The sequence below is a fragment of the Pinus tabuliformis genome, chromosome X (assembly GCF_031772625.1).
Source record: "Pinus tabuliformis cultivar Carrire ecotype Pingquan chromosome X, CPIR1, whole genome shotgun sequence".
In the NCBI taxonomy this organism is placed as follows: Eukaryota; Viridiplantae; Streptophyta; class Pinopsida; order Pinales; family Pinaceae; genus Pinus; species Pinus tabuliformis.
The window spans coordinates 544299895-544444073 of NC_142308.1; positions in this window are offsets into that span (position 1 = coordinate 544299895).

Sequence of the window (144179 nt, forward strand, 5' to 3'; positions counted from 1 at the left end):
CAAGGAGATAGTGAGATTGCATGGTATTGCCAAGAAAATTATATCAAACAGAGATGCCAAGTACTTCTAGGTTTTGGAAGGAGTTGTTTGTAGGCTTGGGGACAAAGTTCGATTTCAGTAAAACTTATCATCCACAGATAGATGGACATACAAAGATGGTTAACAAGATTCTTGAGGATATGTTGAGTCTGTATGTCATGCATCAACAATGGAAGTGGGAGGAGTATCTTCCACTGAAAGAGTTTTCATATAATAATAAGTATCAAGAGTCATTGAGGATGAGTCATTTTGAGGCTCTCTACAGGAGAAGTTGTAATACTCCTATTAGTTGGAGTGATCCAATGAACATGGTGTTGATTGAACCAGATATTTTAGCTGAGATGGAACAGGAAATGCAAGTTATTAAAAGGAATTTGAAGGCAACACTGGACAAGCATAAGAGTTATGCAGATCAACACAAAGAATTCAAGGAGTTTCTATTTGGGGAGCATGTGTACTTGTGCATCAAGCCCAATATAAGCTCCTTGAATATTGGATCATGTGCCAAGTTGATACATCAATATTGTGGGCCTTTTGAGATCCTGGAGAGGATTGGACCAATGTCCTATAGACTTGTATTGCCTCCAACAGTGAAATTCCACAATGTTTTCCATATTTCATTACTTAAGAGATATGTCCATGATGTTGATCATATGATTGATTGGTCTATATTGTAGGTGGATCCAGAAGGAGAGTTCCAACTAGAACCTCAGTGCATATTGTAGTGTTAACAACTCATGCTCCGAAACTAATAAATCGAGTAATTTAAAGTGCACTGGTAGCACTTTGGCCCAATGAAGCTACGTGGGAGATGACTAATCATATGCGGGCTTTATATCCTTCATTATTTGTTGGTTTGAGCAAATGAGTTTTTGGTGTATATGTGTGTGTGTGTGTGTGGTTGTAAATACTGCAATGGGTTGTGTTATAAAGATCCAATAAGTGGTATGTTTGTTTTGTTTTTCAATAAGATGTCATTATAAATAATGCATCGAGTTATGTTATAAAGATCCATAGGTAGTATGTTTTGTTTTCAATAGTTTGTTGTTCATAGGTGTCATAGAACACTGAGGATGGTGTTCCCCCAAGGGGGGTGGGTTTGTAACAATCTCAAGTTAAAGTTTCATGTAATAAAGGATAATAAAGGAAAAATAAGACCAAGGTCATGGGACATGTATTCCAAGCTGAATGTTGGGAAAAACACTATGTTGGGCATCACTTGTGGTTCAATAATGGCTTGGATATTGGAAAAGGCATTAGAAAAGACAAAGGGCAAATAATTGACATTTAATTATGAAAATAAAGGAAAATAGGAGAATAGGAAGGTGAAGAGACACAAATTTGCATGATTTAGAGGAAAAATGAATGAAAATGAAGAAAAAGGAGACATAAATTATAAAAAGGCATCAAAGAAGAAGTTCACATCTTTTTTCAGTTTTAGCTTGGTTCAAGTGAGAAAGAGAGAGAGATAGCTCCAAGAGGAGAGAGCAGGCAAGTAAGGACAAGAAAAAGAAAGCCAGGGAAGGAAAAGGACAAGCAAAGGAAAGCGAAGAAAAGTAATGACAAGGTTGGATCAACAAATTCAGCAGGAGGATTTTATAAGTAACAAGTTGCATGTGTGATTTCCTAAATGAGGTGTAAATTTATTTGGTTCATTTGCTATCATTGGCATGGGTTTTTACTAGTTTGACATTGTTTTCAACCTTTCTTTTCCATTTCCTAGATAACCATGGTGTGATGGGATTCATTATTGGTTGAGCTTTGTATTACCATAAGGTTTTGCAACTAGGTGAGGTGGTCTTAGGAAAATTCCCAAGGGTTAGGGATGGAGATGGTTTTCTCTGGGAAGCCCTCGACAAGTGGGTGGATATGGGAATGAAGAAATTCTAAGGCATCCAAGATCGGTTTGGTTTGGTGATATCGAGACCTATTTAGGTGAGATCACGATAGCTTGAGAGTGGAGATGGTTTAACCTTTGGAATCCCTGGTTGATTATGAAATTTTTTGATCCATGAGATCCCACATTCACGCTTGGAATATGGCAAGGGGGTAATTGGATGAAAGACATATTTGGTTAAGCCCAATCTATGGTTGGGTAGTATGTGGAAGTCCTTGACTTTGTTGGCTTTTGTATATGGTAATAAGAGCTATTTTCCTATTGTTATCTATGAGCACTTGTACTTGTTATTATATTGATTTGATGGTTGAATTGTCATGGTTAATATTCTGGTTATATGTTGGTTATAAGCATGATTCTATGATGTGCTCTAGCTATGGTTATTATTCATGATTTGATCAGTATTTGAATGGTTGATGAATGCATAGGATAACAAGTGTTGTTGCAACTACTTGAGAGGGTATTAGACCTTCTTGGTCATTCTCAGATGAAATTCAGATATTTAAAATCAGATATGCATTCATGACCTATAACTTATATGTTTACCATATGTTTGATGAAATGTCTAAGTTGTACTAGGCATTCTAGGTCAAGATCTTGATTCAAATTTGAATTTTTGGCATTGCTATCACCTAAATCATGATTATAGAAAGTTACAAGTAGTTCTCGTCAATGGTTTGGAGACTAGCTTGGAAAAGTGGCTCAAATCTCAAAACTATTGGCACTGAACTAGGAAAGTTAGGTCATAATTGCATGGAAGTAGGATTATGGGTGTTATTATAGCCTCATAACTACATGCATGCTATGTTGTGGGTGTTGTTGGGGGTTAGGTCAGTGAAAAGGGGTTCCAGCTTAGGGATTGACCACCTGGGGTGGTTTGTAGCCTCCTGAGTGGTATGTGGTCTCTGAGGATGTCAGTTTGTGGTCGGATTGCAATCCCCACTTCCAAAACCAAAACTTGGAGGCTGGGTCATGCCATAGTAACACTTAACCTAAAATTTACATTGGGAGCTTGTATAAGCGGGTAAATGTGGGAGGGGTGGTTACAGATAATAACCAAAAACCAACTTGATCAGGGTGGGGGCACAAGTGAGTGTTGTTAGGAGATTAAGTTTCCTTGTAAGATATGTCAAGGAGAACACTTAACTCATGTGTTCCCTCATAAGGATGGAGTCCATCGCCTTCTTGCGCCACTTACAACCACCTAGCAACTGAAAGTTTTAACTCATCCATTCCCTTCCCCAACCATAACAAAAAATGGTTGTGCAAGCTCCTTAACCTCCACCTAGGGGAAATGGGGGTAAAATTGTCCTATTGGAAACAATGCGCCTATTTATATGATGAACGAAAAAGTCAAGTTGTCTATGAGAGAAAATCCTATGACCTTCTTGAGTTGAGTTCTATTCCTAAGGACTCAACCACCCCTATTTCTTCCACTGGAATTATCCCGCTAGATAAGCCCATGGAACTAGTATTTTAACCCCCTATGAGTGTTCTTTGTAAGTCAACACACAATCCAGATGTTTGTTTTACCCATCATTATTGTTATAGACATTTTTGTGCCTTACAACATTGAGCATGAAATGTCCATAATCTAAGGGATCCAAAGTCCCTAAACATGTTGTTCCTACCCCTAGAGGAACAAGGCTAACAAACCACAGCAATTCAAAAAAGTTCTCCACCAGAAACTGCTCAAAAACAAGTCAATTCAGGATCATTTCAGTGGCTCCACTAGCTGTTTGCGCTGAATGTCAAAGACAACACTGGCTACCTGCGCTGAATGTCAAAGGCAACACTGGCTACCTGCGTTGAGAGAGAGTGGACATGTGGCAAGTTCATTTCTCAAGGTGTCAGAACCCAGGAAGCTTCCAAAATGACACTTGCCTCAGGGAATTCGACTGGTGATGAGTAAGAGGTTCCAAATCTCCAAGTGGAAGCAAGAACCTCCAAGTGGAATTAAGAACTGACAGAGGGAGAGGACACTAGTCAGATCTCAAGCTGACTCATCCTCTCTCCAAACATCTATATATGGATCTCTCCTCCATGAGATCTAGAGGCTGGAATTTTGTTATTGCAAAGAATTGCTGTTGGTTTGAGATTGGAATCATTGGGTGCTTAATGCTTTGAAGGGGGTGAAGATAGGAATTCCATTTGCTGGGAAGGAGATGCTGGATTGGAGCCCTCTGGGTTGTATCTCTTCCTGCACCTTGTTATTCATCAATAAAGCTATCTTGGTTTCTCCTATATACTGATGTATTTTTTATGTATGATTGCATTAGTATATTTAGTTTGTTTCTAATCCTGAACTAGTTATGAATATGAATCCATGTCTTGTGTAGTGTTCTCTTCTTGTGATCTTGCAGAAACCTCTTGAAGCTGGGCGAGCGAGAAGGCAAGTAGTCGGGAACTCACCAAGAGAAGAGAAGCCGGATCGAGGGACAAATGGAAGACACTGGTTAGTCCATCCATCTCTCTCTTCATTCTTAATTCATAAAGGAAGAATACTAGAATAGCTGTATTTGTTTGTTGCTAATGCACTGTCACACTTTAGGTGGATAGGATCGTCCTGCATAGGCATTTTTCCCCACAACAAATTGGCGACTCCGCTGGGGAGATCTGTTTAGTCATTTTATTTGTGTTTCTATCATTGTTTGTTTCATAGAATCGACAGCAACAATCGAACTGCATCTGCTATTCCCGGATGCAAAGTAGACAGTTGCTGCTTTGATCCAATCACTGGACTTGTCTATGATCTGAACAATGGACTCACAAATGATTTGATGATCCTTTGTGATAGATCTTAGTACCCCCTCAAAGCATCCCTTTGATTGCACCTTGCTTGTTGCTTTTATTTGGCCTGAAACAGTAGATTAAATAGCAATCTGTGACCCAGAACCAGTGAGAAACGAGAGTTTCTCCTTTAGCGCAGACCCTGTGAAGGGATTCTGCATTTCAACGCAGGTCCTGTGAAGGCTACCTGCGCTGAAGGCTACCTGCGCTGAATGTCAAAACCCCTGTGTTGAGGTTGCGCTGAACTAGTTTGCCCTTGTGCAGCTGGGGTTCTCTGCTCTGTTTTGCCTTGTTTTGATCTCTGATTTTTGCAGCCTGTAACTAGCATAGGTACCAGTCTGATAACTCCTTTTCTCTGCTTAAATACCGCCTCCTTTTGTACAAAAAGATTGTGAGTGTTTTTATGTGTTTGTGGCGCCATTTACAGTTTTCCTTTGCATGAGTGAAATAATCATCCTGTAGCCCTTGATTCAGATCTGTTGATTGTGATCTTAGGAGAGAGTTCATTGGCTGTTTGCAGTTGATTATACATTTACTTTTGCATTTGGTTTGAATTTGTCTCTTTTAAGTGTCGAAGCAAGTCTTCATTTCGAAAATCGTTAAGTGTTGTAATCTCTTCTACCCTCTCTGATTTCGGAAAAGTAAACTTGTTTGTATTTTTCATTTAAAAGCAAATTCAAAGTTGTACAAAAAGCTTTCTTTGTAGGCATCAATACTAAGAAAGCGGAAAACAAACACTTGCATTGTGCATTTGCATTTGATAGTTTGCATGCTTGATTTAGGAAAAGTGCATTAGAGTGTGCTGATTGCTCTTTGAGAAAAGATGGTGTCTTTCTTTTCCCTTAGTAGCTAGGATTTTCAAAGTTGAAAAGATATAAAGCTTGCTTATCATCTTTAGACTACATTTAGGAATTGTATCATACATCTCGTGGTGAACCTTGAAAGGCAAACTTCTAAAAAGATCAACCTAAAATAAATTGAATGAACTTAACAACGCTTTGCAACATAACGCACAACATAGAGGTCTAGGCTAGAGACGTGTTCCGGCGTCGTAAATCCTGGTGACTGTCGATCTCGTGGATGGTGGGTGATTCCTCCTGAGGGACGATAGCACCAGTACGGATTGTGCTCCCACGTACCGTCGCGTATATATTGGGAGACCCCTATAGGCATAAAACCTTTATCCTTAGGAAGCCGTGTCGGCCGCCCTACTGATCGCAATGCACTGAACACAACATTCAGGAAGATCGACCGCCCGTACCCTAAAAAGTATTTTGCGGTTTTGCGAAAAGTTTGGCACACCCTCTGCCTAGTACTCCAGAGCAGTTCCTTTTGGCCTTTTTCAGACTCTATAACGGAAAAAGTCCATCCGAGAATTTGTCACTTCGGGCTCGTTAAAACATCGAAGGAGACTAGAGTCGTCTTTAGCTTTTTCCCAACTCTTTAAAATTGAAAAAGCAAGTTGTTTCTAAAGAGTCGTTAAAATTTATTTTAAACGGAACAATCACCCTTTATTCCTGCGTTGATCTTTAGGTTGAAAAAATGGAGCACACCAACCAAGGAATTCCCCTTGGTGGAAATCCTAGTCCCTTCTCCTCTTGGGGAGATGTTGGTGCGCCCCATATGGCCACATTGTCGCTTCCAGGACTGACAATTGGCCTGCCGGTCTGGCTCTTTTCAACCAATGTCGTTCAGAACACCACTATTCCTGAACAGTCGAGTCAACAGTTAGACCAGACCAGAGTTGCCCACCAGCCTTCTACTTCATCTAATTCTTCCTCTCCTCCTTCCTCTTCGCTTGACGGAACTGGTAAAACAAAAAACCAAGTTCCTAAGGAGAAGAAGGAAAAGAATAAGAAAGAGAAGAAGAAGAAGGAGCCAAAAGCGACTAGGGGCAAATAAGTGTCGTCTGACAAAAATCCACACACAGCACTGACTAGGCCTAAATCTCCATGTGTCATATGCAAGGGAGACCACTTCCACAGAGATTGTCCCTGCATCCCTCGGATACTAAGGGACTGGTCTCCCCGTTTGCACAATTCGGTAGCGTCAACCTCTGATAGCCATGTTGACTGCTCACCATCAACTAGTGAAAGTGAAGCCATAGGACAGAAAGGGAAAGCTAGATTTCCCTGCAAACTGTGTGAAGGCACCATGCCATCCACCGTTGTCCCTTCTTAGACGAGGCTAAAAGAGTTCTGGAAGATCGCCCGATTTTACGAGCGCAACTTCCTCCTGGATATCAAAAACTCCTGCCAAGTCCTTCACTAGTTGAGAACTCGGCCGGCCCGCCCAGATGGTCAACCGAAGCACCTATCATTGAAGATGAACCGTCTGGATCCATTCCTGATGAAAGTCAAAAGGTTGAGGTGGCAGTTGACCCGGTTTTTCCTTCAGAGGCTCTATCTTCGAATGATACCATCACAGAGGAGAATAAAGACGACACCGTCCAAATTCTCTTCATCAACACAGACTCCGACGAACAAGGGGGCAATTTTCCCATTCCTTTATCGCAGGAAGGAACTTCGTCAAAGTCATACCCGGCCGTCTATTCGGTCCCACCACCAAGCAACCTAGTTGTCTCGTTCGACTGGAACCAACTAGGCAGACCCCGGTTGCCAGCAAGCATACCATTCAGAATTATCGTTCAAATATACATAATGGTAATGGCTGGCACTATCATTGATGAGGGAGCATCTGTGAGTATCCTTTCCTCTATTTCTTGGAAAGCGCTTGGTTCGCCAGCACTTTTGCCTGAAATGAGAAATCTATCAGGCTTTGATAAAGGAACCAGTCGACCTTTAGGGATCCTCCCCAATCTGACCATAACATTGAAAGGGAAGACCGTTCAAATGAACGTGATGGTCGTTCAAGGACCCTTGGATTATAACCTACTCCTTGGATGAGACTATATATATTGCATGGGAGCCATCGTCTCCTCACTCTTTAGAGTAATGTGTTTTCCGCACGAAGGAAGAGTGGTCAAGCTTGTGGACCAACTTTCATTTCCCGGATCACGCATCGCAAATAGTCATATACCATCCCTAAATGGTCTCTTCACGCAAGAAGTGTCTCAACCCACGGTCTGTCCTCCTGATGAGCGCAAGTAATCCGGGAGGATATGACTGGAACCTAGGGGGCATGCGTCCTGGTCTGCTTCGGCAGGAAAACTTTGGGTATAGGGTAGGTTTCTGCGGGAGAATATGACTAGTCCGTACCCCGTCCGTCTAGGAAGAGGGGTTGTTCTAGAATAAGATTCTTTTGTCAAAGTTATGTGAGTTGGCGGGCATCGTCGCTCACCTTTGTCTATTTCGGTAGACATTGCCGAGGAAGTGTTTTGTTTGAAAGATTAACGAGACAATCTTTGGGTAACCTGAAAGAGGTAAGCCTCTCTCGTTAAAACAATTGTTTTGACGGAAAAGAAGTAGAGGTAACCTTGAAATCGTACTTTATACCTGGGGGCATGCAAACCTTTTGGAGTGCAAGCAAAGAGCGGTTATTTATCCGTTTTTTGGGTTAGCCGTTTCCAAACTTGCATAAAGAAAGGATCCGGAGCAAAGCTTAGTGAGATGAAGCTCCATAAAAAATAGAATCTTGATGAGACACTCTTATCATATGACTGGGTAATCGAGCAGTTTTAGCACACAGTTCATGCTCGTTAAAAAATAAACGCAAGATCCGAGCAGTTTTAACGCGGACTTCATGCTCGTTAAAAAATAAACATAAGCAATGAGCAAGTGTTTCCACCAGCGTTTAAGCTCATTTTAAAATAAAAAATGAACCTACCCGGTAAATAACCACAGTGAATGTAACCTTATCAGTCATTAAAGCCTTGGTCGTGTTTGCACCGTCACCTCCACTTTTCCATTGGCCGATCGTTCACCTCCATATGTTTGTTTACCCATTTTGAGGAACAGCTGCGAAGAGTGATTTCACTAGCCATCCTTGTGACACTGTCGTGATTGGAAAATTCCAACCTGTACCTGGAATCAGCTGCTAACCTGTTTCACCACTCGTTCCTCAAAAGACGAGTCTTCTTTAAGCTCTTTTCATCTGACTCGTAAAATATGAAAAGATTGCCGAGTCTTTGGCCTTCCAGCTCGTTAAAGGGACAGGAAGTGTTATCCCTCCTCTAGATTTTAATCTTTTTGGACCTGAGGGATTATTGCACAAAAAGATCGAGCGCTTGTTTTATTCGGCTCGTTAAAACTATCGAAAACTCATCCCTTCTGTATTGTTTTATACTTTTTCGGACCTAAGGGATTAGATGACGAAAAAGGACTTTTGGAGTTAACTTTATGTACCTTTTCAGACTCTCTAAAAATGAAAAGGACCGAGTTATCCTTGTCGTTAGACTCGTTAAAATCATTAAATAGCGACAAACTTGTCTTTAGACGAGAACGAGTTTCACTATCGCTAGGCTCGTTAAAACATAGCGATGGGCTTGCCCGAAGGGCGGGTTATAGAACAAGCATATGTTATCCTCCTCAAGCTTGACAAAAATAAAGAGGTACTGGTCAGCAATGACTGGGGAAAAATTGGGAGAAACTCAAGAAAACTTTGATGGTAGCAAGTCGCTCTTGAACATGACACTTTTCCTCCGTACCACAATCAGGTTGGGTTGTTTCATTCACCGGTCACATCCATGGTCTCGCCATACCATCCATATCTGGGGTAATGTTACCAATCCATCACATCAGTGTCGCCATATGTTCAAGAGAAGTCGTTCAGAAAAGTCAACCGTGTCCCATCCACTGCCATACATTATCCTTCATCCTTTCATGACCGCCACCCTGAATCATATGTCACAGATCGTTTTCACCTCCATTAAAATCATTAGCTCCGTTCCGTGTCATTGGTGTGGGATTCATTAAGGCCCTCCTTTGACGGATCGCTTCTTGTCGACATCAGCTCATTATCCAAGAAGTTGATCTAGGAATAACCCCTTCAGTACTTTGAAGCTTGCATGCCTGAATGGCAAGTTTCTCACTTCCGGCGACAGGTATACATCAATGACCTTCGACCGAAAGATTTTGCGTGGTGTTCGACGCCAAGTCCTTTATTCACACCACGTGAATTGTACTGCAGTACCTTGAGGGTCATTATCATTATTGGTGATTCCTCTCACGCTTGTTAACGGTTTACATCATTGACCGGTAATCAAGCGATGTCTTTCCATGTTCGACTTCAAAACATTTCTCACATGGATCGACTTGTACTTAGAGTGAAGATCGAACGAGTTTGAAGACCCCGGATCTAGTTTCATCCATCCGGGCTGCGATATATATTCAGGAAAGATAAAGACATTGACATGTACATCATTGCAGCAGATAATCATCCTACTCAAAGGATGATAATTTCATCAAAATTATCAGTCTACCATCAGACGATTGTCTGTTCTATGTACAGAAAAATGAATTTATAAAGCTGAGCATGGGAATGCCCGCCTCAGCTAGATCATGAAAGCAGTATGAAAAATAATGTATTGTATTATATCTTATTACAGGTCTCCTCCCAGCATTGGATGAAATTCGGATCCCCCTGATAAAGCATTTCACCCGATAAACAGCCTCATACTTTAGGGGGCAACTATTATAGACATTTTTGTGCCTTACAGCATTGAGCATGAAATGTCCATAATCTAAGGGATCCAAAGTCCCTAAACATGTTGTTCCTACCCCTAGAGGAACAAGGCTAACAAACCACAGCAATTCACAAAAGTTCTCCACCAGAAACTGCTCAAAAACAAGTCAATTCAGGATCATTTCAGTGGCTCCACTAGCTATTTGCGCTGAATGTCAAAGCCAACACTGGCTACCTGCGCTGAATGTCAAAGGCAACACTGGCTACCTGCGCTGAGCGAGAGTGGACATGTGGCAAGTTCATTTCTCAAGGTGTCAGAACCCAGGAAGCTTCCAAAATGACACTTGCCTCAGGGAATTCGACTGGTGATGAGTAAGAGGTTCCAAATCTCCAAGTGGAAGCAAGAACCTCCAAATGGAATTAAGAACTGACAGAGGGAGAGGACACTAGTCAGATCTCAAGCTGACTCATCCTCTCTCCAAACATCTATATATGGATCTCTCCTCCATGAGATCTAGAGGCTGGAATTTTGTTATTGCAAAGAATTGCTATTGGTTTGAGATTGGAATCATTGGGTGCTTAATGCTTTGAAGGGGGTGAAGATAGGAATTCCATTTGCTGGGAAGGAGATGCTGGATTGGAGCCCTCTGGGTTGTATCTCTTCCTGCACCTTGTTATTCATCAATAAATCTATCTTGGTTTCTCCTATATACTGATGTATTTTTGATGTATGATTGCATTAGTATATTTAGTTTGTTTCTAATCCTGAACTAGTTATGAATATGAATCCATGTCTTGTGTAGTGTTCTCTTCTTGTGATCTTGCAGAAACCTCTTGAAGCTGGGCGAGCGAGAAGGCAAGTAGCCGGGAACTCTCCAAGAGAAGAGAAGCCAGATCGAGGGACAAACGGAAGACACCAGTTAGTCCATCCATCTCTCTCTTCATTCTTAATTCATAAAGGAAGAATACTAGAATAGCTGTCTCTGTTTGTTGCTAAGGCACTGTCACACCTTAGGTGGATAGGATCGTCCTGCATAGGCATTTTTCCCCACAACAATTGTAATATTATTGAGGACCTAGCCCAAGCACCATGTGCCATGTCTACATTGGAGGTTTTGTAAAGTTGTCCTAGACAACGTAAATACTTTTTTATTACTATTGGAGTGGTTCATCCCTCAAATTGTAGTTTGATAATGTTTTATGTTGATGCCCCTTGTTATATTCCCTCCCATCAGGTAGTTTTTTAAATTACAGTGCATATCTTTCATAAGGACATATATCACACTCTGGTGGATGAAGGGTCTTCTACCTATGTCATTCCTGCATCATGCTGGAAAGCTAGAAACTCTCCAACACTTGCTAAGTCAAGTAATACCTTACATGCCTTTTATGGAAATAATTTCGCGTCTTGGATGTTCTCGTCAGTTCCTGTTTGACAGTCTTGTTAGTAATTCTTTGTGTTGGTCAAAAACTCCATCCTAATATGGAATATGATCAAAATTCTTTTCCCACACTAGTCATCACTTCACCTATTCCACGTAACTCCCTCGATGACAAGTCTCCTCAACAATTCATCTTGGAGGTCATGGATTCACCTATTGATAATCCTACAAATATTATGCCTCTTCATGCCTCTATTCTCGCAAACTTGGAAAAGGTAGAGATTGGCAAACAAAATCTTAAATTGACCTAAGGGGAATTTTCTTGGCCAACCCTATAAGTGCCATCCTTGGACTGAGTCAATTCTTAGGTTTCTAATGTTGAACTTTCCAATGAATTCTCCAACTCATATCCAATTATCGACGAGTGTCTTAAACCCTCTTTATGTCTTGATATCCTTATCATGGAGATGCACTAGCTCACGATACCAATCACTTTTTATGTCCTCGAGTCAATCCTAATAACATTATGGTTCTAGGTTTTCCCTAGTATCATCAACCTTTAGGAATTAAAAAATTCAAATTTTTATGGCATGGCCCCTTCATGGTGTGCCATATGGTACCTCCACTCCTCCACGAGTTCATGTATGGGAATCCTTGGCATGTGCCTGATAGTGGGCACACCTTGACATGACCTATTAGACTGAGTTGCACTTATACATATTATACATAGGAATGTGTGTGATGTTTTTATCTCTTTTTGGTTTGGTGTGTGATGCAAGCATTCTTCTAATACATCATATATGCAAAAAATCCAAAAGAAATATAAAACTCAAAAAGTAAAAAATATATGGTCCTATTTTTTCCTTATCCCTATTTTGTTTCTTTCCTTATCCTGGTTTTTATAGGATAGGATGGGATTTGTATTACGACATCACTTGCAAATTAGGTGTTCTTCTCTTAAACCTGCCATATAGGGATAGGTCCCGCATTGTCATCTTTATTTCTTTCTTGACCGTCATTTCCATCTTCATTGTGCCTTAGGTTTGATCCGATCATGTTGTGATATTATCATGTCTCTTTATCCACATCGTAAGTTGGTGATAAAGCTTATTGATACATGGATACCCTAGATGAGCACCTATGTTCTGTGTTGGTGTCCATGCCACATTTATTCATTTCCGTTTTTGGAATTCCTCCTTTTGACCCACCATGACTTAGAATCTGAGCCTCATTTCCTCTTCTTTGTTATCTTTTGGCCTTACCTTGGGAAAATTGCACATATTTATACCTAGAGATTTTTGCGACTTTTTAGCCTTACTTACGCAGTAAGGTAAGCCTTGGTTTCATTTTTCATCCTTTTCTTTGCCCTCTGCTTGCTTTCACTTGGTCTTTTTAACCTTTCCTAGAGGGGTCGTTGCCATGAGTGATCTTATTTTCCAACCTCCTTTCCTCCTTATGTTTACGGTGGTTCTGTCAGCATGGAACTAGTTGCTACCATTTGTACCACTCATTCATCTAGGAAAAGCTTCCTTTGTGTCCTTCTTATGCTTGTTAAACCCTAAAATTTGGCACCAAGTATCCTTTTATCCCCTTTTTTGGGGTCATTAAAGCGAATGAAAAATAATTATTAAGCTTACTTGTCTTCTCTTTCATGCTCATTAAAATATGGAGGCTAAGAAGAGAAAATGGAAGGGGAATCATTCACTTGATTTAATAGTCAAAATTGCAGTATCAATCATGTCATCCTTAAACATGTCACTTATTTGAATCGTTATCTCAGCTAGGTTTTTTCTTGCCTAGCAGAAATGCCCCATACATATGAGTCTATTTACTCCTCTAACTAGTTACTCTTCTAATCACTATGGAGCGTGCTTCAATGCATCTTGTTTTGTTGCACGATATCATGTGGTGCTCATTAGTAAATGTTGCCAAGTCACTTTTGTGTCATGCAATCATGTGTTCAAGGGAAACCTCAACCTGAGTCAACCATTTGCAATCCTTGTTGACCTTTTTTGTAATAGCCATCCCTGTGTCAGTTGTGCTTCACACTTTCATAGCTTCATCAATACACATCATCTCTCAACTTGTTCTGTGTCGATTGATGGGGGATACATCAAGGACCTCCTTCAATGTATCTTCTCTCATTGACTTCAGCTCATTATCCAAGAGCTTGATCTAAGAACTAATAATACCTTGGATATTGCAGTCATCAATGGTAGGCTTCCTTGTGATCGAAAATGGGTTTACATCGACATTGATGCCTGATAGTTGAGTCCATGAGTGTTTTACATAAGCTCATTTATTCACACTCAGTGGATAATGATAGGTACCTTGGTGTCAATTTTCATCATTAGTGTCTCCCCTCACATTTGTTAATGGTAAACCTCATTAACTGGTAATGAGGTGGTTTCTACCATGCTCGACATCAACACATCTATTGAAATGTTATATATTCATACCATAAGGGTTGTGTTCTACACCATGGGTAGGGACATTTCACTCTTATACGACACCCTTCCAAGGTTTCATTTGAGTTAGGTATCATTTATGTACTTTGAGGACTACTCTGGGGCACCTCTCTTTTATGTGTCCATAGTCCTATTCATGTATACTATGAAATAGATCCACATTGTATTTGTTGGTGGCTATGATCTTTCTGATTTGTCACATGGATCCACTTTGTATTGTTCATGGCCATGTCCTAACATTTCATATCATGGATCCACAATGTATAGTGGGTAGCCATGTTCAGTTTCTCTTTATTACCAAACATGGGTATGCATGACTCAAGGATGTTACTAGCAGGATTGAGACTTTAAAATTTGACTTCCTCTGATTTAGATTTTCAATCCTAGCCCCTTCCTCCCATTTTGAGCTCCGAGTTTTGCTATAATGCATTTTAGCCATCAATTTCTTTTCAAACCTCATGCATTAAGGGGCATATGTTATAACCCTATTTTCCACTCCACCACAATGAGAGAAATCCAGGGTCAACTTACCTCATTTGCTAGCGAGAATGCATCCCCTTTCACCTTTGATTTTACTTATGTGGGAGTTATTCCATGTTAAAGGGTGAAATTTCATAATTGAGTATTTCCCATAATTATTTTGTCAAAATTTCATAATTATGAAATAATAATTATTTCACAATTAAGAAAAATGGTTCTAAAGTTTGTCATTCCCAAGGAGATCACTTGACCCACTTGTGTATGAGTTTTCTAGGGGTCCATTATTGTAGAAGTTTCCTAACTTCTTAAACCCCTAGGTGTCTAAATACATTCTCTTGAAGGATAGAATGAACCTATATAATCTAACTGTATCAAGAAGAAAGGGGCTACATCTAATGCTCATAATATAACACAGGAGTTGTAACCTTGTGAAAATATATCCTTTTAGGAGGAGGAGACTAGGTTGCAAGTAGAAGAGGAGGCTCATCTCAAGTTTGGGGTATGATTCCTATGTATCTCATTTTGATATAATGAAAAGTGATTCCCTTTCTCTCATGTTGCTAGTGCTGATCATGTATACATATTGTTCATGCTATTATAATGTTGGTTCATCAATTATTATCATACTGATACGATCTTTCATGAAGGTTTTGGGTGTTTGTATGTTGATTTTTTATGTGCAGGAGCTTGGAGATCAAGAGGTGTAGCATCCCCCAAGTTCGCTACATCAACTAACTGTTCGATCTGCATTTGATAGGTGCGCCCTCTCACCTTCTTTTTGCATGTGATATTATCATGTCTCTTTATCCACATCGTAAGTTGGCGGTAGAGCTTATTGATACATGGATACCCTAAATGAGCACCTATGTTCTGTGTTGGTGTCCATGCCACATTTATTCATTTCCTTTTTTGGAATTCCTCCTTTTGACCCACCATGACTTAGAATCTGAGCCTCATTTCCTCTTCTTTGTTATCTTATGGCCTTACCTCAGGACAATTCCACATCTTTCTACCTAGAGATTGTTGCGAATTTTTAGCCTTACTTATGCATTAAGGTAAGCCTTGGTTTCATTTTTCCATTGCTATCATCCTTTGCTTGGCCCTTTGCTTGCTTTCACTTGGCCTTTTTAACCTTTCCTAGAGGGGTCGTTGCCATGAGTGGTCTTATTTTCCAACCTCTTTGCCTCCTTATGTTTAAGGTGGTTCCGTCAGCGTGGAACTAGTTGCTATGATTTGTACCACTCGTTCCACTAGGACAAGCTTCCTTTGTGTCCTTCTTATGCTTGTTAAACCCTGAAATTTGGCACCAAGTATCCTTTTATCTCTTTTTTCAGGCTCATTAAACTGAATTAAAAATAACTATTGAGCTTACTTTTCTTCTCTTTTGTTAAAATATGAAGGAGACTAACAAGAGAAGGGAAGGGGAATCATTCACTTGATTTATTAGTCAAAATTGCAGTGTCAATCACATTGCCATTAAACATGGAACTTATTTGAATCATTATCTCATATCTATGTTTTTCTTGCCTACAATCCATACCATACATATGAGTCTGTTTACTCCTCTGACTAGTTACTCTTCTCATCACTATGCAACATGCTTCAATGCCTCTTGTGTTGTTGCATGATATCATGTGGTGCTCATTAGTCAATGCTACCAAGTCACTTTTGTGTCATGCCGCTATGTGTTCAAGGGAAGCCTCAACCTGAGTCAACCATTTGTAATCCTTGTTGACCTTTTCTGTATTGGCCATCCCTGTGTCAATTGTACTTCACACTTTCATGACTTCATCCATTCACATCATCTCTCACCTTTTTTGTGTTGATTGATGGGGGATACATCAAGGCTATCCTTCAATGGATCTTCTCTTGTTGACTTCAACTCATTATCCAGGAGCTTGATCTAGGAACCAATAATACCTTGGATCTTGTAGTCCTCGATGGTAGACTTCCTCATGATCAACAACGGGTTTACATCGACATTGACACCTGATCAGTTGAGTCCATTAGTGTTTGACATCAACTCATTTATTCACACTCAGTGGACTATGCTAGGTACCTTGGGTTCCATTTTTATCATTGGTGGGTCCCCTCACATCTGTTAATGGTAAACCTCATTAACTGGTAATCAGGTAGTTTCTACCATGCTCGAAATCAACACATCTATTCACATGCTATATATTCGTACCATTAGGGTTTTGTAGAAGACCCTGGGTAAGGACATTTCACTCTTATATGGAACCCTTCCAAGGTTTCATTGGAGTTATATATCATTTACGTACTTCGAAGACTGCTCTGAGGAACCTCTCTTTTATGTGTCCATAGTCCTATTCATGTATACTATGACATATATCCATATTACGTTTGTTGGTGGCTATGATATTTCTGATTTGTGACATGGATCCACTTTGTATTGTTCATGGTGATGTCCTAACATTTCATGTCATGGATCCACAATGTATAGTTGGTGGCCATGTTCAATTTCTCTTTATGACCAAACGTGGGTATGTATGACTCGAGGATGTTACCAGCAGGGTTGAGACTTTAACATTTGAGTTCCTTCAATTTAGCTTTGGAATCCTAGCTCCTTCCTCTCATTTTGAGCTCTGAGTTTTGTTATAACGCATTTCATCAATCAGTTTCTCTTTGGACCTCATGCATTAGGGCGCATATGTTATAACCCTATTTTCCACTCCACCAAAATGAGAGAAATCCAAGTTCAACTTACCTCATTGGCTCACGAGAATGGATTCCCTTTCACATTTTCTTTTACTTATGTGGGAGTTATTCCATGTTAAAGGGTGAAATTACATAATTGAGTAATTTCTGATAACTATTTTGTTAAAATTTCATAATTATGAAATAATAATTATTTTATAATTAAGAAAAAGGGTTCTAAAGTTTGTCATTCCCAAGGAGATCACTTGAACCACTTGTGTATGAGTTGGCTATGGGTCCATTAAGTTTCCTAACTTCTTAAACCCGTAGGTGTCTAGATACATTCTCTCGAAGGATAGAATAAACCTATATAATCTCACCCTATCAAGAAGAATGGGGCTAGACATAGTGTTCATAATATAGCACAGTAGTTGTAATCTTGTGAAACGTTATCCTTTTAGGAGGAGGAGACTAGGTTGCAAGTAGAAGAGGAGGCTCATCTCAGGTTTGGGGTATACTTTCTATGTACTACATTTTGATATAATGCAATAGTGATTCCTTTTCTCTCATTTTGTTAGTGCTAATCATGTATACATATTATTCATGTTATTATAATGTTGGTTCATCAATTGTTATCATACAGATATGATCTTGCATGAAGGTTTTCGGTGTTGTATGTTGATTTTTTATGCGCAGAATCTTGGCGATCAGGAGGTGGAGCATCCTCCAAGTTGGCTACATCAACTAATTATTGGATCTGCATTTGATAAGTGCGCCCTCTCACCATCTTTTTGCATGTTATGTCAAGGTTTGTACGATATAGAGATTGATTTGGAATCTAGTTGTACACTTACCACACACATATTGCACACATCTGTCTGGTAATCCCTAGGCAAGGATCATGGAGCAATAACTCATCATTGGGTAATTCTAACTACAACAATATTCTTCCTATAATAAGTGAAGGAACTTATCTTAGATGTTACTTATACATGTGTCTTTATAGACCCTTTATGTGTTTGATCTAGATTTATGCATAAACAAAATGAAATATATATCTAAACATAAACATAGAGCTACAATGAAAACTGAACCTCAATTCATTAATAACAAATACTGAAATCTGTTTACATGCAAAATGGAAATAAACTAGTTCAGGCGATTGTAGCTTATCTCTAAGAAGAGATGTAACAGTTACATGTCTTCTAAACTGTGTTATGATGATGCTTGGAGGGATTTTTATTATTGAGAAATAATGGAAAACCCTAAACATCCAAAAAACTAACCTTAGGAGATGAAGCACCAAAATTTTGTGGCCCCCGTTGGGGTTAGTTGATACATCAACTTACTAGGGTCGTAACTTTGGCATTCGATCTCCATTTGATGTGTACTATACCTCATTAGAAATATCTATTCGAGGACACCAACTTTCAATTACAAGTCTATGCTTCCAAATCCATGTTGCAAGCTATAGGTTTGCCCATTTTCCAAAAAAATGTCATTTAGGACCTCAAAATACCTCCGGAAGTTTAGGACCCGAAAAATTGCCAAAAATAGTGAATTGTGCTACAATTAAGGAAAATGAAAGAAATAATGTTGGGGGTCCAAGTGGAATAGGTAGGTGGCCACTAATATCCACTTGGATCAATGTTGGTTATTGTTGTACCTTCCCTTGCTTTGGGTAAGCTAGATATTGAAACACTGACTAAATGTGAAAGTATTGTCATGATGTTTTAAAGGCCATAATTGAACATGTGCCTACTATTGAATGAAATTAGTTATGTGCATGACTTAATTGCATTTGAGAGTTTATATTTTAATTCAAAGTTAAGTGAAAACCTTAAGTGAAGTGGTGTAGTCTGGTTGTAATAGGTGCAAGTTAGCCAAGCCATTGCAATTGAGGAAAGACAATGTCAAACAATCGTAGGTGTCAAAATAAACTTGGGAGAAACTCAAATTTACAACAAAAAAATTGGGCTAATTGTAGGTGCATGAAAATGGTCCTCTAAAAAATGATTCATCTTGGGTTTCTTGGAGTTGCTAAAATATTCACGATACATCACCATGCTATAGTTACAAAGATCTATGAACGCTTAGAGTTGCTAAAAGATTCACAATTAGTTGTCATGCTATAGTTAATAATATCTATAAATTCCTAACCATAATAACAAATCTACATGTAAGTATACTATACTATTGATCTTATGCTACTCTGCATGCACGGACACAATTGTTGTTTATCCATTTTTGAGCATTTCTGCCATACCCTTCATTAGTTACATTCTTCATCCATTTCATATATTCACATCCAAATAATATAATTACTATTAAACATTAGCAATTCATTCATAATGATGTCAATATTGAAATTAAACACTTTGGAATATAATTCAACATAATCACTCACATCTTTCATGTACACCACAATGTAGGGAAAGTGAGAATCCAAATCTATAGCCAGACAACCCATCCTAACTTAAACTTAAAACCATCCTTGTCTTGCCAATACTATCATTAATTTTGGAAACAAAATAAACTCATAAACTTTCCTTTCTTTCGTATCATCATATATACTTTTGAACCTTGGTGTTAGCCACGTATATTCCCGAAAACTTAGTATATAAAATTCAAAACCAAAACTAAAATTGAACACTTCACTTATTATAATATAACATTTTAAATATATTTAAAATTTTCATTTATCGCGAAATAAATAATTCACTTTCTTTAAATCCACATTCATTTCTTAAAACCTATTTTAGCTCATACAATATTACTATTTGTTCTAATACACCAACAAATTTTGGATTTTATTTTGATACTCTAAAAGCATGATTCTATTCAATTTTTTCATTCTTTCCCATTAGGTTTTTGCAAAGTACTATCTACCCTCTACTATCTGTAATCTATCCATATAATTAAATTTTTCCTATTTAAAGGCAATTTGATTTGTTTACTCCATCTAAAAAGATGTAATACAACTATTGAAGCCAAGATTTTTCTACAACCTCCAAAATTACAATGTGCTCAAACTTTGTTATAAATAATAAATTAGAATGAATGAAGGGCTACTCAACTCCTTGCACAAGCTTCCAGATTTGCTTCAACATGCCGGATTCCACCATGATGGTTTTGAATTAGACATCGCTTCAAAACACATTCAATATTCAATTCATGTTTGAGAGCGATGTTAATAAGTTTCATACTTTATCCTCCACCACTATGTGTTTTTCATAGACTTTTCGTTGAGCTCACGTACATGTTCCATTAACCTCCTACACGTGGGTGCTCTCATGTTTAGTGAAGTTGCGTGATTATGATGAAAACCTTCAATTTTTTCTAGTCATCTAAAGGAATTATCTCTAGTATTTCATACAATTTTTGGATTTGACTTCAATATCTTTTAAAATGGTTATCTCTAAGTTTGCATTGTTTTTTTTGGTAGGTAAGTATTCACGGGGGATTTGAACCATTGACCTATCGCAAGGAGTGCCTTAACAATACACCCATTCATCGTCAATCCAAAACCCCATGAGTGCCTTAACAATACACCCATTCACTGTCAATCCAAAACCCCATGAGCAAGATTTGCATTGCTTTCACCTTGAAATCTTTTTAACATTTTTATTTTGGGCGTTTGATTCTCGAATATAGACGAATGCACAGTTAAATAAAGAAAAATGGAAGGCTTATATATATATATATATATATATATATATATGAAGTGTGGTTCACGAATGAACACCTTAGTCAGTGAGTCCTCGCTATGTCCACGGAAAAATCTGGGCTAATTGCCCCTCGGCCTACTGGCAAGACCTAACCCCAAGGGCTTCGGGCAGAATCGACCCTGTGACCTCCCAATGGCGAGGCACGGTTTTTGACCAACTGAGCTAACCCTTGGGGCTTAGAAGGCTTAAATATATTATTTGAATATCCATATTAATTAATATATTTCAAAGTTAGTATATATAAAAATAAAAAATAAAAATATTATAAGCACAGTGAAATAAATATTAAAGAATAATAAAAAGCTTAAATATATTATGTGAATATCTATATTAATTAATATATTTCAAAGTTAGCATATATAAAAATTAAAAAGAAATATTATAATGTTAATTATAATAAAATATATTAATATTGAAAGAAAAGAATTAAGTGAAAGTAAAAAAATAATTTATTTTCCAATTAAAAAAAATATTAATTGGAAGTAAAAAAAAAATCAATTATTTCTTAATAAAACAAATATGTGCAATTGAATTTTTAATATAAAATTGATGTGTAACATTTAAAAAATACTAATAACAATTAAAAAAATTAATATGAGTGAATAATAAAATATTAACATATATTAATAAAAGAAAAAATATTTTAACGTGAACGATGTGATATAAATAAAATATTTTGGTGCCTATGTTAAACAAAATATTTCAAAGCCAAGTATGTATATATTAAGGGGGAAAATATCTTTATGGTTAAAACATGAAGTTGTAAGTTTTGGCCCCTTTCCATGTATATTTTTTGGTTAATTTTGTTCAAAATCTAACAAATATTTGTTGGAAGTGTAAGTTTAAATAATTCAATTGCTTTAAAAATACAATTTAAACAATGAAAAATTACAATATTATAAAGAGTTATATAGCGAGAACATTTTATTAATGTATTGCTCAAAATGAAGATGTGTAATTCATTCCATATTCAAAGCGGAATCCATATATATATATATATATATATATATATGTTTATTTTAATCTCAAATCTATCAAATACTAAAGAGAGAAGAATATTTTGAATTTAAATTTTACATTTAAAAAAAATATTTATAATTCAAAGAATTTGATTCTTATTAATATTTGATAGATTTAGGGTTAAGATAAATCTATATCAATCATATCTAACTTTTTCTTCTCTATCTCAAAACAAAACCAAAGTAAATATTAGTTTTATAAAGTGATTTATAACATTATTTATAAAAACTTTGAAGAAATAAAAATTAAATGATATATTAGTAAATTTATTGACCCATAAAACTAATTATAACTAAATAAAAGTATAACCATAACTTTAATTATAATTAAAAACAAAAAAAACACCCCTAAGACTTTTACAAATCAATTCCAAACACCAATCATTAAAAAATTATTTCAAAAACCCAATAACAACTTTCAAAAAAATCAAAGCCAAGGAAAATATAAAGAAGAAGAGAGACCAAAAGCTTTGTTGGAAAAAAAATGTCAATCTTACACCATATTTAATTAAGATGACGATACGAACTTGAAAAGGACCAACCAACTGTGGAAGATACATAGTTACCCAGGAGTCCAAGATCACACTCTCCTCACGCTTTCAAATTCACTCGCATGTCCCACAAGCTTGCCAAGAATCTTATCGGTTGAAGAAGCAGCGCTAGATGAATTGGAAGGAGAGCATGTGAATGAACCAGCAATGATGACACTAATCCAGTGACAGGAATGGGTTTTTGTCTGTTTACCCATACCATCAGTGATGTCCTTCAACTTCAAAAGTTGCTACGCAGAATCTGCCCACCACCCTAAATATATTAGAACCTATTTCGAAGTTAAATAATTTGTTAAATAGTTTCTTGACTTTTAAATTTGGAAATATTTTTAAAATCTGCAATTTACTTAAAAATATTTTACTCTAACATATTAAAAAAACCATTTAATTTAAACATTTTTCAAATTTTATTTTGTTCAAAATAATATTTATATTTTAATTATTGATTTGAGGTTTTTGTGATTTATGTTTTGTGTGGTGTTATTTTTTGGAGTTATCCTATTCATGTTTTTGGAATGGATGTTTCAAACCATTCTTTGTGGTTCATCATCTATGGTTTCGAACCATTATCTGTGGTTCATCATCTATGGTTCAAAACGTCAATTTCAAAAACATATACAATGCCTCCGGAAGATAACACCACACAATATTCATATCTGATGATGATGATGATAATGGTTAAGGTTCAATTTCAAAAACATATACGATGACTCAGGACGATAACACCACACAATATTCATATCTGATGATGATGACGATGATGGTTAACGTCAACTGAGACCAAACTTTCATTCTTTGTGGTTCATCATATATGGTTTTGAACCATTCTGTGGTTCATCATCTATGGTTGGAAACGTCAATTTCAAAAACATATATGATGACTCCGGAAGATAACACCACACAATATTCATATCTTATGATGATGATGATGGTTAACGTCCAGTGAGACCAAACTTTGGCCTATCGAACCTAAAGAAATGAATTATTTAATTTGATTTAAGATTTTATCCCTATGCTCAAAAAGCTTGGAGAGAAGCCTCCGGAACTCACTATAATTTTGACATTGTAAAAGGCTAGTAAGGTCAATATTGCAACAAAGATTATGAAACTGAGATCTAATGTGGTTGCACTGAGATCTAATGTGGTTGTACCCAGGGCACTATAAGAGAAAGTGATTTTCATCCTCAATGTTCATATTCTCACAGAGATGACAGATCCTTTCCATCCATGGTGTTTTAGGAACTGTCCAACCATACGTTTCACTATGGAGCTCATGACAGTTCGTTCTAATCGTGGCTATATTAATTCTCTTTTTTGAACTAGTTAAAACAGAAAGATACTTTTGATTCAAACTACAATTGCAACATCAAATTCAGGTGGAATCGAACCTAATAGAGAATCTACCCCCTTCTTCACGTGTTTGATTATGAGAAGGCAGGAGGAAGACATAAGAAAGCAATTGGGTTACGAACAAGGATGTAATTTGACAAATAATTTATCTGTCAACTATAATTTAAAAATTTATGAAACAGTTAAAAATTTTTCATTAAAACTATAAAAATAAAAATTTATAAAATATAAAAAAAATTTCATTAAAACTGTGAAAACTCTTATAAAAAAACTATAAAAACTTGCAAATTTCACGAGTAAATCTGTTTTGAAATTCCAAACATAAGCATCACATGTACACTGCAACAATGTGACACAGAGTCCTCATCATGATTGAATGTTACGTCTCTGTATCATTACACGTACCTCTACTGTCACTTGGGGATCGACAATAACGTCATCCCAACGCTTATGTACCCAACGCTTAATACATAGACATGAGCTCTGTGTGAGGTGTTGTGGTCACCGGTCAGTCTTGAAAACTGCACCATTTAAGCACCATTTAACACGTATCTCATCGTTGATGTGTAGAGATTCAACGTTCTCAACTTCAATCTGTCGTCCATGTGGTGCATGTGAGTGCGTCAGGGTCTATGTACGTCAACTCTTTATTCATTACCACGCTGCGTAAGTGTAAGTGAATGTCTATGGAATATCTATTCGATTCTAACATTCGATGCGACACTGTTACGGACTGGCAGTTATGAAAACTTGGGGTAAAAGCAAGGCTCCCCTGCAGACTGCCACTGTACAGTAGCACATTCCCCTTCTAACACTGAAGGCGACTTTGTTGTGGAGTGACCGTCAAGAAACTTGGGTAAAGTAAGCCATCATTACCGCTGTGCCTTATGACCGTTGTATCGCATGCCGCCAATTTGAAAACTAATCAACCAAAAGGGGGGGAAACTCAGCAACTTGAAAAAAAAAATCCTTTTCAAAAAAAATTGTGTTTTTATGAAATCAAGTCATTGGCAGAATACTCTACTCTACTCAACTAAGGTGAGGGATGAAATTTGATGCGCAAATGGGCACTAGATAACATTAAATGATAATAGATTGTGGAAATTATGTACTTCAACAATATTGGTGATGACACTTACAATAGGTTGGTCCCCTTAAATTTTTATTCACATTATGAATTTGATCAGTGTTAAAAGAACTTAATGGTATACAACACTCAAATACCAAAAGCTACTTTTGGAATGGTCATTTTGCAATTGCCTATAGTTGAGATCCATAACATATGGATATGATAATAATGGTTTCCATGACAACTACATTTTGGCATTGGATTTATTTGAAATAATTTGGAATGTGAAAGGTCAGTTCCTTTTCATATCCAAGACTAGTTATTCACTTGTTATTGATGATTTCTTGCCAAGGTCTGATGATGGGATTGGGAAGTGCGAGTAGAACTTCTCCATCCACATTTGAATCTTCTTCCAAGGTTGTATCATGTGGTCATTGATGATAAGAATCTCCCTCAAAGTAAAAGATGATATTGTTTTGAACAATGACTAGTTCAACATTATGGCTCTTTTGTTGTAATTGATCTTGTTGAAGTTGTGCTTCAAGTTTGAGAAACTCAATTTTGTCTTGCAAATCTTGTAAACAAGTTGGAACATGATAAATGGTTGCTTTGTCTATGATGATCATATTTTTAGCAGTGGATAGTATTAGAGTATTCAATAACTCTAATAAATAATCAATTTGAGCCATTTTTTCAACAATTCAAGCTTAGGAGATAATGAATGTCAACTTTTACCAAAAATGCACTCATTTATAATGCATTTCAACTTAATTTCATGACTTTAGTATTGAATTGTAAGAAATATCTACTTCCAAGCAATGCCTAAGTAGGATTAGAATCAAATTTGTAAAATCCCAAGGAGAATGTACAATTATACAAAATAAATTATTCAACATGAGTAAACATATATGATAAAACATTTGATTACCACCATTAATCATTTAAATACATACACACATATACATATTAGGGAAAACCCATAATCAAACATCACATCAAAGAAGGAAATATAAATCCTCAAAAAGAATCTGTATGTATTTCATCTACATATAAAATTGTTTCCTACATATTTGGTGCCCATCACTAAGGCCTCATAAAAAATATAGCATATAAAAAAATATGGGCCCCACCCATTTACATATTCAACATACAAAAAACCTATGGACCATCTCCATAGGAAAATCCACATTGATGTCACCACTATGTCAGGAAAATATAATTCACTCTCACAGATGGGGACATGTCATATCCATCACCTTCCTCAATCACAAACCCACATTTAAACCCATAAGCATGGTACCATAAAGTTATCATTAGCATAATAACATTTCAAATAAATTGAAACGATGTAACCAAACCAAAAGCATATGCTCCCATATCGACCCAGGCCTCATCTGGGGTCAGTATCATCATAAGATCATGTTGGTAAATCATAGCAACATATTAAAAGGCTAGGATAATTTGGGGCATGGACCACCACCATATTTACACTATCAACATCTAGAAGCTCCTATTGAGCCACTACTCACCCAAATAAAAAAACCCCCTTATCACCTTATCCACCATTAGGTTGGGGGTTGGGTCACCTATGCTGTAATATGAGGCTATAGGAGCACCACACACTCAAAGAATAAATTGGATAACTTTGAGCCAAAAGTGAACTTTGATAGCATCTTATAAACACAATGGGTCAACTGATCACCTAGGCATGTCCTCAATAGGTGTGCCCATGCAAAGAATCATCCTTGGATAGTCTTCTCCAAAATATTCGTCTATCACCTATGATTTGGTGCATGGAAATTCACACATATATCTACACATTCATAGTTGCAACAACTTGGAGCCCAACACCAAGTAGTATCAAAAATCCCACTCATGAACCATTAGATAGCTCTAGTGTGGGTATAAGGGAGCCTCATCTCCCTAACGTTGCAAACCAATCAAGAAATAGATGTCATTCTCTATTATTAACTCCACCATATAACTAGGCGTCTCGAATTTCCCCAAATGGGTCCTTTAGAAGCCCACCAAAAAATCTAAGGGTTTTTCTTGGGAGTAGTATAGGATGTGGTAAAAAAAAATTAGGAGCCCCCATTAGGTCATATATTTCCTTGCAGTCAGGCCCTTGCCACCACATCCTAGATGTCACTATAATCTTTCTTATGCCACCTCACTAACATGATGAATCTCAAGCCCACACATCAAAATTCTATGTTATCATCTCTATTAGAAAAGAAAAAAAACACCACTAAGTGCATCTACACAACTATCCAACAATCAATTCTCTGCATTATAACATGATTATTTTTAATCCATTCGCATGATTGTATTTAATCTAGTCACATAGAGGACCACATGACTAGTTTCCTTCTAGTTGTGTGGATGACCACATGATTGTTCTCATTCTATCTACATGGGTGTCCATGTGGTTGTGAATATTTCCCTTGCATAGATTGGCACAATTTGAACCATGTTTCCAAAACTAATGTGGTCGGCCCCTCAAAACGGGTTCGTATGCTCCCCATTAGGATTCTATTTGGTTCAAAAGTTCAAAACTAACAAGAGAGGGTCATGACCACTTACCTGGGTATCAATGCATTAAATAAGGATCTCTAGAATACACTACTCACTCTACTCTTGTAAGTTTCACAAAGTTCTAATTTCACTATAGCACAAAGTACAAAAGAGGCGACATGGTGGGAGCCAACCCCCTTTTATATCTCCTTTCCCCAAAGTCCTTGAGTCCATATGGGATCGCATTAGCCCCATTTAGTCAATAGGATTAGCACTTTTTACCCTACATTCTAGCATGTCCCATGTGTCTCATGCCATAATTAACATCAAGGTCCCCACCTTAGGACCTCCCTTCACCTTCATATATATGATTGCTCACTATTTTTTTTATTCAAGAGTTTATGCGATTATCACTTTTTCCATTAAAAAAAAAAAAACTCACTTCAAGTGATTGGTTTTGTGTGTAGGTTTTCATCACAACACATTTTCCAATTTTTTTCGGTGCTCCAACTAGGGGCAATGACACATTTTAGTTATGTATGTAATTATTTAAAATTGTCATGTTAATTCCTCCCTTTGTGCTTTTTACATTACCTAATATTCACCACACTAAACCATATTTTGGGTTTCTTGATCTAACTATGTGTACAACATCAACCCAACTTTTTGCATTCAAATGTAGCAAGTTGGTAGTTTTCTACCTCCATAGGTCACCTCATTTATAGAACCCCAAACATTTTTGGAACCCTACCATTTCACCCATTAGGACAAGAATCAACTATTTCCCATATGAAAGAATGAGATGCGTACTTCTTTTTAATCATTTTTCTAGCCTACCTATTCAGAATCTTGATTGTTATTGGTCCTATTAAATCTAGGTTCTACATTCTAATTTGACCTTCCATTCCATGATAATTAGTAAAAAAATTACATTATAACTCATCATTCATCTCCCTCCATAAATTCCAACCAATTGGGAACCCTCCCCTCATACACGTTACTTTAATTTCTCACTCCATCAAGTGATATATTTCATCGTTGAGGAACCCTTCTCTGTGTTTTTACAGTCAAGCTCAATAATTTTTCATTCATTTAGAAATTGTGCAAAGAATTTTTTATTGGAAACAATTCATCCTTACCTATTCAAAATATTGATTATTATTGGTTCTACTAAATGCAGGTTCTACATTCTCATTTGACATTCCATTCCATGATAATTAGTAAACAATTTACATTATAACCCACCATTCATCTCCCTGCATAAAGGCTAACCGTTTGGGAACCCTCCCCTCATACATGTTACTTTACTCTCCCACTCCATCAAGTGATACAATTCATCGTTGAGGAACCCATCTCCATGGTTGTACAGTCGAGCTCGACAATTTTTCATTTATTTAGAAATTGTGCAAAGCATTTTTTATTGGTTTTAAGCTGATCAACAGGTCGAATACTGATTTGATTGTATCCAAAGAATCCATCCATAAAGGATAGAACCTCATGCCCCGCACACTCATCAATGATTTTATCAACGAAGGGTGTGGGAAAGTTGTCTTTGGGACAAGCTTTGTTCAGGTCGCGAAAGTCTGTGCAGACACAGATGGTGCCTTGATTCTTAAGAACAGGAACTGGGTTAGAAACCCATGTGGTATATTCAATGAGATAGATAAAACCAACCTACTTGAGCTTATCGATTTCGGCTTTAATGGCATCACGACGAGAAGGGTGGATAGGTCTCAACCTTTGATGGATAGGGTTGGCATCAGGCCATGTGTCAATATGATGTTGAACAATGGTGAGATCAAGTCCGAGCATCTCTGAATAGGACTAGGAAAAAACATCACAGAATTATTTGAATAGCTTGGTGTAAGCCTCAATTTCTTTCGGGGTGCACTGTGCGCCCAAGGTAATGTTCTCTTCAATCCATGGTTTAGCAGAAATGTTAATTTTTTATGGTTGGAGAGATGTTGGCCATGTTCCCTTCTTCGAAAGCATCTGGTGCAAGGATAGGATTTCTAAACCAATCGAATTCACTGTGAATGAAGTCTTTAGACTCCACAACATATTGGTCATGAGTATTGATCCGGATTTAAACAGGAACGCAACAAATTACAGAGATAACCATATACACAAAGATGCAGTGGAAATAATACTTCATTTCATTAATGGAAAATATTGAAATATGCTTACAACCAGAAATGGAAATAAACCAGCTAGGGCGATGGTAGCTTATCTCTGAGAAGAGATGTGATGGCTACATGCCTCTGAACTGTGTTACAATGAGGCTCGAAGGCCTATTTATTGTTGAGAAACAATGGAAAACCCTTAACATTCCAAAACCTAACCCTAGGAGATGAAACGCCAAACTGTGGGCCCCGTTTGGGGGTAAATTGGTACATCAACTTCCCGGGGTCGTAACTTTGGCATATGATCTCCGTTTGACGCGTACAATAGCTCATTAGAAAGATCTATCCAAGCACTATCATTGTTGGAATGAGCAACATCGTCCATTTCATGGACCCATGTTGCCCCCGGATTCCCCAAAAAACGTCGTTTAGGGCCTTAAAACGGCTCCGGAAGTTCAGGACCCGAAAAACTGCTAAAAATAGTAAGTTGTGCTACAATTAAGGAAACTGAAAATGCTGAGAAAGACAATGGTGGGGGTCCAGGTGGACTTGGCAGGTGGCCACCAATATCCACCTGGATCATTCCTCCCCCCTTAGGAAGCAATGCTCCCCATTGCGTTGAGCTCCTCCATGAGATGAGGAAACTTCTGCTGAACTTGTTCCCTGGTGAGCCACTTGCCTTGCTGAAGGAGTTGGCCTGCTTTGACAACTCGATACAGTTGGATATTCTGTTGGCGAGTGTTCTTGATCTGTGTGTCCATGATCTGATCAGTTGCAACTTGTTCCATGCAATCTGGATTTAATTATGTGGGTTTGAGCTGTTCTGCAATGTCGGATGTGTCTAGCAATGGTGGAAAGTATGGCCGAAGGCGGTCCACATTGAACACTGGGTGCAGGCCAAGGAATGGGGGAATGCTGAGCTCAAATGCATTGTCTCCCATAGCCTTAGTAATGGTGTAAGGACCATATCGGAGTGGTCTCAATTTCCGATAGGCTCCAGTAAGGCGTTCCTTTTGCAAATGCAACCAGACTTTGTCGCCCACCTGAAACTTGTGTGGCACCCGGTGTTGATCATGTCGCTGCTTGTACTTGGCATTTTATTTCTCAAGAATTTCATGGACCTGCTGGCGAATATGTTGGATGCGCTCAATGAAGCTGGTGGTCTTATCTGTTTTGGACTGGACATGAGCTGAATTCATGTGAGTAGCTGCAAGGGGCATGGCCACATCGATGGGGCATAGTGGCTAGAATCCCAAACCCACCTGAAAAGGGCTATGGCCAGTGGAGCTGTGAAGAGCTCGGTTGTAGCTGTGCTAAACATAGGGGAGGCTCTCGTCCCATGTGCGTGGATGCTTTGAGTTATACATGCGCAGAATGTGCACAATCATCCTGTTGACAACCTCTGTCTGGCCATCAGTTTGAGGATGGAAGGCTGTGGACTTCGTGAGTATGGTGTCCAGCATTGACCAGAGACTGGACCAAAATGTGCTGAGAAACCGACTGTCCCGATCTGAGATGATAGACTGTGGGATCCCAAAGTGCACCCACACTCGTTCAAAGAAGAGTTTAGCAGTGGCTTCTGCTGTGATATTCTTCTTGCAGGCCATCATAATGGCCATCTTCGAGAACCTGTCGACGACCACAAAAACACAGTCATTTCCATGCTTAGTGGAAGGAAGGCCTGACATGTAATCCATGGAGATGGATTCCCAAGGTCGACTAGGGGTAGGCAACGGGGTATAGAGGTCGTGCTTCTTAATGGTCGGTTTGGCAATGGCACAGGCAGTACATGATCGGATGTACTTCCCAACATCCTGTCGAAGATTCGGCCAATAGAAATAATTTTGCAGTACTGCCACTGTTTTCTCGACCCCGAAATGCCCAGCAGCCCGACTGTAGTGTGCTTCCCAAATCATCTTGGCACGCTCGCTTGAAGGAACACAAAGGTGACCGAGGTGGCATAATAGGGTGTCCTGGAGGTGAAAATCTGCAACATGCCGACCCTCCAAGAGTGTCTGGTATGTGTGGCCGAATTCTGGGTCGCTTTTGTAGAGAAGTGGCCAATCAGAAGTCTCGTGCCCACAAGAGTTGAGCATGGTGGTTAGCGCCATGATCGGTGACCGACTGAGGCAATCTACAACATTATTGGTGCTGCCCTTTTTATACTTGATATTCAAGTGAAACTGTTGCAGGTATGTAGACCACTTCTGATGGCGATCATTCTGCAATTTCCCTTGGGTCTGTATGAACTGCAGAGGTCGGTGGTCTGTGTGGATGACCGTTTCCTTCCCCAAAATGTAATGCTTCCATTGTCGGCAGGCCTGTACAATGGAATACATCTCTTTATCATAAGTGGGGTACTTCCGGACTGTGTCTGAAAGTGTTTCACTGTGATATGCCACTGGATGTCCATGTTGAGTAAGGACTGCCCCAATAGCATAGTCGGAGGCATCTGTCTCGACCTCAAATGGTTGTTGTAAATCTGGTAACGCGAGCACTGGTGCCGTGCAGAGGCGATCCTTCAACTCCCTGAATGCCTTCTGTTGAGATTCAGACCAAAAGAATTTTGCTTTCGCCCCGCCCTTGGTGACTTGACTCAAGGGCCAAGAAATATGAGAAAACCCCAACACAAACCTGCGGTAGAAGTTGGCAAGACCTAGAAAGCTGCGGAGCTCTGTTAGAGTGGTTGGAGAGGGCCAATCCCGAATGACTTGGATCTTGGCTAGATCGACATGCACCCCTTGTTCATCAATGATGTATCCCAAATACTGAACCTGGGTCATGCCAAAAGTGCATTTCTCCAAATTGGCACATAGCTTGTGTTGCCGCAGTGTTTGGAGAACCTGTCGGATGTGGTGGAGGTGCTCTTCCCAACTCTGGCTGAAGATCAGAATGTCATCCAAGTATACTACTACAAAGGAGTTGGTGAATGGTCGCAAGATGTCATCCATTAGCCTCATAAAGGTTGCAGGAGCATTCGTCAATCCGAAAGGCATGACCAACCATTCGAAGAGGCCCTCCTTGGATTTGAAGGCAGTCTTCCACACATCGGAGGGTTCGATTGGTACCTGGTGATATCTTGACTTCAGATCGATCTTGCTGAAATATTTCGCCCCCTTTAGTTGGTCTAGGAGGTCATCAATCCGCGGGATCGGGTACCTATTACGGACAATGATCTTGTTCAGCGCCCGATAGTCAATACAGAGTCTCCACGTCCCATCCTTCTTCTGTACCAACACGATCGGGCTCCCACAGGGCGATGAACTCGGACGGATGTGACCTTTCTGCAGGAGCTCCTGAATCTGCCTCTTGATTTCATTGTTCTCCAGAACGGAGCACCGATAAATTGGTCCATTGGGTAGCGGCGCACCTGGGGTCAGATCGATGGAGTGCTTGACTTGACAGTGCAGAGGAACCCCTACCGGGGAGGTGAAGATGTCCTCGTACTCCTCCACAACCTTGTCCATCTGTAGTTGTCGTGCAGAGGGACCCCGTTTGGAGGCCGCGGCCACTGTCTTCTTCTTTCCTTGAGGGCGTATCATCAGGAAAACAAATTTCCTGGTTTTGGAAATGATCTTACTGCATTGTTTTGCAGTAATCAAAGAGATGGCGACAGGTGGTGCTACCTCTGGTATCCTGAACAACTTATTTCCCAATGTAATAATAACAGCACGGGGCCTTGATTCATATACAGCATGTCGCTTCCACAAGTATGGTTATCCTAGTAATACATCACAAACTTCAAGGGGAGCAATGTCACACAATACCTCATCCGTGAAGGGCTTGATGTTGTATGGAAGGCGACACTGCTGGCTCACGCGAAGATCTTGTCCTTGGTGAAGCCACCCAATGGTGTATGGTTGTGGATGTGCTGTGGTCGGTAAGCCCAACCGCTTCACGACCTCTGCCGAAATGAGGTTATTTTGACTCCTACTATCAACAATGAACTGTATCGGGGAGCCCTTTACCCACATTTGGGAGTGGAAGAGACGCTCCTCCTCCTCTGGATCTTCGGGTTCATTTTTCTGGATCTTTGCGGTAGCAACAGTGGCGCTGGGATCCGCATCAATGATCTGCTTCCCTTTTTCATACCCCTTATTGGGTTCTGACTCAGAGTCGGAACATGCATCTGATTTTGAAACCTTTAGCTCAGCCACCAGTGACTGCTTGGCCCGACACTCACTTGTGTTGTGAGTGGAGCTCTTATGGTACTCACACCATTTTCCAGTGTCCTTTCTCGGCTTCACAGCGCTGTTCTTTGCTTGCAGCTTCGGCTGGTTGTCTTGGGCTGTCCTGCCTTGGCTTTGTCCTTTGTTCTGTGGTTTAGGGGCACCTTTCCCCTGCTTTGGATTCGCAGATCCAAAGTCTCGCTTCTTTTGTTTAAACTTCTGCTCGACCTTGACGGCATATCGGTATGCTGCGCCGAGCGAGGGGATGTTTAGGAATTGTATTTCTTCCTGGATGTACTTGTGCAGGCAGCCACGGTATTTGAGTATCAAATGTTGCTCCGAATCCTTGATACCCAACTTTGTGAGAAGGGTATGGAAAAGATTGGTGAACTCCGGCACGTCTTGGTCCCTTCCCTGCCGCAGTGTGGTCCACTTTATGTATTCATCCTCATAGCTTCCGACAGGGTAGTACTGCTCCTTGATGGCATCCCGGAACGAATCCCAGGTGGGTGCGGCTGAAAATAGTGAGCCAGTACTTTCATCCTTCTGCTCGCAGTAGGTTTCCCACCAGTCCTTGACGTGGGGGGCTGCTTTGAGAAGAGCAAAAACAATCTTTTCCCGACTCGAAAATTCATGAATAGAAAAATAACCCTCTAGCAGATTTAACCATTTATCTACGGCATCTGCGTCTATCTGACCCTCGAATATGGGGATTTCAAAATTAACTTGTACCTTAAAGGGTGTGGCGTTTCCAGAGTAGCTGCTGGAAGCCGATGCGTTGCTTCTGGGTGGCCGCTGAAGGATCTGGGCAAAGCTGTCCATCATCGCGTTCCGTTGTCGCTCGAGGGCTTCTTCGAGCAAGATTTTGATGGGATCTCCTGCCCCCTCGTCTTTCTTCTCGTCCGCCATGGGAGGCCATGGGGATTTGCGAGGCTGGTCTTGCAAAGGTTCAACCAGTTCAAGCCCTAACTCCTTATATCCCGACCTTGTTGGGGACATGCAAAGAAAAACAGAGAAAAAGCAGACCGCTCTGATACCACTGATCCGGATTTAAACAGGAACGCAACAAATTACAGAGATAACCATATACACAAAGATGCAGCGGAAATAATACTTCATTTCATTAATGGAAAATATTGAAATATGCTTACAACCAGAAATGGAAATAAACCAGCTAGGGCGATGGTAGCTTATCTCTGAGAAGAAATGTGATGGCTACATGCCTCTGAACTGTGTTACAATGAGGCTCAAAGGCCTATTTATTGTTGAGAAACAATGGAAAACCCTTAACATTCCAAAACCTAACCCTAGCAGATGAAACGCCAAACTGTGGGCCCCGTTTGGGGGTAAATTGGTACATCAACTTCCCGGGGTCGTAACTTTGGCATATGATCTCCGTTTGACGCGTACAATAGCTCATTAGAAAGATCTATCCGAGCACTATCATTGTTGGAACAGGCAACACCGATCCATTCCATGGACCCATGTTGCCCCTGGATTCCCCAAAAAAACGTCGTTTAGGGCCTCAAAACGGCTCTGGAAGTTCAGGACCCGAAAAACTGCTAAAAATAGTAAGTTGTGCTACAATTAAGGAAACTGAAAATGCTGAGAAAGACAATGGTGGGGGTCCAGGTGGACTTGGCAGGTGGCCACTAATATCCACCTGGATCAAGTATGCTGCGAAAGGAAGTACGCATGATGGTGCATATCATCCCAAGGGTAATCAGGGGTAGTCATGGCTTCCATAATGTCCTCATTAGAATGGAAGATGGGAGGATTGGGGGAAAAGGGACTACATGATGTCGCGGAACTACCTAGTGCATCATCCTAAGAAAGAAGGTTCACATACGCAACATCTGGTGTGGTAGATGAGGAGCTAATAGATGGTAAATCTACCGATGTTGAGACCCGAGAGTTTGAAGAGGAAGATTCGACTGAAGAATGTGGGGGAATCTCAAAGAGGTTTTCCTACGAGGATCTCATAGATAATGACAGGCAAAGGATCTGGACCATAAAATCTGTCATCTCGACATCGGGGGAAGAGATCACAATGGTTTGGTTAGAATCCCCCTATTCTAGTGTACTAGTGGTACCATAACCCACATGTAGAGGAGTAGATGATCCACTATGAGTGGCCTCAAAGTCACGAAGCACACGGGTGATTAGTATGCAATGATTTAAGGTTCTTAGCTGGATCAGGTAAGGTAACTTGGACCTCAGCTATGTTGGATTCAGGAAACATTTCGTCAACCAAGGGTTTGAGGCAAGGAAGTTCAGGACAGTTATTGGTGGCATGCCCAACAACATCACACAAAGCGCACTGAGGTGTCGTCTTTTGAGGCTTGGGAGCTGGAGATGCTTGGGGAGCCTTTTCCTTAGGTTCCTTCTTTTCGGATTTGCCCCCCTTGCCAGATGACTTCGCAACAAGAGTGGGTTCCTGTTGAGGTTGATGTGGAACTGAAGCAAAGGAAGGGGTTGTGGGGATCGCTTGAACCGAGGAAAAAGTGTGATATGGTATTAGCTAACTAAGCAGAGTGTTCACAGGGGGATCGATGTACCAAAATGGGATCTCGAAGGTCATGTTAGCAAGACTCAACGTAGCCATAACAGGAACATAAAAGATTCCAGGTGGAGGAAATAAGAAAGGTATCTGACTTGCTGGATAGTGTCCTGGCGGAATGGTTCCTGGATGGTTAAGACCTGGAGGGACAATTCCTGGTGGGAAAAGATAAGCGGCACCCATAGAAGGAGGAGGTTCTTGATGGGTGGATCCGAATGTTGAGGGCGCAACAATAAGATGCAGTGGAGCTGGTTGTTGGCAAAGCATAATGGATTTCTTATGAGTAGACCAAGGTGCTTGTAACATGAAAATACTCGATGAGCTGGGATCAGAGATGAGGGGGGGGACCAGGGAACGCACCAAGTAAGGTGGAATATTTGTAGACTCCAGGTGAGAGACTAGTGAGGGGCTTGACTGTTTGTTTATCGGTCATCAATGATATGATGGAATCAGGTGATGGCTGAGACCGTGGCTCGTAATATGTCAACTAGTCAACTATAACAATATTTCCATTATGGGGAAATCACATCTTATGGAAAAGCGTAGATGCTACATCTGATATTGCATAAATGTAGATAGGACCCAATATAATGTTGTAATCTAAAGGGGCATCAATAACCTCTATGTCAACACAAACAGTCTTACTGACAATTGTAACATGATAGTTGCAATACATGCAGGGGGCTGTGAAGGGTGACCATCCCAAGCACGCAAAATGATGGTGGATGGGGATAGTGTTAGGTTCCTATACCAATAGGTTTCATTTTTCATGATTGACTGTAGAAGAGCCAAATATGTTCATCCTTGCATGCTACAAAGGTTCCATATTTTGTAAACAAACCAAGAAAATTGAAAAATGAAAAGAGGGTATGCCCTAAAAGAAAAATCAAAGGGAAAAAAGAGTAAATTGGTTAGAAAAAATGATGAAAATGAACCCCAAACCAAAAAGACCAAGAAAGTGTGCTAGTTTAAATGCCACTACTGTTCCATTGTTGCAGGACTTTATTGTGTACAGATGGTAGATTTTGCATACAGTTGATGAATAGCCAGACAGTCCAATCCTGGCTAGATCATGTTTGAATTTACTTGTCTTTAGAATAGAGAATAAAGATCTGTCCAAACAGTTCAAGCTTGGCAGATGAGTGAACAGGTAGAGAAACAAAGGAGCCCAACTGCTTAATCTGGGCCCTTGGAAGAGATAAGGGTAGACTTAGATAGGATGGCATTCAAAAGAAAAGAGGAAAGTCAGGGTTTGCTAGTCCAAATGCACCCAATCAAAAGGAAGAAAAAATGCTAGGTGTTTTTAGGCTGGGTAGGTAGTTTGGGGTTGCAAAAGCAAGTTGGTGATCATTTTTGTCTTGTCTAGAAAGGCTTATCTCATGTATGTCACAAAAACCATGGCAGGATGACTGCAGGACAGTGGAAGCATGACTAATTTTCCCCCATCATTCCCCCAGAAATCATTTACTAATATCCCCTCAAGGACCTTGGGATCTACCCAATAGTCCTATTTCACTTCATTTTATGAGAGATGCTAAGTTAAAATCTGAGTTTACTTAGTTAAAAGAAGCCACATTTCTTGTGTAAAAATGATCATTCCATACTCCTTTCATTTCCCTATGCCTAAGTTTTCACTCTATATACTTAGCATGTATTCATCCAGTTTCATTCCATATATTCATATTGACTTCTTAACTTATTATATAGCTCCTTTATCATTCCCCATCCCTATTTTACAAAAAACTATATAAAAAACACAAAAAGTATTTAATATTCCCACCCTTGGCACCTATAGCCATATAAACAGTTTCGGGAATTATTAAGTCCATCTGGGACCTTAGTAATAACCCTCCCACGTTCATAATCCATTAGAGGTTAATTTAACATCTGGTTAAATTAATAACCGCACCTAAACCCTCCACCTAAACCATATGCTAACCCCACGCGCATGTATATAATGGGATTTGTTAACAATTGGTTAAACAAATAACCGTGACGCCCACATAAACCCATAACCCAAAGTTTTATGCCCCGAAGCATTATTAAAACATTTAAATAATGTGCGGGTCCTCTCATTTCAAAACCTCACTGTTTTTATTTCCCGTCCACCGTCCGATCCTGCGCCCAACATCCAACGACTGGCGGCAATATCGGAGCCCCCGATCTGTCGGGAGTTAGTGTCCAGGGGATGGGCGGTATTGTTGCCATACCCCTGCCACGCATCGGCTTCCTGGCGTGATCGGAGCCCCCTCTTGCAAAACTACCCTGGGCTAAAGGCGGTGCGGGGAAAACCGCTTACCGCCCACCACCTGCCCCCTGACGTTAGGTCCACGTCACTCGATGACGTCGTGTCCACTTTGCTCGCCACTGCTCTGCACCACTACCATGTCATCCGCTGACATTGCCTCCCAGCCACCGTGTTATGCGCCACATCACCATACACGTTAGCTGCCATGTCATCCTTCGTACCTGCTACGCGCCAAAAATACGTCATGAACATGTCATCACAAAAAGCACCAAAAAGTGCTAAAATGTCCAAATTTCATTAAAAAGTTGTGAAAACGACGGTTTTTGTTCACTTTTATTTTATGCGCATGTGGAGAACATGCATGCCTTTATGACGAATTTGCCTCCAGAACTCCAATTAGCCAACCAAACGAGTTCATCCTGTAAATTCGGCCCCCCAGCTTAGCATTGTACCTGCAATTTGTACCAGTCGCCTCTAAGAACAGGTATTTACCCATTGTTCACCGTAAACCCTGTTTTTAGAAATTTCTCCATTTGAAATTGACTGTGGAACTACAATTCAAACTAAAATGCACTCCTGCCTATGAATCACCACCTTTTAATTCATTAGGTGAGCCATTGTTCAAAAGCAAACCGGCAAACTTTGCCCTCCTCTGCAAATTCGCCATTAAAACACACTTCGAGCACATTTCCGCTGGCAGACTCTCCTAACTGCCCATGCATTAAGTTCATTTGTCAAAATCCTATGCAAAGAGCGCCATTCCCTCTGTATATCCAACCTCCCAATTCAACTGTGCACACTTTGTCCTTCCTGTGAGATTTATCTGGTAACCCGTTTTTATATCAAAGTTTAGTCTGCCAGTTCCCTGACAAAGCCTCAGAGGCAATTTTCACTATTCAGTTGTTGAAAAAAATCCGAATTCCAGATTACAAACACAGAGAAGTTAAAGATGGCCACTCTAGCAGCCTTGAATATCGCTCCTCTCAATGCACCTCACAAGGAACTAGAAGCATTACGTTTGGCTGATAGGGATCACTTAATTCAAGACTTGACTGGTGACAGAAACCACCTGCAGACTTTCTGTCAGCTGAGGAACAGTTATGTGAACAACAGTGACATTTATGGCATTTGGGAATCAAACTTGCCCATATACTTCCTCCCTTCTGTCAATGTCTTCCCTGAAATAATTCGCCTCTGCTATGAAAACTATGACCCAACTCAAAGGGCAGTCAAGTCTCCATCTGGGAGCATCCTCTTCCATATAACTTCTGACTCCATCAATCAAATGCTAAACTTCAAGCAAACTCAGCTTCTGGTCCCTCTCTCTATGAACTTCCTGCTTGATGAAGGTCTTAAACTCTCCAGCTCAGAGATAGCCCGAATTGCCAAAGTATTCATGAGAGCAGACCACCAGCCTACAGGGCCACCTCCTTTTCTCTATGTATGTTTCAATGAAGTTGGCAAACTACTAGTAGATATGATATCTTATGTACTGGGCTTCAAGACAAGTGAACATATTGATCATACTATATTGGTCTTGCTGTCTGCATTTACCCCAGGACAACCCCTTGATGTCAAATACAACTATGCCAAATTCATTGCCAATAAGATACATGACCAACTGCTGAAACTGGATAGGGAGGGTGTCTTCAAATACTCATCTTACATCTATCATCTATTCATGTATTATTAGCCAGACTGTTTCCAATGCCCCATCAAAATATTGGACTCCAAAGGGGAAAAAGGTCTGTGATTTTTTGGACCTCAGTCTTTCATGGAGTCCATAACTCCCCTTACTCTTACAGTGAGTTCATTGACCTGTTTGTCTATCCAGTCTCTTGTCTCCTAATGAGAACTCCTCCTGCTAGGCTATCCTATGACATGCAGAAAACATTGCAGGTTTCAAAGAACTACAGAATAGGTGACTGGTACTTTTACTAGAATCACACTGTCATTAGGATATATGGTTGTGAGCTCTGTCCCTACAGGCTGCCAAGATATGTGCCAATGAGACTGTTTTCCTTAGAATATTATAGGCAATTTATCAAATCTGATTTAACTCATTTTCATAGCACCAAGAAAAAGGCTCAGTTGAAATTCAAAGACCAATTAGGCCCCTTTGTCATGAACAAAAAAGAAGGATGGCAAGATGCTGATCAAATATTGGGGGAGAAATTTAGGTTAAAAAGAAGTTTCTGGTGGGTACCTTATGACCCAAATGGTTTTATCAATGCCAAGAAAATAAAATATAGGCTGTCAGCCTATGAAAATTGCAAAATCCAACAAATAGAACAATTTGCCAACCAAGATGAGTGGGTGGCAGGGACGCTAGTTGAAGAATTCACCCAAGAAGAAATAATGGAGCAAAATGTAAAAGATTTGGAAAAGACTCTTGACTTAGATTCTTTTGAGTAGGTGACATTCAAACTGCCAAAGCAAGTTGGAGAAGGCACATCAGTTGCTGCTCCACAAGCTGCCCAAGAAAGGTCTACACCAGCAACAGGGACAACAAAGGGCAAGGAGGTAGTTGATGCAGAGCAAGAAACAATGACAGAACAGCCAACTACTTCAACGGAACAGAGTCAAGGGAAAACCCCTCCACTGCAGATAGAGGCTCCACAGGTACCAGCTTTACAGACTCCTCTCAATGAGGAAAGAGGAAAGAAGCGGGATAGGGAAGAAACTACACCTGCTAGTGGCTCAACACAGCAGCCAGAGGCCAAAAGGCAAATAATAGATCCTCAAGTTGAAGATGAAATTAGTGAAGAAGTCATAGAGAGCCCAAGGAGGGAGAGGGAAACCAGTCAGCAAGCATCCATCAGCTCTCAAAGAGAGGAAACAGAGAGGCAACATGGTATGGAGGTGTCCTCCTCAAGACAGCAAGGTGCACAACCATCTGGGATTAAAGGAACCTTCATGGAAATCAAGGCCCAAAATGAGATATTGAGGATACAGTTGTATGATCAATTTATGAAGACAACACCCTCCAAACAGCAGAGATTAATGGCAACTTATGATATTAAGGAGGAGAAAATGATCTTAAGTCATTTCAAACCGAAGATACCGAAACCACAAACAACTGCAGATTACATAAAGACAAACTTAGAGGTCATTGCCAAGGACATACACCCGATGGACCAAATTGAGCTACATAAGCAAATAGGTGAGATGGTCTATGCTACTCTAGCAGACAAGGCAATGCTGGCCCACCAATTGAAAGAATCATTGAAAAATACAAATACTCAATTGGATTTGGAGAGAATGTCTTCATTGGCCAAAGACAACAGAATAAAGACATTGGAGGAAATTATTATGGAACTAGGGCATGATCCTAAGGATGCCAAGGGCATCAAAGCCCTCATAAGAAAAAAGGAAGAAGATATTGTTGCACTTAGAAAGCAGCTGAGGCTACCTGCAACCATGCACGCTCAAACTACAGAACTTGTGCAAGAGAAAGAATGTGAAGATACAATGGATTTGCTCATGAGCATGAATCAAAGGATAATTCAAATGGAGGAAGATTTGGAGAAAGCATTGCGAAGAAAGCAGGGAGAGTCAACCTCCCAGCCACCGGTAACAGCTCCAACAGCCCCCACTACCCTTCCTACAGCAGCATCAACAATTCCTCCTGTCATTCCAGCATCAACAACAGGTACAACAACTACAGATCCTACAGCAGTAGTGACAACAACACCAGAGTCTAGCTTGAGTATGGAAGAAATGATGAAAGCAGTCAAAGAGCTAGAAGTCCAAATGATAGAGCTGAAAGAGGCCAAGGAAAAGTTGGCCAAACTTGAAGTAATCTATGACAAGTCCAAGGTAACAGTGGCTGAGAAAGCAAGGGAAATAAAAGCCCTGGACAATAAAATAAAGTCCTTAGAAAAAGAGCTTACTCTAGATAGAACTCTGGCTGAAATCAAGAAAATTTTGTGGGCCAAGATTGGCCAATCTATCACTGACCAATGGCAATCAATCCAGACTATACATGAGCAGATAGAATTGGTAGGCCAAGCTCAATTTAGCACTCAAAAGGCTAGAGCATCATTGGGAAATATGCCTGAGCAAGCCAATAGGATGATTCAATTTTTGAACACTCATACTAAAGAGCAGCTGGCAGCTCTAGACATTAGGAACCGGACAGATACTATTTTGATAGTTAAGAAGGTGCTGACCCTGAGAAATTTTGTACAGACTCTAGAAAGAAAATGCCAAGAAATGCAGGCAGAAATAAATGACTTCAAATTAAAGTTTGCAACATTACAGAGCAAAGGACTACCCAGCTTATTAACCAGCAGTGGAAGGCTACTAACACATGAATAGTATGCCAACAGGGTGAATAATTATGTTTCTAATCAAATTACAACATCCTCTAGCACCCCAGAAGAAACAGGGCCTCCCTCTGGACAGAGTGTTTATGATAAATTAGAAAATCTATTTTACATTGAACATGAGATAAATCACCTTTTTGAGGTCCAGCCTAAATTTTATAGATATACTGAAGCTGATGAAACACGGATAAAATACAAAGACATCAGCTGCCTATAGAAGACTGGTGGCAAAGAATGTTGGAAATTTTACCAAGGTGATTTTGTTTCTGTTTCCTCTTTTTGGGTCAGCTACAGGTCAGCAAACTCAAAGACACGGGCCACCTATCAAAAAAAAGAGTAAAAACAACAGAAAGAAGAAGCCAAATTGTGACTGCAGCTCATTAATGAAAAAATTAAGCACTAATGACACAATAAAGACAACAAACGCAGGAAACGCAAGATAAAGACGCAGCCATCAGCCGAATCACTTAGTCCAGAAAGTCAAATATCTCTGACAAATTGGACAACTAGCACACCAATATTTATTGTGGCATTTATTTCTCTTATTTACTTCTTCTGAAGAGTTGGTGAAGGAAGTTATTGCATGAAGACTTATCTACAAGATATTTTGTATCTCATTTCTGTATAAATACCTCCCCATAAAATGTATTTGGGGTTGGTGATTTTCTCTCTGGACTGTGCTGTAAATTTTGAGACTATCTAATACAAAGACTATTGGAGTTCACTATTGCTGGATCGTCTGAATGTGGATTTAATGTTCTAGGAACCACTACAGAATTTCTGTGTCTTTCTATGGATCAATAAGTTGCTCTAACCTGCGTTTATGTTTTCTGTGTTGCCAAATATCATATATGTTTCATAGTCTTAGTAACAGAGAAAAAGAATAGCCCATAATTTGTTTAAATACACTCTGTGTTCAATCTCTGCTATTAATTATGTTTTCTTCAGAATTACCCATAAATAGGAATTCTTAGCTGCTCCTGTTTTCACTAGTTCTTTCATTTTGAATACTATTTAGGAATTCTTAATTGCTCCTTGATAATATTCAAGCACCTTCCCTCTGCCAGCATGATCAAGGATTCTTGACTGCCCTTCATGCACTGGCCTACTTTTCACCAATTTCCAGATTTAAAAAATTGTTCCAAAACTGCTTATCTTTCTCTGTAGCATTACCCTTTTCCAAAGAAACACCTTCAGCAGTATACCATCATTGACCCCATTGCCCAATGGTATAAACTGTTTTGGACTTGCATCCCAGCTCCATTTGAGACCACCGTCCAACAAAATAAAAACCAAAACTTGTGCATCATAACTAGCCTAAAATGCTTCAAAACAAAGTTAAAACACAAAGAGAAGCCCTCTCTGGTTGCAGATTGGCTAGAATCAACAGCTAAAAGATTGGTTAGTGGTTACCTTGGCCATATTCCCTTCTGGAGGAAGGGAACAACCTGAGTGATAACATCATTGGTGACTCCGCTGGGGATCTGAATGACTGTTTATAACTGCTGTCTATTTTCTAAAGCTACAGATGGAGCCTGAAGTTAGCCAGGTAGCCTCTGAAACTGTTCTTGCTGTGCATTTACAGGAGTAAGTAAAAGCTGCTTCAGTCAATCTCCAGTATAGCTTTAGGCTTTAAACAGCTGTTCCAAAGATTTGATCAATTTCCCTATTTTAGCATATTCAAAGGAAAGCCCAAAGCCTCCTATATTGCAAAGAATTTCCTGTAGAATATTGTTAGAGACTGTGATCCTTGAAACATTCCTAGAAAACACTAAAAACAAATTTAGAAGCTAGCTCCAAAGAAGAAAACTCGTTACACGAGGTCAAATCCTGATCCAGATCCACCTGCTATTTTTGAAAATCTTAACTTGATCTCTAAGACCCAAAGAAACCTAGAAAAACTAGAAAATCTGCTGATTTAGACCTTGATAGACTTCAGCAAAACCCTACAAAATCTGAGCTCACCCCGGGGAGAGCAGCAGTCCTTTCAACAGCCTCTCCTAGTTCCTCATCCACACCTCAAAGTATCCTCTCTACTCCCCCATCCACTGCACATATTTCCACTCCTGTCCCTACTGCTCCGGCTCTCTTATTTCTTCATGTGTCCCATTTATCCCCGTAAACATGGCAAACCGTTATGCTCCTCTTCAGTTGCCTGGAAATCCAGGGGCTATGCCTCAGGATTATCAGAGCAAAATCACATATTTTGATGGTATTGGCTCCCATACAGCCCAGCAACACACTAAGAAAATGCATGATTATTTTGAGAATTATGAAATTGATGATGATGATGTGAGAATAAAGACCTTTGTCCAAAGTCTAACTGGTGATGTAAGGATTTGGTTTAGAGCACTTGCTGTAAATTCTATAGCTGATTCAGAATCTCTTTATCAATCCTTCTTAAACAGAGGGGAGAAGAAGAAAGACCCTTTACACATTTTAACAGAATATGACAGTTTGAAAAGAGGCCCACAAGAAACCGTACAAGACTATTGTGCTAGGTTCAACAATGTCTATAATGCTATTCCTCAGAACCTTAGACCTCCACCTGATTTGGCCTTGATCAAATTCCCTGATGGATTTGATTCTGACATGGCATATCAACTGGGGGAAAGAGCCCCTCCAAGCTTAGCAGGCATGCAAAATATAGCTGTTAGTGTGGAGGCAAACCTGATTGCTAAATGAAATCGGGAAAGAGCTGAAAGAAGAACAACTTTCAAAGAAGAGCCTTCAACATTTGAACAAAAACTTGATGCAATCATCAAAGGTATGGACATACTTGGAGATAGAGTGGAAACTATTGAAAGGAAATCATCTTGGGAAGGTCAACCAAGTAACACTGCAAGAAACCCAAACTTTAGAAAAAATCAAAATCCAAATGTTGGAAGGGCTGGCCCTGACCAGAACATCAGACCTCCATTTCAAGAGAACTATGTCGAAGCCTCAACATCTAGTGAACCAACAGAGGACACCCAAATCAATCTAATGGGATTGAACAATGAGCAACAAATCTTCCTAACCCAAGATGACCAAGAAGCTCATAATTTCAATCAATTTCAAACCAAATCCGGAGAGTCATTTGATTTCAGAGAAGGGTATGATGCAGCAGTCTATGAGGTCCATAAACAATACAAATTAAGAAGCAGAACCATAGATGTGCCTGAATCTACCAAGCTCAAGGATACCAAGCAGCCAAAGAAAACAAAGGATAAAGCTGTCCTAACAGAACTCCCTGCTAGAACAGATCCCAACCCAAAGGAAGCCACTGTGGAAGACATATCAGACTTACAGCCCTAAAAAAATCACCCATCCACATCCCATTCTTCAAAAGAAAATCTAAACTGTCCTCCTGAAAATAATTTCAAATCAGATGTACCTCAAAACAGCACCCATGATCAAGAGAAGGTCACTGAAAATTCAGCTGAAAAGGAAAAGTTTGTTGTCCACAATACAAAAATTCAGATAGAAAAACCTTTTAACTTAGAAACAGAAATAGGCAAGCTGAAAATAGCTATTCCTCTCTCTGAATTGGCTAAACATGAAATTTACAGACAGCAAATCAATAGGTCACTCCAAATATCAGAGAATAGGGATGCAGTCAATGTTCTAGATGATCAACCAGAACTGATTTTTGGTCCTGAAGTCAATGGTAAAATAGTAGATGGAGGAGTTCCTCCATTCTATGTGAGCTTAAACATTCATGACAAAGTGCTACACAATGCAATGTTTGATTCGGGAGCTTCCCATAACCTAATGCCTAAGTTTGTGATGGAAAGACTGGACCTAGATATCACAAGGCCATACAAAGACTTGTTCTCATTTGATTCCAGCCAGGTTTGTCTAGGCCTAATTAAAGATCTTTGTGTATCCTTGGTCCAATATCCAGCCAAAACAATCTTGATGGATGTGGTGGTAGCTGATATTCCACCTAAGTATGGTATGCTTTTGTCAAGATCTTGGGGTGCAAAACTCCAAGGTTCTTTGCAGTTAGACATGTCCTATGACACTATTTCAGTCTTTGGCCAGCCAAAGAGATTATACCGGGAAACACTAATGAAATATGTGGTTAGCAGTCAAGAAAAACCCCAAAACTTCCCCATCTATTCAATGCATTCTGACATGGATTCATTCATTTTATATAATGCTGAGATGTGTCCCAAAACTGATGTCAAACTCCTAGAAACGGCACAAACAGAAAGCATGAATGAACAATCTAGTGCCCAAGATCACAAAATTGTTGATGTGATTGATGCAACAAAGGAAAATGATATATCATATGAGTTACAAGAGCCAAATATGCCCACTGAAGAAGCTTCCAAAACTCTTAAGGCTAGTCATAACCAAGAAACCTTATGGTACTTAGAGTTTGATGGGTTTGTGAACAAATTAGGAGCAAGGGCAGGGGTTTGGATACACAACATGCAAAATGACCATGCTGAAGGTCATGCATATAGGTTAAATTTCAGATGCACAAACAATATGGCCGAGTATGAAGCCCTTTTGTTAGGTCTCAAACTCATCAAAAGTCTTGGGGCAGTTAGGATTTCAATTCTAGGGGATTTAGATTTGATTATACAGCAGATGAAGGGAAACTTTGTTACAAATGATCTCAGGTTGAGAGCTTATAGAGGGGCAACCATTGAAATACTTAACACCTTCTCAGAATCTCAGCTCACCAAAATTCCAAGAAAGCATAATTTACATGCACATAGTTTGGCAACCTTTGCCAGCACTTGCAAGCTTCCATTTGAGCTTGATCACCACTTCACTACTGAAATCAAACACAGACCTGCTGTCCCAGATAATGTCAAAAATTGGTAGGTCTTTGAAAATGATACACAAATAAATAATTTCTTGACTTTGAAAGAGGAATTCTCAAGTATAAACATTGACACTAGCACCATTGATAAACAACAAAAAATAGACAAAAGTGAGCAAAGTATATCAGCTGAAACAAAAAATCTGATCTTGCATCCAACAACTTTTGATGACAAGAATTTACAAAAGTTGAAGCAAATGGACCTTGATGAAATGGCTGAGGGGGAATCTGAAGTAATTGAACTAAAGGATAATTTTCTGCCCACAGGCCTCACTCCTTTGGAAGATATATTTGATTCAAATGATATTCCAAGAAAGCCAAAAATGCAACCACTGAATGCAGAAATTGAGGACTGCAACATTGGAACCACAAAAAATCCCAAAATGGTGAAACTGTCAAAAACATTGCCTCTTGATCAAAAGTTGAAATACATTGAGTTGTTTAAGGAGTTCCAATATGTCTTTGCCTGGAGTTATGAGGACCTCAAGCCCTATGATACTGCGGTCATCCAACGTACTATACCCTTGAAAGAGAATCAAAAACCTTTTAAACAAAAGCTTAGAAGGGTGAATCCTGTCCTCCTTCCCCTGATTGAAAAGGAAGTTAAACGAATGTATGAAGCTGGAATAATTGCACCTATCAGGTTTTTAGAGTGGATTTCAAATCTAGTGCCTACTAGAAAGAAAATGGGAGAGATAAGACTGTGTGTTGACCTAAGAAATTTGAATAAGGTCTCTCTCAAAGACCACTACCCCTTACCAAAAATGGATCATATCCTACAAAGGGTAGTGGGAGCCTCTAGGATCTCACTGTTAGATGGATTCTTAGGATTCAATCAGATTTTAGTCCACCCGGATGATCAAGACAAAACTGCCTTTACAACACCTTGGGGAACCTTCAAATATGTGAAAATGCCTTTTGGACTCAAAAATGCAAGGGCCACATTTCAAAGAGCAATGGACATAGCCTTTGCCAAAGAGATCCATGATTTCTTAGTCATATACCTTGATGACCTCACTGCTTTCTCAAAATCAGACCAAGAACATTTAGAGCATTTAAGACAAGTGTTCCTAATTTGCCGAAAATATGGCATATCATTGAACCCAAAGAAATCACTGTTTGGCCTAGAAGAAGGCAAGCTCCTAGGTCACATAATTTCAAAAGATGGCATTAGAATTGACCCGGACATAATTCAAGCTATTCTCCAAGTGCCTCACCCAAGAAACATCAAAGAACTGCAAGCTTTTTTAGGAAAGATCAATTTCCTAAGGAGGTTCATTCCCAATTTGTCCGAGCTGATAAGACTGTTGAATAATATGCTAAAGAAATATTCTAAAGTCAAATGGACAATGGAAGCTAAACAGGCCTTTGAGGATATCAAGACAGCTTTAACAAGAACACGAGTCCTCACAAGCCCCAATTTTGATAGAGACTTCGTCATTTTTTCCTTTGCATCTGAGCATACTATTGCTGTTGTCCTATTGCAAAAATATGACCATGGGTGTGAGAAGCCCATTGCTTTTTTCAGCAAAGCCCTTAAAGATGCTCCACTCAAATATAAAATCATGGAGAAACATGCCTATGCTCTCGTTAAGGCCATCAAGGATTTCAGATTTTATATCTTGTACTCACATGTGGTAGCCTATGTTCCAAATGTTGTGGTTAAAGACATTTTGACTCAAGAAGGAATTGAAGGTAAAAGGGGCAAATGGATAGCCAACATTCTAGAGTATGACATTGAAATCAAGCCTACAAAACTCATAAAAGGACAAGGGTTAGCCAAGCTGATGACTGAAACCAATTTTCAAGCCCTTGACATTAATGAACTGGATAACGAACAGGAGATGGCGACTCCACATATCAATCAGGCCTTTTTACAATCACCTTGGTATGCTGACATATGTTTTGTATTATTAAACCTGCAAGCTCCTCCAGGGTTATCCAGGACTAAAAAGAGATTCTTGAAAATGAAGGCATCAAAGTTTTGTATTATAGATAATGTGTTGTTTTGGAAAAACCATGAAGGTATTTTGCTTAATTGCCTAACACTGGATGAAACTGACAATGTACTCAAGGAATTTCATGCAGGGGACTGTGGTGGACACTTATATTGGAAATCAACAGCTGATAAAATCCTAAGGGCCGGTTTCTATTGGCCCACCCTGTTTGCTGATGCTAAGAAATTTGTAGTTTCATGTCACAAATGCCAAATTTTTGAAGGCAAGAAAAAGCTGTTGCCTTTGCCCCTCAAACCTATTTCAACTGAAAGGCCATTTCAACAATGGGGTTTAGACTTCATAGAGGAAATCCACCCTTCATCCTCTGGCCAGCACAAGTGGATTTTGACTTCCACAGACTATTTTACCAAGTGGATAGAAGCTGCCCCTTGCAGGCAAGCCAATGACTCAATCATGATGCAATTCGTAGAAACCAACATCTTGTCTAGATTTGGCTGTCCGGAAAAGATCATTACAGACAATGTAGCAGCCTTCAAGTCCAAAAGAATGATCAATTTTTGCCACAAGTACCACATTACCTTGGCCCACTCCACGGCCTATTACCCTCAAGGTAATGGTCTAGCTGAGTCCTCCAACAAAAGCCTCATCAACATCATCAAAAAGGTCTTGGAGGAGAATAAAAAGAACTGGCATAAGAAGCTTGTGAATGCACTATGGGCAGACAGATTGACCACCAAAAGATCTATTGGAACCAGCCCATATGAATTGGTTTATGGCATGGAGGCAAGATTCCCTTCATCTTTGGGAATCCCAGTGATAGAGTTGCTACAAGAAATACAAGCATAACCTAATGATATTAAAAGAAGGATCAATCAAACTATTCACTTGCAACAAACTAGAGAGGAAGTATATCAGAGACGTCAGGTTCTACAAGAAAAACTGAAAAAGATGTTTGATAAAAGAACCAAAGCAGAGGATTTCTTCATTGGGGATAAGGTGTTAGAGTGGGATTCTAGAAGAGAGGATAAAGGGAAACATGGCAATTTTGATTTTCTTTGGAAAGGACCATTTCTTATTCAGACTGTGCAAGGAAATAACACCTATTTTTTGAAAATCTTGGATGGTACAAAAGATGAAGAAGGCCTAGTTAATGGGCGAATGCTCAAACATTATTTTGATCCCCTTGCTTAGAGATAGAGGGGTAGTTTTGTATGTAAATAGTTGTTTTTTCCAGCAGTTTTTATTAAAGCAATTAGATAAGGGATAAGATGCAGCAGATTTTGAGCAAAAAATGAGGGAATTATACCACCTTTGTGTATATCTTGAATTTACCAAAAAAGAACAAAATAAAGACTTGGGAACTATAAATATGATGACAAACACTCAGAGAAACCAGCAAAAAACAGAGCTATAATTTTGCATAGATCAGCTCATGAGAAGAGCACACATGCCACAAAAGTTTAGATTACTGGTCTCCAACAAAAGGAACTTTTAGATTACAGCAAGAGTTGAAAGTAAGGCCATCTGACCTGTTGTTCTTGGCTTTTCACTAGCAAAAGCCATCCCCAAGTGGAGCCACTCTTAGGTTCCTATACCAATAATTTTGCATAGATCAGCTCATGAGAAGAGCACACATGCCACAAAAGTTTAGATTACTAGTCTCCAACAAAAGGAACTTTTAGATTACAGCAAGAGTTGAAAGTAAGGCCATCTGACCTGTTGTTCTTGGCTTTTCACTAGCAAAAGCCATCCCCAAGTGGAGCCACTCTTAGGTTCCTATACCAATAGGTTTCATTTTTCATGATTGACTGTAGAAGAGCCAAATATGTTCATCCTTGCATGCTGCAAAGGTTCCATATTTTGTAAACAAACCAAGAAAATTAAAAAATGAAAAGAGGGTATTCCCTAAAAGAAAAATCAAAGGGCAAAAAGAGTAAATTGGTCAGAAAAAATGATGAAAATGAACCCCAAACCAAAAAGACCAAGAAAGTGTGCTAGTTTAAATGCCACTACTGTTCCATTGTTGCAGGACTTTATTGTGTATAGATGGTAGATTTTGCATACAGTTGATGAATAGCCAGACAATCCAATCCTAGCTAGATCATGTTTGAATTTACTTGTCTTTAGAATAGAGAATAAAGACCTGCCCAAAAAGTTCAAGCTTGGCAGATGAGTGAACAGGTAGAGAAACAAAGGAGCCCAACTGCTTAATCTGGGCCCTTGGAAGAGATAAGGGTAGACTTTGATAGGAGGGCATTCAAAAGAAAAGAGGAAAGTCAGGGTTTGCTAGTCCAAATGCACCCAATCAAAAGGAAGAAAAAATGTTAGGTATTTTTAGGCTGGGTAGGTAGTTTGAGGTTGCAGAAGCAAGTTGGTGATCATTTTTGTCTTGTCTAGAAAGGCTTATCTCATGTATTTCACAAAAACCATGGCAGGGTGACTGCAGGACAGTGGAAGCACGACTAATTTCCCCCCATCATTCCCCCAGAAATCATTTACTAATATCCCCTTAAGGACCTTGGGATCTGGCCAATAGTCCTATTTCACTTCATTTTATGAGAGATGCTAAGTTAAACTCTGAGTTTAATTAGTTAAAAGAAGCCACATTTCTTGTGTAAAAATGATCATTCCATACTCCTTTCATTTCCCTATGCCTAAGTTTTCACTCTATATACTTAGCATGTATTCATCCAGTTTCATTCCATATATTCATATTGACTTCTTAACTTATTATATAGCTCCTTTATCATTCCCCATCCCTATTTTATAAAAAACTATATAAAAAACACAAAAAGTATTTAATATTCCCACCCTTGGCACCTATAGCCATATAAACAGTTTCGAGAATTATTAAGTCCATCTGAGACCTTAGTAATAACCCTCCCGCATTCATAATCCATTAGAGGTTAATTTAACATCTGGTTAAATTAATAACCGCACCTAAACCCTCCACCTAAACCATATGCTAACCCCACGCGCATGTATATAATGGGATTTGTTAACACTTGGTTAAACAAATTACCACTGTGCCCACATAAACCCATAACCCAAAGTTTTATGCCGTGAAGCATTATTAAAACATTTAAATAATGTGCGGGTCCTCTCATTTCAAAACCCCGCTGCTTTTATTTCCCGTCCACCGTCCGATCCTACGCCCAACATCCAACGGCTAGCGGCAATATCAGAGCCCCCGATCTGCTGGGAGTTAGCGTCCGGGGGATGGGCGGTATTGCTGCCGTATCCCTGCCACGCGCCGGCTTCCCGGTGTGATCGGAGCCCCCTCCTGCAAAACCACCCTGGGCTAAAGGCGGTGCGGGAAAAACCGCTTACCATCCGCCACCTGCCCCTTGACGTTAGGTCCACGTCACCCGATGACGTCGCGTCCACTTCGCCCGCTGCTGCTCTGCACCACTGCCATATCATCTGCTGACATCGCCTCCCGGCCACCATGTCATGCACCACGTCACCATACACGTCAGTTTCCACGTCATCCTCCGTACCCGCTACGCGCCAAAAATACATCATGATGACGTCATCACAAAAAGCGCCAAAAAGCGCTAAAATGTCCAAATTTCATTAAAAATGAGTGAAAATGATGGTTTTTGTTCACTTTTATTTTATGCGCCTGTGGAGAACGTGCATGCCTTTACGACGAATTTGCCTCCAGAACTCCAATTAGCCAACCAAACGAGTTCATCCTGCAAATTCGTCCCCCCAACTCAGCATTGTACCTGCAATTTGTACCAGTCGCCTCTAAGAACAAGTATTTACCCATTGTTCACTCGTAACCCTATTTTTAGAAATTTCTCCATTTGAAATCGACTGTGGAACTACAATTCAAACTAAAAATGCACTCCTGCCTGTGAATCACCACCCTTTAATTCATTAGGTGAGCCATTGTTCAAAAGCAAACAGACAAAATTTGCCCTCCTCTGCAAATTCGCCATTAAAATGCACTTCGAGCCCATTTCCGCTGGCAGACTCTCCTAAATGCCCATGCATTAAGTTCATTTGTCAAAATCCTCTGCAAAGAATTCCATTCCCTCTGTATATCCGGCCTCCCAATTCAACTGTGCATACTTTGTCCTTCCTGTGAGCTTTATCCGATAAACTCGTTTTTATATCAAAGTTTAGTCTGCCATTTCCATGACAAAGCCTCAGAGGAAATTTTCACTATTTAGTTGTCGAAACAAATCCAAATTCCAGATTACAAACATAGAGAAGTTAAAGATGGCCACTCCACCAGCCTTGAATATCACTCCTCTCAATGCACCTCACAAGGAACTAGAAGCATTACCTTTGGTTGATAGGGATCACTTAATTCAAGACTTGACTGGTGACAGAAACCACTTGCAGACTTTCTGTTAGCTGAGGAACATTTATGTGAACAACAGTGACATTTATGGCATTTGGGAATCAAACTTGCCCATATACTTCCTCCCTTCTGTCAATGTCTTCCCTGAAATAATTCGCCTCTGCTGTGAAAAATATGACCCAACTCAAAGGGCAGTCAAGTCTCCATCTGGGAGCATCCTCTTCCATATAACTTCTGACTCCATCAATCAAATGCTAAACTTCAAGCAAACTCAGCTTCTAGTCCCTCTCTCTATGAACTTCCTACTTGATGAAGGTCCTAAACTCTCCAGCTCAGAGATAGCCCGAATTGCCAAAGTATTCATGAGAGCAGACCGCCAGCCTACAGGGCCACCTCCTTTTCTCTATGTATGTTTCAATGAAGTTGGCAAACTACTAGTAGATATGATATCTTATGTACTGGGCTTCAAGAAAAGTGAACATATTGATCATACTATATTGGTCTTGCTGTCTGCATTTACCCCAGGACAACCCCCTGCTGTCAAATACAACTATGCCAAATTCATTGCCAATAATATACATGACCAACTGCTGAACTGGATAGGGAGGGAGTCTTCAAATACTCATCTTACATCTATCATCTATTCATGTATTATCATCCAGACTATTTCCAATGCCCCATCAAAAGATTGGACTCCAAAGGGGAAAAAAGTTCTGTGATTTTTTGGACTTCAGTCTTTCATGAAGTCCACAACTCCCCTTACTCTTACTGTGAGTTCATTGACCTATTTGTCTATCCAGTCTCTTATCTCCTGATGGGAACTCCTCCTGCTAGGCTATCCTATGACCTGCAGAAAATATTGCAGCTTTCAAAGAACTACTGAATAGGTGACTGGTACTTTTACCAGAATCACACTGTCATTAGGATATATGGCTATGAGCTCTGTCCCTACAGGCTGCTAAGATATGTGCCAATGAGACTGTTTGCCTTAGAATATTACAGGCAATTTATCAACTCTGATTTAACTCATTTTCATAGCACCAAGAAAAAGGCTCAGTTGAAATTCAAAGACCAACTAGGCCCCTTTGTCATGAACAAAAAAGAAGGATGGCAAGATGCTGATCAAATATTGGGGAAGAAATTCAGGTTAAAAAGAAGTTTTTGGTGGGTACCTTATGACCCAAATGGTTTTATCAATGTCAGGAAAATAAAATATAGGTTGTCAGCCTATGAACATTGCAAAATCCCACAAATAGAACAATTTGCCAACCAAGATGAGTGGGTGGCAGGGACACTAGTTGAAGAATTCACCCAAGAAGAAATAATGGAGCAAAATGTAAAAGATTTGGAAAAGACTCTTGACTTAGATTCTTTTGAGCAGGTGACATTCAAACTGCCAAAGCAAGTTTGAGAAGGCACATCAGCTGCTGCTCCACAAGCTGCCCAAGAAAGGTCTACACCAGCAATAGGGACAACAAAGGGCACGGAGGTAGTTGATGCAGAGCAAGAAAAAATGACAGAACAACCAACTACTTCAACGGAACAAATTCAAGGGCAAACCCCTCCACTGTAGACAGAGGCTCCATAGGTACCAGATTTACAGACTCCTCTCAATGAGGAAAGAGGCAAGAAGCAGGATAGGGAAGAAACTACACCTGCTAGTGGCTCAACACAGCAGCCAGAGGCCAAAAGGCAAAGAATAGATCCTCAAGTTGAAGAGGAAATAGTGAAGAAGTCATAGAGAGCCCAAGGAGGGAGAGGGAAACCAGTCAGCAAGCATCCATCAGCTCTCAAAGAGAGGAAACAGAGAGGCAACATGGTATGGAGGTGTCCTCCTCAAGACAGCAAGGTGCACAACCATCTGGCATTAAAGGAACCTTCATGGAAATCAAGGCCCAAAATGAGATATTGAGGATATAGTTGTATGATCAATTTCTGAAGACAACACCCTCCAAACAGCAGAGATTAATGGCAGCTTATGATATTAAGGAGGAGAAAATGATCTTAAGTCATTTCAAACCGAAGATACCACAGCGACAAACAACTGCAGATTACATAAAGACAAACTTAGAGGTCCTCGCCAAGGACATACACCTGATGGACCAAATTGAGCTACATAAGCAAATAGGTGAGATGGTCTATGCTACTCTAGCAGACAAGGCAATGCTGGCCCACCTGTTAGAAAATTATATATTACGGAGCAATGGAACACATAAAATATTGCAGAAATATAAACACAGAAAATGCACAAAACAAGAGAGACACAGATATACGTGGTTCACCCAGTTTGGGCTACATCCACCCGAACAGCTAGTCCTTCCTTTCTATTATCCAGCAAAATGAAGAGATACAACCTACAGCAAATCCACTGTAATATCCTCTGTTTTCTCTCACAGTCTCAGCTCTCTGTTTCTCGCTCACAGAATACACATCTATCAAACAGCCTCAAATACAAATGCCCTCATACAAAGAGAGGAGTTGCCTTCTAGAGCAAAAAACCCTAAACTAAACATAAGTTGTACAGTCAGATCATCCGCCTAATGAACAGCCCAGATTGACTAGAAATTACTATACTTTTACAAGGCAATTTTACATTTATTTTTGGCTTCAGGGGCGCTGCGCCCGAGCCCCCGTCGGGGGACCGCTGGCCCCCAGACCCCCGTGGGGGGGACAAGTCCCCCCCGCACCCCCTCGTGTGGAGGGGTGTACAAAACTTCCTGGGGTATACATCCGACTGAAACAAAGACCTCTAAACAATCATGCTCCACACACAACAATCTCCAACTTGGAGAATGATTGTAGCAACTCCACCACTGCTTCATTTGCTCGACAATGACTCCTCTTTGGACCTGGCTGTTTCTCATCTTCATTGTCATCCTTGAAGACCAATTGAAACTGAGCATGTTCTTAGTTTCTCCCTGGTTACAACTTTTGTTAGCATATCTGCAGGATTTTGGCTAGTGTGTATCTTTTCTAGCTTCAACTCTCCATCTTCCAACACTGATCGTATGAAATGCTACTTGAGCTGTATGTGTTTAGTCCTGGAATGAAATGCTGAGTTCTTTGCAAGATGAATGGCACTTTGGCTATCACTGTATAACGTGCTCATATCATGCTCCTTACCCAATTCACCCATAAACCTTTGTAACCAAATCATTTCTTTACTAGCCTCTGTAGCAGCAACATACTCTGCTTCTGTTGTTGAAAGTGCAACAACACTTTGGATTTTTGAAACCCAACTGACAGCTGTTCCTCCAACAGTAAATACATATCCTGTAGTGCTCCTCCTGTTATCTCTGTCACCTGCCATATCTGCATCAACATATCCTTGTAGGGAAATGTTTGAACCACCAAAGCATAATGCTTGATTTGTGGTACCTTTCAAATATATGAGAATCCATTTCACTGCCATCCAATGTTCCTTTCTTGGATTGTTCATGTACCTGCTTAAAACTCCTACTGCATGTGCAATATCAGGCCTTGTGTAGACCATTGCATACATTAAGCTTCCAACTACTGATGCATATGGAACTTTAGACATATAATCCATGTCTTCTTGGGTCTTTGGGCACATTTCCTTGCTAAGTTTGAAATGGCTAGCAAAAGGTGTACTAACTGGTTTTGCATTGTGCATGTTAAATCTTTTCAACACCTTTTGTATGTACTCATTATGAGACAATGTTAATTTACGGTTTTTCCTGTCTCTAGTTATTCTCATACCAAGGATTTTTTTTGCAGCTCCCAAATCCTTCATTGCAAATGAATTTGCCAATTTTCTTTTGAGCACATTTATTTCCTGCATGTTAGATCCTGCAACAAGCATGTCATCTACATACAATAACAATATAATATAGCTGCCATCATTTTGCTTTTTCAAATAAACACAATGATCAGAGTGACATCTAGTATAACCTTGTTCAGATATAAACTTGTCAAATTTTAGATACCACTGCCTTGGAGCCTGTTTTAAGCCATACAAGCTCTTCTTCAACCTGCACACTAGTTTCTCCTTCCCTTTCACCTCATATCCTTGTGGCTGCTGCATATATATCTCTTCCTCCATATCCCCATGGAGAAAGGCTGTCTTTACATCTAACTGCTCAAGATGCAAATCTTCAGCTACTACAAGACTTAAAATAGTTCTGATTGAAGTCATTTTAACAACAGGAGAAAATATTTCATCAAAATCAATACCTTTCTTCTGTGCAAACCCCTTCACCACAAGTCTAGCTTTATACCTCTGTTTTCCTCCATCTTCTTCCTTCAGCCTGTAAACCCATTTATTCTGCAATGTTGTTTTACCTGCAGGCAACCTGACTAAGTCCCAAGTCTGTTTATGTGCTAAGGAGTCCATCTCTTCTTTCATGGCTTGCTCCCACTTCTTCCTGGTTTCTACCTACACTGCTTCTTCATAACATTCGGGTTCACCAAAATCAGTCAACAATAAATAATATAATGAAGGAGAGTAACGTTCAGGGGGTCTACTTATCCTGGTAGATCTTCTAACACCACTTTCGGGTGTTTGGGGTGCCTGTTGTTGTTGTGGTGGTTGCTGTTGTTGTGGTTGTTGATTATTATTATTTTCAGGCACCTTTACTTTTTCAGTGATTTCGTCAAGAACTGTGTATTCCTTGTTTTCTTTTTCTTGCTTCTTTTCCTGCAACTGATTCTTATACAAGACCTTTTCATTGAATATTACATCTCTGCTCCTAATGATTTTGTGATTTTCATAATCATATAAGCGATAACCAAAATCATTAACACCATATCCAATAAAGGTACATTTCTTTGACTTTGCCTCAAGCTTTGTTCTATTTTCTTTATCAATATGGACAAAGGCCTCACAACCAAAAGGCTTTAAAAAAGAGTAGTTTACCATTTTACCTGTCCATGCTTCCTCCAGAACACCACCATCCAAGGAACTTGAAGGCCCTCTGTTTATTAAATAAACAACAGTATCTACAGCATCTGCCCAAAACTGTAAAGGCAATCCTGCATGCAATCTCATGCACCTTGCACGCTCCATGATTGTTCTGTTCATCCTTTCTGACACACCATTTTCTTGTGGTGTTCTTGGAACTGTCTTCTCTCTGCGAATTCCATGCTCTGAACAGTACCTATCAAACTCTTTGCTGCAATATTCACCTCCATTGTCTGATCTAATACACTTCAATTTCTTTCATGTCTCAATCTCAACCAAAGCTTTCCATTTCTTGAAAGTATCAAATACATCAGATTTATTCTTGATACAATAAATCCAAGTTTTTCTAGTTGCATCATCAATAAAAGTAACATAATAACGAGAGCCACTGAGAGATGATACCTGAGCAGGTCCCCATACATCTGTATGCACAAGCTCTAATTTTTCGTTCTTCTTTTCTTTCCCAACTCTGAGAAATCTGACTCTCTTCTGTTTTCCATAAATGCAGTTCTCACAGAAGTCCAAATCAACATTCTTCAAACCCGACAACAAATTCCTTGAGTGAAGAATCTTCATCCCCTTTTCACTCATGTGTCCGAGCCTATGATGCCATAATGCTGCATTTGCTCCTATGGAAGTTAAAGCATTAACAAAGTTAGAAATACCATTGCATAAATACAATGTACCAACATTTTCGCCTTTTGCTATTACCAGGGCTCCTTTAGTGACCTTCCAAGCTTTATCTGTGAAATTTGTCACACAACCTTCATCGCCTAACTGCCCTGTTGAAATCAGATTTTTCTTTAGGTCTGGAACATGCCTTACCTCCTTTAATAGCCATTGGTTTCCATTCTGTTGTTTTACAAGAACCTTACCCATTCCAACGATTTTACAGGGTTTATCATCACCCAGACGAACTTGTCCAAAATCTCCTTGAACATAGTCATGAAAGTATTTCTTATCAGGTGTGGCATGGAATGAAGCCCCTGAATCTACCACCCAGGAATCAGTAATATTTTCGAAAGAAAGAATCAAAGCATCTTGTAACACCTCACCTGTCACATTTGCTTCATGATTGTTTTCTTGCTATGCATCTCCTTCTTTTCCCTTCCGAGATCTACAGTCTTTCTTTAGGTGTCCTTTCTTTCCACATTTCCAGCACATTATCCCCGATCTGGACTTGGATCTGCCTTTCCTTGATTTACTGCGATATCTTGAGCTCTTTCCTCTTTCCATTTTTCTTCCTCTAGACTCTGCACTCAAAGCATTTCCCGATGTCTCACCGGAGCTTTTCCGTCGCATTTCCTCGCTAAGGATAGCACTGACAACATCATCAAACTTTAAAGTACTAGATCTAGAAATGGAGTTACTAATGGCCATTACCAAACCATTCCAACTTTCTGGTAATGAGCACAAGAATAACAGAGCTCTAACTTCATCATCAAAGTTTACCCCTACAAAACTTAATTGACTTGTAACTGTATTAAAATCATTTAAATGGTTTGCAACAGATCCACCTTCCGACATATTCATATTAAATAACCGTTTCATAAGAAATACCTTGTTTGAGACCGAGGGTTTTTCATATAGTTTCGACAACGTCTTCATCAAACCCTCTGTCATGGTTTCCTTCGAAATGTTGAAGGCGACTGACGCAGCAAGGCACAACCGTATTGTTCCGAGTGCCTTTCTATCGATAAGGTTCCATTCTTCGTCTTTCATACCCATCGACATCTTTGTTTTTCTGCCCAATGGTAGGTATAGATCTTTCTGATACAGATAATCTTCCATCTGCATCTTCCACAGCGAGAAGTTTTGGCCGTTAAATTTCTCGACCCTAAACTTACCATCTTCCGCCATTGCTCCCACTCGAACCAGGAACCCTTCTTTCCTGCGAGTTTATCAGCCAAATATACCTTCGGCTCTGATACCAGTTGTTAGAAAATTATATATTACGGAGCAATGGAACACATAAAATATTGCAGAAATATAAACACAGAAAATGCACAAAACAAGAGAGACACAGATATACGTGGTTCACCCAGTTTGGGCTACGTCCACCCCGAACAGCCAGTCCTTCCTTTCTATTATCCAGCAAAATGAAGAGATACAACCTACAACAAATCCGCTGTAATATCCTCTGTTTTCTCTCACAGTCTCAGCTCTCTGTTTCTCGCTCACAGAATACACATCTATCAAACAGCCTCAAATACAAATGCCCTCATACAAAGAGAGGAGTTTCCTTCTAGGGCAAAACACCCTAAACTAAACATAAGTTCTATCGTCAGATCATCCGCCTAATGAACGGCCCAGATTGACTAGAAATTACTATACTTTTACAAGGCAATTTTACATTTATTTTTGGCTTCGGGGGCGCTGCCCCTGAGCCCCTGCCGGGGGACCGCTGGCCCCTGGACCCCCCCAGTCGGGGGGGATGGGCCCCCTCGGACCCCCGCGGAGGGGACTTGTCCCCCCCGCACCCCCCCATGTTGAGGGGTGTACAAAACTTCCTGGTGTATACATCCGACTAAAACAAAGACCTCTGAACAATCACGCTCCACACACAACACCACCAATTGAAAGAATCATTGAAAAATACAAATACTCAATTGGATTTGGAGAGAATGTCGTCATTGGCCAAAGACAATAGAATAAAGACATTGAAGGAAATTATTATGGAACTAGGGCGTGATCCTAAGGATGCAAAGGGCATCAAAGCCCTCATAAGAAAAAAGGAAGAAGATATTGCTGCACTTAGAAAGCAGCTAAGGCTACCTGCAACCATGCACCCTCAAACTACAGAACTTGTGCAAGAGAAAGAAGGTGAAGATACAATGGATTTGCTCATGAGGATGAATCAAAGGATAATTCAAATGGAGGAAGAGTTGGAGAAAGCATTGCAAAGCAAGCAGGGAGAGTCAACCTCCCAGCCACCGGTAACAGCTCCAACAGTCCCCACTGCCCTTCCTACAGCAGCATCAGCAATTCCTCCTGTCATTCCAGCATCAACAATAGGTACAACAACTACAGATCCTACAACAGCAGCAACAACAACACCAGAGTCTAGCTTGAGTATGGAAGAAATGATGAAAGCAGTCAAAGAGCTAGAAGTCCAAATGACAGAGCTGAAAGAGGCCAAGGAAAAGTTGGCCAAACTTGAAGTAGGCTATGACAAGTCCAAGATAACAGTGGTTGAGAAAACAAGGGAAATTAAAGCCTTGGACAATAAAATAAAGTCCTTAGAAAAAGAGCTTACTCTAGATAGAACTCTGGCTGAAATCAAGAAAATTTTATGGGCCAAGATTGGCCAATCTATCACTGACCAATGACAATCAATCCAGACTATACATGAGCAGATAGAATTGGTAGGCCAAGCTCAATTTGACACTCAAAAGGCTAGAGCATCATTGGGAAATATGCCTGAGCAAGCCAATAGGATGATTAAATTTTTGAACACTCATACTAAAGAGAAGCTGGCAGTTCTAGACATTAGGAACCAGACATATACTATTTTGATAGTGAAGAAGGTGCTGACCCTGAGAAATTTTGTACAAACTCTAGAAAGAAAATTCCAAGAAATGCAGGCAGAAATAAATGACTTCAAAATAAAGTTTGCAACATTACAGAGCAAAGGACTACCCAGCTTATTAACCAGCAGTGGAAGGCTGCTAACACATGAAAAATATGCCAATAGGGTGAATACTTATGTTGCTAATCAAATTACAGCATCCTCTAGCACCCAAGAAGAAACAGGGCCTGCCTCTGGACAGAGTCTTTATGATAAATTAGAAAATTTGTTTTACATTGAACATGAGATAAATCACCTTTTTGAGGTCCAGCCCAACTTTTGTAGATATACTGAATCTGATGAAACACGGATAAAAATACAAAGACATCAGCTACCTACAGAAGACTGGTGGCAGAGAATGCTGGAAATTTTACCAAGGTGATTTTGTTTTTGTTTCCTCTTTTTGGGTCAGCTATAGGTCAGCAAACTCAAAGACACGGGCCACCTATAAAAAAAAGAAGAAGTAAAAACAGCAGAAAGAAGAAGCCAAATTGTGACTGCAGCTCATTAATGAGAAAATTAAGCACTAATGACACAACAAAGACAACAAACGCAGGAAACACAGGATAAAGACGCAGCCATCCGCCGACTCACTTAGTCCAGAAAATGAAATATCTCTGACAAAGTGGACAACTAGCACACCAATATTTACTGTGGCATTTATTTCTCTTATTTACTTCTTCTGAAGAGTTGGTGAAGGAAGTTATTGCATGAAGACTTATCTACAAGATATTTTGTATCTCATTTTTGTATAAAGACCTCCCCATAAAATGTATTTGGGGTTGGTGATTTTCTCTCTGGACTGTGCTGTAAATTTTGAGACTGTCTAATACAAAGGCTGTTGAAGTTCACTGTTGCTGGACCGTCCGAATGTGGATTTAATGTTCTGGGAACCACTACAGAATTCCTGTGTCTTTCTATGGATCAATAAGTTTCTCTAACCTGCGTTTATGTTTTCTGTGTTTGCAAATATCATATATGTTTCATAGTCTTAGTAACAGAGAAAAAGATTAGCCCAGAATTTGTTTAAATACACTCTGTGTTCAATCTCTGCTATTAATTATGTTTTCTTCAGAATTAGTCATAAATAGGAATTCTTAGCTGCTCATGTTTTCACTAGTTCTTTCATTTTGAATACTATTTAGGAATTATTAATTGCTCCTTGATAATATTCAAGCACCTTCCCTCTACCAGCATGATCAAGGATTCTTGACTGCCCTTCATCCACTGGCCTACATTTCACCAATTTCCAGATTTAAAAAATTGTTCCAAAACTGCTTATCTTGCTCTATAGCATTACCCTTTACCAAAGAAACACCTTCAACAGTACACCATCATTGACCCCATTGCCCAATGGCATAAACTGTTTTGGACTTGCATCCCAGCTCCATTTGAGACCACCATCCAAGAAACTAAAAACCAAACCTTGTGCATCATAACTAGCCTAAAATACTTCAAAACAAAGTTAAAACATAGAGAGAGCCCTCTCTGGTTGCAGATTGGCTAGAATCAACAGCTAAAAGATTGGTTAGTGGTTACCTCGGCTGTATTCCCTTCTGGAGGCAGGGAACAACCCGAGTGATAATAGATAGTTTAGGTGACTTGAGTTGTTTCCAAACATTTGTGGACATCATGCATGTGGATTCACCTTGGAGTCTTCACGAAAGACGCCTTGGTGGTGCTATGATGGAAAGACATTGGTGACATGGAAATGGTGAAGGGTAATAAACAAAATATTGTTGTCTCTTGTGAGGGAGATTGATTAATTAATTTTATGTCTTGGCTTGGTGGTGTAAACCAAGCACCCTTCGCTTTAGGTGTGCTTGTGTGTGTCAAAATGTGTGTTAATTTTAATTAAGCCCAGTTGATTGTTTGAAAAAAGATGTTGAAAACTGTAAATAAACTGAAATAATGAACAGTAAATAAACAATAAATTATGCATACAACCCCACCCAAAATAGGTTGACAAAGAAGGAGACTGAGTGGTGGAAAAATTTACTCAAAACACACTGGAAAGAGCCACAAGATCTAAATGTTAGTGTGACTGAGATCTAATGACTCTATGTTGCTGGAAATGATGCAACAAACAACACTAAACTAGAGGGAAAAGTGTTGCAAAAGATAGGATTAAGGGTGAAAAACCTAGGGCAAACGATGGAACCCTAAGACAAATGACCAAACAAGACTCAAAAGGGAGTTTTTGATGAACAACAACCTATCTTAAGGATCTGATAAAATGATGACTTAGAGATGTAAATAATGGCTGAAAGCACTGAAAATCTTAGACTACCTACTCAGCTTGATTCTTCCTATAAAGGTGGAAGATGAATGAAACCTTAAGGGCTTGATCCTTCTTCAACAAGACAAACACAACATATCTAGGCCTGAAATAGGTTGGGGCAGTGGTCAAACAACCCAATACAATGCTCTCATCAAAACCCATAAAAATTGCAGACAAAACTTAGAAAAACCCAAAATCATAGGTATTGACTTGTTTTCAAGGGAGATCACAATTTTTTTGGCTAGGAAGTGCGCTCTGGACCTCTAGATCACAAGTTTTGGGCTCAAAAGTGTAATTTATGTTCCTTGGTTCTCAGGCGGTATGTTGTAGAAAAGGTTGTTATCTCCAGTGCCGTTGGTACCTATTACCTGCAGGAAAGGCTAGAAAACACTCGGAAGTTAGAATTTTGACTGTTTTAGGGTTAAAGAGCTAGATAATAACATTAAGAGATTAAAAATAGAAAATCCATAATATCTGAAACTGATGATCATCCAAGTTTATGAATCACTATAGTGGAGTCGCCATTTGTTATAGTGTATCCTTATCGAGAGAATACGAAAAGAGCACACATTAAGATGTGGATGATAAACAACCCTAACAACAAAAATGGTTGTAGAACCCTTTAGATTTGCAATAGATATAAGAAATAAAACCTGCAAACTTCTAGATCTATGCAGCAAAAGTAGTTATACAACAGAAAGAAATAAGAACTATAGTGAATAATAACTCCAAAACGACCAATGGACAAGACAAGAATATGAAATTGTAATTTTATTATGTAACACCTGGTGAAAGGAATAGGTAAAATGTTACCAGTCCCCCTCAAATGGGATGGGTTCTTGGCTGTCCTCAATGCTTCAGCTTGGTAGAGTCTCTCCTCTCTACAATGTATAAACCCAACAAAATGTGTGTGTAGAGCTCAAATGGGAACTCAAGGATAAAAAGAAATGGAAAGCGACAATGATAATAATCAGAGCTGCAACAGTGAGTGCAACAATGAAAATAATCGAAAGTGAAGAATGAATGTAAAACCCTTCATTTTATAACAAAATATTAGGTTATTCTCGAATAATGGAAAATAATAAAATATTATTAACCAAATTCTAGACCTAACCACTTGGAATATTTTATTATATTTTGTTGGAGGGAAAAAGTATTTAATTTGGTCAAATACTTTTATTTAGAAATAATAAATAAATGATTTATTTATTATTTCAAAAATGTAGTTAAAGAATAATAAAAAAATAATGATTTGTTTAATTATTCTTAGGTGATTTAGTCAAATTTAACATGGAATAATAACTAAATAATGAATAATTAATTATTCCTAGAGAAAAATAAGAAAAATAATGATTTATCTAATTATTTATCATGATTGGGTCAAATATGACAAGGAATATTAGTTAAAAAATGGTTAAATTAATTATTCCTAGAGGAAAATTAAATAAATAATGATTTGTTTAATTATTCCTCATGGGTTTAACCATAAATAACTTAATAAATGTGGTTTATCAAGTAATTTCTTACTATAAAAGCAATTTTATTATGGTAAAATTCAATTTTTTATGGCATGGCCCATTCATGGTGTGCCATATGGTACCTCCACTCCTCCATGAGTTCATGTATGAGAATCCTTGGAGTGTGCCTAATAGTAGGCACACCTTGATGTGACCTATTAGACTCAGTTTCACTTGTACATATTCTACATAGGAATGTGTGTGATGTTTTTATCTCTTTTGGTTTGGTGTGTGATGCGAAATTTTTTCTAGTACATCATATATGCCAAAAATCCAAAAAAAAAATGTGGTCCTGTTTTTGCCTTATTCATGTTTTATTTCTTTCCTTATCCTGGTCTTTATATGATAGGATGGGATATGTATTGAGACATCACTTGGACCTTAGATGTGTTTCTCTTAAACCTGCCATATAGGGGTAGGTCCCTCATTGTCATCTTTATTGCTTTTTTGACTGTCATTTCCATCTTGATTGTGCCTTAGGTCCGATCCCATCAAGTTGTGATATTATCCTGTCTCTTTATGCACATCGTAAGTTGGCAGTAGGGCTTACTTATACATGGATACCCTATATGAGAACCTGTGTTCTGTGTTGGTGTCCATACCACATTTATTCATTTCCTCTTTTGGAATTCCTCCTTTTGACCTGCCATGACTTAGAATCTGAGCCTCATTTCCTCTTTTTTGTTATCTTCTGTCCTTACCTTGGGACAATTCCACATCTTTATACCTGTTTATTTTCGTGACTTTTTAGCCTTACTTATGCATTAAAATAAGCTTTGGTTTCATTTTTTCACAACTATCATCCTTTATTTGGCCCTCTGCTTGCTTTCACTTGGTCTTTTAACCCCTTTCCTAGAGGGATTGTTGCCATGAGAGGTCTTATTTTCCAACATCTTTGCCTCCTTATGTTTAAGGTGGTTCCATAAGCTTGGAACTAGTTGATACCCTTTGTACCACTCATTCCTCTAGGGAAAGCTTCCTTTGTGTCCTTCTTATGCTTGTTAAACCTTGAAACTTGACACCAAGTATCCTTTTATATCTTTTTTCGGACTCATTAAACCAAATGAAAATAGCTATTGAGCTTACTTGTCTTCTCTTTCATGCTCATTAAAATATGAAGGAGATTAAGAAGAGAAAAGGGAAGGGGAATCGTTCACTTGATTTAATAAGCAAAATTGTAGTATCAGTCACGTCACCCTTAAACATGGAAATTATTTGAATCATTATCTCTGCTAGGTTTTTTCTTGCCTAGGAGCAATGCCATACATATGAGTCAATTTACTCTTCTAACTAGTTACTCTTCTAGTCACTATGGAGCATGCTTCAGTGCCTCTTGTGTTGTTGCACGATATCACATTGTGCTCATTAGTCAATTCTTCCTAGTCACTTTTGTGTCATGCAATCATGTGTTCAAAGGAAGCCTCAATCTGAGTCAACTATTTGTAATCCTTGTTGATCTTTTTTGTATTGGCCATCCCTGTGTCAGTTGTGCTTCACAATTTCATTACTTCATCCATTCACATCATCTCTCAACTTGTTCTTTGGCGATTGATGGGGGATACATAAAGGCCATCCTTCAATGGCTCTTCTCTTGTTGACTTCAGCTCGTTATCCGAGAGCTTGATCTAAGAACTAATAATAGCTTGGATCTTGGAGTCCTTGATGGTAGGCTTCCTCATGATCGATAATGGGTTTACATCGACATTGACTCCTGATCAATTGAATCCATGAGTGCTTTACATCAGTTCATTTATTAACACTCAGTGGACTGTGCTAGGTAACTTGGTGTCAGTTTTCATCATTGGTGGTTCCCCTCACATCTGTTAATGGTAAACCTCATTAACTTGTAATAAGGTGGTTTTTACCATCTCAACATCAACACATCTATTCACATGCTATATTTTTGTACCATAAGGGTTGTGTACAAGACCCTGGGTAGGGACATTTCACTCTTATATGGTACCCTTCCAAGGTTTCATTTGAGTTATGTATCCTTTATGCACTTTGAGAACTACTTTGGGGCACCTCTCTTTTATGTGTCCATATTCCTATTCATGTATACTATGACATAGATCCACATTGCATTTGTTGGTGGCTATGATCTTTCTGATTTGTCACATGGATCCACTTTGTATTATTCTTGGCCATGTCCTAACATTTCATGTCATGGATCCACGATGTATAGTTGGCATCCATGTTTAGTTTCTCTTTATTACCAAACATGGGTATGCATGACTCGAGGATGTTACTGGTAGGGTTGAGACTTTAACATTTGAGTTCCTCTAATTTAGATTTGCAATCCTAGCTCCTTCCTCCCATTTTGAGATCTGAGTTTTGTTATAATGCATGTTATGAAACCAACTCACAAAATAGAAGAAAAGAGAGATCAGTGCCTTCAAAATAAGCCTCTTCGAGGGGGAAACCTCCTTTACATTACACAAATGAAAAATTCTTGGATGATACAAATGACAAGACCTCCTTTCTATATATAGGAGTCTAAGGGGTCATAATATAATCAGAGCCGACATAACAATAATAATGTAAGGGCACAACAATAACAATAGTGGGCTTCTATGGGGCACAATATAACAATATGGGGACTACATGGGCACAACAATATAATAAGGGGCTTGCACTAATAACAATATGTGGTTACACTAGTAGTATAGGGACCTAACATGCCCCTCTCCTTCAAAAAGTGTTGTCCTCAATGCTTGAGTAGTTCTAGTTGCTTCTGTATAGAATTATCATCCTTCCATGTGGAATCTTCAGTGGGTAAGTTCTTCCACTTGATGAGATACTTTGAAATTGATCGATTTCATAGCTGTCGATTTCTTTGTTTTGTGTCGGCTTCAAGTTCCAATATGATTTTTCCTTCCTTGTCAAGTTCTAGAAATATTGTTTGAACTGTGATCTTTTGCAACTTTTGAATGAGTTCCCACCTTGCTTCGTCATTCTTCCGTTCATCCCTTGCTTGATTTATCGAATTTGGTTTGATAATTATACCATACTCTAGCATTTCGACAACCATACATTCAATTTCACTCCTTTGGGCATATGGATATCTGTGAGACCTAATGTTTGGAGGAATACTTCCTAGAATCAATTGAATAACATGATCACGATCACGAATAGGTGGGAGGCCTTTGGGAGTCTCAAATACCTGGCAATGATTGTCCAAGACTTTTTGGAGATTTGGAGAAATAGATGATTTCGATGTGGGAACCTCTAGCGAACATAATTGTGCAATTATGCCTATTTGTTATTTCTTTAGAAGCTTTGAAATTCCTTTAGACATGATTATCTTTCATTGTTTCCCTGTGATACCCCTTAATTCAACTTCCTTTCCTTCCGAAGAAAATTTCATGAAAAGTTCATGAAAATTAAAAGCTATTGTACCCAAGGATTGTAGCCATTGGACTCCTAGTACAACATCAACACCACCCATTGGAATGGAAATAATTGGGCTATTCAATACATATTCTCCCATGGATAGCTTGATATTATGGCACTTTCCAAAGAAATTTATGGTTCCTCCACTTGCAACCATCACTTGACACTTTGGTGCTAGATATAGGAAGCAATTCAATTCCTTGGCTATCTTAAATGAATAAAATTATGGGTATTGCTCGAATCAATCAACACTATTACCTTTTTCTTCTTGATATTTCCTTCTATATTGATAGTTTGAGGAGTGTTAATTCCGATCAATGCATTACAAGATATTGTTAGATTCATTTCTTGATGCTAGATGTGATCTTTCGCTTCTTGAAACTTTTTCTTCTTGATATGTCCTTCTATCTTGAGAGTTTGACGAGTGGTAATTCTTGCCAATGCTTTACAAGATATGGTCAGATTCATTTCTTCTTTCTCTGGGGTTGGTTCCTTGTGTATATCCTCTTCTTTTGATGTTTCTTGATATTTTTCTTCCTCCTCTTCAAAATCTATGTAAAATAATTTCTTCTCAACACACTTATGACCTATAGTGTACTTGATATCACAATTGTAACAAAGCCCTTTTTCTCTTTTTTCTTCCAATTGTTGTCGTGTAAACCTTGTAGGTTGTGGAAGGCTAGGAGTAAAAACACTTCCATATTTATAGTTGTGAGTGGTAGTATTCCTTATTTCCATAATTCTGCTTTCAATTTTTCTTGCCCACCTAAATGCCTTCTCCAATGGATCAGGTTCCCAAAGACGAACCTCATGTTGAATGTTATCCTTTAAAGTCCCTATGAAGACATCAATCATTTGCTTCTATGGAATATCATTTACCCTTATATTCAATTTTTGGAAGTCCTCAATGTTCTCTGCCATTGAACCCTTTGTTTGAGATTTATCAATTCGCTAAAGAAGGTGTTACTCTTTCTATCCTCATAATGTGCTATAATTTCTTCCGTGAAAATTGACCAAGTGACAAGTGGTTTACGAGAGCAAAGCCCTTCATACCATAAAAATTAATTTGTTTCTAAATATAAAGATGAAATATGTATCTTTTGTAACAGTTGTACACCATGTAGATCAAAATATTGCTCCATCTGTAGTATCCAATTCACCGGATCCTTTCCATCAAACTTCCTCATATTGTTTTTTCTTGATTTTAGGAGCTCGACCTTGAATTTGATGTATCTATGTAATTTCAGATTTCCAAGGTCTGAAATTTCATCCTGCGGTAGCCATCTGATTCCTCTTTCTAACCCTGCAATTTTGATCAAGATTTGATTCTCCAAGAAAGAGTTATGTAAAATCTCCTAGGACAACCTGAGTATAGACTTTTTCAGTAGAGTGAACTTGTACGAATTTCTACTTGTCACTGTTTCAACCTTAGGACTTGAAACCGATATATAGAAAACTACAATCCGTCTTCTTTTTGTAACATCTTATGGAATTTCAATCTGATGCTTAGAGAGAAAGTTATGACGAATTTCCCAAGGTCACCTATTTGGGATGTAATTCAGGAGCTTGTCGAAACCCTAAATGTCTTGGATTGTATCTCCGAACATATAGTGAAACAAGATCTGAAATTCAGGCCCGAGTGTCACCAAGTTTTCGGCTCAAATGGGTTGTAATTTCATAGATTGAGACTTCGTAGAAAAACAATTATAGTGAAAAGTCCATGATGTCCTATTTGCAATGGAATTCTGGAGCTTGCAAAAACCCTAACTTCCTCATATCAGATCTCCAAAAATGTAGCGAGACAAGATCTGAAATTTTCACCTATGGTTCATCACGATTTCTTCTCAAATGGGTTTTTTTTTAGCTTCTGAAATGTCGGATAAAATTTTTTATAGCAAAAATGCCACGATGACCTGTTTGGAACAGTGAAACCCTAGAATCGAAACCTTTGATACCAAATGTTACGAAACCAACTCACAAAATAGAAGAAAAGAGAGATCAATGCCTTCAAAATAAGCCTCTTCCATGGGGAAACCTTCTTTACATTACACAAATGAACAATTCTTGGATGATACAAATGACAAGACCTCCTTTCTATATATAGGAGTCTAAGGGTTCATAATATAATCAGAGCTGACATAACAATAATAATGTAAGGGCACAACAATAACAATAGTGGGCTTCTATGGGGCACAATAATAACAATATGGGGACTACATGGGCACACCAATATAATAAGGGGGCTGCACTAATAACAATATGGGGTTACACTGGTAGTATAAGGACCTAATAATGCATTTCGGCCATCAGTTTTTCTTCTGACCTCATGCATTAGGGGGCATATGTTATAACCCTATTTTCCACTCCACCACAATGAGAGAAATCCAAGTTCAACTTACCTCATTTGTTGGCGAGAATGCATCCCCTTTCACATTTGCTTTTACTTATGTGGGAGTTATTCCATGTTAAAGGGTGAAATTACACAATTGAGTATTTTCTCATAATTATTTTGTTAAAATTTCATAACTATGAAATAGTAGTTATTTCATAATTAAGAAAAATGGTTCTAAAGTTTGTCATTCCCAAGGATATCACTTGACCCACTTGTATATGAGTTGTCTAGGGGTCCATTATTGTAGAAGTTTCCTAACTTCTTAAACCCCTAGGTGTCTAAATACATTCTCCCAGAGGATATAATGAACCTATATAATCTCACCGTATCAAGAAGCAAGGGGCTACATCTAATGCTCATAATATAATGCAAGAGTTGTAATCTTGTGAAAAGATATCATTTTAGGAGGAGAAGACTAAGTTGCAAGTAGAAGAGGAGATTCATCTCAAGTTTGGGGTATGATTTCTATGTACCTCATTTTGATATAATGAAAAGTTGTTCCCTTTCTCTCATGTTGCTAGTGTTGATCATGTATACATATTGTTCATGTTATTATAATGTTGGTTCATCAATTATTATCATACCGATATGATCTTGCATGAATGTTTTGGGTGTTTGTATGTTGATTTTTCATGTGCAGGAGCTTGGAGAGCAAGAGGTGGAGCATCCCCCAAGTTGACTGCATTAACTAACTGTTGGATCTGCATTTGATATGCATGTCCTCTCACCTTCTTGTTGCATGCTATGTCAGGGTTTGTACGATATAGAGATTGGTTTGGAATTTGGTTGTACACTTACCACATACATATTGCACACCTTTTTCTGGTGATCCCTAGGCAAGGATCATAGAGTAATATATCCTTGTCATTGGGTAATTCTAACTACAACAACATTCTTCATATAATAAGTAAAGGAACTTATCGTAGATGTTACTTATACATGTGTCTTTATAGACCCTTTATGTGTTTGATCTAGATTTATGTAGGAACAAAATGAAATATAGATTTAAACAAAAACATAGAGCTACAATGGAAAATTAACTTCAATTCATTAATAACAAATATTGAAATATGTTTACATGCAAAATGGAAATAAACTAGTTCAGGTGATGGTAACTTATTTTTGAGAAGGGATGTAACGACTACATGCCTTCTAGACCGTGTTAGAATGAGGCTTGGAGGGGTTTTTATTATTAAGAAACAATGGAAAACCATAAACATCCAAAAATCTAACCTTAGGAGATGAAGCACCAAAATTTTGTGGGCCCCTTTGGGGTTAGTAGTTACATCAACTTCCTAGGGTCATAACTTTGGCATACGATCACCGTTTGATGCATACAGTACCTCATTAGAAAGATCTATCTGAGGAAAATAACTTTTGACTACAAACCCATGCTATAGGTTATGGGTCTTTCTGTTTTCCAAAACAAAATGTCATTTAGGGCCTCAAAATGACTTTGGATGTTTAGGACCTGAAAATTTGCCAAAAATAGTAAATTGTGCTAAAATTAAGGAAACTCAAAGAAACAATGTTGGGGGTCCAAGTAGAATAGGCGGGTGGCCACCAATATCCACTTGGATCAGTGTTGGTTATTATTGTACCTTCCTTTTCTTTGGGTAAGCTAGATATTGAAACACTGATTAAGTGTTAAAGTATTGTTAGGATGTTTTAAAGGCCATAATTGAGCATGTGCCTACTATTGAATGAAATTAGTTCTAGGCATGACTTAATTGCATTTGAGAGTTTGTATTTTAAGTCAAAGTTAAGTGCAAACCTTAAGTGAAGTGGTGCAGTCTGGTTGTAATAGGTGCAAGTTAGCCAAGCCATTGCAATTGAGGAAAGACAATGTCAAAAAATCGTAGATGTCAAAATAGACTTGGGAGAAACTCAAATTTACAACAAAAAATTTGGGCAAATTGTAGGTGCATGACAATGGTCCTCTACAAAATGATTCATCTTGGGTTTCTTGGAGTTGCTAAAATATTCACGATAAGTCAGCATGCTATAGTTACAAAGATCTATGAGTTGCTAAAAGATTCACAATTAGTCGTCATGCTATAGTTAATAATATCTATAAATTCCTAACCACAATGACATTTCTACATATAAGTATACTATCCCATTGATCATGTGCTACTCTGCATGCATGAACACAATTGTTGTTGATCCATTTTTGAGCATTTCCGTCGTACCCTTCATTAGTTACATTCTTCATCCATTTAATATATTCACATTCAAATAATATCATTACTATTAAACATTAGACATTCATTCATAATGATGTCAATATTGAAGTTAAACACTTTGGAATGGAATTCAACATAATCACTCACACCCTTCATGTACACCACAATGTAGGGAAAGTGAGAATCCAAATCTATTGCAACATGGACCATCCTAATTTAAACTTAAAACCATCCTCCTCTTGCCAATACTATCATTAGTTTTAAAAACAAAATGAACTATCTCACAAACTTTCCTTTCTTGTGTATCATCATATATACTTTTGAACATTGGTGTTAGCCACGTATATTCTTGAAAACTTTTTATACGAAGTTCCCAATCAAAGCTAAAACTGAGCACTTCACTTATTGTAACATAACATTTTAAATATATTTAAAATTTTCATTTATCACAAAATAAATGGTTCAATTTATTCAATATTCAATTCATGTTTGAGGGCAATGTTAATAAGTTTAATACTTCATCCTCCACCACTATGTGTTGTCATAGACTTTTCGTTGAGCTCACCTTCATGTTCCATTAACCTAACCTCCTACACGTAGGTGCTCTCATGTGTAGAGAAGTTGTGTGATTATGATGATACTCCAGTGCCCACATTGTGTAAACCCTCAATTTTTCTAGTCATCGAAAGTAATTATCGCTAGTATTTCATACAAATTTCCTGATTCCACTTCGAATATCGTCTAAAATGATTCTCTAAGCTCATAGAAATTTGCATTTCTTTCACGTTGAAACCTTTGAAAATTTAACATGTTTGTTTTGGGCGTTTGATTCTCGAATATAGACTAATGTCTGGTCAAATAAATATTAAAGAAAAATACAAGAGAAAAAATTATTATTGAAAAATATAAGAGAATTAAAAAAAAGTTAATATGAGATAATAAAAAACAAAATTGAATATATATATTTGTTAATATATATATATATATATATATAACAATTTTATATAAAAAATAATAATTAAAAATAAAAATAAAAAATATATATATTTTAAATTTTTTTATAAAAATTAAATATATTATTAGAATATATATATTAATATTTTTTTAATATACTTTAATATTTTATTATTATTAGTATTGTTTAAATGTTACATATCACTTTTATTAAGAGTGGAGTGAATTAGGCATATATTTTTTATTAGGAAATAATTGATTTTTTTTGCTTTGTATTAATATTTTTCTTTTCTTTTTATTAATTTTTTTAACATTAAAATATTTGATTATCATTAACACACACATATATATATATACAAATTTCTAAATATATTAATTAGCATATATATATATATATATTTCATTTTAATGTGAACAATGTGTTATAAATAAAATATTTTAGTGTCCATGTTAAACAAAATATTTCAAAGCCAAGTATGTATATATTAAGAAAAAAAAATTATGGTTAAAACATATGTTGTTAGTTTTGGTCCCTTTCCATGTATATTAATTTAATTGCTCAAAGAAATTTTAGATGAGTTGAATCCATTTATGTTTTCAAAAATGCAATTTAAACAATGAAAAATTACAATGTTTTAAAAAAATTTATAGCGAGAACAATTTATTGATGTATTGCTCAAAATGAAGAGGTGTAATTCATTCCATATTCAACATGGAATCATACATATCTATGTCCATTTTAATTTCAAATCTATCACATATCAAGAGGAGAAAAATATTTTGAATTTAAAGTTTGCACTTTAAAAACTATTTCCAACTCAAGAGATTTGATCATTATTAATATTTAATAGATCTAGAGTTAAAATAAATCTATATTAATCATATCTAACTTTTTCTTCTCCATCCCAAAACAAAGCCAAAGTGAATATTACTTTTATAAACTGATTTATAACTTTGTTTATAAAATTTTTAGAGAAATAAAAGTTGGATGATATATTAGTAAAATCATTGGTCAATTTGGAAAAATATTGAGGTATTTGCATCAGAATTTTTTTAACTATAATTAAATAAAGCCATAATTCTAATTATAATTAAAAAAAGAAAAGAAAAAAGAAAGAAAGAAAGAAAAACCCTGAACTTATTTGGATGGTTGATTATCTGAATATTTGACAATTTTTTTTTTAACCACATGGTGAATATTTGATAATTTTAAGGACATGGCCCCCCTAATAACTGTGCCCATACTAATCTGATTGCCAAATGTTCAGAGAATCAACCACCAATATAAATATACCCAGAAAAAAAAAAACAAGAAAATCAAAGCAAGAAAAAAAAAAACCAAAAGCTTTTTTGGAAAGTCATCTTACAACATCTTTAACTGCGATAACGATACGAACTTGAAACGGACCAACCAACTGTGGAAGATCCATAGTTACCCAAGAGTCCAAGCTCTCACTCTTCTCACGCTTTCAAATTCACTCCCATGTCAACGATGTGGGCAAGGGCTTGGCCCACAAGCTTGCCAAGAATTTTATCGGTTGAACCAGCAGCGCTAGATGATCATTATTATCCACAACACCTTCCATGAATTGGAAGGAGAGCATGTGAATGAACCATAACGTTTCAGAGGGTGGTATACATGTGCAGGTGGGCAATGATGACACTAATCCACTGACAGGAATGGGTTATTTGGTCTCTTTCCACATTCCATCAGTAATGTCCTTCAACTTCAAAAGTTGCTATGCAGATCCTCTAGTGTCCTGCACACCATCCTAAATATCTTGGAATTTCATTTTAAATAATTTGTTAAATAATTTTTTGATTTTTAGATTTTGAAATATTTCTAAACTCTGCAATCAACTCAAAAATGAATTACTTGGCTTGGAGTATGCCTTAAAACTGCTTCTACTTGGCTAAGAGGTTGTCTTCCTGGGACGTAAGGAAACAGGTTAACCGCCCAAGACCCAGAGGCATTTGGCAGGAGCGAAAGCCTGCTCCCTTACGGACCACCAGCCGGTTATTACAGGTGGTGTGGTTTTCCTTGATCTGGCAGGAGTGAAAGCCTGCTCCCTTACGGACCACCAGCCGGTTATTACAGGTGACATGGTTTTCCTTGATAACGGTGATGAGTCAAACAGACACTCGCGGATAGCAGCCAGAGATGGCTGTCCTCACTGTTAGTTTGACACCTGAGTTTGATAGGTTTTGCCACCTTCCAAAAAAAAAAAAACCGAACCTAGAATTACAGCATCAAAATTCAAGAGAAATGGAACCTAATGAAGAGTCTATACCCTTCTTCCCGTGCTTGATTCTGAAAAGGCAGGAGTATAGAAGAAGGCTGTGAGATTATGACCAAGGATGGAATTTGAGGAGTAAGTTGTCCATCAATATATTTTAAAAATTTATGAAATATTTAAGATCTTTGTTTACAATTATAAAAATTAATTAGAAAATTGTGAAAACTTGTAAATTTGATAAAATCTATTTTGAAATTCCAAACCTAACCATCACATATTCACTGTAAAACCTAGTTAAAAAAATTGTGAAAGCTTAGTTATAAAAACTTGCAAATTTGAGAGTGAATCTATTTTGAAATTCCAAACCTAAGCATCACATATATCCACTGTAACAACTATTTGACACAGAGTCCTCATCATGATTGAATGTTACGTCTCTGTATCATTACGCGTACCTCTACTGTCACTTGGGGATCGACAATAACGTCATACCAACGCTTAATACATAGACACGAGCTCTGTGCGAGGTGAGTCTTGAAAAGTGCTACTGTTAGTAGCACCATTTAACACGTATCACATCGTTGGTGCGTAGAGATTCAACGTTCTCATCTTCAATCTGTCGTCCATGTGCTGCATGTGAATGGCGTCAGGGTGTATGTACTTCAACTCTTTTTTCATTACCACGCTGTGTAAGTGTAAGTGAATATCTATCCAATATCTATTCGATTCTAACATTCGATGCGACACTGTTACGGACTCGCAGTTATGAAACTTGGGGTAAAAGCAAGGCTCCCCTGCAGGCTGCCACTGTACAGTAGCACATTCCCATTCTAACACTGAAGGCGACTTTGTTGTGGAGTGAATGTCGAGAAACTTGGGTAAGTAAGCCATCATTACCGCTGTGTATCGCATACCGCTGTATAATTCTTTTAACTATAGTGTACTCATTTTCTAAGGAGTCTATGATATTGAAGCAATTCCAGGAATCAAATCAATAGAGAAATATATTTCGCTCTTTTATAGAAAGTTTAGTATCTCACCAAATACATCTTCAAATTTCTATACACTAGATAATTTTCAATACTTGTCGTTTTGGTCTTCTATGGCTTCTCTACATGAGTTGTATAAAGTTGAAATCTTTTATTAAAACATCTCTTCAATTGTAAGGTTGAAATTTCTCTGATAGAAATAGGTCTTGGAATTCCTTGCATAATGCTTTACTTTCCATCTTCATTAAGACATGTAAATATCTTGTTATGGCAATCTATGACGATGCTTGTTCAACCAATCGTTTCCAATTAGAATATCATAATATCCCAATGGAAGGTTATTCAAATATGTAATCATAATATCCCAATGGAATGATAATAAAATATACAATTGTGTCCACTCTATTCAAAATTATGTAAATCAATACATAATCTCAATGTTCCAAGGTGAGACACTTGGGCTTATGCACCCTTTCTTCAACAATTTTCCTAGTTGCATTTGTAATTCTTTTAATTAGTGTACTCATTTCTAAGGAGTCTTTGATATTGAAGCAATTCCAGGCATCAAATCAATAGAGAAATATATATCCCTCTTTCATAGAAAATTTAGTATCTCTCCAAATACATCTTCAAATTCCTACACACTAGAAAATCTTCAATACTTGCCTCTTTGGTCTTCTATGGCTTTTCTACATGAGCTTCACAAAGTTGAAATCATTTACTAAAACATCTCTTCAATTATAAGGCTGAAATTTCTCTGATAGAAATAGGTCTTGGAATTCCTTGCATAATGCTCTACTTTCCATCTTCATCAAGACATGTAGATATCTTGTTATGGAAATCTATGGCATTATGATGCTTGTTCAACCAATCATTTCCAATTAGAATATCATAATATCCCAATGGAATGATAATAAAATATATAATTGTGTCCACTCCATTCAAATTTATGTAAATCAATACACAATCTCAATGTTCCAAGGTGAGACACTTGGGCATATGCACCCTTTCTTCAACAATTCTCCTCATTGCATTTGTAATTCTTTTAATTAGTGTACTCATTTTCTAAGGAGTCTTTGATATTGAAGCAATTACAGGCATCAACTCAATAGAGAAATATATATCCCTCTTTCATAGAAAATCTAGTATCTCTCCAAATACATCTTCAAATTCCTACACACTAGAAAATTTTCAATACTTGCCTCTTTGGTCTTCTATGGATTTTCTACATGAGCTTCACAAAGTTGAAATCCTTTACTAAAACATCTCTTCAATTGTAAGGCTGAAATTTCTCTGATAGAAATAGGTCTTGGAATTCCTTGCATAATGCTCTACTTTCCATCTTCATCAAGACATGTAGATATCTTGTTATGGCAATTTATGACATTATGATGCTCTGATAGAAATAGGTCTTGGAATTCCTTGCATAATGCTCTACTTTCCATCTTCATCAAGACATGTACATATCTTGTTATGGCAATTTATGGCATTATGATGCTTGTTCAACCAATCATTTCCAATTAGAATATCATAATATCCCAATGGAAGGTTATTCAAATGTGTAATCATAATATCCCAATGGAATGATAATAAAATATATAATTGTGTCCACTCCATTCAAATTTATGCGACAGATCATGACAATTTTATTGGTCCTTCTCTTAGTCCCATTTCCTAGATAAATGAGTCATGACCTTTCAAGCTTACTTTTCATCAAATGAAATCTATCCATTAATTTAGGATCAATGAAACTATGGCTTACTCCTAAATTACTTAAAATGACAATAGGATGATTTATCATTTTACCTCCTACCTCAATCATATGGAATTGATTTTCTTCATGTTAATCCTCAAGGGCTACATATATCATTTGAATGCTTCTACCCATGTCTTATGCTATTGTAGCGTCTTGAATGTTATGTAGGGTCCTAATTTTGTCATACCTATGAGGGAAATCCTTATACCATTGATCTCCTTTACCTCCCCAACATTTGATTGGAAATCTTCCTCTTTTTCCTAAGAAGTCATCCTTTTTGGATTCATCTTGATCATATTGATTTGATTGATATCTTTGAAGACTATTTTTTTGAAAGGTGGTTTGAAACCTTTCTTTCTGTGATCTAACTTTTCCTTCTTCTTATCCCTCCAATATTTTTGTTAACTCTATTTGCCTTTGTTCTACTCATTCAAGTACTTATGTTAGAAATACTAAGAGGGGGGTGGGGGTGAATCAATATTTCATGCCAATTTAAACATTACTTAGTTTATATCTTTATTTTCTATTCATCTAATCTATTTGTTTTTTACCATCACGATATGAGTAGCATTAATCATGAAAACATGAAAACCATATAAAACAATCAACACATCAACATAGGAACACCATGATTTTAGGTGGAAACCCAAGACGGAAGAAAACCATCGTTGTTGTGTTTTCTTTGTCTTCTTAATATTGAAGAAATATTTGTTACAAATTTAAACTAGTGTAGTCTTTTCGTAGTGCGCACGCTCCAACCTTCACTGAGTTTTCTAGCTGCTACTGGAAGGAAGCAACCACTCCCTCTTACTTCTAGTGATCCACTTTTCACAATGTTTCACATTGGGACCACCTGTAACAAAAAATGATCAGATAGGTTATTGAACCCACAAAGAAACCAAGAATATATGCCCTTAAAGTTGTTCAAAATAATCTACCAATCAATACATTTGGTTCTCATATGCTGCATCACCATGCTTCAAATAGATAGACATAAAAAGAAAGACAAGAAGAACATGTTTATATTTCATAATCCTTCAACCAATTTGCATATCACAATGTCACCTTTGAGCTCTGGTCTATGAATTGCAAACAATGTTAGAAATACCCACAGCTAACACAATCTTCTGTCAACAGATACCCAATATGTCAAGTTTTCAATCAAGAAGACACAAAGAACCTTGCATTCATAAGTATTGTCACTATATTTCATTAAACATGTCTTGAAAACCTTTCGTTAGTGATCAAATCTCTACATATGATTTCACTGTTCAAAACAAGCCTCACTAAATCTATAAAGTCATCATTGCATAAAGTCAATCTTCAGGACTCCAAAGAATATAACAAATTTGTGATAAGGAGAAATGTCATTCTTTGTCTAGTATCCTACCAAGTCGACCAAGATTGCATGCAAGATTAAGCAAAGCCCTTACTATAGATGGACATCAAAAGTTTATGATTACAAGTAATGTAACAAGGATGAAAAATTTTAGGGGCTAATATTTGCAAGTGGGCTAATTTTCCATGATTTTTCCAAAAAAAAGATTCACCAATATCCATTTTTTATAAAAATGATTTGCCAAAATTTTACAATATAAAGTTATTTTACCTTAAAAAATGGCAACATTTTATAGAAAGTATATATAAAATCATTATAAATTTGAATAATTTTTACAAATACATCAATAAATATTTTATAGTTTGCATATTAGTGACTAGTGAGATTCTCCAATGTTTTTAAACTTCAAGATAATTTTCCATCCTTAAAATTTTCCCTCGTAACAAGGGCTTCAATATCATCAAACGAATTTGACTACTTTAGTGACTACTGTATAAAGACTTTGCAACTAGTCATAATCAAGAGAGACATTGCAAGTATAACATTCTAAACAAGTCTCACTGCATTAAGAACTATGTTATCAAAGATTTACACACCCTGAGAATACTTCAATGTATATATAAGATATAGAACATAATTCCAAAAGGAACTATAGAGGTATTGTCATAGAGCCTTATATTATGTAAGTTGACAAAATTCCACTGCAACTGTTGTTGTGGAGGTAAATCCCCTCTGCGGACAGAGGCGATCCCTACTAGCCCAAATGGGGTCTAGCAATAATCAAATAACGCTAACATGCAGGTTCCTAATTGCAAATCAAAGACCGATGATGAGGGCCTACCTGGATTCCAACGCTAGTACTTGTAGAAGAGCCGTCGCTCCCGTTCCTTTGCTCCGGCTGGTCACAATCCCCACGATCCTCGTGAACAGATACCTGCACATGCAAAGAACGACACAAACACAAGCATAAAATCCAATAGATGAAACTATATATCAGTCAGAAAGGATATAACTCAATCATCATTACAAAGACAATAAGAGTGGAACCATAATGATAGTCGTCTATTATTGATAAACAACAAAGAAGAATACAACCATAGTTCTGACGTCAAATCCTCCTTTGGCTGGGTGATCAGCAACACATGCCTTGCAAAGCTTGTTGGGAATGGGGAACAAGCCTCTCTCTCCTTGGTTACTTGGACAAGAATCTCCTCACTTTAGATTTAGCTTCATGGGAATGAAGAAGGCTTCTTGTAGCATGAGCTTAGCAATTCTCAGACTTTGGGACTTAGAATTTGGAACTTGGAGACTAACTTGTCAAAGGCAAAAGGACAAGCTTTTATAGATAGAAGAGAAGGAGTTAGGGTCATCCACAAGATTCATGGGATTGGCTTTATCACTAAGAAGCTTCCATGAGAGGTGGAGAACTACTTCCCTCCTATGGAGATTCGAAGCCCAATTGAACTAACTCAAGATGGAATCAGTTCATGAATAGGTTAGGAAGAACCTTCCTAAGTTTGTTTGTTAAAAACTTTACCCAACTGGGCTGGCGTGAGTGCGACTCTAAGACAGAGCGCTAGCTGGCGCGCCCTCTTTGGAGGATTTCCATTATTGGCGCAAGTGATACACAATGGAACCGCGCCAATGGAAAAAGGGCTATTTTTATGGGTATTTTGTAGAAGGTGTCTTCAGGGCATATGAAGTACATACTCAAGGGGATACAATGCAAGTGTTTTCAGGATATGTCACTTCTCACAGGTCCCGGAATCAGTCTTCCATTGTGCGGGAGAAGGGGTAACAGGGACGGTGACAAATTACTGTGTAACAGATGCCCCCTAAAGCATGAAGCGCGAGAGAGAGAGAGGGGTGAAATGCTTTACAAGAACATGGCCAACTGAAAACACTGTCGCTGGAGAACCTGCATGAAGAAGTACAACTGATATCTCAAGTACATGATGTATGTGGTATGGGTGCAGCCATCCATAGAAGAGTACATAAAAAGCCAGATCCAAGGTATGGGCGCAACCATCCAGTAAAGATCGATAAGTAGACTCAGGCATGGTCGCAACCATCCAGTGAATGAGTCATGTAATGATCATAATAATCCACAAAATCGCAACCTGGATCTCAACAGACAAAATCTAGGGTCTTGCGCTCCATCTCGACCCGAACAAAGTACAAGTTCAAGCATGCGAATATGGGAGTCGAAGTCGAACATGCAAGAACATCGTTTGATTACCAGTCAATAATGAAAACTATTAACAAACGTGAGAGGTACCACCAATAATGACAATGGTCCTCAAGGTACTATAGGTACAATCTACGGCATGCGAATCAGTGAGCCGACGTCGAACACTCGTAGAATCATTCGATCGGAGGCCAGTGATGAAAACCCCGCGTCAAACACGAAGAACCTGCCATTGAGGCATGCAGGCTCTAAGGCACCTGAAGGGAGTCTCCAGGTCAACCTCCTGGATAATGAGCTGAAGTCGACAGGAAGTGACCTTGATCGAAGGTGGGCCATAATGTTTCCCACATCATCGACACGAGACAGAGAAGGATAAGATCTTTTGTGTGAGGTATCAGAGGGAGGTTGAGTATTCTGCAGAGGTCAACTTCTCTTGAACATACTGGCGGCACGACAATGGACTTGGCAGTATTTGACATCAAATGATCAGGGGTCATGGCGACGGGGCAATGAGCAGATGAGAGGTCAAATAGGATAACCCAAACCCAAGGAGGCAAGTGTAAAAACAAGATGAGATGTCCCCACCCAGACACGAATGCAGACAAGTGCCATGTTCAAGAGCGACATATTGCCGACACAACAATGATTATGGTTCGAATTTCCCCACCATTGCTGGAGAGTACCCCAATTATTTTTATTAACAAGCTTAACGGGGATAGAATATGCTTGTGAGGCGTCATTTCGACGGAATCCGATGTCATTAAGTTTTAACGAGCCTGATAGAGGAAGAACTTGGCATCTTTTCATGTTTAGAGAGTCTAAAAAGACAGCAGAAAAGTAAAATCCAGGGTGTCCTTTTTCGTAAAGTTGTGTCTCTCAAGCCCGAAAAAGTATAAAACAATGCTCGAAAGAACCGCCCAACCATTATGATCGAGGAGTACTTTTCATGACTAGTGATTTCGACCTGAAAAAGTAAAAAAGTGATCGAAACCATGTCGCTTCGTAATCGTTAACGAACCTGAAACGACAAGGGTCCGACGATCTTTTCGTCTTTACACGGTCGGAAAAGAGTTTAAAGATGATCACCTCTCATTCACATTTAACGAGTCAAGAGGAATAACTCGACATTCTTTTCACGTTTAGAGAGTTAGAAAAGAGCAAAAAGGTGACTCCAAAGTGACTTTTTCGTGTATTTACCGAGTCCGAAAAAGTATAAAATACAACTCGTTTCGTCACCTAAGCCGCACAAACACCTGTTGCCGCACAAGAAACCAGTGTAAAATCCATTTTCCACACAAATATATATTAAAATATTCATAAAATGACGTTTAAAACCTATTCGAGGGTCAAAAAGTTATAAAATGGGTGAAAATGGTAAAACAAAAAATTACTTTTCACTTTTACCTCGTGAGAGTGACATTAGTGCTTTTGGTGTGCGATCTTCAAGCGTCGATTGTGACAGATCCAGTTGACCATTCGGAGTGCCGTCAGTGTCAGGTAAGAGGTCTCTTTCCCCACTCCATTTCCATCCATTTCAAATTTGTTTTAAATTTCTTTTTCGTCCTTTATGGAACAGATTTAAAAAATGAGGGTTGCGCCCATTGGCACGGGTTCCGGGCACGGACCCGCGCCAATGGGGCAACTTTCCCAAAAGGCACGCACCCATTGGCGCGACTGTTTTAGAAATAGTCGCGCCAACGACCGCACGGGTTTTTTGCTCAAATTTTATTGATTTAAAGCAATTCTCACTGTATTTTTAAATCTCCCAAGGATCTAATTCAGTGTTTTAACCTTGTGAACGCAGAGAAACGATCAAAATGGCAATCCAGTGGAAGGAAAGGGAGCATGACCAGGTAGATGAAATGGCTTTAGCAGATGAGGGCTGCATGGAAGCTCTCAGAGCTTGTGGGCTCAAGAAATTTTTCCTACTGTCCTATTTACGAGCTCAGCCAGAGCTCTTGCAGTATTTGATTAACTTATGGGACGAACAGGAACAGGTGTTCCGAATACGGGACCAAACATTGGAATTAGATGTATCTGATGTCTACTTCCTTACTGGATTGTCGCGATGAGGGCCGGTGCCCCGATTGACTGGTAGCAGGCCATCTAGAGAGAAGATGGAAGAGGTGAAGGCCCGAGTTTGCCCAACTGCAAGATATGGGTTAGGCAGCGCGAAAGTGGATATCCCCACTGTTGAGGACCTGACACTCAGAGCTTTACTATTCACCATTACATGCGTTGCGGGGGCACATGTGCCCAACGAAGCTATGAAGAACCACCTGATCTTGGTGACAGAGTGCCTTAGTCCGACAAACTTCAATTGGGTGTCAGCTGTGACAACCAATATGAAGAGGTAGCTAACGAAGGCCAAGCGCGGCAAGCTGCAACAGTTCGGATACGGCTCCATCTTGGTGGCATTCTTATTGGAACATGTGCCACTCTTCCAGGGCCAAGGGGCCCTTGTTCCTGACCTGGCACCTCGAGAGCCAAGGCTGGCTCGTTGGGCGGCACTGATGCCGAGAGGGGGGGGCGGTCAGCAGATGTCATTCAGACCAGAGTTTTTTGGGTGGCTTCGCCGCCAATTGATCGTGGTGGAGGACTGGCCGTATGCGGGGACAGACTTCATCAATGACCCTGACCTCCCACTGCCAGAGGGGGAGGACTGGGACGAGGAGATAGGTATGACCTCATTTTAATTTTGTGTTTTATGATTCTTTTGTTAATACATGTTCGTTCTAACAACGGTTATTTGTGTATGCAGATGTTGGCCCAGAACGCCCAGCTGGCATGTCTCCTATTGCAAGGAGAAACCAGCCTGCAGCCGACCCTCAGCTAGAGGGTGTCGAGGGAGGAGAGTTGATCCAGAACCTCGAGGGGCTAGCCTGAGGGATTCCAGACTATGCCCGGCTGGCAGATGTCCCACTGGCGTACCAGAGATATACAGTGGGAGTGCCTACTCGTATCCACCGTCTCTTGAAGCGCCTAGTGCGTGGGGTGACGTGTTATCATGAGCACCACAGGGATTAGACATCTAGGGTTTATTTTCATGCATATTTTTTGAGAGACATGTCGTCTCTGGATGTATTAAGACGAACATGTATGTTTTTTTGAGCTATTGTGATGCACGCTGTGCAAACATTTCGACACACACACACACACACACACACACACACACATATGCCTATTTTGGATGGATCTTTTACATGTGATGATGTTTTTATATGCTATGCAAATTTCTAACACAAATGTAATCTAATGTATCAGTTGCATAACAAACGACCCAATGCAAAATGTATTTAATCACATATTTTATTTTTACGCAAGCTTAAAAGCACACATGACAACACATATGCAAACTATGCTTGGAAATGGATTTTATTTTTATGCAAGCTTAAAAGCACACACATGCAAACTATGCTTGAAAACAAGGGAAACAGGCATGCCCCCCAGCATGATGTCTCAATTCGAGGTACATGCCCCCCAAGCTTTAGTCCATTGAAAATGGAGTGAAGGTTGACAATATTGTGATCGCACTCGAATTGCACGAGCTCATGTTTCATTATTTTAACGAGGTTGACACACTTAAGAGAACTATCCTCGTGACACCTAGTTTCATTTGTTAAGGAGCTTGACACAGGATAAGAACTATGCTCCACCAGACCTAGTTTCATTTTTTAAGGAGCTTGACATAGGAAAGTGAACTATGCTCCGCCAGACCCAGTTTCATTTTTTAAGGAGCTTGACATAGGAAAGTGAACTATGCTCCGAACGAACTTCATCATAATGAACAGGAAGTCGTCACTTCCAAGAATGGCACTCCCGGTGGAAGGACAACATCTTGGAAGTCAGGACCCAATGCCCCCAGGACATTATGCACGACGGCATCATCATGGGATACAGGCACAGGGTAGGTAGCCACGTAGTTGACCTGTGGTGGGGTAGACACAACTGGTGGGTAAAAACCAGGAGGGGGTGGCAGCTACGCAGGAGGCACCGGGGGACTAAAGAACGATAATTGATCTATAGTCACGATTCTTCCGTTGTGTGGAAAGCAAACCACACGGAAAAGCGAAGAGACAAGGGCCCCCATGGCATAAACATAGTCACAGCCAAGGAGAAGATTGAAATCTAAAGCACCTTGGACAACCAGCACGTCCATATAGACGGTTTTGCCTCCCAAAGTAATAGGAAATTTCGGAGGACCCCTAGAGGTTGACTGGTTCCCCCGTCAAATGCTAACAGATTCTGTGCGACCGGCCCAAGCTGCGGGGAACCTAAAGCTTGCCAAGTAGTGGACGACATGAGACTGACAGACGTACCTTCATCCAAAACAGTGCCAGGTACTGCTTTATCATAGGCAAGTATTGTAATCTGGAAAGGCACATGGGATGGAAGGTGGAAAGTAGTCAAGTGACTCCAATCGAAGGAAATGGTCAAACTACTTGGTGGGGGAATCGTATGATTGCCCCCATGCTCTATAGGAATCGAAGAAGGACTTTCGGGATAGCTGGGATAGAAGAGTCATTTCTGGACTCAGGGGAATCTGAGAAGACGAGAAGAACATGGGCATGATGCTCTTCTGAAACAGAGTGATCGATGGGTGGAGAGCTCGAGTCGACACTCTTTTCGACCAATGGTTGGTCTGGAACAGGCTTGGCACAGCCTGGTTCGGGAAGAGGAGCCTGGACAAGAGAAGAATCTAAGTCAATCTCTTTGTCAACAGGGAGAGGGTCTGAAGAGAGCCTCTGATAACCAACAGGAAGTTGGGGTGGAGAAGCTGTAAGATTTTCCAAAACAGCGGAAGCTTTATCCATGAGCGGACAAAGGTGAAGGGGATGATTGCCCTCACATAGTCTACATGGAATTTGAATCTTCCCTTTCTTCTGAATGTTGTCAGTTGATAGGGTGGCATCGCCATGAGCTTTAGAGGACGATGAGGGACGAGCCGGATTGCGAGACCATACTTCTAAGATCCTGGGAATGCCAGGGCAATCACGAAGAAGGTGGTCATCCTTGCACATTCTACAAGGAAATTTGACCTTCCGCGGAGGAGCAGAAGGTGGCTCGACTTGAGTTGTACTTTTAACCTCTTGCTTAGAAGACTTCTTCTTCTTCATCATCTTCTTCTTCTTCTTAGCCACCTGGTTACTTGAATCCAGACTTTCACCAGGCGAAGTAGAAGATGAGGACGTAGAAATAGGCGAAGAAGGGGAGAGGTCCACCTTAGAATCAACATAATGTTGTTCGAGTGGACGAACTGATTGACTAGTAGTTGAGACGGTAGGACCAGAGAGGTTGAGAACAACCAAACAGGCAACCCAACAGTTAACCCAGGAAGGGACAATGTTGCCATGTAAGGAGCACCAACATTTCCAAAAGGAGGGAAATGACCAGGATTCCCATCAGAGGGGATGCCTGGGTTGGTAAATTCCGGAAAAGTTGCCATCACAAATGAGAAAAAACCCTACTCAAACTAACGCAAACAAGATCTAACCAGGTAAATGTGAATCGTGGCCGAATAAATTTGAAGACGCAAGGACATAACTTGACCTTTTCATTTTTTAAGAGTCGAGAAAAGGACAAAAAGATGACTCTAGTCGCCTTCGAATGTTTAATGAGCCCGAAGCGAAAAATGCTCAGATGGACCTTTTCTTTTAGGGAGTCCGAAAAGGAACAAAAGTGACTACTCTGGAGAAACTAGGCAAAAGGTTTACCAGACAACCCGTAAAACTGCATATACACCTTGGCAATCATATGAAAACCAAGGACTTTCCGTACGGCAGTCAATCTTCCCGAATGCTGTGTTCGGTGCATTACGGCTTGTAAGGCGGCAGACACGGCTTCCTATGGATAAAGGATGATAACCTAGTGGGGTCTCCCCATATACTGGATGGTACGTGGGAGCTCAAATCCGTGCTAGACCACTATTCCGTCACGGAAGGAGGAATCACCCAACCTTGAGTGAAACAAAAGTGACTAGGTTTAACAACGCCAGAGCACGTCTCTAGCCTAGACCTCTAAATGTGTGCGTTATGTTCCAATGCATTGTTAGTTACATTCAGTTCATTTTAAAGTTGATGTTGTATTAGGTTTCAGTTTTTAAGCCTTACCATATGTAATCTCTCAAAATTCCCTAAATGCAAACTATATGCCAAAATATGTCATTTCATTCGATGAATGCTAGTTACGAGAGGGTTTGAGAGCTTTCACACAAATGAAATGATCACAAAACAACAAAGAACTTCCCTAATGCAGCTAATGGAAATTAACAGACTTTTCTTTAAGATCACTAATCACTAATCAAAATGAAAAGTTCTAATTTTCATTAACTAATACAAAGCAAAAGAGATTTTTCTTTCGTTGATGGCAAAGTGCACTAAACAACTTTAGAAATGATAACAAACAAATTCTATTCAATACAAGCACATTCAGTTCCCTAAATCACAAATCAAAACTCCAAAGAACCAAAAAGATCCCAAAGACATCAATGAGTCGTGTAATCTAGGCTCAAAGTGAGATGAAGCGGAATTCAAGCGAAGATAAAGCAAGTCACCCAAATAATGCAACAAAACGATTTACAACCACCAAACAAGTGCAAAGGAGTAATCAAAGAATTGACTGGACCACTGGAAGATCAAAACACCTGAGGAAGGCTCGACACACAAAGCCACTAGATGCCTTAGGGCTAGAAATGTGAAATCGATAGAAAAAAGCAAGCACCCAAAGGGTAAAGATCAAAGCCAGTCAAATCACACTCCAACACACTCAAGTAGTCTAAAAAAGGTACCTAGAAAAAAAACTAAGCTCAGAGGGCTCACAGCCAAGCAAACTTCAAAAGTTCCCAGGCCTGGCGCGACTGTCAGTCTGAAACTAGTGCCTTTCAGTTATTGGCGCGGGTTGTCAATGTGCAACGAGCGCCAACTGGCGCGACTGTAACGCTATAAAAGAGCGCCAGCCGAGTTTGGTATGTAAAAATAAAAAACAAATGAGCCAAAGCTAAGTCAACAGTACCCAGGTACACCAAGAGGCAAGAAGTAACACCGGGACTCAACCTAGAAAGCTAGTCAAGCAGGAGAAACCAAGAAACAACCAAGAAACAAGGCAAGTTCCAAGTCGTTCAGCTCGTAAACCAAACCGGAGATGGACTGAAGTGGCGTTGATCTACTTTGCTAATGCGGAGCAATAACGTTTCGAAGGCTATCTGGCCTTACTTCAGGCTTCGTCTAAAGTTTACAAATCAAACAACAAGACAAAACAAACAACAAGGAAAAAAGCCAATTCCCTAGTGGAGTTGCCAAATTGTTGTGGAGGTAAATCGCCTTTGCGGACAGAGGCGATCCCTACTAGCCCAAATGGGGTCTAGCAATAATCAAACAACGCTAACACGCAGGTTCCTAATTGCAAATCAAAGACCGATGATGAGGGCCTACCTGGATTCCAACGCTAGTACTTGTAGAAGAGTCGTCGCTCCTGTTCCTTTGCTCCGGCTAGTCACAATCCCCACGATCCTCGTGAACGGACACCTGCACATGCAATGAACGACACAAACACAAGCATAAAATCCAATAGATGAAACTATATATCAGTCAGAAAGGATATAACTCAATAATCATTACAAAGACAATAAGAGGGGAACCATAATGATAGTCGTCTATTATTGATAAACAACAAAGAAGAATACAACCATAGTCCTGACGTCAAATCCTCCTTTGGCTAGGTGATCAGTAGCACATGCCTTGCAAAGCTTGTTGGGAATGGGGAACAAGCCTATCTCTCCTTGGTTACTTGGACAAGAATCTCCTCACTTTAGATTTAGCTTCATGGGAATGAAGAAGGCTTCTTGTAGCATGAGCTTAGCAATTCTCAGACTTTGGGACTTAGAATTTGGAACTTGGAGACTAACTTGTCAAAGGCAAAAGGACAAGCTTTTATAGATAGAAGAGAAGGAGTTAGGGTCATCCACAAGATTCATGGGATTGGCTTTATCACTAAGAAGCTTCCATGAGAGGTGGAGAACTACTTCCCTCCTATGGAGATTCGAAGCCCAACTGAACTAACTCAAGATGGAATCAGTTCATGAATAGGTTAGGAAGAACCTTCATAAGTTTATTTGTTAAAAACTTTACCCAACTGGGCTGGCGCGAGTGCGACTATGAGATAGAGCGCCAGCTGGCGCACCCTCTTTGGAGGATTTCCCTTATTGGCGCGAGTGATACACAGTGGAACCGCGCCAATGGAAAAAGGGCTATTTTTATGGGTATTTTGTAGAAGGTGTCTTCAGGGCATATGAAGTACATACTCAAGGGGATATAATGCAAGTGTTTTCAGGATATGTCACTTCTCACAGGTCCCAGAATCAGTCCTCCAGTGTGCGGGAGAAGGGGTAACAGGGATGGTGACAAATTACTGTGTAACAACTGTTATAAGCAAACCAAAAAGTCAACAACACAGGCCTAAATCAATGAATATAAGAAGCAGTAAACAAATGGGAATGAGATAGCTATCATGCAATCCTTTGTCTAATCTTCAATGTGTACTCTGTCACAAATATGTAGGAAAGCAAAATTCTTATCCAATTGTCCTTTGTCTCAAAAACCCTACAATATATATATAGGTCATGAAAAGGGCTTGTCTCAATGGAACATAGTTTCTACAAGCAATACATATGAAAATCTCATCAACCAAAACAAGTCTCAATCTAGAAATGTAGAATTTTGTATTGTGCACTAAAAAGACTCAATAGATTGAGCAAAAATATCCACCAAGACATAATCATTGTTCAAGAATACTTGTGATAATCATGAGCCAAATAAATTTGCTATCAATTCAACCATATCTTTTGTATAATCATTACAATCTAAAAGCAAAAACTAATGTTTGCAATATCCATCTCCTCACAAGATAATACAGGTCAAATTTACTGCAACCTAGACTATGTCAATATGTAAAGAAGCAAGATAATTTGGCATACAATGAAAGACATAAGCTACTACTCAACAAGCATAAGGTATCATTTGTCTTCTACAAAAATTATTCCCTTGTCGAGAAGCAAACCGCTTAAGCCAAATTACAATTGAGCTCAATCATCTATATCAATTTATAAGATCAAATTAGTAGATCACACATGTCCCAACAAATATTATACTCACTGTTCAAATTTGTGCCTATAGGGATTACAAAGTTTTGTATATTCACCAACAAATGAAGTTCTTCATTATATCATTCGTGTAGTAGTAGGTAGACTGAGATCAAATTAAAAACTTTTATAGGCAGAAGGCTTCATCTAGGTGGATGTTGGTGGCCACCCACCTATTATACTTGGAACCCCAGCACTGTCGTTTTTAGTTTTTCAGTTTCCTTGTAGCACAATTTACTATTTCTGGCAGTTTTTCGGGTCTTGAACTTTCAGAGCCATTTTCAGGCCCTAAACTAAGTTTTTTTTTGGGAAAAATGTTCCCAAAATGGGATTTCAACCTATGTTGGCCACTCGTAAGTTGTAGTCCTTGGATAGATATTTCTAACGAGGTATTGTGTGCATCAAATGGAGATTGTATGCCAAAGTTACGACCCCAGGAATTTGATGTACCAATTTATCCAAACAAGGCCCATAGTTTTGGTGCTTCATCACCTAGGGTTAGTTTTTTGGATGTTTAAGGTTTTCCATTATTTTTCAATAATAAATATGTCTCTTAGCCTCATTGTAACACAATTCATAGGCATGTAACCGCCACATCTCTTCTCGGAGATAAGCTACCATCGCCTAAGCTAGTATTATTTACATTCTGTTTGTAAGCATATTTTAGTATTTGATATTAATGAAATGAAGTGTTATTTCTTCTTCATATCTGTATTTATGGTTATATATGTAATATGTTGCGTTCATGTTTAAGTTCGTATCAGTGGTATCAGAGCGGTCTTCTTTTTCTCTATTTTTTTTTTGCATGTCTCCAATGAGGTCGGGATATAAGGAGTTAGGGCTCGAACTGGTCGAACCTTTACAAGACCAGCCTCACAAATCCTAATGGCCTCCCATGTAGAAGAGAAGAATGACAAGGGGGCAGGAGATGCTTTCAAAATATTGCTTGACAAAGCCCTCGAGCGACAAAGGAACATGATGATGGATAACTTTTCCCAGATCCTTCAGCAACTACCCAAGGGCTACACATCTCCTTCCAGTAACTACTCTATAAGCGCCACAACCTTTGAAGTACAAGTTAACTTTGACATCCCATATTTGAGGGTCAGATAGTTGTAGACACCGTAGATAAATGGTTAAATCTGCTAGAAGGATAATTTTATGTTCATGATTTTTCCAGCTGGGAAAATATTTCTTTTTCACTTCTCAAAGTCGCCCCCCACGTCAAGGACTGGTGGGAAACCCACTATGAGAATAAGGATGAAAGTACACCCTCACTATTTTTTATAGAACCCACTTCAAATTCATTTTGCGACGCCATCAAGGAGAAGTACTAACCTATCAAGAGCTATGAGGATAAATACATAAAATGGACTACGGTATGGCAGGGAAGGGACCAAGACGATACCCTTCGCACGAAGTTGGGTATCTAGGATTCTAAGAGACATTTGGTACTCAAGTACCGCGGCTGCCTACATAGGTACATCCAGGATTAGATGGAGTTCTTGGAAATCTCCTCGCTCATCACAACATATCGATACACTGTCAAGATTAAGCATAAGTTTAAGCAGAAAAAGTGAGACTTTGGATCTACGAATCTGAAGCAAGGGAAAGATGCCCCTAAACCATAGAGAAAAGGGCAAAGCTAAGGCGGGGCGATACAAGATAACCCGCTGAAGCCACAAGAAAATGACAACACCACGAAGACAAAGAAGGATACGAGAAAGTGGTGTGAGTTCGTAAGAGCTCCACTCATATCAAAAGTGAGTGTCGGGCCAAGCAGTCACTGGTGGCCGAGTTGAAGGCTTTCGAGTCAGACACATGTTGTGACTTTGAGTCAAAACCTGACAAGGGGAATGAAAAAGGGAAGAAGATTATTGACGTGGAGCCTAGTGCCACTATGGCCACCACCAAGATCTAGAAGATTGAGCCTGCATATCCAGAGGAGGGGGAAGGTCTATTCCACTCATAGATGTGAGTGAAGGATTCTCTGCTACAGTTCATTGTCGATAATGGGAACCAAAAGAACCTCATTTCAGCAGAGGTCATGAAGCAGCTTGGCCTACTGACCACATCACATCCGCAATCGTACACCATCGGGTGGCTTCACCAAGGACGAGATCTCCGTGTCAGCCAACAATCTCGCCTTCCCTACAACATCAAGCCCTTCATAAATGAGGTATTGTTCGATGTTTCTTCTCTTGAAGTTTGTGATGTATTATTAGGAAAACCATACTTGTGGAAGTGACATGCTATATATGAGTCTAAGCACTGCTTTGTTATTATTTATTTCGGTATTAAGTTATACAGGATACTGGAGGTAGCCTCGCTTACGGCCATCTATTTTAGTTCTGCTAAGCAATGCAGTAAGATCATATCCCAGACTAGGAAATTTGTTTTCTTTCTGATTCGCTCTCAAAGTAAGGGGAAGATCATAGCCACATCCATGGCCCTTGAAAAGGGTTCCTCCACGCAGCAGAAGCAGGTGGATACGATTATGGAAGAATAAAAGGACATCTTCTCCTCACCCATAGGGGTACCCTTTCACTGTCAGGTCAAGCATTCGATCCATTTGACTCTTGGAGCACCTCTACCCAACAGACCGATATATCACCACTCCATTCTAGAAAATGAATAGATCAATCAGAAAATCCAAGAGTTTCTACAAAAATGGCGCATCCGACCAAGTTCCTCACCTTGTGGGAGCCCGATTGTACTTGTACAAAATAAGGATGGGACTTGGAGGCTCTGCATTGATTATGAGGCACTAAACAAAATCAATGTCAGGAACAGGTATCAAATCCCATGGATTGATGACCTTCTGGACCAACTCAAGGGGGCCAAGTATTTTAGTAAGATCGATTTGACATCTAGCTATCACTAGGTTCTAATAGAGCCCATAGATGTATGGAAGACCACCTTCAAATCCAAGGAAGGCCTTTTTGAAAGGTTGGTTATGCCCTTTGGGTTGACAAATTCTCCTGCTACTTTTATGAGGCCAATGGATGACATCTTGCGGCCCTTCACCAACTCATTCATGGTTGTTTATTTGGATAACATCCTCATCTTCAGCAAGAGTTGGGAAGAACACTTGCAACACATTCAACAGGTCCTTCAAACCCTTCGACAACACAAACTGTGTGCCAACTTAGAGAAATGCACCTTTGGCATGAGCCAGGTCCAATATTTGGGTTACATCATAGATGAGCATGGCATGCATGTGGATTTGGCTAAGATCCAATGCATGCAGGATTGGCCAACCTGAACCACTCTAACGGAGCTTTGCAACTTTTTGGGCCTTGCAAATTTTCATCGAAGGTTTGTGTTGGGATTCTCCCATATCACTTGGCCTTTGAGTTAGATTACTAAGGGTGGGGCGAAAGAATTTTTTTCCTTGTATGAGTCCCAACAAAAGGCGTTCGTTGAGTTGAAGCACCACCTCTGCATCGGTACTCACACTTCCAGACTTGCAACAACCATTTGAAATCGAGACAGACACCTTAGACTATGCTATTGGTGCAGTCCTCACCGAGAATGGGCATTTAGTGGCCTATCATAGTGAGACACTTTCCTATACAATTCAAGTATCCCACCTATGATAAATAGATGTATTCCATCGTACAGGCTTGTCGACAATGGAAGCATTACATTATGGGGAAGGATACGATCATCCACACTGATCATCAACATTATTAGTTTATACAGACACAAGGGAAGTTGAAAAATGATCACCATCAGAAGTGGTCTATATATCTACAACAATTCCACTTGAACATTAAATATCAAAAGGGAAGCATCAATAATGTTGCAAACTCCCTCAGCCGACCCCCAATTGTGGCACTAACTAATGTTCTCAACTCTTGTGGCCACAAGACCTTTGGATGACCGCAATTATACAAAAATGATCTAGAGTTCACCTCCACATACTAGATGCTATTAGATGGAAATAAAGTTCTTGATTTACACCTATAGGATGCATTATTATGCTACCTAGGCCACCTTTGTGTTCCTTTAAGTGAGTGTTCCAAGTTGATTTAGGATGTGCACTACAGTTGGGTCGCAGGACACTTTAGTGTGGAGAAAACTATGGTTGTACTACACAAGCAATTTTATTTTCCCAAACTCTGACTGGATGTTGGGAAATATATCAGGGCCTGCACTAACTGTGCCATCGCCAAGCCAACCATCAAGAAGTAAGTCCTGTATACTCCTCTGCCTACTCTCGGCCAGCCGTGGGAATCCATCTCCATGGACAATATGTCTAGCCTCCCTTCTACCAAGCATGGTAATGACTATGTATTTTTGGTAGTGGACAAATTTTCTAACATGGCTATATTGGTGGCCTGCAAGAAGAGTATCATAACAGAGGAAATTGCCAAACTCTTCTTTGAACTAGTATGGGTACATTTTGGGATCCCGCGAACCATTATATCATATCAGGATAGCAAGTTTCTGAGCACATTTTGGTTAAGCCTCTGGACACTATTGGACACCAAGCTCACCAAGTCAACTTCCTTCCATCCTCAGACTGATGGCCAAATGGAGGTCATTAATATGATAATAGTACAAATACTCCTCATGTACAACTCCAAACATCCACGAACCTGGGATGAGAGTCTTCCCTATGTGAAACACAGTTATAATAGAGCTCTCCATAGCTCGATTGGTTGTAGTCCCTTTCAAGTGGGTCTAGGATTTCAACCATTGTGTCTGATTGTTGTTGCCATGCCTCATGTGACTACATAGACAAAATACACATGTGTATTTTCGAAGGCTGATAAAGTGACCAGATTTGTTGAACACATCCAACACATCCACTAGTAGGTTCAAGACATCTTAGAGAAGTCAAATTCCAAGTATAAGCAATAGCATGATCAACATTGGGTGCCACACAAGTTTCAGGTGGGCTACAAAGTTTGGTTGCATTTGTAGAAAGAATGCCTTACGAGAGCCCATCGAAAGCTCAGACCACTTTGATATGGTCCTTACACCATTACCAAGGTTTTGGGAGACAATTATTTTGAGCTCCACATTCCCCCATTCCTTGGCTTGCACCCAGTGTTCAATGTGGACCGCCTTCGACCATACATCCCACCATTACTGGACACATGAGACATTGCAGAACAACTCACACCAATAGAGTTAAACCAAAACTGCATGGAACAAACCACGATTGATCGGGTTATGGACACCAGGTCAAGAACACTCACTTGCAGAAAATCCAACTATATTAGGTTGTCAAAGCTGGCCAACTCCTGCACCAAGGCAAATGGCTCGCCAAATACCAAGTTCAGTGGAAGTTGCCCCATCTCATGGAGGCACTCAACAAAATGGGCACCATTACTTCCTAAGGGGGGAGGACTGATCTAGGTGGATGTTGTGGCCATCCAGATATTCTACTTGGACCCCCACCACTGTCTCTTTCATTTTTTCAATTTCCTTAATTGTAGCATAATCTACTATTTTTGGCAGTTTTTCGAGTCCTTAACTTTCAAAGCCGTTTTGAGGCTCTAAACGACGTTTTATGGGAAAAATGGGGCCAACATGGGTCTTTGACCCATGTTGGGCACTCATAAGTTGTATTCCTTCGGATAGATCTTTATAACAAGGTATTTTTCGTGTCAAATGGAGATCGTATGCCAAAATTACGACCCTGGGAAGTTGATGTACCAATTTACCCAAACGGGGCCCACAGTTTTGGCGCTTCATCTCCTAGGGTTAGGTTTTTGGATGTTTAGGGTTTTCCATTGTTTCTCAATCATAAATAGGCCTCTGAGCCTCATTGTAACACAGTTCAGAGGCATGTAGCTGCCACATCTCTTCTCAGAGATAAGCTACCATTGCCTAAGCTAGTCTTATTTCCATTAAGTTTGTAAGCATATTTCAGTATTTTATATTAATGAAATGTAGTTTTATTTTTGCCGCGTCTTTGTATTTATGGTTATATCTGTAATATGTTGTGTTCCTATTTAAGTTTAGATCAAGGCTTGTACTAACACTTGTAAACATTGATTCAAATATGTGAGTTCTTGATGTATATTCAGCCACCAGATCAATGCACACTTTTAGATAAACATGGATCCACACTAATTTCAATGGAAAACACAAGTCTCTAAGATGCACATAGAATATATTTTACCCAAGAAACTTGATCACTGATCCATAATATTCATACCTTAGATTTCAAGCATTGCTCACCATTTGAAGAGTTTGATCCATCATGTGCCCTGTTGAAGACTTGTGAAAACCAAAACCAAACAAGATCAAGAAAAGATGCGCACTAAATTATGTATGGTCATCCTACTTTTATAGTGTTAGATTCTCCCAATACCGTTGGCCAAAAACCTTGGATTCCAAAATACCATAGGTAGGAACAAATGATGGAATTTGGACAATGTCAATTTCATTTGCATGCACAAGAACCATGGGTAAAAACCCTGGTTTCATGCCTAGTTTTCTTATTCCGACATGCCTCTCCACATGCCCGATTCATGGAAATTTTGGTTGTAGCCACACCCATGGGCCTTCCTATGTGCAGTTGGGGGCTTATTTCTGCCCTAATGGGCCTACCTCCGTGCGACTGGGACTAGGGTGAGGGAAAAATATTCCTTGCCTAATCCAGATCTTTGGGGAATGCTTCCTTATGATCTCCAACATATGTACAAACCTTTAAATACTCTGCATTACCCTTCATTACCCTACAAATTTCACATACCATGATGACATATTCCTGCACTAATAGATCATGAAGTCATAAAGGAGAAACTAAGATAGCATAGACACGTTGACACCTTGTGATAGGTTGAGATCAATATAGGTTTCCATCAAGGTAAACAAAAAGAGCATAATGCAAACTATCTCCCCCTTTGTACTTAATGGAAACCTTCTACAAAACACCAAGTCTCTCTCCCCCTTTGACATCAAGTGCAAAGGCCTAACATGTTGAATATTGTAAGGTAGATTTGTTGTGATGAAGAATGAATCTGAGTTGCAAGAGAAAGTGTTAGAATAACCATGCTCCCCTTGAGCATATGTTGGAAAAATAAAAATAGAACTATGCATAAGGATGAAATGTCACAAAATAGAAGTGTATTGTTACGAAAATATGAGAGCCATCAACGAAAGAATAAACTATGAGCATATGAAATATGGGCATATACAAGAGATTCATCAACAACAAGAAATTAGAAATCCATCAGAAGAAGTTGATAGCAATAGAGAACCATAATTCCAACCATTGGAAACAAAGAGGATGCTCCCCCTGAACATGTGCCAAGCACCAAATTTTAGTAGTATAGAAAGCATCCAATCAGCATGCATAGCTCCCCTTGAAAGCATACTCAAGATTTGAATTAGTAGAGGGAAGAGGCAAAGACCATGCCTAATATTTGGCAAAGATATTCAAATGAATCATGAGGAAGAGGTTTCCTGAAAAGATTTGCAACTTGTTCCTTTGAAGGAATATTCTAACTTGATTTTCTGTTTAAGGACTTGCTCTCTAAGAAAATGATATTTTATTGGAATGTGTTTAGTTTTTGAGTGCATGAAACAATTTTTAGAGATACTTATGACACTTGTGTTGCCACAAAGAATAGGTATAGGTTGAGGACAAGTGAGTTGAATGTCTTGTAACATTTGAATCATCCATAGAAGTCGAGTACATCAACCAACAACAACAATATATTCGACGTCATCAGTTAATAAGGCTATAGAACTTTGTTTCTTACTAAACCATGGAACTAGACGTGGTCCCAAGTAGAATTCTCCTCCACTAGTACTTTTGTGATCATCAACACTACCTACCCAATATGCATTTGAATAAGCACGAAGTCAAAAATATGTATTCTTGGGGCACCATAGTCCAAGATCTTGAATGCCCCATAGATACTTGAATATCCTCTTGACTGCTTTGAGATGTGTTTCTTTAGGATTTGCTTGAAATCATCAAACTATACCAACTACATGCATAATGTCTAGTCTTGTACATGTAAGATAAAGTAATCTTCCAATCATGGACTTGTATTCAAATTGGTTAATAGTTGGAGAGTCATCTTCTTGGCTGAGGCTACATCTTGTTACCATAGGTGTGCATACTAATTTTCAATCTTCTAAGCCATATTTCTTCATAATTTACTTAAGATATTTGGTTTATGAAAGGAAGATACCATTCTTAGTTTGTTGTACATATAAACCAAGAAATAATGTTAGCTCACCAAGTAAAGACATCTCAAATTCTTGTTGCATGGATGAATGAAAACCTTGGCTCATTGTGTCAACATTTCTCTTGAATATGATGTCATCAACATAAACCACTACTACCAGTAGTTTATATTTGTCTTCTTTAAGATACAAATTACTATCTGCAGACCCTTTCTTGAATCCCTGTTGTTGAAGATACATGTCAAGACGATAATACCAAGCTCGAGGAGCCTGTTTTAACCCATATTGTGCCTTCTTAAGTTTTCAAACAAGATTTTTATCATTTCCAAGTATGAAGCCTTCAGGTTGTTCAATATAAACTTCTTCTTCCAAGTCCCCATTTAGAAATGTAGATTTAACATCCATTTGATATACTTTAAAGTTACAAAATTTGGCAAATGCAAGGAACATTCTAATGGCTTCAAGTTGAGCTACAAGTGAAAATGTTTCTTCAAAGTCTATTCCTTCTTGTTGTGCATATCCTTCGCATACAACTATTTCTTTGTTCTAGACTACTTATCCATGTTCATTCATTTTTTTTTAAATACCCATTTTGTTCCAATTACATTTTTATTATGAGGCCTTCGAACAAGTTCCCATGTATGATTCTTTTCTATTTGGTTAACTTCTTCATTCATTGCCTTAATCCAACGTTCATCTTTGATTGCTTGATTTACATTTTGTAGAAACTTCGAATAATATGACACTTATTCACAAAAATTATCCCGATTATACACTATTGCGGAATACATGCATAATACATAACCTCCTCTACGTTGATCATCAATTTTTCAGAATTAAAAACAATGAAACATCAATCGCATGCGCACATTAACACAGTATGTAATCCGGGGAAAGAATACATCTGAAAACCCCACACTATCTGTATATTATAATGATTGAGAACATGTAACAATACATAGTACAATAATCCTCACAAGTACTCAGTACTATCTCCACCTATTACACACAAAACTAGCTCAGATCTGAATCAATCACAGGTTCAAATCTCTTCCACTGCTTGCCTACCTCTACTGCGCAATCCTGCATGAGAATAATGATGAATGGCTGATCCAAACTCGTATTTCCCTTGGCTGAACCATGCAATCCTCATTGGCAATACTCAATCCATTGATTGTGCAAATCTCATGCACAACTATAGTCACAACTGATAGCAATCTTAACCTCTAACACCTGTCTCCACTGAACTGTCCATGCACTGAGTTAACTGATGTATTCTTTAGTTGATTTATGAGTTAATAATTAGTGAATTAATTAACAATTAATTCACATCACTCATCACTAGTGTATTTGCAGTTAAACTAAATACAACTAGTTCAACCAAGTCAAACTGAACACAACTCCATCAACTCCTCAATCAACTCCACCAAACTCAATCACTTGAGTTCTAACTGAAGTCCACCATGCAATAGCTCAACTGACTCATAAGAAAAGTGTATTTCCTTCTGACAGTTGCATGTGCCACATCTGTAGCTCAAACTGAAGTGCTCCAAGAGGATAAGATAATGTTTATAGTCCAAATATTATTATGAGTTAATAATATTCGACTGTTCTATTTTTATCCTGGCAGTCTAAAAATAGAAACCACCCATATGTCTAAAAATAGAAGTCCATCTATTTTTACCAACATGACCAATCATCCACAAATAGCATCCTGCAACTCATAGACCATGATCCATATGTCTAAAAATAGACATAGTCTAAAAATAGACTTTGTGCCAAAAATAGCCTGCGGGCCCACTTAGTGAAGGCGACTTCTTTCCACTAAGCTCCATCATCTTGTTTCATTCTCAACACTCCCTCTCAACAAGATATGGATTATCAGCAACTCCTATCTTGCCTCGGTGGTATTCGAATTTTCTCCTGGTGAGCGCCTTCGTCAAGATATCAGCATCCTGATCCTCCGTTGGAATGCATGAAAGTAACATGATTCTCCACTGCACACAATCTCTGATATGATGGTACCTCATGTCAATGTGCTTGGATCTATCATGAAATACTGGATTAGCCGAGAGTTTAATGCAACTCTGGTTATCACAATAAATCACAGTAGGCTCCAAGCATGAACCGAACAACCCGACCAGGATCTTCCTCATCCATATAGCCTCGCATGCAGCCAAACTTGCTGCCATATACTCGGCCTCTGTTGAATTGAGTGCCACGGATCTCTGCTTCCTGATGTACCAAGAAACTGCTGTCGACCTGATATTGAAAACCCCTCCAGATGTGCTCTTTCTATCTGTTGGGCTCCCTGCCCAATCTGCATCCGTGAAGCCACATAGCTTCACCTCATCCTCCTGTCTGTACCACAATCCATATCCCGATGTGCCTATGAGATAACACAATACATGCTTGCCTGCCTTCCAGAAGAGCTTGGTTGGCTTAACCATAGCTTGTGAAAGTTGGTTAACAGCATAGCATATATCGAGTCGTGTATTGACCAGATACATAAGCGACCCCACCAATTGTCGATAAACAGTGGCATCCACTACTTCTACTGAAGTAGCATCCTCCTTCCTCCAACCTCCAAGAAGAGGATATCAACAGGCTTGCAGCCATGCATGTTGAACTTCTCCAGTATCTCCCAAGCATACTTACCCTGAGAAACAAATAGTCCATCACTGCACTGCCAAATTTCCAATCCTAGGAAATAATGAAGGAGGCCCAAGTCCTTCATCTCAAACTCCTTAGCAAGATCATCCTTGCATGAAAGTATCAACAGCTCATCACCTGTTAGAATCAAATCATCTACATAAATTACAATGATAAGCAACTTACCCTCCACCACAATCTGGTATAGGTTAGGATCTGCCTCACTCTTGGAGAATCCAAGTCCGGTGAAATAACTGTCTATCCGTGTGTACCAAGAACGTGGTGCTTGTTTCAACCCATACAACACTCTCTTGAGCCTGCACACATGTGACTCGCTGCTAAAGATCTCGAAACCTTCGGGCTCCTCTATGTACACCTCCTCCTCAATGACTCCATTGAGGAATGCAGTCTTCACATCCATCTGATGAATGTGCCGCCCAATCTGCGCTGAGAGAGCAAGAATCGTCCGTATGGAAGAATACCTTGCGACAGGTGCAAAGGTCTCCTCATAATCGATCCCCTCTATCTGTGAGAAGCCTTGGGCAACAAATCTTTCCTTGTACTTCTCCACACTCCAGTCAGCTACCTGCTTCACTTTGTAGATCCATCTTGAATCCACCACTGATTTCCCTTCCGGTCTTGGGACAATCTCCCATGCACTGTTTCTGACAATCGAATCATACTCTTCCACCATGGCATCTACCCATGCAGGATCCTCCACAGCTTCCTCGAAAGAGGATGGCTCAGTCACAACACATTTTCTCACAAGAGCCATGTATCTAGTGTACCGATCAGGTGATTGTCTCTGTCTACGTTGAGCTGTAGGTGGTCCTACAACCTTCTCTGCATCTTGAGCTAGTCGCTCAGCTTGTGTCATGCGCTTTCGCCCTCCGATGGTTGACGCTGCATGAGTGGTCTCTTCCACTCCATGAACTTCGTCCTGTGGCTGATCCATGTCCTGAAGCTCATCCTTAGGAACTAATAGCTCCTCATCTGCATGCAAGTGTGGCTCCCTCTCAAGCGAACACTTCGTGGCTTTCTCCTCCTGAAATTTTATATCCCGTCGCACAACAGTCTTGTGACTGTCTGGCAAATACACATGATAGTTGTGGGGTGTATCAGTGTACCCCACAAATATCCCAACCTCTGCGATTGACTCCAGCTTCTTCCTAGCATCCTTTGTCACATGCATGTAAACGTTAGAACCAAAAATCCTCAAATGAGAAATATTATGCCTCTTACAAGAATAAGCCTCCTCAGGTGTACTCATGCCAAGTATCCCATGAGGACAATGGTTCTGCACATATACTGCAGTATTGCATGCTTTCGCCCACAAGTGAAGGGGTAGGCCCTGATCATGCAACATCGCCAGTGCAGCACCCACGATCATTCTGTTCTTCCGCTCAGCAACCTCGTTCTGTTGTGGGTTATGGGGAGCTATGATCTCTCTTCGAATCCCTTCTGCGATGCAGAAATCCTTGAACTCGCCAGAGATGAATTCACCACCATTGTTGCTCCTAAGAGCCTTCACCTTCTTCCCCGATTCCTTCTCGACCAGTGCTTTGAACTCACAGAACTTTGAGTATGTCTCGCTCTTCTTCTGCATGAAGAAGATCCAGCACTTCCGAGAGAAATCATCAACAAAGATCACATAGTACCTGTGCTTTGCTATTGAAGCTACTGAGAAAGGTCCACACACGTCTGTGTGAATTCTCTCAAGGATCGTCGTGGCATGACTATCCTTCTCGTGAAATGTGGCTTTCACAAATTTTCCCAAAGTACACCCCTTGCACTGATCTGACTGCGCAAGAGTGCCTTTAGGAAGCCCAGTAGTAATCTGTTGCAGTATCTTCAAGGCTCCATGGTGAAGGTGGCCCAATCTCTTGTGCCACAGCTCGCCATCATCCCAACTCATCAATCCTTCTGCCTTACATGCCATTGCTGCATAGCCATCTACATGCAACTGATAAAGGTTCCTGACTCGAACCCCTATCTTCCGGGTTTCTCCGGTTGTCTTACTGCGCATGAAAGCCTATCCCTCGCTGAAAACAACATCATATCCCTTGTCTTCTAACATCACCACAGAGATAAGATTCTTCTTCAATCCTGGAACATGCATCACTTCCCTCAATACGAAGGGTTTACCAGACTCCCTCTCAAAGGAAATGGTACCGATACCGGTCGCACTATATCTACCATCATCGCCCATCTCGATGTGCACTCCAAGATCTTTCTCCTCCAGATCAGAAAACAAATCTCGATCTCCTGTCATGTGAAAAGACACACCACTGTCCAAGAACCATACCGATCCCATCACACTTGATACCAAGCATGTGATCAAAGAAAAATCAAGCTCAATCTGCAAGGCTAAGGCCTCTCCTGCTACAGATCCAACAACTTGCTTATTTTTCTTCTTCTGCGGACAATTTGTGGCATAGTGTCCGTGCTGGTGACAGTGAAAGCACTTCACCTTGGACATGTCCTGCTTCTTGCCTTTCACACTGGAATGAGAAGATTTATTGTTCTTCCCCTTCTTTTCTTTGGCAGCCAAAGCGCAATTTTCTTCATCAGGTGCCTTTGATGAAGATCCGTCCCTGGCATTCCACCTGATCTCCTCCTACACAAGATCTGATCAAAGTCTCTCCCATCTTGGCAATTTCTCCCGACCATTGACAGAGTCCTGATAGGAATGCCAACTCTTCAGAAGACCAAGGAGAGCCAAGCTCACCAAGTCCTCATCATCGACAGTCACCCCCACACTTCCTAGCTCATCCCTACACTGAGTGAACTTTGTGAGATACTTGGGCATACTGTCTCCTTTATCACACTTAATGTTTCTGAGTTTATCCTTGAGCGCCAACTTCCTCTGGTCGCTCTTGCTTTGGAATAGATCTGTCAACGCTTTCCACGTCAAGTATGGAGAAGCCTTTCCATGCAGGCTGGACACAATGTGATCCTTCATGCCCTCCAACAGAATCCTTCGACACTTTGCTGTCTTCTTTTGCCAAGCCTCAACTTGAGCAGTATCAGTAGGCTTTGGGACCTCAGCCTCTATGAACTCCTTCAGCCCATTTTCATCTAACACCGCCTCCATCTTGTCTTTCCATGCAATATAATTTGGGCTACCCTCAAGAGCATACTCTAATCGCAATCCATTGAAAGACATTGCAACTTTGACACCAAGAAAACACTGCTGCAAATTCGAATTCCACCAGCTCAAAACTCAACTGCTTCTGATCTAAAATTCGTGAGAACAAATTATTTCTCATACAGAGATTGACTGTATGGGCTTTTACCAGATATCTCACCTTCCAAAAGAAGGATGAATCCAGAGGCTACCTGGCCCAATTATAGACTCTGCCTGAAGAAATAAAATGTAAACACTTTCTGAATAATAGATCTGATGATCAACTCTACTATGATACCATGTAGAAATTTTGAATAATATGACACTTATTCACAGAGATTATCCTAATTATACACTATTGCGAAATACATGCATAATACATAACCTCCTCTACGTTGATCATCAATTTTGCGGAATTAAAAACAATGAAACATTAATCGCATGTGCACATTAACACAGTATGTAATATGGGGAAAGCACACAGCTGAAAACCCTACACTATCTGTATATTATAATGATTGAGAACATGTAACAATACATAGTACAATACTCCTCACAAGTACTCAGTACTATCTCCACTTGTTACACACAAAACTGGCTCAGATCTGAATCAATCATAGGTTCAAATATCTTCCATTGCTTGCCTACCTCTACTGCACAATCCTGCATGAGAATAATGATGAATGGCTGATCCAAACTTGTATTTCCCTTGGCTGAACCATGCAATCCTCATTGGCAATACTCAATCCATTGATTGTGCAAATCTCATGCACAACTATAGTCACAACTAATAGCAATCTCAACCTCTAACACCTGTCTCCAATGAACTATCCATGCACTGAGTTAACTGATGTATTCTTTAGTTGATTTAGAGTTAATAATTAGTGAATTAATTAACAATTAATTCACATCACTCATCGCTAGTGTATTTGCAATTAAACTAAATACAACTAGTTCAACCAAGTCAAACTGAACACAACTCCATCAACTCCTCAATCAACTCCACCAAACTCAATCACTTGAGTTCTAACTGAAGTCCACCATGCAATAGCTCAACTGACTCATAAGAAAAGCATATTTCCTTCTGACAGCTGCATGTGCCACATCTGTAGCTCAAGCTGAAGTGCTCCAAGAGGATAAGATAATGTTTATAGTCCAAATATTATTATGAGCTAATAATATTCGACTATTCTATTTTTAGCCTGGCAGTCTAAAAATAGAAACTGCCCATATGTCTAAAAATAGAAGTCCATCTATTTTTACCAACGTGACCAATCATCCACAAATAGCATCCTGCAACTCATAGACCATGATCCATATGTCTAAAAATAGACATAGTCTAAAAATAGACTTTGCGCCAAAAATAGCCTGCGGGCCCACTTAGTGAAGGCGACTTCTTTCCACTAAGCTCCATCATCTTGTTGCATTCTCAACACATTTTGAGGTTCAATAGTGAACAATAAGGCTAGGTGACAATATGGTCTGACAAATGTTCTTCTAGTTTGTATTCTATCCTCTTCAGCTCCTAAAATTTTGAGATTCAATATGATTCTTTTGCACATACCTTGATGGGGTCTTTTCTTGCATACTTACATTTTGATCTGGTGCTTCTCCTTCTTCTTCACTTACTACTTATTGTACCTTGGTGGGAATTTTCTCATCATCAATTTGAATTTCTCTTTTGGTACTTGTAGATCCTTCATCAACAACAACATCTATACTTTCAACAATCTTTTGAATTATTTTATTATAACATTTATACCCTTTACTTCTGGAAGAGTAACCAAGAAGAAATCCTTCATAAGCTCTAGGTTCAAACTTTCCAAGCTTATCATCATTTCTCTTTATAAAACATTTACTCCCAAATATTTTAAAGTATTTAATAGTTGCAAGCTTGGCATACCAAAGTTCATGAGATGTTTTGTCATGTTGACTCGTACATGTGCCTTTTTGAGGATATCAACAAATGTTTGTACTACTTCTCCCCAAAAGGCATGAGATACTCTTGACTCATCAAGCATTGCATGTGCCATCTATTGAACTATCATGTTCATTCTTTTTAATACTCCATTTTGTTGGGGATTTTTAGTCATGGATAATTGTCTTTTGATGCTATGTTGCTCAGAAAAATTGAAAATTTCATTCGATATAAACTCTCGTCCTCTATCAGATCTAAAACAATTGATTTTCAAATCCAATTCATTTTCCACCATAGGCTTGAATATTTTAAACTTCTCAAATGCCTCACATTTAAACTTTAGCTAACTAACCCAATACATCCTAGTAAAATCCTCCATTAGTAGCATGAAGTATTGTTCACCATGAGGATATTTATTTCTCATAGCTCCACATAAATCTATATAAACTAGTTCAAGAGGTTTACTTGAAGTTCATTCTTTAGCCATGAACTAAACTCTTGATTTCTTACCAAATTGGTAGGATTTATATATGTTGTTTTTAGGTGGTATAACGTTTGGCATGTCATTAACTTCCCCTTTCTTTCTTGATTTATATAGTTGAGAAAAACTAAGGTGTCCCAATCTTTTATGCCATAGACAATTTTCCTCAGTTTTGCTCAAGAAGCATTGTTCATTACTCTTCAAGAATGTATACATTGTCAGGAGTTCTGGTTCCTTTGATTATTGTCTTACATATTCCCAATTCTTTGACTAAGAAATTTTTAGATTTGAAAACAACCTCATGCCCTTGATCACACATTTGGCTAACACTCAACATATTATGTTTTAATCCATAAAAAAAATAGTACATTCTCAGTTTTGGTTTCCTATTTTAAGATCACTGAACCTTTTCCTTTAATAGAGTTGGTGAATTGATGCCAGAGGAGACAATCTTTTCTTTGTTAATCTCATTAATAGAAGCAAACTTATAGTTTTCACCTATCATATGTTTTGAGAAACTATTGTCAATGTAACAAATATTCTCTTGATCACTTGCATATAGGGATAGACCATATTTTTCAGTAGAAGTGATATTCCTTTTCCAAACTCTGGGAGGCTCTAACTTCTGCTCATGCTGATAAGATGAGATCATCTTGCTTCTGCATTCAGTTTCTTCATGTCCAAAGTTATTGCAAATATTACATTCAATTTCATTCTGAAGAGGAGAGAAGACATTATAGAAAGACTTCTTTGAATTTTTCTTATTATTATGATTTCTTGCTTCTCTAGTCATAATAGTTTTATAAGCAAAACAATGAATGGTCTTGTGAGTAAATTTATGGCAAGTAAAATATTTACCATTGAATTATGAATACTTGGGAGTGGAGTACCTTCTTGAGTAGCTTAATTTTTTCTCATATAGAGAATGTCATTTTCCTCTTGGTTTCCATACTTGAGTATAGCTCGATCCTTCTTTTTTTCGCCGAGCTTTGCTATTTTGACAATTTCTTCCCTTTACAACATTGGCATAGCTCTTAGTACCTGCTTCAAAACACGTCATAGATCCTTCATAATTTTTATTTTAATTATATCCAAGGCATGTCTTTATTAGTGGAGAATGTTGAACCTTAATAATTTCATCTCAGATTTCAAATCCTTTTCCAAATTTGAGATTTAGATTCAATTAAGCCTTTGTTTTCTCAAGATATTTTCTTAGTCCCACAACTTCAAATTCTATATTTTCACAATGTTTTTCCTTTTCTTGGACCTATTTTCTTAATTCTTCCTTTTCTAATTTACCCTCTTCTAGGAATATTTTTAGCTGGGTTATCTCCTCAACTAGGTTGTTTTCTTTATACCTATTGATTTCTTTTTCTTGATTCTTGTTTATGATCCCGAGTCTATCAATTTCTTATAGTTCATCCATCAATTCATCACAATTATCAGATTCACTTTCAAATTGATCTTCAAAGGTCATACATAATTTGTCTTCTTGATTAGAATTTGAATCATCATCCTCATCATTGGAAGAGAATTCACTATCTTCATGTGTATACAAACCTTTCTTTGTAATAAAACTTCTTTTGGAATTCTTCTTGGTGACATTCTTTCCTTTTCCTTTCTTACCACGATTTTCTTTATAAGGACACTTATCAACATAGTGACCTACTCTTTCACAAGAAAAAAATTTAAAAGGGATCTTACCTTTGAATTTACCAATCCCTACTTGTAATTTCCTGACAAAGTTTGCTTCTTCTTCATTTGAAAAGTAGTTGGTATCATTTGGATCTTGCTTCTGTTTCCCTTTATTTGTAGATTTGAAGACACCTTCTCTAATTTATGATGAATCCCTTTTTGTTCTCATTTCATAAGTTGTCAAGATAGCTTGGAGTTTTTATAGAGTAAGATTATTTTAAGTCCCACATTTCTTCAATGGAAGAGACATTAGCATTGAATTTTGGGGTTAGAGATCTCAAAATATTTCAACAATCATGAAATACTCTATCTTGTTCCCAAGCCCTTTTATAGTGTTAGTAATCTTGGCTACTCCAAGGAAATTTTTTTCAATTTTTTCATCATCATGCATTCTAAGAGACTCATATTGATTTCTATATGATTTAAGTATGGCATTGTTTACCTTAATTTTACTTTCATAACTCTGGACAAGATTATCCCATATTTCTTTTTCGGTTTTCAGCTGCATGAATTTCACAAACTCAGATACTACTAATCCTCCCAAGATAAAATTTATTGCCTTTGCATTATTCTCATACTACTTATTTTCAACTTAATCTGTGGGAATGTAGGTTGAATATTGATATCCTCCTTCAACAACTCCCCATACATAAAATCCCAGTGACTACAAATATGATCTCATCTTGACCTTCCAAAACATAAAGTTAGTTCCATTAAACAAAGGTGGCTTTGTAGAAAATACTCCTTCCATCTTGCTCCTCTTGTTAGCTGTCCATCTAAGTGATCAAACTTCTTCTAAGGGACCTGCTCTGATACCAATTGTTAGAAATATTGAGAGGGGGGCGAGGTGAATCAATATTTAATGCCAATTTAAAATTTACTTAGTATATATATTTATTTTGAATTCATTTGATCCATTAGTTTGTTACCATCACAATATGAGCAATGTTAATCATTTCCACTGCAAAATAATCTTCAAGCCAAGATAGTTTCTTTGCAGCTAGTCATAATCAAGAGAGACATTGCAAGTATAACAATCTAAACAAGTCTAACTGCATCAAGAACTTTGTTATCAAAGCTTTGCATACCCTCAAATACTTCACTATATATAAGATATAAAACAAAATTCCAAAAGGAAATTTAGAGGTATTGTCATAGAGCCCTGTACTATGTATGTTGACAAACTTCCACTGCAATTGTTATAGGCACACCAGCAAGTCAACAACACAAGCCTCAATCATTGAATATAATGAGAAATCAACACATGGGAATGAGATATCTCTCATGCAGTCCTATGTCTAATCTTGTCTTTGTACTATGTCAAAAATATGTAGGCAAGCAAAATCCTTATCCAATTGTCCTCTCTATTTCAAAAAATTTGCAACACACACACACACACACACACACATATCAGTCATGAAAATGGCTTGTCACAATGGAACATAGTTTCTGCAACCAATACATATGTAAATCTCATTTACCAAAATAAATCTCAATCTAGAAATGTATAATTTTGTATTGTGCACTAAATGGACTTAATAGATTGAGCAAAAGATCTACCAAGACATAATCACTATTCAAGATTAATTGTGATAATCACAATCCAAATAAATGTGATTTCAATTCATCTAGATCTTTTGTATAATCATTACAATATTCACACACAAACTATTTGCAAAATCCATCTCCTCACAAGATAATACATGCCATACTTACTGAAACCTAAACTATGTCTATTTGCAGAGAAGCGAGATAATTTGGCACACAATGAAATACATAAGACAATACCCAACAAGATTAAGGTATCATTTGTCTTTTGCAAAGATTATTCCTCTTTCTAGAACCAAATTGCATAAGCCAAATTACAACTGAACGTGAGCATCTAAACCCATTTATAAGATCAAATCAGTAGATCACACACATCCCAACAAATACTATACTCACTGTTCAAATTTGTGCCTATAGGGATTACAAAGTTTTGTATAGTCACTAGAAAACAAAGTTCTTCATTATATTGTTTGTGTAGCAGTAGGTAGAATGAGATCTAATTTAAAAATTTTGCAAACAAAAGGCTTGTACTAACCCTTTTAAACACATATTAAAATATGTATGTTCTTGATTTATATTTAGTCACCAGATCAGTGTGCACTTTCAGATAAACATAGAATCACACTAATTTCAACAAAAAAAATAAGTCTCTGAGATGCATAATGAACATATTTTACCCAATAAACTTGATCACTAATCCATAATCTCCATACCTTAGATTTCAAACACTGCTCACCAATTGACGAGTTTGATCCTTTACATGCCTTGGATTTCAAACCAAAAATAAAGAAGCTCAATAAAATATGCGCACTAAATTGTGTCTGATTGACCTCCTTTTATAGTGTTAGATTCTCCCAATACCTTAGGATAAAAACCTTGGATTCCCAAATACCTCAAGCAAGAACAAATGATGGAATTTGGGCCATGCTGATTTTTTTTGCTTGCACAAGAACTATGGGAAAGAAACCTGGTCTCATGCCTAGTTTATTTATTTTGAAATCCTACAAGCTTGATCGCAAGCCCAATTCATGGAAACTTCAACTGTAGTTGCAATCATGGGCCTTACTAAATGTGGCTGGTGCTTTTGGCTTCCCTGATGGGCCTACCTGCATGTGGCTGGGACTGGGACTAGGGAAAAATCTTCCTTAATCAATGCAGATCTCTGGGGCATGCTTCCCTATGATATCCAACATCTATACAAACCTTTAAAGCCTATGCATCACCCTTTAATACCCTGCAACTTTCGCATACCATTATGAAATATTCCTGCACTAATAGATCATGAAGTTATAAAGGAGAAACTAAGATGACATAGAAAAGTTGACACCTTGTGATAGGTTGAGATAAATATAGGTTATAATCAAGGACAATAGAAAAACCATAATGCCAATAACTTAGCCTTTGTAATTGTTTCAGCCTGTTGTAGTACTCAACAACCCCCATTATCCTTAGACTTAGAATAATAAATAATGGGGACCCTTAAATTTTTAGGAAAGAATCCTTTCTTGTTTTAATAAAGTAGGACAAGTTTTATGTTTATACCCTTTTATATAAATAAAACAAGAAAATCTTTTAAAAAGGTATATTTCGAAATAAAATCCTTTTTAGGCTTAAGAGCCTTTCCATAGTTCTTAGGAAATAATATGAAAATCTAAAGAATCCCGTTAAACTATATTTCCATTAAAAAAACCTTTAAAAGCATCACCAAAGTTTCTAAAGGTTGTTTTAGCAAATAAACAAAAATATCATAAAAGGATGGTCCCACTAAAAAAAATTGCACGTGAAGCACAATCGGCTTATCGACGTCAGAAATTTCAAAGTGAGTACTAATAGGGAATTGTCGATAGTGATATCGTATTTCGTCTATTACTGATATCACATTATGTCAACTAATGAATTCCCATATCACATTCTGTTAACTCCTAACATTCTAATATCAGGCATCCCACCTCCCGATCTGCAACCAATCAATGTAATATCACAAATCGCATGTCGTAAGATCATGTTCATATCACTCGATGTCGAAACATTGATAAAACAATTTGTCGATATAATGATAGGTGTCAACATCACATTAACAAACGTTTAAAAATTAAATGGCCACTCTGTGTGTTTATAGTTTTGAGGGTTTTAAAACAATTTGTAGTAATTTGATGTAATATAGAAGGATTTCTCATTAAAACTTGTATTCAATTGATAAGACTCTTTGCATTTTACAAGTTCTTCTCGCTTATCCTAGTTTGCTTCTTATAGGTGAATTATGATTAACAACAGTTAAAGGAAATGTCAAGGATAATCAAAGTGAAGAGAAAGTTAGTAATTCAGCCACAACCAGTTTTGCCTCCTCAAGAAGTTCCTGAGATGTCTCCATTGATTACGGATACTGCAGGCACTCTAGACGCAGGGTCCTCCTCCTGGGAGGTCATATACAAATTGTTCGAGGATGAAATCCCAAGGGTAATTGAAAAGCAAAGTGCTACTGCTAATGCTCCCACTCCAAGTGTTAGCAGTGCATGGAATGGGGTGGATAATTCATTTTTGCACAAAATTGTTGCCCATCCCAAAATTCTACCCTACACAGATATGTTAAGATAGGTCATTGACCATCTGGATATTATAGATAGAGTTTTTATAGCTCCGAAGAAGACAATTATTGGATCTTTCAATGTTGAACACTTAAGGAAAATGTACCATTTTTCGCTACCAAAGAAAAAGTATGATACTCAATTTGTCCAAAAGTTCATGCAGGAGAATCTGAACCGAGTAGATCTTATCAGAGAATGGAGGAGGGACCCAAGAAAACATAAGCGCGAAGACAGGGTTATCTATTCATTAGCCTCTATTGTTGGGCCTTTCTCTCATATTGTTGTTATGATGTGTCATCTCTACAGTTAACCCAATACACAGAAATTCATAGAGGAATTGGTGCTGCTAATAGAGGTTTCTTCTGATGTTTATATCATGGATTGGGAAAATATTTTGTCCAGTAATTTAACCACTCAAATCCGTAGTTACAAACATAAGCATAATGTTATTGAGAGGATTTCTCCGCTATTCTTTATGAGTGCCTATATCATGGACGCTATTTGTTTTTCTTATGATTTCCCATCTATAGGATGGAAGTGGACAATTCAATACCCTACCCCTATTCATGTTTACCTTGATACCCTATGGGAAACCAAGTATCATCCTCATTTTTATAAAATTTGTCATGAAAATATAACCCCCATTGACCAAGAGGTCTTTGGTAGAAAAGCAGCTAGACTCAACACTGAAGCTAATCAAGACTTAAAGCCATTAGGAAAGTGGTTTGGGGGAAAATCATTTACATATATTCGAGTTTTTCCTCTTTTTGTCCCAGATAAATTACTGGTCAAAGAAATTGCCTACCAAATAATTGGTATTGGTTTGACTGAAGTGCTCAAGGATGCTAAGAAAAATATTTGGCCTCCTTTTCCTATTTCATGTGGTACCTATACGTTGGAAAATTTCAAGCATGCTCAACTTGAAATTGACCAAATCAAAGTCTTTAGTTTTACAACCATTCCAAATAGGCAATACGATCCCAAAGGGGCCGCGAAAGATATCACAACACAAGCAAGAATTAGGTAGTTTTAAAGCGAGCCTGATAAATTCGATTATTTATTTGAGATGGTTCCAAAGTATTCTATGGTTGAAAATTTGGTGGCAGAACGTCTAACTACCGAAGAATTGATTACATTTAATCAATATTGTAGTCGAAGAATAGCCCATCTGCTAGAAATTTTGTTAAGGCAGCCTCAACAGAATCCTGAAATTTCAAATACATCAACCTCCTCTTCAAAGAATCCAATTATTTCCCAAGTCTCAAAGATAGCTAACGCAATTGTTGAACAAACAATGAAGTGTGGGAGGAGTTTAATTGTGTCTTATCAACTAAAGAAACTGAGGATGTGAATACTACAGTTAATAAAGAAACATAAAAGGCTTTAGAAACTGAAGGGACAACCTCGTTCACTGTTGAGGCTCCCGAAAATATTACTATTCCTACTCCCGAAAATACTACTTTTGCTGAGGTTTTTCATAAAACTACTATAACCGAGGATATGGAAATTATCCCAGCATTTCCTACTTTGGAGATAGTCCTAAAAGTTGAAGAAATCCCTCTTTTGAATGTATTTTTTAGTCCAAAACATAAAGCAGTATTGAGCCGGTAAAGAAATAAGAGAAAGTTGGAACAACCACAAGAATTAGTTTCAAATGAGACTCCTTTTCAAGTTCTCTGGAAAGGAGCCCATACAGCCACTGATGAAAAGTTTATCAAACTTTCACAGTTTGTAATATCTTATGCTAGTTCTACTATTGATAAAGCAATAGAAATTCAACTTCTTCTAAAGGAAAAGGACCAGAGGATTATTCAATTAGAACAAGATCTCCAGAATGAAAGGCACATGATTGAGCAACAATGGAAAGAAAACCTTGCCAAATTACATAAAAGTTTTAATGGCTTAAAATTACTATTTGAATTTGAAATCAAAGACAAAAATGCACAAATACAACCATTTCAATGAAAGATTAACCAGTTGAAGATAAATCCAAAAGTAAATGAACTCTGAAAGGAAGAATGAGAACTGGATACACTCCTTACAAAGAAAGATGTTGTCTTTCGTCACAATTTAACTTTAATTCATGATTTGTCTAAGACTAGTGATTCTTTAGTTAACCAGATATCCAATCTGTGGACATTCTATGAACAAATTGATGAGAAAATATCTAAGCATATAGACTAGCAAGACAATGTTGAAGGAAGATCAACTGATCTTCCTCAAATCAAAGTATCTCAAAAGGATATCGTTTTCGGTGACTGGGATATCAAAATGAAATAAGAAAAAATGGCTACTATTAGATCCATAAATCTTGCTTCAAACTTCACTGAATATATCAGCGATATCTTATTGCAGGCTAATCTAATACAGGAAAGATCAAAGGACACCTTGCTAGATATCAAATCTCTCAAACAGTCATGGCAAGAAACATCTAAGCAGAAGGTCAAAGACATCCAAAGGTTATCAAAAGTAAACCTTGAAGGTTATTGGTATTTCTTGGTGAAAACACATAGTCAATGGCTAGTGCTGAGGTGTCTCTCTAATGCAACGACTTGACTTCTTCCATCACTCAATAATACAGTATTTACGGGGTAGATGTGCATGCATATGATTCATCCCCCCCAACTAAAGCCAATGATGGACATATGTGGACTCAGAGAATGAATGAAGAATCAACCTGAAGCATAGTCATGAATTTCTTGTTGCAATAGATTGCTATCTTTATCTTTTCTTTATTTTAGCTTGGTTTGTTGACGTTTTTTTTGAAGCCTTTTATTTAGTTTACTATTTTTGTAATATTAATAGAATATTTAAACCCATTTCATGCATTTAGAAAGGGGTTCTGAATTTTTGATAGACAACTTTGAACTTGCACTATTGTTTAAATCCAAAGTTATCTAATTGAGAAGCTGAACTGGAAGCTATCTTTTTTATGAGTAGAGTATTGATGTATTGGGTACTATTATCTTTATATCACTGCTATGTTTCATTAAGATAGATAGTGAATTTCTTATAATTTATTTCATTATATGAATGCTTTGAAAACAATTAGACATTGTCACTATTGATATGTAGGATTGTATCATTTGTGATTGTATAAGAGATAATGAGATCTTATATGTGATTAAGTTTTAATCAACTAAATTAATTAACTATTTAATTAATTTAGTTCATCTTATTTGTTTCCTTTCGTAAAGTGTTTAATGATCTATATTGTTGCATGCTTTATGAAATCTTTTTATGAATCACATATAAAGAGATATTATTCCCGGGAAGTAAGTAGAATAAGTTTATTTAGTAATATCATCTTTAGCTTTTAAATCATTCCATTAGTCTCATTTTGTTTCTATTATTCTATTATATCTCTTTAAATGGGAAACTGGTCCCTTTATCCCCAATCGGACCCACCAATTCCAACAGAAAAGGAGTTGCCTTAACTTCTCGACAGGGTGGTATTCCCCGATGTTGAGGCAAAGATTTTACAACCTTCAAAATTTTTGGTGCTAGAAGGAGGACCCCGACTATGAATGGAAACAAGGTTTAATCCCAAATCAAAAGGTCATCTGAAGATTCATTCTCCCTCAAAATATCCCCCAACTTCTAGATCTCATTCGAAATCTCCTAATCCTAGACTAGAAGTTGTAAAAACAAATAATAAATCTCCTACCGCACAGCCTAAGACATTTGATCAACCTCCTTCTTAGGAGTTACCAGAGGTTCATACCTTAATTCACAAATTAGAAGGAATTTCTATTTCAAAAGAAAGGCCTTAACAATCTGAGTTCTCTGAAGGTAGTGTATCATCATCTTTCCAAACCTCTCGTATTTTGACTCATTCCCAAAGTGAGAAACTTGGGGTTACTTCATTTGAGTTTCCCTTACCTTCCCATTGAAGAAAGACTAATAAATCTGAATCAAAATCATCTACTAGTGAAATTTTATCTTCTTCTCCACCAAAAACACCCTTATTTCATCCCTCATCATCAACTTCCTCTCACCCGTTCAATCCTTCCACTCACGTCTCTCATCTTCAATCAAGTGGTGCTAGTTTGACTAGCACTAGCACATGGACTACTTCTTCCTCAAAGTCAACCTCTTCTACTATTGCAATTTCTTCTACCCAAATTCCTAGAATGGTTAATAGACCTTGGACCAATCCAGGTGTAGTCAACATGCTTGCATCCCTTCATCCTTTACCCAACCATCCAGAGAGATGGTTACCCAAGTTTAATCCTGATGAAGGGATGCCATCTGAAGAACATTTACATAATTATATGTTAGCCATTAACCTTAATGGATTTTCAGAAGAATATTCTATATGCAGACTTTTTCCCTATACTTTTGTAGGATTAGCAGGATCCTGGTATTTTTTTTACCATCAGGTTCAATTAATAATTGGAATACATTTCAAGAGAAATTTCTGACCAATTTTGGTGATGATCATACAACAACTACTTTAATTAATGATTTTTCTAATCTTAAAACAAATCAAGGTGAAAGAATCAAGGATTTTAATTCTAGTTTCAATAAATTGCTTAATAAGATTCCAGAAACTTCATAATCCAGTGAAGATGTACAAATAAAATGGTATATCTATGCAATTCTCTCTAATTGTGATATTCGTAGATAGAGCTAGTAAAATCACTTTAAGTGACAACATGAAAGAAGCGTTATCTGTCAAAAAAGAGAATTTTAGCTTTAGAGAAGAAAACCATTCTTGAAGAGAGAAAATAAAAGAAAGTGACTTTCAAGGAAGAAACAAAAAAGAATCCATCTAAGGACCCTTTCAATTTAGAAGGATTATAAAAGTCCTCAAAACAATGTCAAACGAAATGTTCGAGATTAAGAAACAAGTACCAAATTCTTCAAAAATACCTTTCAGAAATTTAAACAAATATTAACCATCATCATCTCAACCACCCAATATTATATCTAATGATGAATCAAATCAAGAAGAAGATAAAGATTTAGCCTTATCTGTGGAAGAATAAAAAGAGGAAGAGCTAGTGGAAGCACATGGATTATGGGATTTTATTCTTACTACATCAGAAAATGAAGAAGAAGGAGAAGCCCTACCAGTATATATATTAGGAGTAAAAAATATGTTGATTCATCATCATCTAATCAGGAATAGAGATAAACTACTCCGGTCAATAAAGATAAAAATGTAACCAAAAAATCTCCTCCTAAAACTTCTGAATCCATTCCATCCTCTTCAAATTCCCCTTCTTCATCTAAAACTCTTGTTATTTATGATAAAGATATAGAGTATAACATTGTGGAAGATATGAATAAAATTAAAGCTAATAATTTCCATGTATGAGGTGAGAAAGCTCAAGAAACAACAAAAATTATTGCTTAAATAACTAAATGTTGTTCATACATCTTCTTTTCTAACTACAAAAGCCTCACTTGGAAAAGGAAAGCCTCCAAGTGATTTCCCAAACAGAATTGATGCTTTCGATGCAATTTTAATTGGAGATAGATCCAACTCCCATACCCCTCCTTTTATTTTAACCTTTGATATTTTTAATATAAATGTTCACAATTGTTTGGTAGACTCAGGTGCTTCTTCAAATATTATGCCATATTCAATTTGTCTCAAGCTGAACATAACATCTAAGAAGTCTGTTGTCCAAATTGTGCAATTTGACATAACAAAGGTTAAGGAAGGTGTTGTGAGAATTAAACAACGTTTTAATAAGGTTATCATCAAATTCAAAGGTATGTCAAATTATTGATATTTTGATTGCTGATATTCCTAAATTTATGGTCTTATTTTAAGTAAATACTGTTATGATAAATTGCATGGTTATTTTGCCACAAATTGGTCACACATATGGCTTCCTTACAATGGGAAACCAAATCAGATTCGGGTGGATAGAGAAAATCATATGAAATACCTAGTTACTGATTTGGATGAAGAAAATGAGCCTGTGATTTTCAGCAATAACATCCTTGGAAATTATTATTCAGAAACTTTCTTTGGAAGTCTTACAACTCAGAGGATCACCTTTCTTAGCAAATTTTGTTTCATCTCAAGTTTAAAATTATTCACAAATAGATTTTACTAAATGTATTAATGTTGTCGATACACCTGTAATTAAGCATGATTCTTTATTTTGGACACTTTATTTTGATGGCTCTAAATCTAATGATGGTGCAGGGGTTGGATGTATATTGATAAGCCCTAACAGTGAAAAAACTATGCTGGCATGTAGATTAGAGTTTGAATGTACTAATAACATAGCAGAATATGAAGCATTAGTACAAGGATTGCATAAAGCTATAAGTCTTGATGTTGAATACCTTCAAATCTTTGGTGATTTTGAAATTGTTATAAAACAAGTTAGAAACAATATTCATTGTGTTTCTAATAATCTTAGACATTATCAGTCCTTAATTCAAAATATTACTTCACATTTCATTGCATTTAATATTTCTCCAATTCCCAGGCTACAGAATGCCAGCGCTGATATTTTGGCCAATGTTGCATCTAAACTGATCCCACTTGAAGATTTTAGTCCAGATAGGTTTTCTATAGAGTTGATTTTTCGCCCTTCCATTCCTGATAATGTCACCAATTGGTGAGTATTCAATGATGATGAAGATATCCTTGATTTTTTAACATCTGAAGAATCTTATTTTGACCAAGTAATTGATGAGGATGAACATGATAGACAATTGAATAAATCGAATGAACAAAATTCCCTACCAAAACCTGTAGTTAAACTTGAGGATCTTTATGATTTAAAGGACAAATTTAAAAAGGTCAGCAACTGCAAACTTCAAAGTTCAACTTTGAGATTTGAATTGGTTAACCTAGGATTTGATATCAAACCTCAAAATATTAACTTAGGTCTTGGGCTATCATCAGAAGAAAGAAATGCATTTATTCATTTATTAAAAAGATATAAAAACATCTTTTCTTGGAATTATCAAGATCTCAAAACTTATGATACTTCTATCATTCAACACATTATCCCAATGATACCTGATGTCAAACCCATTCAACAAAAACTTAGAAAGATTCATCCAAATTTAGAAACTCAAATCAAAAGTGAGTTGAATAAACTTTTAAAAGCCAAAATTATCTTTCCAGTAAGACATTCCAAATGGGTTTCTAATCTTGTACCAGTTAGGAAAAAGAATGGTGATATCCACATTTGTATTGATTTTAGGAATTTAAATAAGGCATGTCAAAAAGATAATTTTCCCCTCCCACCAATGGAACAAGTCCTACAATCAGTTGTTGGTTCTGAACTAATGTCTTTTCTAGATGGATTCTCAGGTTACAATAAAATCCTTGTTCATCCAGAGGATAGATTAAAGACTATGTTCAGAACAAAATGGGGAACATACGTATATCAAAAAAATGCCTTTTTGACTAATGAATGCAGGAGCTACATTCCAAAGAGAAATGGACATTGCTTTCAAGGGTTTAATTAATAAAATTGTTGTGGTATATCTAGATGATATTACCATATATTCCAAAAAGAGAAATAATCATTTGCATGATTTAAAGAAGATCTTTGAAAGATGAAAAAGGTATGGAATTTATCTAAACTCCAAGAAATCATTTTTTTCTCTTAGTGAAAGTAAACTCCTTGGTTTTATTGTATCCAAAAATGGAATTTGTATTGATCTAGAAAAAATTAAGTCAATCTTAGAAATTCTGTTACTACATACCAAAAATTCAATGCAATATTTTCTTGGCCAAATTAATTTTGTTAAGACATTTGTCCGTGAATTTTCTCAAATTGTTCTACCATTACAAACCATGATCAAGAAAAAATCGATTTTCAAATGTGGAGACAAGGAAAGAGAGGCATTTAAAGCAATCAAACAAGTTGTAATTGGCGCTCCCTCTCTATCAACTCCTAATTTTTCTGATCAATTCAATTTATATACTTTTGCCTCTGAATTATCATATGAAACAGTCTTAACACAACCAAATGAATAGAAAATTGAAGCTCATATTTCTTTCTTCAACTCAAATTTTCAAGGAGCTGAATTAAATTATTCTAGAGTAGAAAAGAAAGCCTTTGCAGTTTACAAAGCCATCAATTATTTTATACCTTTTCTCTTAAAAACTCATATTAAAGTCATTGTGCCTTTCTTAGTGGTTAGGCAATTACTTATTCAAAAAGAGTTAGGAGAAAAAAGGGCTAACTGGGTTACTGCCCTGCAAGAATATGACCTAGAAATCAAACCGCTAAAATTGTAAGAGGTCAAGGTTTTTGTAGATTGATTACAAGAATGAATGATACATCAGTTGATGAAGCCATAGGTAATATTGATCAAGTCATAGAGGTACTCCCTGTTGACACTGAATCTCAATATGCTGACTTAATATTTTATTTAAAAAATGGTTATGCTCCATCTGAGCTTGATTTTAAAAGAAAGATGTCTTGTTTAGAAAAAATTACGATTCTATTTTCTTATTATGTTTGGAAAAATATGAAGCATAAAAAGTTTTACAGGTTCTTCATGATGGGCCAGTCGGTGGACATTACAGTGCAGATACAACTGTTCATAAAATCCTACATGCTGGATATTACTAGCCAACTTTATTCAAAGACACTCACATGTATGTAAGAAGATGAAAAAATTTTCAAACTGCTTCAGGAAGACAGAAGAAACCATCGATGCCTTTGCAACTTGTTAACATCGAATAAACTTTTGAACAATGGGGACTGGACATAATAGGTGAGCTCATTCCTCATTCTTCCAAAGAACATAAGAACATTTTGACTGCAACAGATTACTTTACAAAATGGGTAGAGGAAATACCTATGAAGCTAGCCAATTCTCAGAGACTTACAGAATTCATTGATCAATTTAACATTACTAGGTTTGGTATCCCTTATGCTCTTATTTTTGACAGTGCTTCTTATTTTTATGGGAATTCAATGACCAAATTTGCTCTAAAGAGAGGATTTAATCTTGAGTATTCTACAAATTACTACCCCCGGGAAATGGCTTAGCAGAATCTGCTAATAAAAATTATCAAACAAACCATTGACCAAAATCAAAATAAATGGCACAAGGCTTTAACATTTTCTTGATGAGTTGATAGAATAATTGAGAAAACCTCAATAGGTACCTCTCATTTTCATCTGGGTATATAGGAAAGAAGTTATATTTCCTCCAAATTTAGCTCTACCCTCATTGGCCCTAGTACAATTCATTGAAGAAAATCCTTCTTCCGCTTTGCAATTGCGAATGTCTCAAATCCTTAAATTGGAAGAAGAAAGAAATAAAGCCAAACAGGTCCATGCCCACCATCAATAGTTGGCCAAATATTAATTTGATATAAATTCAGTCAAAGATAAAATTTTTGAAATTGGAGACTTGGTTTTGAAATGGGATAAAGTGCATGAGGATAATGGAAACATACTAAATTTCAAAAACTCTGGCTTGGTCCCTTTCATATTTTTGAGAAGATAGGTTCATCAACTTTTATCTTGCAAGATTTATAAGGGAAGAAAGAAACTCTTCCCGTTAATGGAATTATTCTCAAAAAATATTTTTCTTAAAAAGAACATTTGTTCTCTTTTAAAATATGTAAATAATCTTATATGTAAAATAGTGTTTCTAGTTTTATAGTGTTAATTAGTACACTTTTGAAGTATATATTGGAAGTTTCTCTTCATTATTAAGGTGTTAACATTCTCAAGAAATAATTCATAAATAAAAACTATAAATTGAAATCTAGTATTGTATCTATTTAAAAACTTTGAATTGTGATAACCATTTAATTGTAAAATCTTTTGGCTTGGAACTCTTAAAAAATCTAGTTGTTTGTAAATAGGTTTTGAAAAATTATTTTTACAAAGTAGAAGTTATTGAGAAGCTTCAACATATTTTATTTAAATGGTCATCCAAAACTCTTAAGGAGTAAATGAAACCTCCCCATCCATTAATTTTAATTTTTTTAGAGTGTAATTCAAAAATATAAAAAAGTTAAAAGTTAAGAGGTCTCATCACGAGCCTGCTTATCATGATCATAGGAAACTAATGACATTGACATTATCACTATTGGCAACCAAACCAAGATGATGACTTATAGTCACAAGACTATAAGACAATAGGTCTTGTTAAGAGCTAGATTGTTCAATTTTATTATAACTTGTGAATGGAATTATCATCATCTCACCACCAAACCAGGATAATGACTTTTAAGTAAAATAATAATAATAATAATAATAGTAATAATAAGAGATTCATTACCTCTAAGAATGCTATTATGACATGGATGGGATACTGGTTCATTTTGGTTAAATGGTAACCCTGTCGAGGCTATGGACGCCTGCTGGCAACAATGGCTCTACCAGTGACAAATAAGTTTATTCTATACACTAAGCTTCAAATACTTTTTACTTTACTTTTTCAACACATTAACTACTGATTTGCATAATCAAGATTTTCATCAATAAGAAGCCCTGAGAAGCTTTACGATAAAATATGTTGTTTCACTTCAAAGTTATCTAAATCAATATAAATTTCAATAATTCTTAACTTTCTGAAAATATTTCTAGATAAAGTTTAATATCTTATTTATTGTTTCAGAGATTAACTGTTTTGTCCAGTGTGTCATCAATTGTTGTAGTATTCAACAACCCCCATTATCCTTAGACTTAAAATAATAAATAATGGGTACCCTTTAAATTCATAGTGAAGAATCCTTTTTTGTTTTAATAAAGTAGGACAAGTTTTATGTTTATACCCTTTTATATAAATAAAACAAGAAAACCTTTTAAAAAGGTATATTGCGAAATAAAACCATTTTTAGGCTTAAGATCCTTTCCATGGTTCTTAGGAAATAATATGCAAATTTAAAAAATCCTGTTAAACTATATTTCCATAAAAAAAACCTTTAAAATCACCACCAAAGTTTGTAAAGGTTGTTTTAGCAAATAAACGGAAATATCATACAAGGATGGTCCCACTAAAAAAAACCGCACGTGAAGTGCAATTGGCTTATGGGCATCAGCAATTTCAAAGTGAGTACCGATAGTGAACTGCTGATAGTGATATCACATTTCGTCAATTACCAATATTTCATTCTGTCAACTGACGAATGCCGATATCACATTCCGTCAATTACCAATATCACATTATGTCAACTGACAAATGTCGATATCACATTTTGTTAACTCCCGACATTCCGATATCAAACATCCTACATCCCGATCTATGACCAATCAATGTAGTATCACAAATTGCATGTCGCAAGGTCATGTTCATATCACCTGATACCGAAACGCTGATAAAACAATTTCCCAATATAATGACAAGTTTTAGCATCACATGAACAAGCATTCGAAAATTAAATGGCCACTTTGTGTGTTTATAGTTTCGAGGTGTTTAAAATGATTTGTAATAATTTGATGTAATATAGAAGGATTTCTCATTAAAACTCGCATTCAATTGATAATAAACTTTTGATTTTACGAGTTTTTCCCGCTTATCCTGGTTTGCTTCTTATAGGTGAATTCTGATAAACAATAGTTAAAGGAAATGTCAAGGATAATCAAAGTGAAGAGAAAGTATGTAAATTATCCATAATGAGTTTTTCCTCCTGAAGAAGTTCCCGAGATGTTTCCATTATTTATGGATGCTACATGCACTCCAGAAGCAGGGTCCTCCTCTTGGGAGGTCATATACAAACTATTCGAGGATGAAAGCCCAAGGGTAATTGAGAAGCAAAGTGCTACTACTGATGCTCCTGCTCTAGATGCTAGCATTGCATGGAATTATGTGGCTAATTCATTTTGCACATAATTGTTGCATGTCCCAAAATTCTTCCCTACACAAATATGGTAAGATGGGTTATTGACCATCTGGATATTATAGAAAGAGTTTTTATAACTCCGAAGAAGACAATTATTGGATCGTTCAAGGCTGAACACTTAAGGAAAATGTACCATTTTTCATTACCAGAGAAAAAGTATGATACTCAATTTGTCCATAAGTTCATGCAAGAGAATCTAAACCCAAAAAAACTTATTATAGAATGGAGAATGAACCCAAGCGAACAAAAGCATGAAGATAGGGGTATGTATTCATTAGCCTTTATTGTTGGCCCTTTCTCTCATATTGCTTCTATGATGTGTCGTCTCTACAGTTACCCCAATGCACATAAATTCTTAGAAGAATGGGTGTTACTAATAGAGGCCACTTCTGATGGCTATATCATGGATTGGGCAGATATTTTGCCCAATAATTTTGCTACTCAACTCCACAGTTACAGACATAAGCATAATGTTATTGAGAGGACTTCTCCACCTTTCTTTATGAGTGCCTATATCATGGACGGTATTTGTTTTTCTTATGATTTCCCATCTATAGGATGGAAGTGGAAAATTAAATACCATACCCCTATTCATGTTTACCTTGATATCCTATGGGAAACTAGATATTATCCTCACTTTTATAAAATCTATCATGAAATTATACTCCCCATTGACCAAGAGGTCTTTGGTAGCAAAGCACCTAGAATCTCCACTAAAGCTAATAGAGACTTAAATCCATTAGGAAAGTGGGTTTGGGAAGAATCATTTTCTTATATTCGATATTTGGTAGCCTTTCCCATCTCATGTTTTTCCTCTTTTGTCCCGGATAAATTATTGGTAAAAGAAATTTCCTACCAAACAATTGGTAATGGTTTGACTAAAGTGCTCAAGGAAGCTAAGAAAACTATTTGGCCTCCTTTTCCTGTTTCCTATGGTACTTATACGTTGGGAGATTTCAAGCGTGCTCAACTTGAAATTGATCAAATCAAAGTCTTTAGTTTTCCAACCATTCCAAATAGGCAATACAATCCCAATGGGGTCGTGAAAGATGTCACATCACAAGAAAGACTCAGGTAGTTGTCAAGTGAGCCTAATAAATTCAATGATTTATTTGAGATGGTTCCAGAGTATTCTATAGTTGAAAAGTTGGTGGTAGAACTTCGAACTCCCGAAGAATTGATTAGGTTCAATCAATATTGTAATAAGAGAATAGCCCATCTGCCAAATTTTTTGTTAAGACAGTCTCGAAAGAATCCTGAAGTTTTGAATACATCAACCTCCTCTTTAAAGAATCCAATTATTTCCCAAGTCTCAGAGATAGCTAATGTAGTTTTTGAACAAATGATGAAAGTCAAAGAAGAAAATAAGTTGGATGAAGTGTGGGAGGAGTTTAATCATGTCTTATCAATTGAAGAAACTCAGGATGTGAATAATACAATCAACAAAGAAATAGAATAGGCTCTAGAAACTGAAGGGATAACCTCATTCACTGTTGAGGCTCCTGAAAATATTTTTTTTCTTGAGACTCTCGAAAATACTACTATTGTTGAGGTTTCTGATAAAACTACAGTTGTTGAGTATATGGAAATTATCCCAACATTTCCTACTTCAAAGATAGTCCTAAAAATTGAAGAAACCCCTCCTTTGGATGTATTTTATAGCCTAAAACATAAAGTAGTAATGAGTAGGTCAAGAAAGAGGAGAAATTTGGAACAAGCACAAGCATTGGTTTCAAATGAGACTCCTTTTCCAGTTCTCTAGAAACGAGCTCAAACAGCCCCTGACGAAGAGTTAAACAAACTTTCACAGTTTGCAGGGGCTTATGCTAGTGCTACTATTGATAAAGCAGAGGAAATTCAACTACTTCTAAAGGAAAAGGACCAGATGATTATTCAGTTAGAACAATATCTCCAGAATGAAAGGCAGGTGATTGAGCAACAATGGCAAGCAAACCTTGCCGAATTACAGAAAAGTTTTAATGACTTAAAACTACAATTTGAATTTGAAATCAAAGATAAAGATGCATAGGTACAACAATTGCAACAAAAGATTAACCAGTTGAAGGAAAATCCAGAAATAAATGAAGTCCGAAAGGAAGCAGGAGAACTGGATACACTCCTTACAAAGAAACAGATTGTCTTTTGTCACAAATTAACTTTAATTCATGATTTGTGTAAGACTAATGATTCTTTAGTTAACCAATTGTCCGATTTGTGGACATTCTTTAAAGATATTAATGAGAAAATATTTGAGCATATAGATTAGTAAGAAAGTGTTGAAGGAAGATCAACTAATCTTCCTTGAATCAAAGAATCTCAAAAGGATATTGTTTTCGGTGACTGGGATGTCAAAAAGAACTACGCAGAAATGGATATTATTAGAGCCAAAAATCCTGCTTCAAACTTCACTAAATATATCATTGATACCTTATTGCAGGCTAATCTAATACAAGAATTCCCAAAGGACACCTTGCCAGATATCAAAGCTCTCAAACAACCATGGCAGGAAACGTCTAAGAAGAAGGTTGAAGACATCCAAAGTTTATCAAAATTAAACCTTCAAGCTTATTTTCATTTCTTGGTGAAACCACATAGTCAACGGCTAGTGCTGAGGTGTCTCTCTAATGAAACGACTCAAATTATTCCAGCACTCAGTGATGTAGTATTTACGGGGCAGATGTGCATGCAGCTGATTCATTCCACCCAACTAAAGCTGATGATGGACATATGTGGACTCAAAGAACACATGAAGAATCAACCTGAAGCACAATCATGAATTTCATGTTGCAACAAATTTCTGTCTTTATCTTTGCTTTATTTTAGCTTAGTTTGTTGAATATTTTTCTGAAGAATTTTATTTAGTTTACTATTTTTGTAATATTAATAGACTATTTAAACCCCTTTCATGCATTTAGAAAGGGGTTTTGAATTTTTGATAGACAACTTTGAACTTGCACTATTGTTTAAATCCAAAATTATCTAATTGAGAAGTTGAATCGGAAGCTATTATTTTTATAAGCAGAGTACTGATGTATCGGGTACTATTATCTTTATATTACTTTTTTGTTTCATTAAGATAGATAGTGAATTTCTTATAATTTATTTCATTATATGAATGCTTTGAAAATAGTCAGACATTGTCACTATTGATGTGTAGGATTGTATCATTTGTGATTGTATATGAGATAACGAGATCTTATATGTGATTAAGTTTTAATCAACTAAATTAATTAACTATTGAATTAATTTAGATTATCTTATTTGTTTCCTTTCATAAAGTGTTTAATGATATATATTGGTACATGCTTTATGAAATGTTTTTATCAATCACATAAAAAGAGATATTATTCCCGGGAAGTAAGTAGAATACGTTTATTTAGTAACATCATATTTAGCTTTTAAATCATTCCATTAGTCTCATTTTGTTTCTATTATTCTATTATATCTCTTTAAATGGGAAACTGGTCCCTTTATCCCCATTCGGACACACCAATTCCAACAGAAAAGGTGTTGCCTTAAGTTCCCAATCGGGTGGTATTCCTCGACGTTGAGGCAAATATTTTTCAGACTTCAACACAACCAAAGTCCTAGGCTCATGAAATTGAATATCATCTTTATAAAAGGATGGAAATCCACTTAAGAACCTATAAATTTTCACTTTTTCCTCATTGATGAAATCATATACCTCAATAACTCCAAGAACTTTATTTCATATTCCTTGCTCGTCATGCTTCCCAATTTGAGTTCAAATAACTCTTGCATCTTCTTATCATAACATTTCTCTAAAGATAATGATGTTGGAAATATTTCTTAAACTGTTGGCATTATGTTATCTGGTATGACTGTATGTTACAGATGTTGTACTTGATGGCAACTCCAGTGGTAAGGCTCTCAGTTTGTTGAAAAATTAAGAAGGACGCAGGCAATCGGTTCAGAAAGTGCGTCCCCGCAGGTATACCATGCAGAACCCGCGTCCAGGGACGCCGGCCAGCCGTTCAGGGGGTGCGTCTACCCAGTGCACACATTTCAAGGCAGAGAAAAGCACGTGGGGGTTTCTTGTGTGGTATCTAGCCGACGGTTTTATGTTTCTATGGTGTCGGCTCGTGGTATTGTTCCATGTTTTGGGGAGGAGCTTGCCTATATAAAGCAAAGGAGTTCATTTGGATTGAGCAATTGTCTTGGGTTGAATATCTTATTTGGTGAGATCTAGTCCAGATCTAAGAGGGCGAATCTTCTAATGGACTGTGATCTCTATGGCGCATGATCAGATCTGTAGATCTGACTGTTTGGGTTTGTTCTGAAGCCTTCATATCATTTATATCTAAAGGGTCGCAGGTTCAGTGAAGGGAAAGTGCGCCGGGACGCAGGTACTGTAAAGGGCAAGTGCGCCGAGACGCAGCACAGTAGAGAGAGACCTGCGTGGGGACGCAGGGCGATCAAGGTTCAGGTGCGTCTCTGAAGCAGAAGGACGCGACGCGATAGTGTTTTCAGGTGCGTCTCTGTAGCGAAAGACGCGGCGCGATAGTATCTTTGGGTGCGTCCCTGAAGCAACAGAACGCAGAGCAGTCAAAGGAACAGTGCGTGGGCACGCAGCGGAGCAGAAGGATATCTGCGTGTGGACGCAGAGTAGCAGAAGGTTAACGGCGTCTGGTCGCAGGCCACAGAAAGAAAAACTGCGTCTCTGTTTTAAGATGTTCTGTTGATTGAATTTCTCTATTGATAAGGTGTTCTGGGTTAGTTCTGTTGTTGCTGATCTGATATCTGTAGTGATCTATATCTCTTATGTACTTGTTGATTATCTGATGCTTTATGAAAAGAAGTAGGGGGTTGTAGCTCCCTTCCAGGAGTAGACTGAAAAAACGAGAGAGAGAGAGAGTTGTAGCTCTCTGCAGGTTGCAGCCTGCGTACTGGTAAAGGACTGCACCAGTACAAAATCATTGTAAAAGAAGTTTCTAAATTGAAAGAAGATAGAGACATATTGCAGCAGGTGGTTTTCACCCACATTGGGTTTCCACCTTACATCTTGAGTTCTTTGGTGTGACTATCTGTTTTTCATGCTCATTATTTTATGGTACTGACATGCTAAAATAATTCAAAGATCAAATAAGGAAGATTTATTAAATTGCTAGATAATACTGATTCACCCCCCCCTCTCAGTATTATTTCCAACAATTGGTATCAGAGCAGGTCCTTCAGAGAAGCTTGATCGCTTGAAGGTAGATCGTTCATCATGAGCAACTACGAGAGAGAAGCATCAATCAGGCCACCGATTTTTGATGGGACAAACTTCAATTATTGGAAGGTAAGAGTTACTGCATATCTTCAATCTCTTGGTACAGAAGTTTGGGACATTGTAGAAACAGGCTATGTTTTTCCTTCAGCTACTCCTACAGATCCAGCTGAGAAAAAGAAGTATGAAACAAATGCAAAAGCAGTCAGTACTCTATTAGGAAGTATATCCCAAACAGAATTCATGAAGGTAATGCACTTCAAATCAGCAAAAGAGATATGGGACAAAATGGTCACGAGCTATGAAGGAGATGAACAGGTAAAACAAGCTAAACTTCAAACTCTCAGGATTCAATATGAGACTCTCAAGATGTATAATGATGAAAGTGTTGCTAATTATTTTCTTCGGGTAGATGAGATTGTTAATTGTATGAAAAATTTGGGTGAAGAAATAAAAGAGGCTATAGTAGTTCAAAAGATTCTAAGATCATTATCCCCCAAGTTTGAATCTAAAGTATCTGCAATAGAAGAAAAGGAAAATCTCCGTGTTCTCACTATGTCTCAGCTACATGGAATTCTAACTGCTTATGAAATGAGAAAGGGAGGTCCATCAGACAGAAGGGAAGCTGTTTTTAAGGCATCAGGCAAAGAAGATTACTATGAAGCAAGCCATGTTCCAGAAGAAGAGGAAGAATAATCAAATTTTGTCAGAAATCTTCAAAGGGGTTCTGGAAGGTTCAGAGGTAAGCTACCTTTCAAATGCTTTGCTTGTGGAAGAGTAGGTCATTATGCTGCAAAATGTCCTTATAAGGATAAAGGAAAGGAACCTGCTAGATGGAACAAGAAACAAAGTGCAAATAAGAAAAGCTACTACACCCATGAAGATAGTGATGGTTTATCAAACAGTGATGAAGATGAACAAGGTAATAAATATAAGTTGTTAATGGCATTTGAAGATGATGATTATGAGGATGCTGTAGATGTGAATAACCTCTATGATGAAATTACTAGACTCAAGAGATGTATAGAAGAAAAGAATGTGATCATTGATACTCTACAATTTCAAATTGATGAAAAAGAAAAACATCTTGAAAAAATAGAAGGTGAAATTGTTGGTCTCAGAAAAGAAATTGAGAAAACAAAAGCTATTAATCTTAAGTTTGTCAAAGGATCTGAAACTTTGGATGAGATTATCAATGTGCAGCGGTCTCCTCTAAACAAGACAGGTTTGGGTTACAATGGAGAAACCTCTCAAGCATCCACCTCAAAAAGTTATCTTGATGCGGCAAGAAGAAATGAGCAGAAGAACAATGAAGATAATCAGGTAAAGCAGGGACAAAATACAAACAGAAACTATCAGAGGCAATCCATCTTAAGGGTGAACAAAAGCTACAACCAGCCACAGGTAAAATCTTCTCAGTTTGGTTCAAGAATAGATGAAAATAGAAATTACAATCAGTTGGCAGGAAGATTCAATAACCGCAGAAGCTTCTTCAATGGACAATGCTTTTCTTGCCATAATTTTGGTCACAAAGCAGCTCAATGTGTTGCATATAAAACAATCATGACTAGGGAAGCTCAAAAACAAAGAAGTATGACAGGGTTGACAAAAAGGACTTATAACAACTTTTCGGTTCTTGAAAATGAAGTCGAATGTTCTATTTGCAATAATTTTGGTCATGAAGAATCTGAATGCAGGAGCAGGTTTCAGCAGAAAAAGGAGCAAGCCTCAAGCACCAAAACATGGAGAATAAAGGAACCTCAAACAGAAAGATGTGGAATAGCATTTTATGCAGAGGGACAGGAAAATCTATGGTACATTGACAGTGGATGTTCGAAGCATATGACAGGTGATAAAGAAAAACTTGAATCTTATTCTGTTCTAGAAAAAGGAAAGAAAGTCTCTTTTGGAAACGATACTCCTGCAACTATAAAAGGAAAAGGCATTGCTCAGTTAAAAGGAAAGGTCAAAGCTGGAAATGTTTTGTATGTTGATGGATTGAAGCATAATCTTCTAAGTGTCAGCCAGATGTGTGATCAAAGAACCGAGGTTATTTTCAGATCAAATGGATGTATTGTTCGTGATCTTGATACAGGTAAAACTGTACTCAAAGGCAAAAGAACTCCAAATAATCTGTACATATTTGAAGAAGGACAACAACAATGCTATCTAAGCAAGGATGAAGAGCACTGGTTATGGCATCGAAGGTTGGGACATCTAAGCTTCTCACAAATAAGGAAAGCATGCAAATATCAGGCAGTTCGCGATCTTCCAGATATCAAAATTCCTGACAACACCATATGCAGATCATGTCAGTTTGGAAAACAAACCAGGACTAACTTTCCAGAGAAAGAAGGATCAGCTAGCATGCCTCTTGAGCTAGTACATACAGATACATGTGGTCCATTCAGGAAAAGAACACCTAGAGGAGAGGAATACTTGATATTATTTATTGACGATTTCTCCAGGTTTGTCTGGTTAGGACTTATGAAGCACAAAGATGAAGCATTCGAAAAATTCAAATCCTTCAAAGCCTTGGTTGAAAATGAATCAGGTCACAAAATTAAGTGCCTCAGATCCGACAGAGGTGGGGAATTTACTTCAAATGAATTTTTCGATTTCTGTGATGAACATGGGATAAGGAGAGAATTCTCTACAGCTAGAACTCCTCAGCAAAATGGAGTTGTTGAAAGAATGAACAGAACAATCCAACAAATGGCTCGTGCTATGCTTGATGAATCAGGAACTCCCGCAACTTTCTGGGGTGAAGCTGCACATGCTGCGGTTGTTATTCTCAACAAAACAAATGTCCGGGTGAACAGCACTCAAACTCCTCATGAGCTTTGGAGTGGCAGGACCCCTTCGGTAAAGCACTTCAAAATCTTTGGGAGCAAATGCTATATCAAGAATACTGATGAGCAGCTTGGCAAACTTGAACCTAGAGCAGATGAAGGCATTCTTCTTGGCTATTCTCCACATAGCAAAGCATACAAATGCTACAATAAAAGACTTGGCAGAATTATTGACAGCATTGATGTAGTGGTTGATGAGAAGGGATATATTCCTAGGCAAGTACATCATGAAGATATAGAAGAAGATGAAGGCTACCCTCAAAGACAGAATAATGAAGAAGAAGAACCCCAAGGAGAACCTCAAGAAGAACCAGAGGAGCAGACAAGAATAGAAGAGAAAACTCCATCCAGATATGTTCAGAAGAATCATCCAGAATCTCAGATTGTGGGGCAGAAAGAAGCAGGTGTACAAACAAGAAGAACAGTTGCAGAAGCCTCAAGCTATTTGGCATTACTCTCCTCTACTGAACCACAAAATGTGAAAGAAGCATGCAAAGATGAATGTTGGGTAAAAGCAATGGATGAAGAACTTGAGCAAATCGAAAAGAACAACACTTGGGAGCTGGTTCCTAGACCAAAGGATAAGAATGTTATCGGAACAAAATGGGTCTTCAAAAATAAATTGAATGAAAATGGAGAAGTAATTAGGAACAAAGCCAGACTTGTTTGTAAAGGGTATGCGCAGCAAGAAGGAATAGACTTTGAAGAAACTTTTGCTCCTGTTGCAAGACTTGAGGCCATCCGAATGTTCCTTGCTCTCTCAAGTTTTCAAAACTTCAAAGTATTTCAAATGGACGTGAAATCAGCCTTTCTGAATGGAGACTTGGAAGAAGAAGTGTACATTGAACAGCCAGATGGGTTCATTCTTGGAAATGATCCAAATCTTGTATGCCGATTAAAAAAGGCTCTCTATGGTCTCAAACAAGCTCCAAGGGCTTGGTACTACCGGTTGGACAAATATCTTCATCAACAAGGTTTCTCAAAAGGTTCAGCAGATAGCAATCTGTATATAAAAGTTGAAAATGACAAATTGCTAATACTTGTTGTGTATGTAGATGACATTATTTTTGGCAGCAATGAAGAAGCTATGAGTCAAAGCTTTGCCTCAGTCATGCAGAAAGAATTTGAAATGTCCTTGCTAGGAGAACTGACATATTTCCTTGGTTTGCAAATCCAACAAAAGGAAGGAGGAATCTTTTTATCTCAAACCAAATATCTCAAGCAGATTTTGAAGAAATATGGTATGGAAGATGCAAAACCAGTATGTACACCCATGGTCACAGGATGTAGTCTCAGTGCAAATGATGAATCTGCAGCAGTACATCAACCAACCTACAGATCTATGATTGGAAGTTTACTATATTTGACAGGTACCCGACCGGACATCATGCATGCAGTTGGAATAGTTGGAAGATTTCAGGCAAATCCGAAGGAGACTCATTTTCAGGCAGTAAAGAGAATTTTCAAATATCTTCAAGGGACTCAAAATTATGGCTTATGGTATCCTAGAGATACAGATCTTACTCTTCATGCTTATACAGATGCAGATTGGGCCAGAAGCGTGGATGACAGGAAAAGCACAAGTGGTGGTGCGTTCTTTATGGGTTCCAGACTGGTATCTTGGTTCAGCAAGAAACAGAGTTCCATTGCCTTATCTACAGCTGAAGCAGAATATGTTGCTGCTGCATCTTGTTGCACCCAACTCCTTTGGATGATGCAGACTTTGCAGGATTTTCAAATCACTTGTACTCCACCAATCCCCATCTTATGTGATAATACAAGTGCAATCAGCATCTCAAAGAACCCTGTTATGCATTCAAAAACCAAGCACATACCAATCAAGTACCATTTTCTCCGGGAACAAGTGCTTGAACAGAAAGTCAAGTTGGAGTATGTTCCTTCCAAGGAACAAGTTGCTGATATTTTCACCAAACCATTGCCCAGGGACACATTTGAATACCTCAGGCAAAAGCTGGGGGTTGTTGATGCATCATCTTATTGTTGAACATCTTCTTATTGGTGGTACAAGGCTCAGGGGGAGCACATAATGCATTGTTGGCATTATGGAGAAGGAGATCTTGGAAATAGCTGCAATATGTCTCTATCTCTTTCATGGTGGATTTCTGGTTATTTGTTGCAGATCTGGAGGAGCATGAGCTAAGGGGGAGCATACCCTTTGCCCTTGATGTCAAAGGGGGAGAATGAAGCTGAAGCTTGTAAGATTGAGGTTGCCATCAAGTCCAAAGGGGGAGATTGTTGGCATTATGTTATCTGGTATGACTGTATGTTACAGATGTTGTACTTGATGGCAACTCCAGTGGTAAGGCTCTCAGTTTGTTGAAAAATTAAGAAGGACGCAGGCAATCGGTTCAGAAAGTGCGTCCCCGCAGGTATACCATGCAGAACCCGCGTCCAGGGACGCCGGCCAGCCGTTCAGGGGGTGCGTCTACCCAGTGCACACATTTCAAGGCAGAGAAAAGCACGTGGGGGTTTCTTGTGTGGTATCTAGCCGACGGTTTTATGTTTCTATGGTGTCGGCTCGTGGTATTGTTCCATGTTTTGGGGAGGAGCTTGCCTATATAAAGCAAAGGAGTTCATTTGGATTGAGCAATTGTCTTGGGTTGAATATCTTATTTGGTGAGATCTAGTCCAGATCTAAGAGGGCGAATCTTCTAATGGACTGTGATCTCTATGGCGCATGATCAGATCTGTAGATCTGACTGTTTGGGTTTGTTCTGAAGCCTTCATATCATTTATATCTAAAGGGTCGCAGGTTCAGTGAAGGGAAAGTGCGCCGGGACGCAGGTACTGTAAAGGGCAAGTGCGCCGAGACGCAGCACAGTAGAGAGAGACCTGCGTGGGGACGCAGGGCGATCAAGGTTCAGGTGCGTCTCTGAAGCAGAAGGACGCGGCGCGATAGTGTTTTCAGGTGCGTCTCTGTAGCGAAAGACGCGGCGCGATAGTATCTTTGGGTGCGTCCCTGAAGCAACAGAACGCAGAGCAGTCAAAGGAACAGTGCGTGGGCACGCAGCGGAGCAGAAGGATATCTGCGTGTGGACGCAGAGTAGCAGAAGGTTAACGGCGTCTGGTCGCAGGCCACAGAAAGAAAAACTGCGTCTCTGTTTTAAGATGTTATGTTGATTGAATTTCTCTATTGATAAGGTGTTCTGGGTTAGTTCTGTTGTTGCTGATCTGATATCTGTAGTGATCTATATCTCTTATGTACTTGTTGATTATCTGATGCTTTATGAAAAGAAGTAGGGGGTTGTAGCTCCCTTCCAGGAGTAGACTGAAAAAACAAGAGAGAGAGAGAGTTGTAGCTCTCTGCAGGTTGCAGCCTGCGTACTGGTAAAGGACTGCACCAGTACAAAATCATTGTAAAAGAAGTTTCTAAATTGAAAGAAGATAGAGACATATTGCAGCAGGTGGTTTTCACCCACATTGGGTTTCCACCTTACATCTTGAGTTCTTTGGTGTGACTATCTGTTTTTCATGCTCATTATTTTATGGTACTGACATGCTAAAATAATTCAAAGATCAAATAAGAAAGATTTATTAAATTGCTAGATAATACTGATTCACCCCCCCCCCTCTCAGTATTATTTCCAACATAAACTACTTCCCAAAAATACTTTTCTCATCAATATACTTGATTTGATTCAAGTAGTTGCGCCACATAGAGGTTTTTCCTTACAAGTGATACACTAATAAATATGACATACTTTTTTATGATGTTCAAGTAATCTTTCAGTGACACACCATCACAATTTCAATTCACTAGAAATAGAATATTCACTGAATCCATTTCATCATAATATCATTGACCACATATTATCATTGTACATTTGACGAGCTTAGATAACACAATGTTCTTCTCCCTTGCAACCAAAAGCCCATCACTAATGTAATGATAATATTTTTGAATGTTTGTCGTATATGCGACAAACATTTCACAGACCTATGGTTGAACTCGTGACAAAAATGATGGAGGGAGTTGATGAAGTGGGCATTACAACCTCATCAAACATGATGTCCCATGTTCGTTGAATTATGGTCGCAAATGTGATTCACATGACATTGTAATTCTAATAAACATGACATATTTTGTCCCTTTACAAAACATCATCATGTTGTTGCAAGTGCAACAATCTGGACGTCCCAATTTCATTTGAGTTTGGTTGGAAATTTGATGAACCATAAGTCTCACTTCCGATGAACAGGGAATATTTTGTGAAAAAAATCCAGAAGGAAAGCATGAGATCGAAGGAATTGATAACTCAAGTAGTTTTGCAAGAACAAATATAGATGCAAGTTACAAGGCAGTTCATTTGAGTCAAACATAACTATAATAATTATGTTAATGCATATTAACTTTATAAAGAACATAGGATTATAAAAATTTATAGGCATGCCATATGAATAAATGGAACTAAGCACCCTAGTCACTGCTTTCCTTTAAAGAAGTAACCAAGACAACTTATAAGTTGTTCCTTTAGTGACTTAAGAAATTGTCAAATAAAATAATCCTTGACATCATGTATTAACAATTTCCTGCATATAAGAAAAAAATGTCAATTCTCCAAAGCTTATTTATGACAATGTCTTAGCTAATCATTGCCCTTTTACATAAAAATAATGTGTGAGTGTTGCAAAATTTCCTTACATAATGATAAAGTTTCTTAACTAAGAGATTGTGGTCCTTTTAAAAAAAATGATGGAAACAATGGATGGGAGGCCCTTGTGGCCAATCCTGAGCCCATAGTGGATGGATGGGAGGCACCCATTGAGGATAAAAATCACTATGAGCCATAGGAACAATTGTAGAAGCTGCTTGACATGACATCTCACTCTCGATAGCTAGGCTATTTCATATGTTGTTCATAGTTTATTTCTTTGGTTTTTATTGTAATTTGATGCATATTAGGTTGGTAGTATTGATGATAAGAAGAGCACCAGTGGGGGGGGGGGGGACTTATTTTTAGGTAGCTATATGGTATCTTGTGCCAACAAGAAACAAACCTCCATTTCTATATCCATAACTGAGGAAAAATATATTGCAGCAACATCATGTTGCACTCTACTGCTTTGGATGAACTAGAATATCAACTATCTTCAAGAAAATGGTGATCAATTTATGCCCATAATGTGTTACAATATCAGTACTATCAATATCTCTAAAAACCCTTTTATACATTTAAAAAAAATCACATTCCTATCCAATACCATTTTGTTTCTGAGAACAAGTTGTTTGATAAAACTATCAGATTGGAATAAATTCCAACAAAAGATAAAATTGTAGACATATTTAACAAAAATCTACCTAGATAAAATTTTGAATATCTTAGACAAAAAATGGGCGTAATTTTTCCTCACAAGGGGGAGTGGTCCACTGATTTCAGCCAAGAGGCACGTTGGTGATAGGGGGAGTTTAAGGAAAGAGTATGCATCAACATAGGGGGAGTATATGCCCTTTTTCATTAATGTCAAAGGGAGATAATAAGTATACATCAAGATAAGAATGGTCAATAAGTAGATGGGGGAGTCTAGCCGAAGATCATCAATGAATAGAAAATGTCTGTTGGTGTTGCCATCAATGCCAAAGGGGGAGATTGTTGCACATATTTTCTCATTGATGTCAACTATAGTTTCATTGATTTCAGAGTCCATTGGCATGGGATATTTTCGAATGTGTGCTATAATTGATTTCACATTCAATAAGCATTATGAATAGCATGTTGTCAAAGTTGCAATTTGGATAACATATATTTGAATACATTTCTTCTCCTAGTTAAAATGAGAATTTTTGTTTTATAGCTGAATAACTTGATTTGAGGCCTTTCCAAAAGTATATGGCACTTCCCCTATCTCCGCAAGAAACAAGAGGAAAATGAAGTTGAATTGAAGAAGTTAAAGCAAGGTTCTAAGTGGTCAAAGTTCCATATTATAGTTGAATACAGGCCATATAGAAATGCACTAAGTCATTTGAGCATTTGGGCCCTTTACCACACATCACATTGGCTTAACAATAAAAAAAACTACTACATCTAGGTAATTGTTTTATACCCAGGCATTCGAGCCTCTATGAGTGCAACAGGGAAACACTTAAGAAAATTGTTGGAACATAGATTCCGTTGTTGTAGACAACAAGTGGACTCCAACTAACTTAGAAATATAGATGGTATCATGTAGATGGTTCCAGGTAGCAGAAGATGTTGATATGGTAGCCACATGTGATTACACGTGGAACTCATTTTCTACACTTTTAGGTGGCCAATTGCATAAGTTGCAGATGACATGTTGAAGGTGCTTGGTCATGTTGTAGTAGTAGAGAATGACACATGGTAGTGTTAGAATATGATGTGGCAAGAGAACCATATGGAAATTTCTTATTTGCTCTCAAATTTTTGACATGGAATTTGTTGAAGTCTCAAGATTCACACCAAGGACTTGTTTGGAGGAATTTTTCCTTGTATTTTAATTTTCCCAAGTAGTGACCATACCAGGCCATCTAAGCATCCGGTGATCCAAGGGTGTAGGAAGCATGTACATGAGATTGAAGCCTAGATATGGATACAATTGTAAAGGAAGAATGGTCAACGTTTCACATATGACATGGTTCCCACATAAGAGGTTATCTGAATATCTGGGCCTTATTAGAAATCAATTAACAGAGCAATGAAATACAAAAAATATTGTAGAAACACAAATATAAAAACACATAAAACAAGAGAGATGCAGATATATGTGGTTCCAAGGAGAAACAACCAATCCTTCCTTTCACAATATTTAGCAAAATGAAGAGATAGAACGTACAACAAATCTACTGTAATTTCGTCTCTGCTCTCACACAACCTCCTCTCTCTCTCTCGCTTAGAATAATAATACACAGTCGCAATACAATTCCGTCATATAAACCAAGGGTTGCCTTCTAGGGAAAAACACCCTAAATTAACATAAATTATACCATCATATCATTCGCCTAATGAATGACCCAGATTGACAATGAAATTACAATATTTTGCAAGGAAAATTTTCATCTCTTTTTAGCTTCGAGGGTGGTGTCCCTGAACCCCCACTAGGGGGAGCTCATAAAAGTCATCAGCTCCCCCTCCTAGACCCCTCGTCACGATGATTAAATGGGTGATGTTGTTTCCCCATTAGGAACAAGGATCCAATGTGTCTGAAACAAAAACCTTTGAACAATCAGGCTCCACACCCAACAATTCTCTAGGTGTGGAGCGAGTTAGCGTATTAAATTTTAATCCAAGATATGTATACAAATGAAAAGATGAACTAAAGTTGTGGTCCCTAGTATTGATCATATGGTATGGAATTAAATCCCCTGGAGTTGGAGTTAAAATAAATCCAAGTAAATGGAAATCCAAATATCCAGTAATCTGTCACATGCAAGTGGACCTAGATCCATATTTACCAGTATGTTTGTTTAACTAGGGTCATGTATTTTTGTTTTATGAAATTAAAGTTAATCCATTGATTATCCAAGGAGATGTTGGTTTAAGTCTTATATGGGTCCTTCAGACCAAATTTCTAGCTAAGGAAATAAAATGAATAATCTAGGTTTTTTGGATCATCCTCCATGGAGAGTCAACTCTGCTAAGTTTTTACTTGAAAATTTTAGTATAGATAATTCAAGCTAAAGAAGATATATGGAGTAAGTATAATAGATGTGACTAGAATTAAAGTTGGAAGTTTTCATGGAAATATCATTGGTACAGTTGTGGTGTTTCTATTGTGCGAAGAGTGAGAAGGAACAAAGAAGCCAAATGAAATTTTGCATGATCAGGATTGAAAGAAGTATGATAATGAAGTCAATGGAAGATGTGTGACCAGGGAAGAGTTTGAGGATGAGGTTTGAATAGACATAATGATACTATATGGAGAATTTAAAGATGAAAAATAGGGAGTGAGAAGCAAAATAAAGGAGAAACATAAAAGAACTATGATAAAATAGAGTTAAAGATATAAAGAAAGGATCTAATAGGAAGCTCGAGATTGGTGCTTGCATTTCTTAGTGGATTGATGTTTCCTTCTGGTTGGTGCCAGTAGAGAATTTTATATTGGTGCTTGTATTTCTTAGGGGGTCAGTGCCTCCTTCTAGTTAATGACAATAAAGCATTTGACGTTGTTGCCTACATTTCTCAGGGGATTGGTTTCTCCTTCTAGTTGGTGTTAGTAAATAAATGTAATAGTAGGTTGGTTCCTACATGATCATTCAATAATAAAATAAGTTTCACATATATATTTGGTGTACTTTTATGTTGCTAATGTAATTGGTATTATATATGTGTTGAAGTTTTTTAATTGGTTAAAATTTTCCATTATAGTAATTCAACACCCCCCTTCTCAGTATAATCATATTTCTAACATTTAATAATGTGAATGGAATTTTGAAAGCTGGTGTGGATAATAACATTAGCGATTTTATCTTTGTATTGATGATAATACTTGAAGGTTCTTCTTTACTTAAATGGACCTTGTTTCTCTAGATATAAGACAACATATTGGCCTCTCTTTTTTAAGTTTTATAATTATGAGGTTTAAAGTTGTAGTCCCAAAGGAGTGAGAAGGGTTCTTATTTAGCTAGGTGTAATTATGGATTTGTCAATTGACCATATTTCTAGCTTCTTTGAGAAGATTCCTAGATGAAGGTATTGTTTTGTATACCTTCATAGGATGGATATTTTTATAATTATTTATAATTTTGTAAGAAAGCTTTCTACCCCATAGAAACCAATTTTATACCCTTGAAGCAAGCATGAAAATAATTATCAAAGAGAATGATCATAAGTTTCATAAATTTAGGGATGACCACCTTTTAGTTTCATGGATTAGCCTTATAGATGTCAAGGATTGTGTATTAGAAGATTCAAAAATTTTGGGTTTGGAGGTCCTTAGCTTCAACCAATAGGAGTGGTGACCAAGAGCTAGCTAGAAATTGGTTTTAGGCTTAAGCAATCAGGTATTGTGCTATTAGGCCCTAGGTGTTAGGTGATCCATAAAAAAACCAATGCACAATTTCCTTGATATTGATGGAAGTTGATATGTCTATTAACTACTAGAGAAATACCTATCAATGATGGTGTATCGACCCATTGATTTATCAACTTTTAGGAGATCAAGAGTTATATTGAATTATTATATTTTTAGCTATTGAGCCTTTGGAGATTGAGATATAGGATATTTGGTTTTATTCTTGATATCCCAACGT